This window comes from Arachis ipaensis, chromosome B5 (genome assembly GCF_059453495.1).
Source record: "Arachis ipaensis isolate K30076 ecotype BB chromosome B5, ASM5945349v1, whole genome shotgun sequence".
NCBI classification, from domain to species: domain Eukaryota; kingdom Viridiplantae; phylum Streptophyta; class Magnoliopsida; order Fabales; family Fabaceae; genus Arachis; species Arachis ipaensis.
The window spans coordinates 33,692,016-33,836,194 of NC_142440.1; the positions used below are offsets into that span (position 1 = coordinate 33,692,016).

The 144,179-nt window shown below is 36.2% G+C and overlaps 8 protein-coding genes, 1 non-coding gene and 3 pseudogenes across 12 annotated transcripts; 9 read left to right on the forward strand and 3 right to left on the reverse strand.

The window, feature by feature from the left end:
- The first annotated feature begins 11,517 nt into the window (after positions 1-11,517).
- LOC107640432 (uncharacterized) lies at positions 11,518-12,694 on the forward strand. The gene is made up of 2 exons (XM_088486953.1): positions 11,518-11,794; positions 11,892-12,694. Exons 1-2 carry the CDS (start codon positions 11,518-11,520, stop codon positions 12,692-12,694), a joined length of 1,080 nt encoding a protein of 359 aa, XP_088343079.1.
- Positions 12,695-24,200: 11,506 nt separating this feature from the next.
- On the forward strand, positions 24,201-25,331 carry LOC107640431 (uncharacterized). The gene has a single exon (XM_016343953.1). The coding sequence runs from the start codon at positions 24,201-24,203 to the stop codon at positions 25,329-25,331; it is 1,131 nt and encodes a 376-aa protein (XP_016199439.1).
- Positions 25,332-34,216: 8,885 nt separating this feature from the next.
- LOC148563799 (uncharacterized) lies at positions 34,217-41,274 on the forward strand. Its single transcript, XM_088486954.1, has 11 exons — positions 34,217-34,289; positions 34,383-34,433; positions 35,807-35,992; positions 36,075-36,228; positions 36,325-36,638; positions 36,731-36,849; positions 37,358-37,520; positions 37,647-37,793; positions 38,002-38,330; positions 40,484-40,669; positions 41,038-41,274. Exons 1-11 carry the CDS (start codon positions 34,217-34,219, stop codon positions 41,272-41,274), a joined length of 1,959 nt encoding a protein of 652 aa, XP_088343080.1.
- A 4,829-nt stretch (positions 41,275-46,103) lies between these two features.
- On the forward strand, positions 46,104-51,332 carry LOC107643425 (eukaryotic translation initiation factor 2 subunit gamma). The gene is made up of 9 exons (XM_016347069.3): positions 46,104-46,407; positions 47,693-47,862; positions 48,016-48,077; positions 48,566-48,678; positions 48,764-48,866; positions 49,070-49,297; positions 49,396-49,614; positions 50,125-50,385; positions 50,719-51,332. The coding sequence occupies exons 2-9, from the start codon at positions 47,757-47,759 to the stop codon at positions 51,028-51,030; spliced, it is 1,404 nt and encodes a 467-aa protein (XP_016202555.1). The 5' UTR covers positions 46,104-46,407; positions 47,693-47,756; the 3' UTR covers positions 51,031-51,332.
- A 1,088-nt stretch (positions 51,333-52,420) lies between these two features.
- LOC107640430 (uncharacterized) lies at positions 52,421-63,364 on the reverse strand (annotated as a pseudogene).
- An 8,012-nt stretch (positions 63,365-71,376) lies between these two features.
- On the forward strand, positions 71,377-71,772 carry LOC148563800 (secreted RxLR effector protein 161 pseudogene; annotated as a pseudogene).
- A 5,554-nt stretch (positions 71,773-77,326) lies between these two features.
- On the forward strand, positions 77,327-78,428 carry LOC107640429 (uncharacterized). The gene is made up of 2 exons (XM_016343952.1): positions 77,327-77,463; positions 78,128-78,428. The coding sequence occupies exons 1-2, from the start codon at positions 77,327-77,329 to the stop codon at positions 78,426-78,428; spliced, it is 438 nt and encodes a 145-aa protein (XP_016199438.1).
- A 4,506-nt stretch (positions 78,429-82,934) lies between these two features.
- On the reverse strand, positions 82,935-86,326 carry LOC107643424 (small multi-drug export protein). Of its 4 annotated transcripts, XM_088488250.1 has the most exons (4): positions 85,484-86,326; positions 84,116-84,510; positions 83,900-83,993; positions 82,935-83,271 (listed from the first exon to the last, which is right to left on the reverse strand). In XM_088488250.1, the coding sequence occupies exons 1-4, from the start codon at positions 86,053-86,055 to the stop codon at positions 83,268-83,270; spliced, it is 1,065 nt and encodes a 354-aa protein (XP_088344376.1). In that variant the 5' UTR covers positions 86,056-86,326; the 3' UTR covers positions 82,935-83,267. The 4 variants fall into 4 exon arrangements, with proteins under 4 accessions (XP_088344376.1, XP_088344378.1, XP_088344377.1 ...); XM_088488252.1 differs by lacking the exon at positions 83,900-83,993 and having other exon boundaries at positions 84,222-84,510; XM_088488251.1 differs by lacking the exon at positions 83,900-83,993.
- Positions 86,327-86,464: 138 nt separating this feature from the next.
- TRNAG-GCC (transfer RNA glycine (anticodon GCC)) lies at positions 86,465-86,535 on the forward strand. The gene has a single exon. It is a non-coding gene; the product is annotated as a tRNA-Gly (tRNA).
- A 764-nt stretch (positions 86,536-87,299) lies between these two features.
- Positions 87,300-95,945, reverse strand: LOC107643423 (uncharacterized). Its single transcript, XM_016347067.3, has 5 exons — positions 95,343-95,945; positions 94,879-95,061; positions 89,302-89,970; positions 88,139-88,427; positions 87,300-87,766 (listed from the first exon to the last, which is right to left on the reverse strand). The coding sequence occupies exons 1-5, from the start codon at positions 95,775-95,777 to the stop codon at positions 87,732-87,734; spliced, it is 1,611 nt and encodes a 536-aa protein (XP_016202553.1). The 5' UTR covers positions 95,778-95,945; the 3' UTR covers positions 87,300-87,731.
- Positions 95,946-101,915: 5,970 nt separating this feature from the next.
- On the forward strand, positions 101,916-103,534 carry LOC107640427 (uncharacterized). The gene is made up of 3 exons (XM_016343948.1): positions 101,916-102,135; positions 102,720-102,822; positions 102,961-103,534. Exons 1-3 carry the CDS (start codon positions 101,916-101,918, stop codon positions 103,532-103,534), a joined length of 897 nt encoding a protein of 298 aa, XP_016199434.1.
- Positions 103,535-112,693: 9,159 nt separating this feature from the next.
- LOC148563801 (uncharacterized) lies at positions 112,694-113,475 on the forward strand (annotated as a pseudogene).
- Positions 113,476-144,179: the final 30,704 nt, after the last annotated feature.

A 144,179-nucleotide genomic window follows, 5' to 3' on the forward strand; every position in this document is an offset into this window, starting at 1 on the left:
GCCTTTCCAGGATGGTAATTTAACTCAAAGTCATAGTCCTTCAACAATTCCATCCACCTCCTTTGTCTCATATTAAGCTCTTTCTGATCAAAGAGGTATTTCAAGCTCTTGTGATCGGAGAAGACTTGGAACTTAACCCCATAGAGATAATGTCTCCACACCTTCAAGTCAAACACAACTGCAACGAGTTCCAAATCGTGCGTAGGGTAACTAACTTCGTGAGGTCTCAACTGCCGCGAGGCATATGTCACCACATTATGATGCTGCATCAGCACGCATCCTAGACCCTTTAGTGAGGCATCACAGTACACCTCAAAAGGCTCGTTCGGCTCAGGTAACACTAACACAGGTGCAGTGGTCAACTTTTTCTTCAATGCCTGAAAGCTCTCCTCGCACTCAGGAGTCTAAACAAATGGAGTGTCTTTGCGAGTTAACTTTGTCAACGGCAAAGCTAATTGCGAAAAGCCTTTGATGAACCTTCGGTAATAGCCAGCTAAGCCCAGAAAACTCCTTATCTCAGTTACTGTGGTTGGTTGCTTCCAATCCATCACAGCCTCCACCTTAGTTGGATCTACGGCTATTCCCTTCTTACTCACCACGTGACTCAAAAAATTTACCTCACTCTTCCAAAACTCACACTTAGACAGTTTCGCATAGAGTTTCTTCTCCTTTAAAATCTGCAACACGGTCCGCAAGTGTTCCGCATGCTCTTCTTCAGTCTTGGAGTAAATTAGTATATCGTCAATGAAAACAACAACGAATTTATCCAGAAACGGACGGAATACTCTATTCATGTAATCCATAAACACTGCAGGAGCGTTCGTCAACCCAAAAGACATCACAGTGTACTCGTAATGACCATAACGAGTCCTAAAAGCGGTCTTAGGGATATCCTTACCCCTCACCCTTATCTGGTGATAACCGGATCGCAAATCGATCTTAGAGAAAACCCCAGCTCCTTGTAATTGATCCATGAGATCATCAATCCTCGGCAATGGGTACTTATTCTTTATGGTGACCTTGTTCAGCTGCCTGTAATCCATACAGAGTCGCATACTTCCATCTTTCTTCTTTACCAGTAACACTGGAGCACCCCACGGGGAAACACTTGGTCGGATAAAGTTCTTACCCAAAAATTCCTCTAACTGAGACTTTAGCTCGGCCATCTCTAACGGTGACATTCTATAAGGAGCACTTGAGATTGGTCCCGCCCCAGGCACTAACTCAATGGCAAACTCGACCTCTCGGTTAGGTGGAAATTCCTCAATATCATCGGGAAACACTTCCGGAAACTCACACACTACCGGAATCTGATCCAACCTTTGATCATCACCCGAAACACCAGCGGTTAACAACAGGATACCCTGACATTCGATTCCAGAACAGTTCACCATCATCGAATTCAAGTAATAATTATTTACCACGACCGGCCCTTCTGTATCTTCCGGCATAAAGTACATCGACATTGTAGAACAATCAAGCAGTACATGGTTCTCAGATAACCAGTCCAATCCCAAGATAAGATCAAGACCGATCATCGGTAAGCAGATTAAATTATGGACAAAATCACACTGCTTGAACCTAACGAAACTTTTGGGCATCCTAGCCTAGTTATCATGGCTTCATGGGTAGCATTATACACTTTTAAGTCATAACCTAAGGTTACGATCTTCAATCCTAACTCATGGACTTTCTCAAATGCAATAAATGAATGTGATGCTCCCGAATCAAATAAAGCATTTAAAGTTTGACCAGCCATTTCACAGTTACCTCAAATGAGTGTCTCGGATCCCTCTGCACCCACAGCTGAGGTGGTGAACACCCGACCAGTCTGTTGTGCTTTCCCAGCACCTTGCTTCTGCTTCTCCGGACAACTTGTGGCTTTATGCCCCGCCTTTCCACAATTGTAGCACAAACCCCATCCGGCCTTGCATGGTACACCCGGATGGTAACTTCCACACCTAGTACAAGATTGATCATTTTGAGGCTGCTTCCCAAACCTTTTCCCTTGGGAGTAGTTGTTGTTGGGCCTCCTAAAAGAACCTCCCCTCTTAAAAGACGGACCTCTAGGTGCAAAGCTCTTCCCTCGGTTCTGTGGAAATGATCCTTTGTGACTTCCTTTCTCAGCGGCTGCCCTCTTCACACACTCTTCAGCAACCCTACACTTGTTCACCAACTCGGAGAAAGTTCTAATCTCCATTGGCCCCACCGAACCGAAAATATCGCTCCGGAGTCCTCCTTCGTACTTAACACACTTCCATTCCTCATATTCCACCGGAGTCCCTTGACACATACGAGAGAATCTGAACAGCTCCTCAAACTTGTCAGTATACTCAGATACGGACATAGCACCCTGCTTCAGCTGCAACAATTCAAGCTCCTTGGCCGTCCTAGCAGAAGTTGGAAAGTACTTCTTATAGAACTCTTCTTGAAAGACATTCCAGGTGATATAATCATCACCCTGCTGCAGGAGGCGTCGGATACCCTGCCACCAATGCGATGCTTCACCAGTGAGCAAATAGGTAGCAAACTCCACACGCTGCCCTTCAGGTACCACCTGCGCTTACAGTGCTCGTTCCATAGCCTGAAACCACGTATCGGCTTCAGTCGGGCTAGTAGTTCCCTTGAACTTCGGTGGATTAACCTTCAAAAAGTTCGCCAGTATCATCGGACCTTGAACTCCACCTCCGTCATTACCATGGTTGTTCATCTGTTGGCCAAGAGCCTCAGCAGTGGCTTGCATAGCAGCAGCCATGTTCTCCAACGCAGTCATAAAGTTTACCGGATCATTAGGGTTAGTCTCCGGCGCACGAGCATTAGTACGACCTCTCCCACGGCCTCTACCGCGTCCACGAGGCGCCATCTGGTTCCTATACACACCAAACAATCGATATTAAGTTGATCAGTCTCAATATCGGAAGTTTAGTGCTTCAAAGTCCCAAATGCATGCTCATGAACGTTTATGCCAATTATATCAAGCAGATATACTAATAGCACATAACACACATACAGAGAATGCACAGAAGCATAGTCAGTCCATTCCTCAGGCTCTACCGGAACGAACTGCTCTGATACCATAATGTAACACCCTACCATACAGAGTCTTATGCTTAAGTTATAATTCAGAGATGGCAAGGTATTACGACCTCTAAAACAAAAATTTAGTACGTATAGTAGTATGAATAATTGATTATAACTAGGAGCCTTTGTAGAAAAAGGGGTAAACAAAAATTGTAACTCGAACGCGCAACACTCCGATCGATAACGTAACGAGCAAAGGATAAGCTAACGCAAGATCATATATATATATATATAAAGAGTGTCAAAAACGGGAATATCAAGACTCAAAATCTGGCTGCGAAGATAACCGGTCCGAGCATAGTAATATATACATATGATAAAATAAGGAAAACCCCAAGGAAAACCCAAAGCGACACAAATACAGAAACCTATTCTCCAAAACCTCCTATAAGAGGAGTCATCACAGTTTGTATTATTTAATGGAGATAAAAATATCTAAACAAGATATATAACCCAAAACAGAGTCCCGAGAACAAAGGATCTTCGCTAAATCCAGAAGTCTCCAACATGCCTCAACGAGAAGCCTCGCGTCCTGCATCTGAAAACCACAAAATCCGCATGGGTGAGAACCAGAGGTCCCCAGTACGGTAACAGCTTCCACATATATAATACATAATAATAGAGGAAAGCCGAAGGCAATCCTGGAACATCCTCCAGATAATATTAAAGCTTATAAACAAGCTAAACCGTAAGTGGCAACTGACTAAAGATTCTTCAGTCTAACTAATACTTCCCTTTCCAATTCCTTCAGACCTCCCAACCACCAGCAGGAGTATAATATAGCAAACACAGTTATATCAGACAAGAAATTTACAAATAGGAACAAATAGGGAATTTAGACAATTAGCAAGTAATATGCAGTCAAATAGGCAATCTCAAACAATTCATGTAGTATGCTCATGATGCATGCCTGTCCCTAGTGGCTGATGATATCATCTGTCGGTTATAGAGCCAACCCGACAAGTCCTGGTAGCTAACCATTGGACTGTCCCTCTGTCGTGCATCCCCAACTCGAGTTATACTCATCATAAACTTGATCATAATCATGATCCATATCCATCACCCTCACTGGTGAATATTTATCCATCACCATCACTGGTGAATATTTACGGGGGCAAGCTCATCCGAGCCTTTCACAGTGCCCGGCCACACTTACGACATTGGGTTAACAGAGCTTCGAGTCTCAACCTGGAGCACATGGTGGCTAGCCATTACTACTACCCAGGGAAACTCTCATCTCCAATGGTGGAAGTGCAAACATTCACAATTCAATCAACAGCATATATGCATTTATACTTGGCCATAAACATGGCTCCGCCGTAACACGGCAATAAGATAGCCATCCGGCTCACGGTTAAATCCATAACCAGCCAATTCATTAACATTTACGGCCCTTCGGCCCATGGCATAACAAGCACTTCCACCGCCATCCTCCGCATCTCACATAATCATCTATGATCCTCAATGATCATTCATTTTTCCCCTTGCTTCACTCGCAAGTTACCATATTCACTAGCCCTTTTTCTCATGCTAGGCATATCATAATGATTTAAGACATAAGTGGTGAGATCGGAGGCTTAGACGTATGAAATTTGGCTTTTAAAACTCAAAAATCAACTTTGGGATGAAAACAGGGCCACGCGTACGCGCACTCCACGCGCACGCGTGGATGGCCTTATAACTCATCAACGCGCAAGCGTCATACGCGCAAGCGTCATACGCGCGAACGCGTGGGTTGAAAACTAGCCAAACGACGCGCAAGCGTCAGCCACGCGTACGCATGGGTGCTCTTGCGTTCCAGGCACAAAACTGGCACAACTCAGGCACAACTCTCGGGAAAATGGCTGGGCATTTGGTGCAGTGCATCGACGCGCCCGCGCACACCACGCGTACGCGTGGATGGCGTTTTCTCGAAGAACAGCGCGTACGCGCCAAGTGCGCCTACGCGCGGAGGGTCATTCTGCTAAAAATTTTCTAAGTTAAAAAGCTGCAGAATTTACAGATTCAACCCCCAATCTTCCGACGGACATAACTTCCTCATTTTAAATCGTTTTTCACCCGTTCCTCGAACGGCATGGACATCCCGAATCCAATTTCATTTCTAAATAGATTTGGCACAAATCAAAGATCCGTAGTCCAAGTTATGTCCCATCAAAGTATGCCCAAAAACTATGTTTTCATACAAAACCACAAAGTGCCATTTTCAAAACAAGCCACTTTCAACTCTTTTCAAAATCAATCAAAACATGCCAATTTCAACCCTTCTCTTAGAAATCATTCAAAATGTACCAAAATCAACAACAAGCCATCCTCAACTCACACATTGACCCTTTACCCAAAATTCCCAAAATCACCATCTAACCATTTTAACACTTCTTAATCAAATGGCTAAAGGACAAACACAATATCATGTCATACATCCTTCCTCATCCCAATTTCCAATAATACCATTTCCAATCAACCATCATTATACATGATCAACATCATACTCACCATCAACATGGTACCACCCATCAATTCAACCTCAATCATCCATCAAGCATATATCACAACATGCATTTTCTCATATATCACACAAGCAAGGCATCAATATTCATAATCACATATATGATCACATCATATATCTCAATCATTCAACAACATCATCAATTCAATGCCTATCTTAGGGCCTCTAGCCTAAGTATTTCCTACCACATTACATATTAGATACGGGAAACCGAAACCATACCTTAGCCGATTTCCCACGCTCAACCGGAGCACTTCCAAACCACTTGTCCACAAGCTCTCAAGATATCAACACCTCCAAGAACAGATTTTATCACACAAAACCCTTTTCCAAGCTTTCAAAAATCACCAATCAAGCTCCAATATTCACATATACACAACCTAAGCCACAATCATCATATCCATACACAACATCTCAATACCCAAACATCATAGAACAATAAATTACACTAGGATTGAGAATCTTACCACACCCAAGGTCCAAGGATTCAAGATTAACCTTCTCCTTCAAGAGAGTTGGGTCCTATAACATCAAAGAACCCAAAATCTCAACATTTTTGTTCATGAAACTCGAAATCAAGGGCTGGAATTTCGAACAGTAAAACGTGGCTTACCTCAAGATTGATTGTATGGGTTTTGTAGAGCTCTCCACGGAGAACGCGTGGCCGCAAACGGAGCGGCAATCAGAGCTCTAGATCAAAAGTTATGGTGGTTTGAAGATCAAGTGAGAGATAGAACTTGAGAGAGTGTTCTTCCCCTCCCTTACTCCATTTCAGCGTGAATATGAGTGTTGTGAGGAGAGAGAGTGCTGAAAACTAGGGTTTTGGTTTAGTTTAGTTGGGCCAAGGGCCCACTTTGGGTCCGGTTGGCCCAGTTTGGCCCGTTCGGTCCAATCTTGGTCCGAATTCTATAAAATTGGTACCAAAATTCTCGTCTCAATCTCCTCTATCACATTTAGCCATAAAAATAACATTTTTGACTTTCTAGAATAAATTCTCATTTATGGGTTAATTAGCCGTTAATTAACCGGGTCTTACAAGCAGAGCTAGAATAGAGGGTTTGGTCTCAGAACCATGGCAAAGAAGGAAGCCATGGAGACGCCGACGACCACGGACAACGGCGGTGGAACCATTGAAGAAGCTAGGATTTTGGTTTTAGGTTTTTGTCTTTTTGAACTTTGAAGAAGGAGGGTTCTTTGCTGAGTGAGAGTGACAAACGCATGAAAGAGGAAAGGTTGGGGAAAGGGGGCGTTGTTTTTTTTTTTAAATATGCAAAACGACGTCGTTTAGAAAGAACCGATTGGTTTTTGGTCTGGTTCTCGGCCGGTTCAACAATTTTTGGAGGGTTTTCAAATTAGCAGTTTTACTCATAGGACCGGACCATTTTTATTGCCAGTTTTTGGTTTGACTGGTCAACTGGCTGGTTTAGTCTGATTTTCAGAACCATGCAAAAAATCAGCTACCCTACCCTCCATCCAAGTTTTTTCTAAATTACAATTCTGCTCAATCAATCCATCAGCTACAGACTATTAAACCTCTACCCACATCACTTCAGGTAGCAATTCCTTTGATAGGAACACAAATTAATATGTCAATTGATCACCGTTGCATTCCTCAAGAGATCCCTTAATATCCCATTGCAACTTTGCCTAAAGTCCTTTCTTCTAATCGAAGTTGTGATGTTGCAACTATTTATAAACAGAATGATTCAAGTGTCGTTTCCTATAATGGTGTGGCTAATAATCATTTATCAGTTATAACTCACGATCATTTTGCTACTACTTCAGAAATTAATAACCCAGGTTTGATGCCCTTATCTACTATTACTAACCATCCAATAATTGGCAGTTTTCTTCCACCTTATTCCATTATGCCAGATTACCATAACCATGGCGTTAGAAATTTTAAAGATGGATTCTGATCTGCATCTACATCATTCTGCCACAAACTTGATACTTTTCAACCATCTAAGACTAAATTTCTAACTCACCCAAATCTCTTCACTTTCAATACAAATGTATTTACTTGCATGAAAATCTTAACGTTTAAAATAATTGATAGTAGTGCTTTGGTGAGTTTTTTAAATTTTAGTTTTTTATGTTATATACATTTTTTTATTAATTAATGTATTAAACTTTACATTATTTCTTATATTATTTTTGTCCAAAATATTTAATTATGCAAATTATTCCTTTGAGATTTTCACAAAATGCATTTCCAAGCATGAACAACACTATAAATATTGTTTTAGAGGATAGTTGCTCTTATCCAATGGGATTATGATGGAACGAAGACAAGAAAAAATAGTTGTTCTTGACTAGGGGTTGAAAGAATCTTGTAATGAGCAAAAGTTTTAGAGATGGCACTTTATTGAGTTCTCTCTATCTCCTAATGATGAGTCCACCTTGCATGTGAAAATCATGAAGTTGTAGAACATAGTTTTATCTTATGTTAAAATATTTGTCTTATGTAGTTTTACCGTCCTTATGTTAATAATGCCATTTATAATTATATAATATCTTTTCATGCTTATATTTAACCTATGTTTCAACATTTGTGATGTAATGCAGTTTAATTTCCACCAAATGTATTCGACTTCTAAGTGAAATGTTATTTATGTTACTTTGCATATTTTTATTGTAAAACTTACATCAAGCAATTTTGATATGGATTTATGTATCATTTAAAATTTTTTATTAATTTTTCCTTTTAAACAACGAAACAATTATCTTATAAATCCTACCGAAATCTACCATACTATTATAATAAAGTCAACGTATTAGTTATTTTTTATTAGTTATAATTATATATAAGTTACTAATTAAATAAAAAAATTAACTTTGCATTCAAATTGACTCTAAATTTTTTTTACCAATAAAACCACTTTAGCAATCTTTTTTATTTGAGTATTTTTTAATATCCATTGCGTTTATCTCATTTCTTTTCAATTCATTAGAGTACCTCTAAGTACTTTTTATATCACTTATGGAAATAACCATGGGAGATCAACGAATTTAACAATCTATCCAACAAAAAATAGTTTCAGGTATCTATTACTATCGATTTCTATTTCTTTAATTTTTCAATAATAGAACAGTCATAAAGTTAAAATATTTATGTCTTATTTATAGTTTATAGAATTTTTTATCTGTCTAATTTCGGATGGAAAAACATTGTCATGGAATTAAAAATTATTTAGTTTATATGTATAATTTTTTATTGATCTTTTATTTATGAACAGAGTTAAAGAATTAAAAATGTGTCTAGCTATCTAACTTCATATAGTGTTAACAATATTAAAATAATTATTAACAATATGTTTTCTATATGCAAGAAACAATATTATTTATTATTAAAATATTATTTTTATTCTTTTTATGTATATACCATCATTATAAAAATTGTTGTCTTTTTATCTTATTCATCGTGCATTCAAATAAGCCAATTGGTCAATTTTTTGCTGTTTTCTAACTTGCTACTGTGCTTATGATAATTTGTGGTATCATCATATCTCATCATTTCAATAGTTCACATATGTATACTCAATAACCCCACCACCAATTAATTGAGACTGAGTATCAGCGTAAACTTCCAAAAGTATTCTTCCATATACGCTAGCACTTTATCTTTCCAATGTCTCCATACTATTTTTACTTTGATTTATGTGAACCTGTTATATTACAGGCAATAATTAACTCTATTCAATAGTTAGTCTACATAATATTTCAATTTTTTTAAGTCAATTTGTTGTTTGGTCTTTTGGAATTACTGTTTCATTCATTTTTCATACTACATAAACTATAATCCAACTATAAATAAGCATATCAGTCCTCTTCATTAAATAATTGTATTCACTTATTCACTTATCAAACACTCGGTTATTTTATTCTAATCCAGTATCTTCTTTCACTCTCTAATGTAATTTATTTAATTGCATGAAGTTGGTTGTTCCATTATTTATTACACAGCAGTTTTAACTGCAATAGTAAATGTGATACTTCTGGAACTACATTTACTCCATCCAATTCTCATAGTCCATTTATTTACTACTTTATACCGTGGTATCTACTAAACTTGCACTGATAAAGATGAACAGAGTCGGTTCTTCCTACTCACCGTTAATCTATTTGAGATATGTGTTTGCTATTTGCTTCTATATACGTGTCAAAAATTCTATCATTAAACTATGCATGCAATGTATTCACTATATTTACTAAGTTCTTTAATCCTAACTTTGTTTTATTTTTATTCTCTATTGTATAGGATCAACATTATATACCAAGTTTATTTTATAGGCAATACCAGCATAGATTAAAAGATTCTATGCGGATTGTAGACGTTAATCGCAACCTGGTTCATTTGCGCATTAGAAAGGGATATTTGACAGCACACATCATGGATGATTTTCAAAATTTGGTTTATCTATATTGCCTTTTTTGTGGTGGTTGCATTAAGTTGAGATATCTATACAGTGATATCTTCTTCTATGTTATTAGAGTCAATGACAACATGTTCACCAAAGCAATATTGTACACTTATGTGAGAGATTTATTAGTTGATTCCTTCTTGATCAAGGGAAAGCATTTCATTGGAGATGATTCATTCTTCTCTAAAGTTGAGAAATTTCATTGGTTAACCTACAAAATTCCAAATGTAAGAAGAGATCAATGAATATTCTTATTGAAGACAACATGAGTAACAGGCAAAAAAATAAATCATACATTCATAACAAAAAGTCCATCACTTTGCCAACCAATTCAACAAAGACACATGCCACTGTAAGTATTACCAAAACATGTAGTCCTTTATCTTATCACAGTGTTATAGATCTCAATCTTTACCTAACCAAAGGATCTCATTTTGTTGAGTCCTAATGTTGACAACTCAAAAGTTGATAATCCTTCTGATTCAAAAAAGAATAAGCCATTCACATATTCATTCATCTCTAATAAATTTCATGACTCTTTCAATGTTTCTCGAAATGAAGCTTATGTTCCCTTTTCAAACAATTCATTTCTGAAAATTTTTTCTCTTCATGAAAAACCAAAAGAATTTTTTTTCAATGAACGAGAATATGAAACAAAACAACATTACTAATTCCCATTTTTTGAATAATGGTGAACAATCAAGAAATTATTGTCTCCCTATTAAGTTTCATGATTTTTTAAATGTTTCTACAAATGAAGAATTTGTCCACTTGCCTAATCATCCATTTAGTTCTGTTGGGTTCAATGCTCCATCATTCATCGAGTTCTTACCACGTAAATGTACTATGTAGACTTATACATACTCCTACATACAGGCACAGACCCAAGCATCATGATGGGGGGGCGCTTGCCCCCACTCTGATTTGATAATTTTAAACAAAAATTTATATATATAATATGCCCCCATTTTAAATTCTAAATGACCCCACTACAAATAAACTAAGCCCAATTATTAAAAGCCTCAAACCCATTTTATCTTTCTATTATTTTGACTATTAGTTAACCTAATTAAATTTAGTCTTCTTCTATTTTCAAATCCCATCCGTCACCCATTTATTCTCTTAAACCATTTTCTTAGTTTCATATTTTCAATCTTCTTTTTCTATTCATTATCTAGTGGTCATTTTCGCTTTATTAAAAGGTAAATTTTAAATTCTCTATTTTGTTTTATATAGCTCTCTATGACTCTATGTATCTTTCAATTTCATTGTTTCTCTTTTTGATATTTTCAATTGTAAATTTTAATTCAAATAATTATAATTTAGGTATTAAACTATTTTTTATTCTCTTCATGAATTTATATATTTTATTTTATTCTCAATTTAGTGATTTTTATTATTTATCTTTCGTTCTATTCTATATTATATGTAATTATATATAAATTTTTAAAGTGAATTGATCAATTTACTAATTTAGAATATATTTTTTTATTTTTAGAAATAGTCATGGAAAAATATTTCAAAAGAAAACAAACACTAAAATCTGAAGTCACTCCATTAATCTCTTCTAATAAAAAGAAGTTCTTAGAATTCAATGTGGAAAGTCTGGTAGCTGATCCTGGACAAGGACCCAAAATTTCAAATTATGATCCAAATGAGAGGGATGAAGTTAGACGAGCTTATTTGCAAAAAGGTCCTTGTCAACCAAGAGAACATGATTTTCCACAAACATATTTTGGAACTTCTATTCGTAGATTTAATGCTGATTGGTTTGATGAATTTGGTAATTGATTGGAATATAGTATTTCAAAAGATGCTGTCTTTTGTCTCTGTTGCTATCTTATGAAACCTGATGGTGCAAGTGGTGATGCTTTTGTAAGAGGGATTTTCAAATTGGAAAAAGAAGGAGCGATTACAAACACATGTTGGAAATCATGATAGTGCTCATAATCAAGCTCGAAGAAAATGCAAAGCACTCATGAAGCAAAAGCAACATATTGAAGTTGTTTTTCAAAAGCATTCAGACCAAGCTAAAAAAGATTACCGAACTCACTTAACAGCAACAATTGAGTGCATTAGGTTCTTATTGCGACAAGGATTGGCTTTTCGTGGTGATGATGAATTGCACAATTCAAACAATCAAGGTAATTTTTTGGAGCTTCTTGACTTTCTTGCTCAACATAATACAGAGATTGATCGTGTTTTCAAAAATACTCGTGGAAACCTTAAACTAGTAGCACCTAAAATTCAAAAAGATATTGTTAGAGCTGCTGCAAGTGAAACTACTAAAGTTATTATTGATGATCTTGGAGATGATTTATTTGCTGTTTTAGTTGATGAAGCTCGAGACATTTCTGTTAAAGAGAAAATGGCTGTTTGTTTGCAGTATGTGAATAAAGAAGGGATTGTAATGGAGCAATTTCTTGGCCTTGTCCATGTTTCTAGCACAAATGCGTTGTCGTTAAAAGTAGCTTTGGAATCTTTATTAGCAAAGCATAGTTTAAGCTTAGCAAGAATACGTGGACAAGGTTATGATGGAGCTAGTAATATGCAGGGAGAATTTAATGGCTTAAAAAGTTTGATCTTGAAAGAAAATGCTTGTGCTTTTTATGTTCATTGTTTTGCTCACCAACTTCAATTAGCACTTGTGGTTGCTGCAAAGAAACAGGTTGAAATTGTGTAATACCCAGTCTAACCGAAATTTAGTAAATAATAAGTTAAATAGGAGCGAATATGTTTGGAATATTTGGCAATTGGAATTTGATAATTTAAATACGATATTTGGATTCAGTGAATTTTTTCGAGTCGGAAAATATAGTTTTCTGCGTAAAAGTGCGCAGTGGAATTTTGACCGGCAATACCGGCTGAGATCTGTCTGGTACTACAACTGAGGAAATTGATTATGGGTAAATAAGATTAAGAAATGAGGAATTATAATTAGGAAAGATAGAAATATTTAAAGTGCGATTTAGAGCGCTAATCTTAAAGGTTTTGGCCCAAAATTGGGCCAATGGGCAAAAATAAGTGAACCGGGCCTAAGTGGGCCCAAGACCCAACATATATAAACATTAGTTGTGAGCATTTCAGCTCATTTTACCCTAAAAAGAAGGGTTGGGGCGCTGATTTGAGAAGAGAGAAGAGAAGAGAGAAAACCTAACTCTCTTTGATCTTCAAACCACCATAACTTGAGCTACGGAGCTCCGATTGACGAGCCGTTTGTGGCCACGCGTTGCTCTTCTCATCCTCTACAATTATATCTAAGTTTGGTGGTGAGTATTTCATTCATCTCTGCCCAGTTTTCGAAATTCCCCACTGTTACACGTTTTTGGGTAGTTAGTGTTGAAATCTTGTGATTTTGGGTGTTTAGGGATACTCCAACATGGATTCTAAGTGGGTTCTATCCCTACTTCATATGGGCTGAGGTAAGAAGTGCTCAAACCCTTGTGATTTGTCATTTTTATGAGCCCTAGGTTGATGTATGTATGTGACATTGGTTATGTTAGTGTATTTGGTGATGTTGGTGCACAATTGGGAGATTGGTATTGCTTGAGGAGCTTTGGTAAGGCTTGGAGCTAAGGTTGGTGAAGAATTCCAAAGAAGAGGCTCAATTGGTTTGGCTACAAGAGGTACGGTTTAAGTTTCATTTAAGTACCGTGTGTTGTGATGAGAATTCCTAGGCTAGATGCCCCTAGGATTAAGTTTGGATTGTGTAAATGGTTGGTGCTAATATGCATAGTTGATATGTAATGTGAATTAATGATTGGGTTGAGAATTGTGTGACCTTGTATGCTTGGTGTATTGAGAATTTGATGTACTGGGTAATGAGTATTGATTTGTGGTTTATGCATTTAAATTGTGAAAATTGGGCCGGAGGCCGTGAATTTTGGGCCAGAGGCCGGAAAGAGGTAAGAAAGGTAAGTCGATGTGTGCATTGTATGATGGCACAAGTGATTGGATGAATTTCAGATAATGAATATATGAATGATTAGGTTGGTTATTGAAGAATAAGGTTTGAGAAGTTGAAGTGTGGAATTTGGTAATTTTGGGTGAAATTATGTAGATGAGGTATGTTTGGTTCGGTTGAGATATATTATGTGATCATATATGTGATTATGATTATTGATGCCTTAATGGTATGATGATGCATTAGAGATATGTATGTTGTGATATATGCTTGGGGAATGATTAAGGTTGATTTGTGGGTGAAATCACGTGATAGTGAGTATGATATTGATTACGTATAATGATGGTTGATTGGAAATGGTATTATTGGAAATTGGGATGAGGAAGGATGTATGACATGATATTGTGTTTGTCCTTTAGCCATTTGATTGAGAAGTGTTAAAATGGTTAGATGTGGTTTTGGGAATTTTTGGTAAAGTGTCAATGTGTGAGTTGAGGATGGCTTGATGTGGATTTTGGTACATTTTGATTGATTTCAAAAAGGGTTGAAATTGGCATGTTTTGGTTGATTTTGAAAAGAGTTGAAAATGGCTTGTTTTGAAAATGGCACCTAGTGGTTTTGTATGAAAATATGGTTTTTGGGCATACTTTGACGGGACATAACTTGGACTACGGATCTCTGTTTTGTGCCAAATCTGTTTAGAAATGAAATTGGATCTGAGATGTCCATGCCGTTTGAAGAACGGGTGAAAAATGATTTAAAATGAGAAAGTTATGTCCGTCGGAAGATTGGGGGTTGAATCTGTAAATTCTGCAGCTTTTAACTTAGAAAATTTTTAGCAGAATGACCCTCCACGCGTAGGCGCACTTGGCGCGTACGCGTCGTTCTTCAAGAAGGCACTATCCACGCGTGCGCGTGGTGTGTGCGGGCGCGTTGATGCGCTGCACCAAATGCCCAGCTATTTTCCCGAGAGTTATGCCAGAGTTGTGCCAGTTTTGTGCCTGGGGCGCAAGAGCACCCACGCGTACGCGTGGCTGACGCTTGCGCGTCGTTTGGCTATTTTTCAACCCGCGCGTCCGCGCGTATGACGCTTGCACGTCGATGAGTTTTGTGGCCATCCACGCGTGCGCGTGGAGTGCGCGTACGCGTGGCCCTGTTTTCATGCCAAAGTTGATTTTTGAGTTTTAAAAGCCAAATCTCATACTTCTAAGCCTCCGATCTCACCTCTTATGTATTAAATCATTCTGATATGCCTAGCAATGAGCTAGGGGATGTGGTAACTTGCGAGTGAAGCAAGGGGAAAAGTTATGATCAATGATGATCAAAGATGATTATATGAGATATGGAGGATGACGGTGGAAGTACCGTGTATGCCATGAGCCGGAGGGCTATATTTATTGATAAATGGCCCGTTCTTGATTGGACCATGAGCCGGATGGCTGAGTTATTGCCGGGTTACGGCAAAGCCATTATTGTTTATGGCTGAGTATAAATGCATATATGATTAATGAAGGAATATGTTAAATGGATAATAATGAAAAAAATATTGAAATGTGATGTGCGACCCCGGGTAGTAGGCAGTGGCGTTGTCCACTTGCTCCGGGTATGAGACGAAAAAGGAGGATTATGATAAACGAGTTTAATCGTGGGGTTTTGAATAAATGTGTATTTGTGATACCTGGGTAGTAGCAAGGGTCGTGGTTCATCCCGCTTGCTCCGGGTCATTGTCTGAGGATTGATAATAATGAAGGGTGATTATGAATAAATGTTTATTTGTGATACTTGGGTAGTAGCAAGGGTTGTGGTTCGTCCCACTTGCTCCAAGTTAATGTTTGAGATTTGATAACAATGAATGTTGATAATATGAATTGAGATTGAATGAATATATGTTTGAGATGCCTGGGCAGTAGCAAGGGTTGTGGTTCGTCCCACTTGCTCCGGGCCAATGCTTGAGATACCTGGGTAGTAGCAAGGGTTGTGGTTCGTCCCACTTGCTCCAGGTCAGAGATTGCGACGCCTGGGTAGTAGCGGCAGTAGTGGTGAATCCACTCGCTCCAGGTTGAGCTTTTAGACACCCGCCTGGGTAGTAGCCGCAGTAGTGATTATTTCACTAGCTCTGGGTTGAGCGGGCAGTAGCAAGGGGGTTGTAGCTCAAACCTACTTGCTCCGCAAGGGGTGTTTCTGTCCAATGGTTAGCTACCAGGACATGTCGGGTTGGCTATATAACCGACAGATGATATCATCAGCCATAGGGTAGACATTCATCATTTGCATATGTTTGAATTGTTTGGGTTTGCCATTTGTCTTGGATTTCTACATCATATATGCCATGTTACCTGACTATATGCTACTTGTTCTACTTGTATCATATTTGTGTATTACTTGCCTGTATTGCTTGTGTTTGTACAACTGAGAGGCCCCTCATGCTGGTGTCGGTGGGTGTGAGGGCTGTTCTTGATGGGATGAATTGATGATGCGATTGCATGATGATGTATTGATATAGAACTGCTGAGGCAGAACAACTGGTGATGGTTTTGCTTATGATTCTGAGTCTGATTCGTGGAAGAGTCAGCGAGTTGGGAAACATGTGAAACATGAATTAAATTTAGCACTCCCTTATGACAGTTGCCTATTCATGGATTAGTGAGAACCTAGGATGAATAATTGGTGAAGAAGTTTAGGATGCTTAGTGAGTTTTTGTTGCAGTACATTGAATTTATTTGGCACTTTTACCGTACTGGGAACCCATGGGCCCGGGGTTCTCATTCCGTATATATCTCTTATTTTTCAGATACAGGTCCAGGTGCTCAGAAGTGAGTTGTGGGTCGTTTGAGAGACGGAGAAGATCTTTATTTCTTCTACTTTGTGTTTTGATTAGAATCTCTCCACCTTTGTTTTGGAAAGTTTATATTATGTATTGAACTCTTTGAATTTGCCTATAGAGGCTCTCATGTTTCCTTCGGGAGAGATTAGGATATACTGTTGTCAACTAATTTCATAATGTACTCTAGCCGACCTAAACTTCGCGGGTCGCGACTAGTAGCTACTTACTTATGTTATATATATCTATCTGTTATCTATCTCTTAATCTCCTCTACGCCTTGTCCGTATATTGTTTTCGGCTTCACGGTTTATCTTTTGTTGTCGAAACGTGAGAGATACGTCTTCGCGATTTTATTTCTACTCTTTTCAGGCTTCTCGATTAATACTCCTTTTGAAATTACCTATATTTATTTATTAAAAATCCACCTGAGAGTCGTACCACCGTAATATCATTGACTTATGACTCGAGCATAAGGATTTGAATATTAGGGTGTTACATTATGGTATCAGAGCAGTTCGTCCTCGTGAGCCTGAGGGATGGAACTGCTTATGCTTCAATGCATACTCTGAGTCTGTGCCTGTGCTAGTTAGGATATCTAATCGATACGTCTAGCATGAAATCCATGAGTGTACCTTTGGTACTTTGAAGCACTATACTTCCGATATTGAGACTGATCAACTTGATATCGATTGTTTGGTGTGTATAGAAACCAGATGGCACCTCGTAGACCCGGTCGGGAACGTGAAAGAGATCGTACTAATACGCAGGAACCGGAAATCAACCCGAATAACCCGGTAAACCTTATGGCGGCGTTGGAGAATATGGCTGCTGCTATGCAGGCCACTACGGAGGCTCTTGGGCAACAGATGAACAATAATGGCAATGGCGGAAGGGAAGCTCAGGGCCCGATGACACTGGCAACCTTCTTAAAGGTTAATCCACCTAAGTTCAAGGGAACCACCAATCCGAATGAAGCTGATACTTGGTTTCAGGCCATGGAGCGAGCACTGCAAGCGCAGTTGGTGCCTGAAGAGCAGCATGTTGAATTCGCTACCTATCTACTCACGGGGGAAGCATCGCATTGGTGGCAAGGGGCTCGACGTCTCCTGCAACAGGGGAATGATCATATCACTTGGGATGCCTTCCAGGTGGAATTCTATAAGAAGTACTTTCCGAATTCCGCCAGGACAGCCAAGGAATTGGAGTTACTGCAGCTAAAGCAAGGTGCTATGTCCATATCTGAGTATACAGAAAAATTTGAGGAGCTATTCAGGTTTTCTCGCATGGGTCAAGGAGCTCCGGGAGACTTCGAGGAATGGAAATGCATTAAGTATGAAGGAGGGCTCCGGAGCGACATCTTAAGTTCAGTGGGACCAATAGAGATCCGAACTTTTTCAGAGTTAGTGAATAAGAGCAGAATTGCTGAAGAGTGTGTGAAGAGGAGGGTTGCAGAGAAGGGAAGTCATAGAGAGCACAACCAAGGATTCGCACCAAGGGGTCGAGAGTTTAAGGAGAGAGGATACGTACAACACTTTCCCCAAGGACAGAATAACTTTGCGACGAGTAAGGAGTCCCAAAGGAATGGTAAGGGAAAACGGACAGCGGCTGCTTCTGATGTTTCAAGCTGTCAGAGATGTGGAAGTCATCACCCAAATAGGCCGTGCCGATTGGGGTTAGGTGTATGTTACAAGTGCGGGTTACCAGGACATGTATCAAGAAATTGCCAACAAGGAGAGAGTCAGGATGCGGGCCGATTGCGACAGTAAGATTGAGGTAATTGCCTTAATACAAATGGATAAATGCCTGTGATGTAAATGACTTTCTGTTGAGAATGATGTGTTGTGTTTGTTATGTAGTTGGTTGATTTCTGGATTTTTGGTGAAATGGATTGAACTCGTGACTTTTAGTTCATTTGATTTAAATAGATAAGGGATGGTCCTAAATGATGGATTTGGAAACGTTAATTCGAATTGTCGGTTAAGTTAAGTGGTGGTTTAGTACTTGAGGAAATAAGTGATGGAACTAATACTTGACGAGAAATCAAGGTGGCATAGCGGAAGCTTGCTAAAGTGTTAGCATAGTATGGTAATAATAAGGAAAAGTAGAGCATGATTGGAAATGCTTTATGCTTTGAGTACTTAAAAGTTTAGTGAGCTTATGCAGATAATGATTCTAGGTAATTGGAATTAATTGCGGCTGTGAGCCTTGATGGTTCTGAAACGGATGAGGAAATTATCATTGATGCATAATTAGATTTAGATGATGAGAGAGTGCGAGTTGTCGTGTTTGAGAGATGAGTACCATGATGTTTGGTCATAGTGACCTTGGAATTAGATTGAGATTTATAATGATTGGTTTTGAAAGACGAATGTGAAAGCCACTAAATTGAAATACAGATGCAGTACTAAGATTGGTTTGAGGGAGCCCGTGACGGGTGGTAAACTCCAATTTTTGGGGAGGTACTGTTGAAAATTTTTCTCCAAAAAATTTGAAAGAGTGCTGGTTATGGTTTTGAGGATAATTTTTTTATATGAGTAACTTTAAGGAAAGAGATGTGTCTCGAATGCTTTTATAGATTATTAAAGGAAGGCGGATTCTCATGATTTTTGTTAAATTGTTATTTCAAACTCATTTGCTTTCTAGAAATGAAAGGGGTTTTTGATTGATGAGTCAGAGACTTTATAACAGCAAGTCATGTAGAAATTCGAAGGTTTGAGAATAAGAAAGTAAGTTTGGAGGTTATGCTTGGAGTTGAGCTGTGATTAGTGGTAATTGGCTTGGCAGAGGGAGAGGATAGTGATGGATGGAATTTTCGAGGGCGAAAATTTCTGTTAGGGGGGTAGAATGTAATACCCAGTCTAACCGAAATTTAGTAAATAATAAGTTAAATAGGAGCGAATATGGTTGGAATATTTGGCAATTGGAATTTGATAATTTAAATACGATATATGGATTTAGTGAATTTTTCCGAGTCGGAAAATATAGTTTTCTGCGTAAAAGTGCACAGTGGAATTTTGACCGGCAGTACCGGCTGAGATCTGTCTGGTACTACAACTGAGGAAATTGATTATGGGTAAATAAGATTAAGAAATGAGGAATTATAATTAGGAAAGGTAGAAATATTTAAAGTGCGATTTAGAGCGCTAATCTTAAAGGTTTTGGCCCAAAATTGGGCCAATGGGCAAAAATAAGTGAACCGGACCTAAGTGGGCCCAAGACCCAACATATATAAACATTAGTTGTGAGCATTTCAGCTCATTTTACCCTAAAAAGAAGGGTTGGGGCGCTGATTTGAGAAGAGAGAAGAGAAGAGAGAAAACCTAACTCTCTTTGATCTTCAAACCACCATAACTTGAGCTACGGAGCTCCGATTGACGAGCCGTTTGCGGCCACGCGTTGCTCTTCTCATCCTCTACAATTCTATCTAAGTTTGGTGGTGAGTATTTCATTCATCTCTGCCCAGTTTTCGAAATTCCCCACTGTTACACGTTTTTGGGTAGTTAGTGTTGAAATCTTGTGATTTTGGGTGTTTAGGGATACTCCAACATGGATTCTAAGTGGGTTCTATCCCTACTTCATATGGGCTGAGGTAAGAAGTGCTCAAACCCTTGTGATTTGTCATTTTTATGAGCCCTAGGTTGATGTATGTATGTGACATTGGTTATGTTAGTGTATTTGGTGATGTTGGTGCACAATTGGGAGATTGGTATTGCTTGAGGAGCTTTGGTAAGGCTTGGAGCTAAGGTTGGTGAAGAATTCCAAAGAAGAGGCTCAATTGGTTTGGCTACAAGAGGTACGGTTTAAGTTTCATTTAAGTACCGTGTGTTGTGATGAGAATTCCTAGGCTAGATGCCCCTAGGATTAAGTTTGGATTGTGTAAATGGTTGGTGCTAATATGCATAGTTGATATGTAATGTGAATTAATGATTGGGTTGAGAATTGTGTGACCTTGTATGCTTGGTGTATTGAGAATTTGATGTACTGGGTAATGAGTATTGATTTGTGGTTTATGCATTTAAATTGTGAAAATTGGGCCGGAGGCCGTGAATTTTGGGCCGGAGGCCGGAAAGAGGTAAGAAAGGTAAGTCGATGTGTGCATTGTATGATGGCACAAGTGATTGGATGAATTTCAGATAATGAATATATGAATGATTAGGTTGGTTATTGAAGAATAAGGTTTGAGAAGTTGAAGTGTGGAATTTGGTAATTTTGGGTGAAATTATATAGACGAGGTATGTTTGGTTCGGTTGAGATATATTATGTGATCATATATGTGATTATGATTATTGATGCCTTAATGGTATGATGATGCATTAGAGATATGTATGTTGTGATATATGCTTGGGGAATGATTAAGGTTGATTTGTGGGTGAAATCACGTGATAGTGAGTATGATATTGATTACGTATAATGATGGTTGATTGGAAATGGTATTATTGGAAATTGGGATGAGGAAGGATGTATGACATGATATTGTGTTTGTCCTTTAGCCATTTGATTGAGAAGTGTTAAAATGGTTAGATATGGTTTTGGGAATTTTTGGTAAAGTGTCAATGTGTGAGTTGAGGATGGCTTGATGTGGATTTTGGTACATTTTGATTGATTTCAAAAAGGGTTGAAATTGGCATGTTTTGGTTGATTTTGAAAAGAGTTGAAAATGGCTTGTTTTGAAAATGGCACCTAGTGGTTTTGTATGAAAATATGGTTTTTGGGCATACTTTGACGGGACATAACTTGGACTACGGATCTCTGTTTTGTGCCAAATCTGTTTAGAAATGAAATTGGATCTGAGATGTCCATCCCATTTGAAGAACGGGTGAAAAATGATTTAAAATGAGAAAGTTATGTCCGTCGGAAGATTGGGGGTTGAATCTGTAAATTCTGCAGCTTTTAACTTAGAAAATTTTTAGCAGAATGACCCTCCACGCGTAGGCGCACTTGGCGCGTACGCATCGTTCTTCAAGAAGGCACTATCCATGCGTGCGCGTGGTGTGCGCGGGCGCGTTGATGCGCTGCACCAAATGCCCAGCTATTTTCCCGAGAGTTATGCCAGAGTTGTGCCAGTTTTGTGCCTGGGGCGCAAGAGCACCCACGCGTACGCGTGGCTGACGCTTGCGCGTCGTTTGGCTATTTTTCAACCCGCGCGTCCGCGCGTATGATGCTTGCACGTCGATGAGTTTTGTGGCCATCCACGCGTGCGCGTGGAGTGCACGTACGCGTGGCCCTGTTTTCATGCCAAAGTTGATTTTTGAGTTTTAAAAGCCAAATCTCATACTTCTAAGCCTCCGATCTCACCTCTTATGTATTAAATCATTCTGATATGCCTAGCAAGAGCTAGGGGATGTGGTAACTTGCGAGTGAAGCAAGGGGAAAAGTTATGATCAATGATGATCAAAGATGATTATATGAGATATGGAGGATGACGGTGGAAGTACCGTGTATGCCATGAGCCGGAGGGCTATATTTATTGATAAATGGCCCGTTCTTGATTGGACCATGAGCCGGATGGCTGAGTTATTGCCGGGTTACAGCAAAGCCATTATTGTTTATGGCTGAGTATAAATGCATATATGATTAATGAATGAATATGTTAAATGGATAATAATGAAAAAAATATTGAAATGTGATGTGCGACCCCAGGTAGTAGGCAGTGGCGTTGTCCACTTGCTCCGGGTATGAGACGGAAAAGGAGGATTATGATAAACGAGTTTAATCGTGGGGTTTTGAATAAATGTGTATTTGTGATACCTGGGTAGTAGCAAGGGTCGTGGTTCGTCCCGCTTGCTCCGGGTCATTGTCTGAGGATTGATAATAATGAAGGGTGATTATGAATAAATATTTATTTGTGATACTTGGGTAGTAGCAAGGGTTGTGGTTTGTCCCACTTGCTCCAAGTTAATGTTTGAGATTTGATAACAATGAATGTTGATAATATGAATTGAGATTGAATGAATATATGTTTGAGATGCCTGGGCAGTAGCAAGGGTTGTGGTTCGTCCCACTTGCTCCGGGCCAATGCTTGAGATACCTGGGTAGTAGCAAGGGTTGTGGTTCGTCCCACTTGCTCCAGGTCAGATATTGCGACGCCTGGGTAGTAGCGGCAGTAGTGGTGAATCCACTCGCTCCAGGTTGAGCTTTTAGACACCCGCCTGGGTAGTAGCCGCAGTAGTGATTATTTCACTGACTCTGGGTTGAGCGGGCAGTAGCAAGGGGGTTGTAGCTCAAACCTACTTGCTCCGCAAGGGGTGTTTCTGTCCAATGGTTAGCTACCAGGACATGTCGGGTTGGCTATATAACCGACAGATGATATCATCAGCCATAGGGCAGACATTCATCATTTGCATATGTTTGAATTGTTTGGGTTTGCCATTTGTCTTGGATTTCTACATCATATATGCCATGTTACCTGACTATATGCTACTTGTTCTACTTGTATCATGTTTGTGTATTACTTGCCTGTATTGCTTGTGTTTGTACAACTGAGAGGCCCCTCATGCTGGTGTCGGTGGGTGTGAGGGCTGTTCTTGATGGGATGAATTGATGATGCGATTGCATGATGATGTATTGATATAGAACTGTTGAGGCAGAACAACTGGTGATGGTTTTGCTTATGATTCTGAGTCTAATTCGTGGAAGAGTCAGCGAGTTGGGAAACATGTGAAACATGAATTGAATTTAGCACTCCCTTATGACAGTTGCCTATTCATGGATTAGTGAGAACCTAGGATGAATAATTGGTGACGAAGTTTAGGATGCTTAGTGAGTTTTTGTTGCAGTACATTAAATTTATTTGGCACTTTTACCGTACTGGGAACCCATGGGCCCGGGGTTCTCATTCCGTATATATCTCTTGTTTTTCAGATACAGGTCCAGGTGCTCAGAAGTGAGTTGTGGGTCGTTTGAGAGACGGCGAAGATCTTTATTTCCTCTACTTTGTGTTTTGATTAGAATCTCTCCACCTTTGTTTTGGAAAGTTTATATTATGTATTGAACTCTTTGAATTTGCCTATAGAGGCTCTCATGTTTCCTTCGGGAGAGATTATGATATACTGTTGTCAACTAATTTCATAATGTACTCTAGCCGACCTAAACTTCGCGGGTCGCGACTAGTAGCTACTTACTTATGTTATATATATCTATCTGTTATCTATCTCTTAATCTCCTCTACGCCTTGTCCGTATATTATTTTCGGCTTCACGGTTTATCTTTTGTTGTCGAAACGTGAGAGATACGTCTTCGCGATTTTATTTCTACTCTTTTCAGGCTTCTCGATTAATACTCCTTTCGAAATTACCTATATTTATTTATTAAAAATCCACCTGAGAGTCGTACCACCGTAATATCATTGACTTATGACTCGAGCATAAGGATTTGAATATTAGGGTGTTACAAATTGTACTACTTTTTAATTTGCTTGCTAGTTTGTGCAATATTGTTGGAGCTTCTTGTAAACGTAAAGACATGCTTCGTGAAAGTCAAATGCAAAAGACAATTGTTGCATTACAAAACGGAGATGTTTCTAGTGGGCGTGGCTTAAATCAAGAAACAACATTGAAAAGGGCAGGTGATACTCGATGGGGCTCACATTATGGTACAATACTTAGCTTGATTTCTATTTTTTCTTCCATGGTAGAAGTTCTTGAAGTGATTGAGGAAGATGGAAATAATCCTGAACAAAGAGCTGAAGCATGTCAATTATTGAATCATACTCAATCTTTTGAATTTGTATTCAATTTACATTTGATGAAAAGTATATTAGGAGTTACTAATGAGTTGTCTCAAACTCTACAAAGAAGTGATCAAGACATTATAAATGCTATGACATTGGTTAAAGTGTCCAAGCAACGATTGCAAAGTATAAGAGATGATAGTTGGTCCTATTTGCTCAATGAAGTTTCACTATTTTGTGATAGTCACAATATTCTTGTTCCAAATATGAATGACATATTTGTAACACAAGGAAGAGCAAGGCGCAAAATCCAAAAGGTCTCAAACTTGCATCATTTTCAAGTTGAATTATTTTATCAAGTGGTTGATAGACAACTTCAAGAGCTCAACAATCGTTTTACAGAGGTAAATACCGAGCTACTTCTTTATATAGCTTGTTTGAATCCAAGTGACTCGTTTTTTGCATTTGATAAGGAGAAGTTGCTTCGTTTAGCTGAATTTTATCCACATGAATTCTCTTCTACTCAACTTTTGGCACTTGATAGTCAACTTGAGAACTTTATATTGGATATGTGTCTTGATGATCAATTCTCAAATATAAATAGAATCAGTGGACTATCTCAAAAGTTAGTTGAGACAAAAAAGCATGTTGTTTATCCATTGGTGTTTCTTCTATTGAAATTAGCTTTGATTCTACCTGTGGCAATGGCATCAGTTGAGAGAACATTTTCTGCTATGAATATCATAAAGAGTCGACTTCGTAATCGAATGGGAGATGAGTGGTTGAATGATTGTTTGGTTACATATATAGAAAGAGAGACATTCAATCAAGTTGATAATGAAACAATTATTCAACATTTTCAAAATATGAAAACAAGAAGAGAAGTACCTTCAAGATTTGAAGCGAAGAAAGTTAGCGGCTAATGTAATTTTTTATTTTTTTATTTGAATAATTAATGTGCATTTTTATATTTTTAAATTTAAATTAATATATCTTTTGATAGTAATGTGTATTATTTTTGCCCCCCAACATAAATTTTCTGGGTCCGTCACTGCCTACATATGCTTTGTAACCAACCATGAGATTGAATACGGCTCACTGGTAATTACAATTAAATTTTTTCCTACAATTTTTGTTGCTTATTATTAATATTTATGTTGTTCTAATTTATTTTGTTATTTCTATAATTTATTATTTACATTAGTATAATTTATTTAATATTTCTCATTGTCAATTTCTTCACGAATTTTTTCATCCTGATTTTGTACTCCATGCATTCCCCTCAAGATATGATTACGTTCATGTGGTTCAAGAAGGGGGTTTTTCATACCACATGGGACTGCGATGGACTCTTTCGAATGGTTTCTATAAGGCAATTAATAACAAGGGTTGGAGAGCTTTTGCAAATTGCAACCTTCTTCGTCATGGAAGCATATTAAGATTCAAAGTGTCCTCTTTAGATGAGACTATTATGTTTGCTGAGGTCTTAAAAATTTGAATTATGTGGCTTAGTATAAGATGCAATTTCTTTAGTAGCAACTATGTTCATATTAAATCAGTTTTTTATTAAGTCACTTATTGAACCATGCCATGAAAGTTTCCTCATATTCTACACTAAAGGAATTTTCTGTTACTATTTGAAACAAATGGTTCATCAAGTTACTTGCCTATGTTATATTTTCAGTTTACTTATGTTTTATCTTATTTATTCATCAAGGAATGTACTTAGTTCTTATCAATCAATCAATTCTTATTTTTTCATCATTATTTTTCTCTAAATTTCTATATATTTATAACAAATCAACGTTAATCTAGGCACAAATGTATTAATTTTGCATATATAAATGTATGTCTTGTATTTGCGTTAGTTCCATTTCTTATATTTTTAATTAGTATGATTTCAATATATTAACCAGATTTTAAAAAAGAATTTAAAAACAAATTCTAATATTATATTACGCAACATTTGCTTCTACCATTTAAAAATATTACTATTCATCAATTGCAATACGTACAAAAACTTCAACGTGTAACAAGTCATTTGTAATTAGTTTTTGTTCACTAATTCAATTATCTAATACATAATTTCTAATGAGTAAATAACGACCAATAGAATTGATATAGATCTGTAACTACTTTAGTAAATTTATAGCAATTTCCTTCTGCTCCTTTACAATAATGAACAGTATAATACTATAACATATTATGCAGTGTTAATTGTTTCTGAAATTTTTCACAATACACAGATGCATGAAGCTGTGATTAAAAAACATGCCTGCATAATTATTATAATAGTATTCATTTCATGCATTTGTCATCAAGTATTTTCGTAGATAGGAATGAATTTGGTGTAGTTCTTTCAATTGTGCATTTTAATTCATTTGTTATGTTTTTTCTCTACATTTCCATGGTTACACTTTACATAACTATAAACCATTTTTTCTCGACTTCATATGCAGAGAGAAGCATTAATAATCATTATATTTTGAATTCAGTTGTATATAAAATAAGATGTATATAGAATAAGTATTGTAACTCGTGAAAGGAAAGATAGACTTATACAATTTTTTTCTATTTTTCATTGTTCACTTGTTATCTCAAAACTTTCATTTTTTAACCTTTTTATGAAGTTCACCTTGCAATGAAATTCATGGACTATAAGATTAGCTCCAAGTTAGCAAGAATAAGGAGAAGGCTAATCATGAAGCAAAATAATAGATGTAGGACTCAACCAAGCATGGATGCTGGCCCACTAACTAATTAGTTTAACATTTACATAATCTTTTAATTTTAGTTATTTTAAATGTTGTATTTGTTAACTAATTTTTCGATTATGTGTTAACTAAATTTTTTATTTTGTGTTTAAAATACTTAAAACTAGCCACCACCCTGGACCCATTGCTCCCTATTATGAGACCAGCAACATCTTTAGGTCATCTGCCATCTAACTCACTCCTAATAGATGCGATAGATCATCCATTTATTAGATAAATTTTTCTCTTAATCAAGCATTTGAAGATCATGGTGGACAAAGAAAATCAACACGCACCACCTACAACAGCTTACATGCTAATAGTGGTTTACGTAGGCCACTTGCAAGTATTTCAAATGGTACGTATTTTTTATATTTTTAATTCCATTAAGCAGAGGTGTTCGGTTTACAGTTTGGTTCAAACTTTTTTGAAAAAAAAATTCATCCAAAACAATTAAATCTAAAATGTTCAGTTTGGTTTGTTTCGATCTTTTTATGAGGCCAAACATATCAAACTGAGCCAATGAGAATTGGATTGGTTTGGTTCAATTTTACACTAACTAAGAAAAAATAACATGTCTTAAACTCTTGGTTTTGTCTATTTCATCAAGAACATGTCCTAAGCTACATATATCAAAAGACAAAGTGCTAATACATAAATTAACATGAATAACAAGTTCAACTTCATAAACTCATAAAAAGTCACAGCATAATCATCAACAAAAAATTTCAGACGAAATTCAACAAAGTAATAAAATGAAAAACAACTACAAGTCTTTAGTTTCACCAATGTTCTCATTTTTGTCACTTATACTATGATTAATCTGCAAAAATATCACAGCAAGATAACATTAGCAATTAACACCATAGCAATGAATCAAAACCAAAAATAGAACTGCAATAAATCACTCAATCAATAACATATTATAAGTAAAAAATAACAGCAATTATCAGAACATTAGTGGGGATAAAATAACTAAAATCAAGCACAAAAAAATATAACAACAAATTAAAATCAATAACAATTAACAAATTAAAAAAAACAGTAGCGGCAGCCAATAGTGAAGAATCACTACAAGAAAAAAGATTTTTAGCAACAAAATTTTAGCAGCACTGGTATTATTACCGTAAATTCTCTTCTCAAAACCTTTTTTAGTGGCAATTATATATTTACCATTAATATTATAGATTATAATGGCTATTTCAGTTATTTCCACTAAAAAAAGCTAAAATTAAAAAAAAAACTGTAAAACGCAAAATCATCACTATCCGTGTCTCGCCACTCTTCCTCACACAAACAACTCTCTCAGTTCCTTACTCTTTGAGAAGTGATAACCACACACCAATCTTCTTCTTCTCGATCTCGCTCTTGCTTTCACATCTCTATCATTTCATGTTCTTCATCACTCAAATCTCTTCCCAGTTTTCATCTCAATCTTAATCGCCCTCTGAATCCTCTTCTCGGACAAACTTGTGTTGATTTCGATTGAAATCTCAATCGTGCTCTAGAAATCAAGTTCCTTAATTCTCTTTCAATTCTAATTCTTGTACTCCCAATTTGTGTTCTATTGCATCCTTTTCCTATATCTCTTATCAATTTTTAGTTTTATCTGAGTTAACTTTTCTCCGGCATTGGATTCTTCTATTCTTAGTTTTGATCCCTATCACATGCACTTATTACAGGTTGAACTTGTCATTCAGTGATTTAGACTCAAAATTTTGAAGGTTTTATTCGCTCAATGATTCAGCAATGCATTATCGATTTTAGATTATGGTAATTTGATTTATTTTTTTTAGCATTATCATTTTTTCCTTCGATTTTCTAAACTTATTTGGCTTTATCATTTTTTGCTCAGATTATGCTGTTAATTAGTTAATACATTCTTTTGATGTGTTAAGGATTTAGGGATTATACATTCTAATGTATTTCGTTGTTCATAGATGGATATGGCTTCGATACTTGGGGATGCAATCGACTACTTGAGGGAGTTACTGCAGTGGATTAATAATCTTCACGAGTCAACTCCACCTGGCTCTTCGCTGCAATCTTCCACCACCAGCCTTCAACCATTGACACCCATGCCGCAAACGCTTATGTGCCGGGTGAAGGAGGAATTGTATTCTGGTGTCTTGCCAAGTGTAACACCCTAATTAGCCTAAGCTTTACCTCGCTCTAAAGCAAAGGTTAACCAGAGATTACGACAATTCTAAGCTTATACATACATATATATATATATATATATATATATATATATATATATATATATATATATATATATAGTATAATCTAGAAGCCCGATGAAAGATATAGCTCAAAAACATGATTTCAGAAGCATAAAACGTACTAACAAAGCTACTAGATTACGGCACAAGAAACATGTATAAAGTATCATAAGATAATAGTATAATATCATAACAATCTAGACTCGGCTCGCGGAGTTTAAGCTGGCTAGCCATATACATACCATACAAGAAACCAGACAGTAAAAACAGCTTATACAAGTTTTGTTCTCTCAATACATGCCTCTAGGCTAAAACAAAATACAAAGTGAGAGATGTATAAACAAAGTAACTCAAAAAGACTCCAAAAGAATCCAAGATCCTCCGCTTCTGTCACCATCCATGCAACTCACCGAGGTGGGTTGCGACCTGCATCTGAAAAATACAACAGAAATATGGTATGAGAACCGGAGGTTCTCAGTATGGTAACAGTGCCCAATGATGTAGGATATAAGACCTCGGGACACCAAAGGCAATCATAGACTTCATATCCATCACAAGATTCAATCTTAAGGCATGCTAAAATAGATAAGCATAATTATATAAACCTTAACATAAATAAACCAGGTGATCTATCTTAGGGGATTTCTATTCTAACCAAACACCGCTGTCCCATAGCCTTCACCAACCTATCCTCCATGCGATCCCATCGCCGCCGCCTTCCGAACCTCCTCAATTCCAGTAGAAAGCACAGATAATATATAATGCAAGTAAAACACAAGTAGAAGCACATAAAGCAAATAATTCAAATAGCAAATAGGCATGTTATACAAATAGGCAAGCCATTACAAGTAGTCAAAGCATACAAATAGATAGAAAATGCATATGATGAATGCCTGTCCTATTGGCTGTGATATAACATTGTCGATTCAACTGCCAACCCGACACATCTCCATGGAGATGTCGCCCTTCGGAATCATCAATGGGAACCCCCGAGATATAGTGCTCGGATCACTGTCCAGGTATTTGCGCCTGCACGCTCTATTGATCTAAAGGGATGCGAGCGGGATACTCTTGCCTCAGACCTCACATCTCAATGTAAGCGGGATTAAACCACCATCCTTACGCCGCCACCGCTACCTCGACAGGCGGGATCCAACCGCCATCCCTGTCGGGCGCATAGTGTCTCATAATTCTCAGTATAAAAATGATACATCAGTGATTTCAAAAAACATTTATAGCATAACATGGATCCATCATCTCATTCAGAGTCCTTGACTCATTTCAACCACTGTCCATTCACATTTCAAACCCGAACTCAACAGTTCATCAGTTCTCATCTCATATATCAACCATTCTTCACATATCGTCAAACACATCCTCAGTACACCCAAAACCTAGGCCTCCCGTTTCTAATTTTTCACAATACTCATCAACTAAGCCCTTATGTTATTCCCATATTCTCGTACCCAAAATTAAGCCTAAAAGTCTTAAAATGGTGTTATAGAATCTTACAATCTTGTTGGGAAGGTGAAATAGTTGAAAATAAAGTTTAATTTGAGAAACAGGACGTGTGCGTCTGCACAGGGGTGTGCGTGCGCACGCCCAGGAAGATTTTTAAAAGTGCACGTACGCATAGAGGTGTGCGTACGCACAGGTACCAAAATTCATAAGGTCTGTTCGCTCGCACAACCTGTGCTAGCACCTTCAACAGACTGGCCTTCCCAACGTGTGCGTGCGCACAGGTCTGTGCGTACGCACAGGTTGTAATTTCTCCTTGTTGTGTGCGCGCATAAGCTGTGCTAGCGTTACAAGCAGACTGCCTGCCTCTGCGTGTGCGTGCACACAGGTTAAAATTTTCGCAGAGGTGTGCGTGCGCACATACCAGAAATCACAAAATTCTGCAACTTTGCAGAATTTCAGATTTTAACACCTAACTTTGATTGATCATAACTTCCTCTACAAAAACCCAAATTTTACAAACTTTATATCGATTTGAAGGGTTTTCGATAAGATTTAATTTCATACCAAATTCAAAAAATTTTGAAAACTGAGGCAAAAGTTATGATCAGACAAAGTTCACCAAAATCCTACGTTTACCAAATTTTACAAATTCCACAATTTCTTGTAAAACACAACCAAAACCACACCAACCCATTCCAAGTCCATTTTTCATCAACATAATCCCTTTGTGTCATATTATACCAAACTTACCACATTTTCCTTCACATTTCATCATCCTCAACCTCAACATCAAAATATCACATCAAAATCAATCCTCATTCACGTTTTTCCAACTACACTACCATTTCATCAATCTCAACATTACATATATCATCACCATTCACTTTTCAATTCACACAATCAATCATCATCATCATATCATCATCAGTCATCATAATTACTTCTCAACTTTATCAACTCATCATAAATTATCATACATCATCATTCAACACATCAACAATCATTTTAATTCAACCCTATCCTATGGGTCACTAGCCTAAGTGTCCATGAATATTATATACTACATAGAGGAAACCAAAACCATACCTTGGCCGATTTTCAATATGCCTTTAACTCAAAATTGAGCACAATTTGAGCTTTCCACCACAATCCAAGCCACCAAAAATCACCACAAGCTCCAACAAATTTCCAATAATCACAACTTCAAGCTATAACACACATAATTCACAATAATTCAACCTGGGCTCATCAAACTTGAAATTTCACAAGGGTTTAAGACTTCTTACCTTTTCCAATAGATTTGGTAGCCAAAATCCAAGGCTAAGCAAGGATTAGAGTAAACCTAAACGTCCAAAATCACAAAAACTCACTTAATCAAAAGCCCTAAAAACCTGAAATTTTGAAGAGAAGAACTGAGAGAATTTCGAGCTTTCCTTACCAGTTTCTTATATGGGTCTTGTAGAGCTCTTCACAAGGAACGCGTAGCCGCAAACGGTGCGACGATCGAAGCTTTGTAGCTCAAGATATGAGCTTGGGAAGAAGATGATGAATAGTGCTCAAGGGTTCTCTTCTTCCCCTTCTCTTTCAGCTGGGTGTGTATGTGTTTGTGCTGATTGGTTCATTAAATGAACCTTATATATGTTGGGCTTGGGTCCAACTTGAGCCCAGTCCAACCCGTTAGCGTTTTTAGCCCGTTTGGCCCAACTTTGGGCCAAACCTTTAAAATTAATGCCCGGTTTTCTATTTCTAATATTTTTCTAAGGTTTTTGACGGTTTTCACTTTTTCTCGTGCAGCACCGGCCAGACTTGAACCGGTTCAACCGATTCGACTGTCGGTTCGCAGTTTTTCGCGATTTTTCACAGAAAATACATTTTCTGACTCAGAAAGACCTACTGAGTCTAAAAATCATATTTAAATCCTCAAATTCTCACTCTAACTTTTCAGAACCTAATTTGGGCAATATTAATTACTTAATTAACCAGTTGATTAGTTGCGGTTCTTACACCAATCCCCAAAAACCAACCAGCAAAGGTAAATCTTTTATCACCTCGTTGCAAGATACTATATGAATTGTAATATAAAATTGTTCTAATGTGTGATACATATGAATCGTAATATAAAATTTTGCATGCCTAGCTATAAAATGTGTTTCTAAATGTTATGATGTATTTCCTAAAAGTGTTGGTGTACTATCTATGAATGCATCATTTAAAGAGTTAGTGAAATTTGTGATGATGCATGAATTAAATCGTTATCACTTTCTAAACTACATGCGGGAGTACTAGTTGGAATATGAGAATTGTAATTAGGTGAAAATGATTGTGTATGGACAATGGCTTGATCAAAGAGCCTGAAATTATTCGAACTAATAGCATGATCATTTTGGATAGTAACATAAATGCACTATTGTAAGTTAGATTGAGCAGGCTTTAATGTTACCTCCATTGAGATTGAATTATGTTTGTATTGAACAGCAAGACTTCGATCTAGTAATAGTGAAAATAACCCTCAAAGATATTCAGATGTCATAGAAGAATCTTCACTCATATTAGAAGCTATGGAGCTTTCTGGCCCAAGGTGACAACAAATCAGCTTGGCTTTTAGGGGTTTTTTTTCTATCACTGATTCGGTTCTGTTTGGTTAGATTTTTCTCTACCACCAAACCAAACCGGAAAGAAGTGCAAAAAGACATTTTTTGGGTTCTTTAGTTGCCAGTTTTGTTCGATTTTCACTTTTATTGGTTTGTTTGACCGATTTTTTTAATTGAATCAGTTAGTTTCAACAAAATCATTCTAAAAGTTTAGTTACCAATATTATCTTGAGTTCTACCCATAAACAATAAACTACAATTTTTATATTTTAATTTTGTTAGTACTTAGTAAATTACTCTGCAAAATTTTTAATCCAGTCCACAATAACTATTCCTGGCAAAGAGAATTCAATTTCTTTAATGAAAAGCATTGGACACCAGCCTTCTACAAGTGCTTACATAAACAATTTATCTCCACATATGACGAGTATTTCCAGAGTGAATACACCTCATGGGTAATTTTTTTTCTAAATATACCTTTATCGTATGATGTTATTATAAATTTAAAATATATCATATTTATTTGTTTATATAAAATTTGGTTATTTTTTTCTATAGTCCAAATTATGTTTAACAGGGAATGACCTTTAGTATAAATTTCTCTTGGTTGAATAGTACACAATTGAAGTATAAAATAGATGTTCGTAATACAAATGACAAAAATGGGCAACTTACCACTTCAACATCATGAAGGTTTTATTTTTAATTTGTTAGTAATTTTCAATTCCTTCTTTTCATAATCAATACAAATATTATTGCCATCATTTATAAATTGGTTTCAATGGTAGACCCATTTGATGACATTGTTATAGAGGCCGATATCATTGATCATGATGATTCATATAATTGTGAAGGTACTTATACTTAATTTTTAACAATATTAATAGTTTTGTACAAAAAATCTAACGTCAGTGATTTCCTATAATTAAACTAATAAATATTTATAGATAATGACGTTGGAGATTCTTCTGCATGTGTTATTCCATCATATGAAGAAGGTAAAATATATATTTTTTAAATTTGGTGTTTTATTCCAATTTCATCAATATTTGTTCACTATTATACAAAATATAAATTTGTACACCTTTAGATATGTGGGATGCTGGTGATCCTGTTCATTAATGCATTTATCGTAAAGCAACAATGTGGAATGCTGAAGACTTTCCAAAAATAAGAAAAATAAAATTGCAAAGTTCGGTTTATGTTGCATGGATGGAAAGGTTGAGCTTCCATTTCTTAAAGAAGTTCCTATTATTCTTCAAGACCTGCACTGTATAAATAATGAGAAAGGAAAATACTTTCGGAAACACATACGTAAGTTTAATTCTATGTTTGGTTTCACATCTATGGCTGAAAAAATAAATCGTACTTTGAACAATGGATTAGCTCCACCCACATTTTCAATCAGTGGACAAAATTATCATTCAATTGGTAGTTTACATCCAATGGAAAATTATAGGCCCAAATTTGCACAACTTTATATTTATGATACGGAGAATGAAATTGAAAATCACGTATCTGATGTAAGGTACACAGTTCAATCAAGTTACTAATTTTTTTCCATGAATTAATACTTAAGTTGCAATACATCAAGTTTTAATTATTTTTTTTATTTTAAAATTTATATTAGTAACGTTGATTCCTCAAACACTATTGAAAGTGAGATTGTGTACCATCTCAAGGAAATGTTAGACAATCATAATCATCTTGAAAAAAATTTTTGTTCTGCTAGAGATAGATTCAATACCAAGAATCATGCAAATATTAGGATGAAGCTTATTCATAACCAGGTTAAGGATGGAAGAGTATACAACTTACCAATAGCTTCCAAGGTTGTTATTCTAATTGTTGGAACATTGATGATTCAATTCTAGAAAGAGATATAATATTGAATCAACTTCCAAGAAATTGCAAAGGATTGATGTTCTTCACCTGTTGTACTTGCCACTTCAATATGTATTAATTTTTCTGTACGGAGAAGATGGTTTTAGACCAGACATTGAAACTTTAGCAGGATACGGGTGTAGTTCTACAAAGAAGAGAAAGAATATAAGCATGAGAGAGTTCTTCTCATATCGAATTTAAATGAGATTCGAAGATTCTCTAATTTTGTTTTATTCTCCAAGATTATTTCAACAATTCTTGGTGGATGCTTACACAATGATAGAGTCTGAACGTCTCAGCTTCATAAGGAATAACCAACCTAAATTGAGGGTTGACAAGTATAGTGCACTATATGAGTCATTGGTTTGAGGTGAAGTAAACGTTGTCGCTACCCGTCAACGTATAATACTTCCAAGCAATTTCACTGGTGGACCAAGATACATGTTTAACAATTGTAAAGATGCTTTTGCAATTTGCAAATATGCAGGATATCCCAGTTATTTTATCACAATAACATGCAATCCTGAATGGGATAAGATTAAACGTCTACTAAAAGACACAGGTCTTAAAGTGGAAGATCGTCCTGACATTGTCTCTAGAATTTTTCACATAAAGTTAAATGAGCTTATTATGAACTTTAAGCAAGGGAAATTCTTTGGCAAGATATCTGCTTGTAAGTAATACAAATTTTGTTGTTTACTTAACTTTCATGTAATATTGTTAACATGTGTTATTTATGACAAATGTGTGCACAGTAGAATTCCAAAAACGTAAACTACTACATGCTCATATTCTGTTGTTCATGGATCCAAATTATACACCTAAATCACCAGATCAAATTGACAAGTTGATTTCTGCTGAGATACTAGATAAGCTACGGAGGCCTAAACTATACGTAGCAGTAGAGAAGTTCATAGTGCATGGACCATGTGGTCGTCATAACAAAAAAAGTCCTTGCATGATCAACGGTCATTGATCTAAGTTCTATTCGAAGCCATTTCGAAGGAGGACTATCATTGATGAGGCTGGATTTCCGAAATATATAAGGATTGATAACGATCGCTCAATTTCTAAGAAGAATGTTGTACTTGACAATTCTTACATTGTACCATACAACCCGTCGCTGCTGTTAAAATATGGATGCCATATTAATGTGGAGCATACATGTCAGACTTCTGCAATAAAATATCCTTTCAAATACGTTCACAAGGGTAATGACAGAGTTACATCTGCTTTTTATCAATCAACAAGTGACGGTGATTGTCAACAGGTTGTTGATGAAATACGTAATTATTATGACTATAGATACATAGCAGCATGTGAGGCTACTTAGAGGGTATTTGGGCATAACATACAACAAAAAGAACCTTCATTTATTAGATTACATTCCATTTACCTAATGAATATCCAGTGGTCTTTAAGGATCATGAAAACATCATTGATGTTATAGAAAGGGTAGAAGGCAAGCTCATGAAGTTGTTAGCATGGATGCTGGCTAATCAATTGTTTCCTTTTGGTCCGATCTCTTGCGTATAGCCAATTTCCTAATAGATTTGTATGGAAGGATGACATATCCATGTGGATGCTAAGGCAGCAAGATTTTTCAATTGGTCGATTGACGCATGTGCCCCGTGGTAACGGAGAAGATCATTACTTGAGACTTTTGCTAAACATACAAAAAGGTTGCATGAGTTTCATCGATCTTCGAGCTGTCGATGGTGTTGTTCATTCCACCTTCAAGGAAGTGTGTTATGCGTTAGGGCTGTTGTAAGATGATAAAAAAATTATTGATGCTATGATAGAAGCAAGCACATGGGCTTCTGCGAGTTACATTAGAGATATTTTTGTTGTTTTGTTATTATCAAACAACATCTCCAGTCCTATAAATGTGTGGCGAAAATGTCATCAAATACTTTCTGAAAACATCATATATTCAGAAAGGAAAGTTCTACACTGTGAAGGTAATATTTTTAAACTTTCTTTTTTCTCATATACATATTTAAGTTTACAATGATAATTTTAGTTATTTCCAATGCAGAGTTACAACTATCTGATGAGCAAGTTACAACTATCTGATGAGCAAATTCTGAATCTAACTCTTTACAAGATTGAAGAAAAATTACAAGCTAATGGTAGATTGCTTAAGGAGTATGATCAAATGCATCTCCCATCCTTGGATGCAATATATGGAATAGAAGATCGTCTCATAAAGGACGAGATGAACTTTGATTTATCTAACCCGAGATATGAGTTGTCAAGAAATTTACTCAACATGAATTTAGATCAGCGAAAAGCATTTGATACTGTTATTTAGGCCGTTAATGAAGATGTTGGAGGTTTCTTCTTTGTATGTGGATATGGTGGTACTGGAAAGACATACCTTTACAAGACATTTTCAGCTGCTATATGTAGTAAATGTGAAATTGTACTAAATGTGGCATCCAGTGGGATTGCATCCTTATTACTCTCCAATGGTCATACAGCTCATTCAAGATTTAAGATACCTCGATCTAAATGAGGATTTTATATGTTATATCAAGCAAAACACTTCTCTAGCCAAGCTCGTATGTAAAGCAAAGCTTATTATATGGGATGAGACACTAATGTTGAATATGCTATATTATGAAGCTTTGGACAAATGTTTGTGAGATATTCTAAGGTATGAGAAATGTTATAATCCAGATTTACCTTTTGGTGGAAAGGTTGTTTTGCTAGGAGGTGACTTTAGGAAGATTCTTTCAGTAATACCAATGGGATCACGACAGGATATTGTGCTCTCTTCCATAAACTCATCATATCTTTGGGAATTCTGCAAAATTTTGAAGCTAACAATCAACATGCGCCTTACGGTTGGAGCAAACCAATCGCAACTAGGGCAAATTTCTGAATTCACAACGTGGTTACTAAGTATTGGTGATGATTTGGTAGGTAATTCAACTGATGGAGAAAGCGAAGTAACCATTCCCGATGACATCCTTATTCAGGATACTAAAGAAGCTTTCGATCAGTTGGTTTGTTTTGTGTATCCAAATTTGTTGTTAAATTTAAATAATACATCATACTTTAGAGATAAAACAATACTTGCCCCTAGACTTGAGATTGTTAATGATGTTAACAAGCACACCATGAAATATTTAATGGGCAAGGAGAAGACCCATCTTAGCTCTGATTCATTGTATGTAGAAGAAGGAAACATATAATTTGAGTTAGATACAATCACACTGGATGTTCTGAATGATATCAAGGTTAGTAAAAATTTTACCAATCAAGGTTGGCGTCTAGCAACACTCCTTAACGACCCGATAGTATGAAGTAATATATTTTTACTAAGAACCTGAGAAGAATAAAGTATAATTCCTTCCATCTTTCCAGCTTTTTGTTAACCCTTAGAGTATGGTTTAATTGTCAAACTCTAACTTGTCACCATTATTATAATGAACTGTGAATGACTTAAGAAACTCATTTCTTCATTCATTCAATCCCCTCAGCCAAGGTTTTATTCATCTCAGTCATTATAATCATAGAGCTCAAGCTCTTTACCGAGAGTTGACGGATTCCTTATTGACTAACCATTAGGAATTCTCAAAGTGAGTAAGTTTAATGGTCATATCTCTATATGCACCATCTATATATATAATTTAATAAATGAGATCTATTAATCTTCATCCAATGAAGACCATTATATATATATATATATATATATATATATATATATATATATATTGATCTTTTTGGATTATTAATGTTAAGGGTGTGCATGGCCCGGCTCGGCCCGAATACCCAGCCCGGTCCCGAACACTTTAGGGGCTAATTTGGTGTGATTTCACTGGGTATAGGGGGTAACGATCTCGGAAATAGACCCGGTCATTATTTCGGATCGGTTCCGGGCAATGGCTCGGGTCACCCGAACTCGACCTAGTGGCCCGATCATCATACACAATTAATATTTTGTGTTATTGATAATGGATGATGGCTATTCTTATGTGAAATTTAAGTATTGTAAACCTTAATATTTTGTGTTAGGGTAAAGTATACTTTTTGTCCTTGAAGTTTGACAAAAGTTTCAAAAATACTCCTAAGTTTTATTTTGTTTCAATTTTGTCCCAAAAGTTTTCTATTTGCATCAAGTATACCCTCGACAGCTAAATTTTCAAAAAATTTAAGACCAATCTAACAATAATACATGAAAATTATGCTTGATTTGCTTGTGTTGAAAGTTGTTCTTATGAAATTGTTGTTGAATTGGTCTTAAATTTTTTGAAAAATTAGCTATCAAGGGTATATTTGATGCAAATCAAAAATTTTTGGGACAAAATTGAAACAAAATAAAACTTAGGGGTGTTTTTGAAACTTTTGTCAAACTTTAGGGACAAAAAATATACTTTACCCTTTTGTGTTATTAGTTATTATAAGACTATAAGTTAATGTTTTATGTTTAAAATGCATAAGATTTTAGACTGATACATAATATTGTGTTATTTTGTATTGATTTAAATATTTGGTGTTATTAGACAATATTAGTATTGATTATGGTTATGCTTTAATTTCAGAGAAGAGTTGCTTCTTGTTATATTTTTCTAAGTGAATTTTACCATGTCAAATAATGATTGGAGTCTTGGAAATTTGGATATTTTTACATGCTAACTTATAAGAAGATATCAAGGTAATGTAATGTTAACGGCCCGGTTTTTACCCGGTTTTTACCCGGTATAATCGTGGCCCGAAAGTGTATAGGTTTCATCGGGTCTAGGGCCGGGTTCGGGTCTAATAAATAGGTCCGATATATATTTCGGGTTGGGTCTGAGTCACATCAAACCCGGTTTCACCCGGCCCATGCACACCCCTAATTAATGTCCTTTTTTAATAATCTTATGACCAAGAACAATTTAGATTAAATTATAAAAAATTCATCTCTCAATATTATGATCACTATCTCAATGATAAATCTCTAAATTTAATCAAGGATTTTATTATATTAACATTTTAATATAATAACAATAAGAAATTATTTGACACATGATTGATTGGATTGTGATCATACTATTTATTTCCAACAGGTTCTAATACCACGCATGAACATGATACCCAAAACCAAACTATTCCATTTAGGTTTCAGAGGAGACAATTTCCATTAATTGTCTCATTTTGTATGATTATTAACAAGTCTCAAGGTCAAACTTTGACAACTGTTGGTTTATATTTGCCTAAGCCTATTTTGACACACGATCAACTTTATGTTGCTCTTTTAAGAGTAACATCAAAATCTGAGTTACGAGTATTAACTGAGAATAATTCTACCAGATTAAAAGATACAACCATCAACGTGGTTTATAGAGAAGTTTTCCAAAATGTCTGTTGATTATGTATGATTTTAAATTGGGTTAAGTACTTTTTTCGTCCCTAAGGTTTGAGGCCAAAATCAAAATCGTCCCGGACCTTTTTTATTATTAAAATCATCCTCAATGTTACAAAATGTTATCAAATCATCCTTTTCTACTTTAATTTTTTACCAAATTACCATTAATAATTAATATAAATAATAAAAATAATATTAAAAAATAAAAAACAAAACCCTTCCCCCCCTACCTGCACCCCACTACCGTATCTCTTCCCTTTCTTCTCTCTCCATCCCCTTCCTCATACCCCCGGCACCCCGCCCCCCGTATCTCTTCCCTTTCTTCCCATTCTGAGTCGTTAACCGAAACGCTCTTCCTGAAGGACATCCAGCCTTCCCTTCCAAAGGTATATTCCTACGGCGAGTTCTCTCTCTACCAGGCAGTTGATGCCTTCGACAACGATGGTTGGTGGTCTAGCGAGATCACCGGCAGGCTTGGGCCTCACTATTACTATGTTTATTTCTGTACAACCAACGAAGAGATCACTTATCCTTCTAATAAGATCAGGGTTCATCATGAGTGGGTTAACAGTGATTGGATTCTCTCCCAAAGAGAGTAACCACAGCCACAGCCACTGCAGAAACAGCAACAACAGCTAGGTCAACAATTCAATTGACTGCGTTGATCCACCGGTTAAGAATTCTTGGTAAATCAGATCTACTGAAGAAAAAATACTGAAAGAAAAGGAAAGGAAAGGAAGTAGAATTTATATACGTATCGTTAGTATTTGTTAATTTTTTAGGGTGTTCTTTGAAAGATTTTCGTTTATAGGTGAAAGACTGAACTGTTTCTTCGATTTGAAATCATGGACGGATAAGTGTTTTTTTTTTTAGTTTTACGTGAAAAAAAAAAGGGGATTGAATTTCTAGGGTTTGGAATTTCGTTGAAGAGGCCTCATGTTCTCTTCATGAGTCGAATTTGGTTCACTTTTGTTAATTGGGATCAATGTCTAGTGTTATATCTGGAGTGGGGTGGGGGGGACATATGAGGAAGGAGATGGGAAGAGAAGAAAGGGAAGAGATACGGGAGTGGGGGTGCAGGGGGAAGGGTTTTGTTTTTATTTTTTAATTTTTAATATTATTTTTATTATTTATATTAATTATTAAGGATATTTAGTAAAAAAAATAAAATTAAAGTAGGAAATGACGATTTTATAACGTTTTGTAACGTTGAGGATGCTTTTAATAAAAAAAAAAGGTCGATGACGATTTTAATTTTGATCTCGGACCTTAGAGATGAAAAAAGTACTTAACCCTTTTAAATTCTATTTAACATGTATTTTTTAAACATTTATGTTCTACAAAAATTGTTAATTTTTGTATGAATTGCTTTATGTAAAAATATGAAGTTTTTTCTTCTGAATTGTTGTACTAAAAAAGTCATATATATACCCTTTCATTGTTATAAAATATTAAAGTGATATAAATATTTCTGATTAACGATCCAATTTATTATAAAATACTCATACATATGTTATTAACATAAAAACACTTTCATAATGAATGGTATTCATTAAATTTACTATACACGTGTATTGCACGAGGCAATTTACTAGTATGTTAGTAAAATACACAAGTGTATCATTTTGGTACTTTTTTATTTTTGATATTAGGTGAGTAATGGTGTATAACCTTGTTATGGTGATGCAGGGTACTTGACGGGAGTGTGACGGCCAGGATTAACAAATCGGACGGACCGATTTAAGGAACAGTAATCAGACGGTCCGATTACTGGCTGGGTAGGTACACAAATCGGACCGTCCGATTTGTGCCCCTGCCACGTGTCGCGCATGCAGTTGGACCAGTCCCAAGTATACACTCCCAAGTCACGAATCTCCCTTCATTCACTTTCACTTTCCCTTTCACTTTTGTTCAATTCTCCTCTCCAATAAACCCCGCCACGGCGCCACCAGCTTCATTCATTTTTCATTGATGAAGCTTTGAGTTAAAAAAAATTGGACCACACAAAAAATATGCCTAGAAGAAGAAGAATAAAAGATGTCAATCGTCCGAAACTCCACATTGCTAATTATCTTGATCATCCTAATTATGTAAGTTTTTATTTCAAAAAATTTTATTTTAGTTAAAATAATAATTATAATGTTAGAGATTAATAATAGTTTATTATAGTGATAATGTTAGAAATTAGTGGAATAATAATTTTTAAATATTTGAGTTTAATTAAAATAATTTTAGAGATTATTAATAATAAATTATGATGGTAAGATCTAGGGTATTAATATTGTTCAGAAAAAAGAATTATGTTACATTATAATAATAAATTAATTATTGTTATTAATAGAATAATTGCAATAATAATATTCTTAATAATAATAATAATAATACGGTTATTAAAAAGTTGGATATATGATAAATAGAATAACTAATATTAAATGTTATTAATGAATTTATTGTAATAATAATTATTACTGCTAGTAGTGTAATAGTTTAATTATCATTAGAATATAGTAGTACTAATATTGTTCTGTTCTGTACGTGTGAAATTAAATAAGTTAATTAGTTTTAATTGTTAATTATAAATAATTTTTTTGTAGTAATAATATATTAGTCGTTCGTAAATAAATATTATGAATTAAAAATTATTGAATTAATTATTTATGTTATAAGTTTAATATAAATATTTAATAAAGGGTTAATGATTGATTTATTATTGTATGTTTGTTGTTAAAATAGAATAAAATAGAGTAGTTAGTTATTTGAGTATTAGTAGATAATATAATAGTTATTTGTATAAAGTATTGTTATTATTATTATTTTTATTGATTCTGGATATGTGTTACTGGTTATTTGATAATGAAAATTTGATTCTTTTAAATTTAATTTGTTAATTAATTAATATTATGGTTTGTGTTTATGGTTCTAGAATGTTGCAATGTGACCACTACATGCCGCCGGATCGGTATAATCCAATAGTGGAGGGGTATTTACGGGACACCGGCTTTTATCATGTTTCACAGATTGGAGTTGTCCAATGTCAGTCGGCATTGGTTAATGCTCTAATCGAGAGATGGCGCCCCGAGACTCACACATTCTATTTTTCGGTTGGTGAGTGTGCCGTGATAATGGAGGATGTGACGTTAATTCTTGGTCTTTCGACGAATGGTTTGCCAGTTACGGGACCGACACTGAGTAGTTATGAGGCGTTAGAGGCTGAATGCTTAGATCAGTTTGGTGTTGCACCTAGGAAGGCAGACTGTAGGGGAAGTTTCATCAAGTTGACGTGGTTTCGAGCATTGAAAGATCGATTAGTGTTGGTTGATGATATTCAGATTCAGAGGTACGTGAAGTGCCACATAATGTTATTGTTTGAGACCGTTATGTTTGGAGATAAGTCTGGAGCAGGGGTGCACTGGAAGTTTCTACCGTTACTCCGTAACTTTACCGGGATCATACAGTTCAGTTGGGGATCGGCATGCCTGTCACACCTGTACAGAGCGTTGTGTAGGGCAACTCGTGTCGACTGTAAGGAGATTGATGGTCCACTGACACTCTTGCTTGCCTGGGCTTGGATCCATCTACCATTCATTGCGCCGATTCCTAGCAATCCTCGAATCTTTCCGATTGCAAATAGGTAAAATTAATTACTAAACGCTTTGAAATAGTGTATCTTAAATTGTATTGATAAATGTAAATTAACGAATTGTCTGATGTCAGGTGGCATAACTGGGAGCGTGAGAATCGTCCTTACAGATTTCATACCCTTGATCACTTTAGGAGAGATCTGGATGTTCTGCAAGAAGGACAGGTTTGTTGTAATAAATAAGTAGTTGTTTTCGTTTAGCCGTATTATTATTCATTGTGTAATCCTCGGTTACTTGCATAATGTGTGCAGTTTGTTTGGGAGCCTTATGCAATTGGTCGGACCGATTCAGACGTGATTCCTCCTGACATCCGTCAGCATTCGGCTATTTGGAGTGCCACAGTTCCGCTTATATCTTTTGAATGTATTGAGTGGCATGCATCTGATAGACTGAGGAGGCAATTTGGCTTGACTCAGGGCGTTCCTCATCAAGAGCGTGACCTAGGTGAAACAAATCTTAATTTAAATTGATGGCGCACCTGCATTTACATATTGAGGAAACTCCGGTGCATGCATGGCCTCCAAATCCAATGACCGCATGAAACTCGGCTCCACAAACGGCTGCTGGTTTGCTAGTGCATTTGCCACATCCGCCACATCTGCCACCATAGCCTCATCAGCTTGATCTTCGTCTACACCCGGATCAATAACCTCGTAGTTACTTTCGAACTCTTCTTCACTATCACTGTTGTAATCTTCCAATTCAATATCTCGGTCCGCTGCAGATTGCTCGAACTCGATATACAGTTCGATGAATGATATTCGCGACCAACTTTCAAGATACACTGAGAACATTTCTTGCATGCTCGCTTCATCGGTCACGTATTTCGTTTGAAATTGCACGAACCCACCAAAGACAAATATAGGATATCTGTACAGAATACACGACACTCTCCTAGATATTTGAGAATCCATCTTCTCACAAATGACACATTTTAGTCCTTCAAATGACAGTGTGAATGGAATAATAATATCCAACGGATTTTCACACACAAATTTTACTCCTTCCGATGTTTGTAATAAAATTTGGCCATGATAATACACTTTTAATCTACTCCTTCCGATGTTTGTAATAAAATTTGGCCATGATAATACACTTTTAATCTTACTCTATCATCCATGATAATAGAGAAGAATAGATCTACAAAGAAGAAGAAGAAGAGATTTGCAGAGAAGAGGTTTAGAGACTTGTAGCACCAGAGAAGAAGAAAATGAAATGCGCTGGTCAGCTTGGATATATATATATATATATCACACTCAAATCGGACCATCCGACCGCTTGTATGGCCATTCGAATTTTTTTTAACTAAAAAATCGGACAATCCGATTACTAAACAGCTCGCCCAAAAAAATTTGAAATCCATAAATCACTGGGTCCGATTTGGGTGCTCTGTGAATCTTTTTGAATGCAGCCCTCAAATCGGTTGGTCCGATTTGGTTGGGCCAAAATAAAAAATACCTCCCCATGCTACAAATCGCATGGTCCGACTTCTTTGCACGCAACATCACCATCCACAAATTGAACAGTTCGATTTGTGTCCCTCACACCTGCAACAAATCGAACTGTTCGATTTCCTGCCATCATCTAACCGCCATCACCCCGTGTTAAGCATTTATAAGCTCCATAAACGGACGTTACACCAAACCTTCCATCATATGCCAAAAAAAATTAGCCTCATTTTGGTGCATAACACCAATCGTCTTCTAATAGTAAAATAAGTTAGTCGAAGGAGACATTTTTAATTTTAAAAGGAAAGATTTTAATTTTAATAATATTAAAAGAATATCATATGAATAGATAATGGATTTTTAAATGGGTATCGTGTATTCGTATTTTAGAAAAAAAAAAAAAAAAATCATTTCCCAGTTTTCATCCCCCCTAGGGTTAGTTAATTCTCGTAAGTTGTAACCTTCTACCAAAGCCATAAGCCGCACATTCCTCGCTGCACTCGTTAGTCCTTACCCCTGCGTCAATCTTCACTCCTCACTCACTACCGACTCCGCCGCATACTTCGTTGTCGGGCAGCTGTTATCCGTCGTATTCACCGGCGGAGCAACCACTGAATCCATCCTCCGCTTTAGCTCCTTCCAGGTATTATATATATAATATATTTCACTCACTCTCTCTCTCTCTCTCTCTCTCTCTCTCTCTCTCTCTGTTGAGGGGTATCGGTGTGCCACCATCACTTTGCTTTTGGTTATGTAATTCGGTGTTTGAGTTATTGGTTTAGTGGGAGTGTTTGATTTGATTACTTTTGAACTTGCGGCTTTTTGGAGCAGCTGCAATAAGCCTTGATCGTTCGGGATTTAGATGTATGGATTGTTAAGGATCTTGAAGAGCTTAATTTGTTCTTTGGACAATTTACTTATGATTTCTTCTTTTCCCATGTATATAGTTTTTTTGGAGAGGATCATGACACATTCGAATCTTCTTGTAATAGTTAGCAATTGCCATTTCTTTCTTATTTTATTTTATTTTATACTATTTTAATCCTCTCTTCTTCTTTTTTCTTTTTCTTTTTTTTTTAAACTCCGCTTAGAGTGGTGTTATCGTGCTGAAGAGATAAGTAAGAAAATGTTGCTACTTAATTGGTACCCAAAAGTTATCAATAAGGAACTAGATAAGGGATAGTGCTCGTTAATATGTGTTGTTTCTTGTAAGAATAGGATCAATGTTTGGATATTGTAAAGGGTTTTACCAGTTGCTAAGTAATTTGGCCAAAGGATTCTTACCTAACATTTTAATGTATTATACTATTATATCTTTCTTCTATTATGTGTGCATTGGTAGCACTTTTTAAAGCCACACCTCATGCTTGGCAGTTCGCATGATGGTTTCTCCAAAATATAAAATCAATTATTGGCTTTTAATTTTTCTTCCCCCCCAAACAATTGTGCTGAGTTTTGGAATTGTTGTTGGAAACTTAATTATGATTGGAGATAGTACATTGATAATCCTTGAGTTTGAAAAGATTTTATTAGCAGCTTTTGTGGATATCTGGTAGTCGATTCAACATCACCACCACTCTCAATTTAAACCTTTCTGCTATCAATGTCCCCATTGATTAATTAGTTGTAGAGTTATCCAAGTACCTAGCCATTTGTGCAAACTTTTAAATTTTGTTGGTTTATGAGTAATTGTGTATATTTACAGAGTTCCAATTTCTGAAAGGTTTATGTACAGCTTACAACAAGTTATTTTTGGAAATTGTAGGGTTTTTTTTTTTTTTTTTTTCCATTTTCAGAGAAATAATGAATCTGCATTTAGCATTAATTGATGGGCTCCATAGATGATTTGTGTGTCATACTCATATATGGTATTAAACAGAAAATTGTGTATATTCTAAGGCAGATTTCTTGTTCTGTGATGCATGCAGATATTTCAGCATCAAATATTGTCAAGTTCTTCACTTAACTGAAGTTTCCATCGAAAAAGCCAAGATGTCGAGGAAGGGTTTGATGGAACAGGACCTGAGTAAGTTGGACGTGACAAAATTGCATCCACTTTCTCCGGAAGTCATATCTCGGCAGGCTACAATTAATATTGGTAACAGTTTTTCTCAAATCTTTGGTTCCAGTAATGTGAAATCCACTACAGTCTACAGCCATATTTGAATTTAGAATACTTTATCATTGAATAAAAAATTATGTGCTTCTTTCATATTGATGCTGTTAATGCTGATGGATTGTCTGCTGACAGGCACCATAGGGCATGTGGCACATGGCAAATCAACTGTTGTGAAAGCAATATCAGGTGTTCAGGTATTCCTTGGCTTTTAATATTTCTCTCTTGATTTTTCTTTTTTTTGTTGGGGTGGGGGGCATCTGTAAAGAAGGTAACTCATTGTCATAATCTCATGATTTGTAAGGATTTTTGCTTAGAACAGATGTTTTGCACGATTTACATCGGCATTTATTTATATGCTTGTGAAATATGTTTGTATGGAACTATGAAGTCGGCTTCCCCTAACCCATAATCATTGGATTTTCATTTGTCATATATGATAAATTATCCAGTTATATTTACTCACTTGAGCCAAGTTTTCTGGATGCCCTTCTGAACAGCTTTCATTTCTTAGAGCGATTTAGTAACTGGTTTGACGACTTATATTTCATTTAAATTAAATACCTTTTTTAATCTTTTTTTTTTGGTTACATTTTCAGTTTTAGTTTGTCAATGGTTTTATAGGCTTCCCTTGAGCCTTGGATATTTGAAGTGTTAACTGCTGTGGTTTCCTATGAATGTCTAGACCGTGCGTTTTAAAAATGAGTTGGAGAGAAACATCACAATCAAGCTTGGCTATGCAAATGCAAAGATATATAAGTGTGAAGATGATAGGTGTCCAAGGCCTATGTGCTACAAGTAGGTAGTTATTTTGCAGTTGTTCTTATATTATCATTTATCAAGGTCTTTTGGGACTAGTGGCATGATCTGTTTTCTTTTAAAGGGCTTATGGAAGTGGAAAGGAAGATAGTCCAATGTGTGATGTGCCAGGGTTTGAAAACTCCAAGATGAAGTTGCTGAGACATGTTTCTTTTGTGGATTGCCCAGTAAAGTTCTAAACTTTAATTTGCTATTCAGTGCTGTTTCTGCAATAATTTTGTTATTTTTTTTGCCCCTTCCTAATATTACGACACGGTCTGGAATTTCAATATTCATATTGGTTGGGGTATCTTTTTTCAAGGCACGTTGTATTGCCAGCTAATGGTCAATCATCATGATGAGTTCAATATTACTTCTCCAATTTCTGTAGGGACATGATATTCTTATGGCCACAATGCTTAATGGAGCTGCAATCATGGATGGAGCTTTACTACTCATAGCTGCTAATGAGAGTTGCCCGCAACCACAAACCTCTGAACATTTAGCTGCTGTGGAAATTATGCGTCTACAGCACATAATAATTCTTCAGAACAAGGTTGATCTGATTCAAGAGAATGTGGCAATGAATCAGCATGATACAATTAAAAAGTTCATTGAAGTAAGTTTTCTATGAAAAGGTTTATGCTATACAAGTTATTCTCTCTTCAATAACTAATGTACTCCCCTGTCTTTTGGTGGTTTACTGGCTTGATATAGGGAACTGTAGCTGATAGTGCACCAGTGGTACCTATTTCAGCACAACTGAAGTATAATATTGATGTTGTGTGTGAGTATATTGTGAAAAAGATCCCAATCCCAGAAAGGAATTTTACTTCTCCACCCAATATGATTGTTATTCGGTCATTTGACGTTAATAAACCTGGGTTCGAGGTTGACGAAATAAAAGGAGGTGTAGCTGGTGGAAGTATCCTGAGGGTAAGTCTTGGTAAATATTCCAATACTGTACATGAATGCTGCCTATACCATATGAATCACGACACGAGACATGACATGACACGAGACACGCGGTGTCTTTTTAGATAAATTGTAGTAATATCTTGATATTTATTGATATCAAAGTACAAACTAATTGTTAAAAAATGTTTTTAATGTTTTTTTCTAAATTATATAAAGCATTAAAGTTAACTTTTTTAATAAACAATAATCTATACTATTTCTAAATGCATTTCAAGAATATAGGTCAAGAATAAAGTTGGACATGCCAACATATATGATGATATTTGGGTGTCCATGCGTGTCCGGCAAAGCATTTTTTGTTTTTTATTAAGACAGTTGGACATGAAAGACACGGGTCAAACAAATCTTGGATTAGTGTTGTGTTTGAAATATGTTGACACGTGGACACGGAAGCTAAATTGTCCATGCTTCATAGCATACCATACCATGACAATCTTGCTGAACATGTCTGAAAATTTATTCCTGCAGGGCGTTTTGAGGGTCAACCAATTCATTGAAGTTCGACCTGGGATAGTTGTGAAAGATGAGAGTGGAAATATCAGATGCACACCCATATACTCTAGAATAGTTTCATTATTTGCCGAGCAAAATGAGCTTCAATTTGCTGTGCCAGGAGGTTTAATTGGTGTTGGAACAACAATGGATCCCACTTTGACCCGTGCTGACAGGTTGGTCGGGCAAGTTCTAGGAGAGGTTGGATCACTGCCGGAGGTCTTTGTTGAACTTGAGGTAGGTGACTGTATCTACTAACTATTTTTCAGTTTATGCATGCACTCCATGAAATTTAGGTTGTCGAATCAGCTTGCTAAGCTCTGCAATTCAATGGAGTTGTCTAGCTTATCTTTGTATTTTCTCTTTCCTCTTGCTTTGCATTAGTTGTTGTCAAGATGTGAACTGCTCTAAAGTCTAAACATTTAAAACTAACTCGATTTTATGTATTTCTACTTGCATTAAAGGTTGATGTCATGACTCTTGAAGGATCACAATCAGTCAATCAGTTCTCTAGCTGTGCCAGAAAGTACTTGTTTATGATGGAATTCCTTTTGCTTTATGGTTTTGCAGGTAAATTTCTTCTTGCTTCGACGGCTTCTTGGTGTTCGAACCAAGGGCTCAGAGAGACAGGGAAAGGTATCTAAGCTGGCTAAAGCAGAGATGCTAATGTTGAACATAGGATCAATGTCGACGGGTGCGAGAGTTGTTGCCGTGAAGAATGATCTGGCGAAGTTGCAACTTACCTCCCCTGTGTGCACTAACAAGGGTGAGAAGATCGCACTTAGCCGACGTGTTGAGAAGCATTGGCGTCTAATCGGGTGGGGTCAAATCCAAGCGGGAATCACTCTTGACGTCCCTGCCGCCCCAACTGAGTTGAAGTGAGACATGTGTACAAGAGACAGGTTACTAGACACACCTTGTTATAAAAACTTGAGAGGAATTTAGATATGTGCGAAGGAATACACTTGTTAGGAACCATTTTTTTTGGAGGTGGAAAAGAATTGGATTGTCAATTTTTGTTTCTTTCTGCATTTTTTTTGTTCTCTCTTGTCTTGTACCTATTATTGAAGTTGTATCTCATTTTCTGGTTGAGTCTAAGACTATTGGATAATGGACGGAGAAACATGAAATAGTTCCATGATTAATTATTTATATTAATTAGAATGATTTGATCATTTTTAATATATGATACACTTAGGATCAGACGTTGGTGGTTGGCTTGAAAACTAATAATGATGTACCTCGAGCACTTTATTTTCTAAACGATAGCTATCTTCTTATCTAGGAGACGATTCTTTTTGGACATGCAATGATAGAATAACTAAGGCAGTCAACTCTCTTTCGAGTTTTGATAAGAGTATGAATTTAAGACGTTTAGTTTAGCGTGCATGAATTGCTATTGAACTTGAAAAAGTGGAAGATAAAAGTTCTATATAGATAGGTGTTTATAGGATGTGTAATTATTTATATGATACAAATTTTAATTATCCTTTGAAAAGTAAAACACATTTCATCAAAAAGCTAAAATCAGATCTGAGGTAGCTAATAGCACACGCATGTAAGAAATTATATTATATTATGTCTTAGGTGTATCTTATTTTATTGGTTTAATAAATATTTAATTAAATAATAAAATAAAAAAAATTGTATGGTTATTTAAAAATTTAACTAACTTGATGGAAGTTAATTTTTATGAAAAGAAAACTAGAATTCAATCTTCTTTTTCTATCAATGAAATATTTTTTCTTTACTTACTACCAATAACTTAATTGAAAAAAAATTAAAAAAGCAAAGAAATAAATAAAGTAAATCTTCCTAATACTATTATCATCGTAAGATCAAAGTTAACAATTTTTCTCATTTTTATTTGTGATAATCATAAGTTTTAAGATTTTTTATTATATGAATAATTATTTTATGATGTACACTAAAAATTATATATTGAATTTATATGGGGTATTAGAGCTTTTAGGCTATGAAATTTGTGATTGTTCATCCAAATAAAATTTTTATTGCAAAGTTAATGTTGCATGAAATCTGTAGTTATAGAAACTTGTAACTATATTTTCAGTTTACATGTTTCCGTGCATAATTGTTTATTGCAAGATATTTATATGATTATAATGGATTACAATATTTGCACATTGAAAGAGATTAATCTCTTTACCTATTTTATTAGAATAATCTGTTTATATGCACCATATAAAAGAGTATAATTAGGCTATAATTAGGAAACCTAATCAGGTTATAAATCAGGAAATTAAATATACACTTAACAAAGATGATATACAAAATCTGTCAGAATATATTTATCATATATTCTAACACACCCCACAATCGAAATAGGAGGCCGCTGAATGTTGAGACTGTCCTGAAAATCTTCAAATAACACCAACGGAAGACCCTTGGTGAATATATCTGCAATCTGATAGCGCGAGGGGACATGTAACACACGAACCTGGCCACGAGCCACCTTTTCCCGTACAAAATGTATATCCATCTCAATATGCTTAGTGCTTTGATGCTGAACAGGACTACCAGCAAGATATATGGCACTAACATTGTCGCAATACACCAGTGTAGCCTTCTGAATAGGACAATGAAGTCCCAACAGCAAGTTTCGCAACTAACATGACTCATAAACCACATTGGCAACCCCTCGGTATTCGGCCTCTGCACTAGAACGGGATAAAGTAGCTTGACGTTTAGCGGACCACGATATCAAGTTATCACCCAAAAAGACACAATAACCCGATGTTGAACGCCGTGTATCGGGACACCCACCCCAATCAGCATCGGTATATGAAATAAGAGTGGATGTGGAAGATGGATAAAGATGAAGACCAAAGTCCAGAGTACCCTGAATGTAGCGCAAAATGCGCTTAAGAGCGTGCATGTGTTCCTCCCGTGGGTCATGCACGAATAAGCATATTTGTTGCACTGCATAAGTAATATCGGGCCTTGTGAATGTAAGGTACTGAAGTGCCCCTGCAAGACTCCTATAAAGAGATGGATCCTCAAAAGGTTCGCTTGTAGTAGCATCGAGCTTCGGTTTTGTATCAACCGGAGTAGGAGATGGCTTACATGATGACATGTCGGCTCGATCAATTATTTCAGCAGCATATTTCTTGAGATAAAAATAAACCACTTGTATGATGAGTGACTGCAATGCCCAGGAAATAGCTCAACTTGCCCAAGTCTTTCATAGCAAATTCCGATCTAAGAAGAGATATGATAAATTGACGGAGCTTATCCGAGGGAGCAGTCAAAATAATATCATCGACATACAATAAAAGATAAGCCAGAGAAGTACTGCGGTGATAAATGAACAAAGAATGATCTGAAGTACTGTGAGAAAACCCAAGAGTATGGATATAGTCAGCAAATCTCTTGTACCAAGCTCTCGGAGCCTGTTTCAGCCCATAAAGAGATTTCTTCAGTAAACACACATGATCAGGTTTATCAGAATCCCGGTACCCAAAGGTTGATACATGTAAACAGTCTCCTTGAGTTCGCCATGTAAGAAAGCATTTTTGACACCAAGTTGATGAATTGGCCAAGTCTTAGAAAGAGCCAAACTGAGAACCGTGCGAATAGTCGCTGGTTTGACTATCGAACTAAACGTCTCACCACAATCCACACCCACCTGTTGAGTTTTACCGTCACCTACAAGACGAGCTTTATGCCTCTCAAAAGAACCATCAGATTTTTCTTTATGAGCAAAAATCCACATAGACCAAATGGCATTAACATTCGGAGGACGGAGCACTAACTCCCACATCTTATTCTCAATAAGAGCATTATATTCATCATCCACAGCCAATTTCCAATTCGAATAACGAAGAGCAGACACAGGGTTACGGGGTAAAGGGGATTTAGACACTGATGCAAGAAGGTTGAAAGACTTCTTTGGCTTAGAAATCCCATGTTGACTCCTAGTAATAGGTCCTGTGGGTAGACTAGATTGAGAAATTGGAGTTAGGCGAGGAAGAGAGATAGGTGGGAGAGTAGAAGTTGGGCTCGGTAAGATGGGCTCAGGAGAGGTAGAAAGGGGTGCGACCGGGGAGTTTGTTGGAGTAGTGAGATGATGGACCACGTAGGAAGATGGCCCATCGTCCAAAAATCGATAAGTATGATTTTGAGGAGTATGTACCTTTGCAAAGGGAAATTGCATCTCATCAAATAAGACGTGATGGCTAATGATGATTTTTTTAGATGACAAATCAAGGCATTTATACCCACGATGATGTGAAGGATACCCCAATGATGACAAGTCATCTTAGCCTAGTTTCACTAGTCTTTTTCTTTTGTTTTCACTTGAATTGTGCACTTTCTTGAGCTACAAGTAAGCTAATTTGGGTAGATTTTCATGCTTCCTTTGATTGAATCAACCATGTATGAATTCATGCTATTTCATGAGGTTTTATGCTATAATTGTCACATATTATGATAAAATGAATATCTCATGATTTTAAGCATAGCTTTGATGTGTTTGGTTGATTAATGATAGGTGAAGAAAGCTTGGAGAAAGGTTGAAGCAAGAAGGAATGGCTAGGAGTAAAGAGAGGACAATGGAATAAGTGAAAATGAACCAGGAAGCAAAAAGCTGGACTAAAAGTTAGCCTCAAACTTTTACTCAAACTTTTACTCAAACTTTTGCAAAACTTCAACCCGGTTCAATTGGTTCACTTTGGTTCCTCTCCAAACTCCAAGAGCAATCAACCAAGGCCTCTCTCAACCCAATTCCACCAAGAGCAAAGGCCCAACTCAAGGCTTGAAGATCATTTGAAGAAAGTGTATAAATAGGATAGAATTCAAGTTTTTCGGGGAGCTTTCCTTTTGAGTTTTCATAATAGTTTTCGGAGAGTTTTGGATATTGAGTGATCTTTAATTTCTTAGTTTCGGGGAAGGAGAATTCCACTCTCTTCCTCTTAGTTTTATTGCTTTCAATTTCAATTGCAATTGTCTTGGATCTTGGGTTGGAGAATTGAAGGAATTTTGTTTCAATCTCATCCGAAGATCTCTCTGTTTCTTCTACTGCTTATTGAATTTAATTTCTGTTAATTGTTCTTCATCTACTTTCTTTGCAATTTACAATTCCTTTGCAATTGTTCTTGTTGGATCTAGGAAGGCATTGAGATCTAGACTTGGTTATCTAGTCTCTTGGGTCCTGAGATCCGGATTCCCCATTTCCCATTCCCTGTTTACTGTTTTCATGCTTATTTACAATTCTGTTTTTAGATCCGGTTCAATCCAAGTGTTCTTTTACTTCTCTGTTGGTTGCAATTTACTTTCCTTCGTTTAATTTATGCAAATCCAACTCCCAATTCCCTTTACAATTCAAGCTATTTACATTTCTTGCACTTTAAGATTCTGCAATTTACATTTCTTGCGTTCTAAGTTTCTGCCATTTAATTTCTTGTTCTTTAAGATTCAGCATTTAAATTCCTGTTCTCTTTAATTTCATGTCAATTACCCATTCCCTTTACTTTCCATGCAATTTAAATTCTGCAAATCACAAATCTCTCAACCAAATCTTGATTCGCTTGACTAAATCAACCACTAAACTAAAATTGCTCAATCCTTCAATCCTTGTGGGATCGACCTCACTCCCGTGAGTTATTATTACTTGATGCAACCCGGTGCACTTGCCGGTTAGATTTGGGTGTTTTGGAGAAATTCGTTTTTCCGCGAAAAGATCCCATCAAGTTTTTGGCGCCGTTGCCGGGGATTGATTAGATTGACAATGATTAAGTGAGGTGGTAGTTTAGATCAAGCACTTTTTCTTTTCTGTTTCTCTAATTTTTGACTGACACACGAACTGTTTGAATTTTTGCCTGAGCTAATTGAAACCTCACTTTAGCAATAGAGTGAAAGTCTCTTGGTTTAACTTGCTGAGTATGATTCTCATAGCTTGATAAATCAACGAGAAAAGTGATTCTCGATCATTAATCTCTCAAGTTTACCAACTGTTTGACACATTGCGTTAACTAACCCTTTAATCATTTCCTGGCATAAATGTACTCCATCTTCATTTGAATTGTTTGTGATTGTGCAGGTCATGGAGGAAAGGAATCCTACAGCAAGAGGAGAAAAACTGAGGCATTATGATTTCCAGCCTCCATAATCAAAGAGCAAGATGTCAAGCTAGTGACAATAAAAGAGCGCTTGTTGGGAGGCAACCCAACCTGAGGTAGTTCTCTTTTCATATCTATTTCAATAAAAAGGTTAATTAGTTTTATCTATATTGCAAGAAGCTAAGTTTGGTGTTGCACACCAAAACAATCTAAGGGAGAATGAAGGATTCTAAGTTTGGTGTTCCACCAAAATCCCATCATAAAACACATTCTCACTTTCTGCATAATGCTGGCTTCAAGCATGTTGGATGAACTAGTTAACTATTCTGCTGTTTCCTAGTTTTCAGTTTTATTGCTTTTGAAAAAAGAAAAAGAAAAAAGAGTTTCACACATGGTTAATCTGATGCATGAGAACCATTGGCAAGGTACTAAGTTTGGTGTTCCCACACCAAAGTAAGTACAAAGGCCCACAAATAAATCATGTATGCTAACCATTTCTCAAGTGCTTGGGGAACAAGCAACTTTCAATATCATTGCAGAGCATCATACAAGCTTTTGGAAGGATTAAGCATCATCAACCAAAGAAATGAAAGAGGAATGTGTGGATCAGTGATGATGATGATGCGGAGTAAAGCAAGCGAACTCCAAAAGGTTGTATTGTTAAGTGATTATCTTACATCAAACACTGCTATGATTGAGAGTGGTTTAAGTTTCCCTGATTATCTGTCTGCATAGCATAATTTTTCTGTAATTCAATAAGCAAGATGCTTGATCATTCACAACTTTTTTCTTCAAAACTTGTTTGCACTCAATGTTCAAAAATGCATCACATGAAAGTTCTTTGAAAAGAAGGATTGAGGAATTAAACAATTTTGAGGCAAGCAAAAGATTAGGAGAAGTGGTGGTTCTAGTTGTATGATTATGTATTGAGGTTGCATGCTTGTGAAAACTTGCATGGGAGCTCATAGGCAGGACATGAAGTTCAAAGAAGTATTGTGGAGATTCTCAAAAATCTATTGATCCAAGAAGCAACAAACAAAACAAAAGAAAATAAAGAAAATACAAAAGCAAAAAGAACATGGCCCAAGGCTCTGAGCATCAATTACTAGGCAGAAAAAGAAAGAAGAAACAAAACTCAAAAGAGTTGTTAGCCTAGTAAATGCTTGTGGTTGAGCTGTGTCAAGGAATGAGGCTTGAGCAAGTAAATCCTTAGGGGTGCTTTAACACCTAATACCTTAAAACCAACTGGTTTAGGAGTATTGATTGAAAGCTTATCTAAAGAGCCGCTTTGAGACATGACACTTAGAGTCAAGGCCAAAGCAAAGAAACTATAAGCTGCTTCAAGGTGACTACATATAAAGAGATCTCCATGATACCATTTGGATGAAAATCCTAAGACCTAAGACTCCCAATATGTGAAGACTAGTGAGCACTGAAGCCCTTGCATGAGCATATGATTTAGAGTTCACCCCACTAACACTTGATCACTTCACTCACAGGACCTTACAATTTATTCTTCAATCCGTCTTTAGTGAAAGAACCTATGAGCATAATTCATTTCTTGCTTGGGGACAAGCAAGCTTTAAGTTTGGTGTTGTGATGACAAGTCATCTTAGCCTAGTTTCACTAGTCTTTTTCTTTTGTTTTCACTTGAATTGTGCACTTTCTTGAGCTACAAGTAAGCTAATTTGGGTAGATTTTCATGCTTCCTTTGATTGAATCAACCATGTATGAATTCATGCTATTTCATGAGGTTTTATGCTATAATTGTCACATATTATGATAAAATGAATATCTCATGATTTTAAGCATAGCTTTGATGTGTTTGGTTGATTAATGATAGGTGAAGAAAGCTTGGAGAAAGGTTGAAGCAAGAAGGAATGGCTAGGAGTAAAGAGAGGACAATGGAATAAGTGAAAATGAACCAGGAAGCAAAAAGCTGGACCAAAAGTTAGCCTCAAACTTTTGCACAAACTTTTGGGTGAAAAGTTAGCCCCAACGTTAGCCCCTAACTTTTGGGCTAACGTTGGCACATGAAAGTTACTCCCTGGGCACCAAAAGTTTGCGCCAACGTTAGCCCCTAACTTTGTGGCTAACGTTGGCATGAGAAAAACACCCCCTGGCCACCAAAAGTTTGCGCCAACGTTAGCCTCTAACTTTTGGGCTAACGTTGGCACATGAACAATACAAAGGGGGAGCAAAAGTTTGCGCCAACGTTTGCCTCTAACTTTTGGGCTAACGTTGGCGCCATAAGTACACATAAGGAGGCCAACGTTGGAGCAAAAGTTAGACCCCTAACTTTTGCCCCAACGTGGATAGCAGCAAAGCATGGAGGCTGATAGTAAAAGTTAGAGTAAAAGTTAGCCTCAAACTTTTACTCAAACTTTTACTCAAACTTTTGCAAAACTTCAACCCGGTTCAATTGGTTCACTTTGGTTCCTCTCCAAACTCCAAGAGCAATCAACCAAGGCCTCTCTCAACCTAATTCCACCAAGAGCAAAGGCCCAACTCAAGGCTTGAAGATCATTTGAAGAAAGTGTATAAATAGGATAGAATTCAAGTTTTTTGGGGAGCTTTCCTTTTGAGTTTTCATAATAGTTTTCGGAGAGCTTTGGATATTGAGTGATCTTTAATTTCTTAGTTTCGGGGAAGGAGAATTCCACTCTCTTCCTCTTAGTTTTATTGCTTTCAATTTCAATTGCAATTGTCTTGGATCTTGGGTTGGAGAATTGAAGGAATTCTGTTTCAATCTCATCCGAAGATCTCTCTGTTTCTTCTACTGCTTATTGAATTTAATTTCTGTTAATTGTTCTTCATCTACTTTCTTTGCAATTTACAATTCCTTTGCAATTGTTCTTGTTGGATCTAGGAAGGCATTGAGATCTAGACTTGGTTATCTAGTCTCTTGGGTCCTGAGATCTGGATTCCCCATTTCCCATTCCCTGTTTACTGTTTTCATGCTTATTTACAATTCTGTTTTTAGATCCGGTTCAATCCAAGTGTTCTTTTACTTCTCTGTTGGTTGCAATTTACTTTCCTTCGTTTAATTTCTGCAAATCCAACTCCCAATTCCCTTTACAATTCAAGCTATTTACATTTCTTGCACTTTAAGATTCTGCAATTTACATTTCTTGCGTTCTAAGTTTCTGCCATTTAATTTCTTGTTCTTTAAGATTCAGCATTTAAATTCCTGTTCTCTTTAATTTCATGTCAATTACCCATTCCCTTTACTTTCCATGCAATTTAAATTCTGCAAATCACAAATCTCTCAACCAAATCTTGATTCGCTTGACTAAATCAACCACTAAACTAAAATTGCTCAATCCTTCAATCCCTGTGGGATCGACCTCACTCCCGTGAGTTATTATTACTTGATGCGACCCGGTGCACTTGCCGGTTAGATTTGGGTGTTTTGGAGAAATTCGTTTTTCCGCGAAAAGATCCCATCACCCAAAAAAATACAAGGAGTTGACCGGGGTTGAAGTTTATTTATGGTTGTAGAGGGAATAAGAGGATAACATAAACACCCAAACACCCGAAGATGGGAATAAGACGGATCCTTTTGATAAAGAATGCGAAGAGGAGATTGACAGTATAATAGTTTTTGAGAAAGAATATTGAGAAGATAAGTTGTCATTTGCAAAGCATGATGCCAAAAGGAAGGAGGAAGGGAAGCATGGGCCAATAAGGTTCGAACAATATTGTTAATTGTACGAATTTGTCTTTCGGCTTTTCCATTTTGAGGGGTTGTGTGAGGACATGAAAGACAAAACAAAATCCCAGTTGCTTTACAAAAGTCCTAAAAGGGTCCATTATCAAATTCTGTGCCATTATCACATTGTATATTTGGTGCACGAATTCTCACACTTCGTACAACTGAACCAGCAAGTACACTGGGTCGTCCAAGTAATACCTGAGTGAGTCAGAGTCGATCCCACGAGGATTGTGATTTGAAGCAAGCTATGGTTATCTTGTAGATCTTAGTCAGGCAGATAGAAGAGTTGTTTGTTTGTTGAATTCACGTAAAAGGAAAAAAAAATGGAATTACTATGTTTGATTATAACCAGGGATAAGAAGATGGTTAAGGCTTGGAGATGCTTTGTTCTTCTGGATTAATTCTGGTCTTACTATCTTCTTCAACTGTGAATGATTTCTTCTATGGCAGGCTGTATGTGATTAATGTCTTTTTTAAGAGATCGCTAATACTCCTCCATATCCGAATCCCAAGGTTAGTGCGGACCCAGTCTGATTGAAGGTGAAGCTCCTGCAGTTCATTCTCTTTTGTGATCCTACTCAAAACGCCACAGACAAGGTCGAATCTTTCGGATCAGAGGGTGCTGCGCCTTTGGTTCTAGCCTCTACCACAAAGACTCTAATCTCCCTATACTTCAGCTGAACTGGTGTCTCGAGAAGTCCCTAACGAAGTCGCGGATTAGCCGTCTAAGAGATGTATAATCAAGCTGGCAGTTCATCATTGTCTGATGAAAGACTCACTCTGAACCCAAGTAGAATGAGATAACTTTGTGCCGGTTCAACGCATTCATATTGATGAAGAACGAAGATACATCTTAGAATAGAGAATCAAACACGAATCGAAATAGAACAATAGTACTTTATTAATCCATAAAACTCAGCAGAGCTCCTCCCCTCAACCTAGGAGGTTTAGAAACTCATACTGATAGAAAAATACAACGATAAACGTGTAAAGTATCAAAAATTTCTAAACAAGGGTGATCCTTGTTCTATATATACTAATCTACTGACTAGGGTTTAAGGGTAAAACAATCTTTTAGTGCTAAAATCTACTTCCGGGGCCCACTTGGTGAGTGTTTGGGCTAAGCTTGATAGAGACCCATGTGCTAGGAGGCCTCTAGGGCATTGAATGCTGGGTAGGGGGTCCTTCTTGGGTGTTGGAACTCTGGCTACTCCCTTATGGGCGTTGGACGCTAGAACATGGTAGGAGGCTAGAGTTGAACGCCAGTTTTGGTCCTTCAATTCTGAAGCAAAGTATGTACTATCATATATTTCTAGAAAGCTCTGGATGTTAGCTTTCTATAGCCATTGAGAACGCTCCATTTGGACTTATGTAGCTCCAGAAAAGCTCTTTCAAGTTCAAGGAGGTCAGATCCACACAACATCTGCAGCACTTTCTCTGTCTCTGAATCATACTTTTGCTCCAGCTCCTCAATTTCAGCCAAAAAATACCTGAAATTGCATAAAAACACACAAACTCAAAGTAGAATCCAAAAATATAAATTTTGCACTAAAAGCTATGAAAACTTAATAAAACTTAAACAAAACATACTAAAAACTATATGAAAATGATGCCAAAAAGCGTATAAAACATCCGCTCATCAATATTCTTTATGTCCCGCTCAAATTGGGTTCGAATAAAGGTTTTGAAATTCAAGAATGTGGAAAAAGTTTGTGATTTTTCCGATAAAGGAAATGTCCACAAAAATTTTGAATAATCATCCACAAACAGGACATAATATCTATGACCCAATGAACTCAAAATAGCTGACGTCCAAAGGTCACTATTTATAATATCAAATGGCATAATAGTGCTAGAATTTGAAGCATAAAATGGCAACTTAATATGTTTTCCAAGAGGACAAGAATGACAAATATGACTGTCTTTAATTGGATGACATTCAATAAATTTATTCTTCCTAAGAGAGTTCAAAACAGATGCTCCCGGGTGACCCAAACGGTCATGCCAAAGAGATGGTGCTAAAGCAGCAAAAGTAGATTGAGAAGGGATTAGATTTGTGATGGGATAAAGCTCACCCTGACTTTCACACTGCATTACTGGCCTCCCCGTCTGAAGATCCTTCACAAAAAACCCAAAGGGATCAAATTCAACAGAGACAGAGTTGTCATTTGTAAATTTTTTTACGGACACCAAATTTTTAACAAGGTGAGGGGAATGAAGGACATTATATAATTGTAAAGGAGGACACGGGGAAGACAATTTAGTGTGACCGTAGCCATGAATTGGAATTGATTGACCATTACCAACAATGATACCATGTTTATTGCTCAGATTAAAATAAGACGTGAGGTTACCTTGTGCGGATATCATGGGAGAAGTAGCATCGGTGTCCATGTACCAATTTGCATTTGAAGGAGTGATACCAAGAGTATACATTGCGACTTTAATGTCTGTTGGTGTTGGATCTGCCATGTAGGCCTGTTGGGGTTTGGTCCCAAGTATACCATGGTGTGGTTGATGCTGCTGTCCATGAGTGGGCTTGGTCCATACATTAGAAGGATATGGACAAGGAGGTATAGGCCAAGGAGCCCAAGGTGCCATCCAGGGCCATGGCTGCCCGCCATACCATGGAGTATTGGTTGGAGGTTGCTGACCTGTTGGCTGCTGCCCAATACCACGGTTGTTGTCGCTACCAATCGGACCACCTCCGGCGTTACCCCCTCCGCCGATACCCCCCCATACCGCCTCCACGATCACCGTTGTTGCTGCGATTTTTTCGTCCATTATAACTGCGGTTTTGGTTCCTCTTCCTACCAGTATTATTGCGGTTGGAAGATGCATGATCAGAAATATCATGAGGCCTTTTGGAATAATGGGCAACCATGGCTGATGAGGAGCTATGTGCCGCCTTCTTAGCAAGGCCGACCTCTTCAAGAGTGAGCATTGAATGGGCTTGATAGAACTGGAGTAAAGGATCACTTTGGCGAATAAGAGTGGCTACACCTTTGTAGGGCTCGGTGAGGCCAGAGACCAGTGAAGAACAAGTCTATTGTTGTCGACGGGAGAGCCAACATTCTTGAGTTGGTTCGACAGAGATTTGAGATGTTAACAATAAGTAGAGACATTTGAAAAATCTGCCATGTCTACATGAGTAAAGTCATACTCAAAGGGTGACGGCACGAGAGTGTTTGTTATCCTAGAATATGTCACGCAGTCTATTCCAAGCCTCCATCGCCGTGGTGTCGGGTTCAAGAATTGTATGTAAAAGATCATGAGATATAGTGGCGTAAATCCACTGTAGTACCATAACGTCAAGAGTTGACCAAAGTTCTTTCTCCTCCTTTGTTGTAGGCAGCTTTTCCTTGCCCTGCTTTGGAGGAATAATATGATCAATTACTCTATGGGATCGTGCGTGAATCTTAAAGAGTTATGTCCATGTGGAATATTGTACGTTCTCTATCTCAAGAGTGATAGGAACATGGTTCTTGATGTTGGATACAACAAGAGCAAGATGAAAAGAAGATTTTGAATCAGACATGGTGATGGAGAAATGAGGAAGAAGAAGCAAAGCTGTGCTGCGGAAGACAAAGAAAGGTAAGGATCTTTCCCTAGAGCTTTTGATACCATGAAAGAGATTAATCCCTTGCCTATTTCATTAGAATAATCTGTTTATATACACCATATAGAAGAGTATAATAGGGAACCTAATCAGGCTATAAATAAGGAAATTAAATATACACTTAACAAAGATGATATACAAAATCTGTCAGAATATATTTATCATATATTCTAAAACACATATATATGATGAATTTTATATGAATTAAATGGTCAAGGCATGGCATATTAGTTGATGAATGTTATTATGCTTGCATATCCTGTTTGCATACATAACCGGCCATTATGAAGCGTAGATTTTGATTTCTTTATTAATTATATATTTAGTAAATGAACGTATATTCAGTATGATTTTTGTTTTTTTATTTTCCTAACAATAAAAGAAAGTTTTTTACTGAAATTTTGAGATTTATTAATCACTAAAGTGATTAAATCTAAAAGTTTTAGCTAATTTCATATTTATGATTTTATGTCAATTATATATAAAATAGATGTTAAATAATAATTATTTATATGTTCATTGAAGTTCATTGTTACGAGACATTTAAAGATCATCCAAAGATTGATTAGTTGATCTTATAATTAATGAACATGATTCTAAGCATATATGTGTACTAGTACTAGTATTTAAATATCGAAAGATATTAAATATTTTTAGTTGGTGTATGTATCTTTGCTAAACAAAGTTACGTTTATTAGCATCAGTGTTATTATATATTGATATATCACCTAAAGAAGAATATTAATATACTTTGAATGTTTCTATGAATGCTCTTTGAATCTGATTAATGTGTTATCTTATGACTCAGTGTTAATATTAAGTATGTATTAATTGCAGCAATAATTCTTCCTATCACATTGCATTTGCATGCTACATCTGTTCCAATGTTCAATGGGCTGAATTTTTCTGATTGGTCTTAACAAGTCCAATTTCACCTTGGTGTATTCGATCTTTTTTTGGCACTTCAAGTTCAGAAACTTACTGCTATAACTGTTCTTAGTACCAACGAAGAAAAAGTTCATTATAAAGCTTGAAAAAAATTAAACAAGATTAGTCTTGTCTTCATGCAGATGAACATAGCAAATAGTATCAAGTCAGCTCTTCCCAAGACTGATAATGCTAAAGAATTTATGAAGCTTGTGGAAGAGCACTCCCAAATTACTGATAAGTCTCTGGTTGGGACATTAATGAGTACTTTGACCACTATGAAATTTGATTGTTCTCATATTATGCATGAGCATGTCATTGAAATGACAAATATTGAAGCAAGACTTAAGTCCTTGGGAATGGAGGTGGATGAAAATTTTCTTGTGCAATTCATTTTGAACTTATTACCGTCTGAGTATTGTCCTTTCCAAATGAACTATAATACCATGAAGGATAAATGGAATGTGCATGAGTTGCATAAATGTTATTTCAAGAGGAAACCAGACGTAAGAATTAAGGAAATCATTCCATCTATTACCTGAACCATTAAGGAGTTGGGAAAAAAGTTGAAATGAAGCATGGAAAGGGAAAGGGAAAAGGAACATTAAAGACTACTTATTCCTCTTCCAAAATCTAGAAGATAGTCAAGTGTCATTTCTGCAAGAAACTTAAATACTTCTAAAATAATTGTCCAAAGAGGAAGGTTTGGTTTGAAAAGAAAGATAACAAGTTTAATTGTGCTTCTGTATGTATTGAATCAAACTTAATTGAAGTTCCTCCTAATACATGGTGGATTGACTATGGAGGTACAACTCATGTTTCTAAATCGAACAAGGATTCTTTACAACCCGAACCATAAGGCCAAATGAAAAGTTTGTCTACATGGAAAATAAATATAAAGCTCCAGTAGAAGCTGTTAGGACTTATCGTTTGATTCTTGACACCGGACATCATTTATATTTGCTAGATACTTTTTATGTACTAAGCATTTCTGATGTTGCTAGATACTCTTTTAATTTCGATAATAGTTGTTTTAGTTTGTTTAAACACAGCTATATAATTGGATCTGACATACTTTCAAATGATTTGTATAAATTTAATCTTGATGATTTATATGTTGAATCACTTATGATTTTGCATCATAAAGTTGGCACTAAACATGGTTTAGTGAATGAACGTTCTGCTTACTTGTGGCATAAACATTTAAGTCATATTTTTAAAGAAAGAATGGACAGGTTGACAAAGAATGACATCCTTCCAAATTTGAATTTCATTGATCTTAATATATGTGTGGATTGCATTAAAGGAAAGCAAACAAAACATACAAAGAAATGAGCCACAAAAAATATCCAACTTTTTGAAAGTATACGCATTAATATATGTGGACCTTTTGATATAAACTCTTTCAATAAAGAAAAATATTTTATCACCTTTATTGGAAAATGTGATATATATGCTCAATACACAATATCAAGTACACCTCAACAAAATAGTGTATCAGAAAGGCAAAACCGTACTGTGATAGAAATGATTAGGACAACAATAACTACAAGACATATGGTAAATTGCGACAGTTAATTTTGGTAATAGAGGCGGTTTTAAATCGCTGCAAAATCGGATACTAGCGGTTATAGCAAGCGACGTGGTTTGTGGCACGGAGATTAGATTTTGCGGCGGTTTTTAGCAACCACTGGAATAACCACCGTTAATAAGATAATTGATTTTGCGGCGGTTGCAAAACCGCTGATATTTTCTTTTCTAACTTATAAAAAATTGCGACGGTTTTCGATGAATATCCAAGCAATACAAATATATCAGATTTTTAGTTGGGATATATGGAACCTATTTACAATTACAAGCATAATATGAGTCAACATAGAAAATAATAATAAATAAAAAGAAATACAATGATCATAAAATAACTTACAAGATATAATGATACTTTAGCCACTTTATCTGATCTTGTCATCTTAGTGATGAAGTTGTGTGAATTGCTAAGTTCAGAGGATATTGGAATTGAATTTTGATGGTGCATACATTTTCATAAATCATAATCCTTTATAATCTCTTCAACCTAACACCAAATTTTTAAAAGGGTAAAAGACAAATTCACTTGCAATATATACTGCGTATAAAAATTAATCAAGTCCTGATGCACCAAAAACATCGGACATCTAATCATCTAACCAAGATTGTATAATTTTTGGAATTCACCTTGGCTTGGGTTTTATAGTAGAAAGAAACATTAGAATTTGGTTATGTTTGAAATTGCCACTAAAGGCATAATTCATCATGGGGAGACTATGGTTTTTGCAAGCATTTGCCAATGTTAGCACACCAACAACATAAACACTAATAGACTCTATTTTGTTAGCTTCAAACCACTTCAAATTAAATGCACTAGTGAATAACCTTGTACACACAACAATACAAACAATCACATTTTTGGATTAAAGATCAAAGTCTACGTTAGAAATGAAGTTCTTCATATTCAAGTTTGCTTCAAATAGCATTGCTTTCACAAAATCATAAAAAAAGAAAAAGTATTCTAAAAAAGAGACAACTTAAAAAGAATACTTAAGCATGATAAGAAAAGTGGGATGCTTACACCAGCAACTTCTACAACTTCTTTATAGGACCAAATCTCCACCGCACCGGCAAAAATTCTCCCATGACTACTACTACACTTATACTTATGATCCTTTCAAATGCAACAAAAGTCACTTGTTGACAAATTCATAAAAGTAAGCTAATTCTAAAATCTAAAAAAGTAGAACCACCATGTTTGAGGAGTCATTATCATCATCCTCACTCGTATTTTTGTCCTCCCTCACAAATTAATAATTCTTAAATAAACATCAATGATTGCATTTAATGAGAAGAAAAATAAATAAGTATTTCATCAAACACCTGGAGTGCTTGAGAAATTGAAATAATTCAATTAAGAGAAACTACAACTCATTGAATGTTCTTACAGCAAATAGCAAAGCATTCCGAATATGAGAATAAAAAATAAATAAATGAATAAAAAGGGAAGAAGAAAGAGAACCAGAAAAAGAAAATGAGTGGAAAGGAGAAGAGATTGCGAAAATTGATAGAATGTTGACGGAGAGAGAAACGACATCGTTGGCAGAGGAGATGTGTTGACGGAAGACACCCTTTCTCTCTTGATCTTAGAAGCTTAGGTCGCGCCCAGAACGATCAAAGGGTAGTGTGTGGGTGGAGGATTGAATGGAGATTCGTTTGCGGGATTCGCAGGTAGAGGTGGACTGAACTGGTAGTAAGAAAGGGTGGTGCACGAAATTGTGATCTCCAGGCTCGAACAAATCCTGGTAATGGCTCCAGAGCTTGGTGCTCTGATCTTAATTCATAATTGTCACAACTTCGATACAACTAACCAGCAAGTGCACTGGGTCGTCCAAGTAATACCTTACGTGAGTAAGGGTCGAATCCCACGGAGATTGTTGGTATGAAGCAAGCTATGGTCACCTTGTAAATCTCAGTCAGGCGGATATAAAATAATCATGGAGTTTTCGAATAATAAATAATAGAATAGGGATAGAGATACTTATGTAATTCATTGGTGAGAATTTCAGATAAGCGAATGGAGATGCTTTTCGTTCCTCTGAACCTCTGCTTTCCTGCTATCTTCATCCAGTCAGTCTTACTCCTTTCCATGGCTGGCTTTATGTGATACATCACCACTGTCAATGGCTACTTTCGGTCATCTCTCGGGAAAATGATCCAATGCCCTGTCACGGCACGGCTAATCGTCTGGAGGCATCACCCTTGTCAATGGCTTCATCTTATCCTCTCAGTGAATAATATGCTCACGCACCCTGTCACGGCACGGCTATTCATCTGTCGGTTCTCGATCATGCTGGAATAGGATTTACTATCCTTTTGCGTCTGTCACTAACGCCCTGCAATCGCGAGTTAGGAGCTCGTCACAGTCATCCAATCATTGAATCCTACTCGGAATACCACAGACAAGGTTTAGACTTTCCGGATTCTCTTGAATGCCGCCATCATTCTAGCTTACGCCACAAAGATTCTGGTTAGGAGATCTAAGAGATACTCATTCTAGCTTAATTCATGTAGAACAGAAGTGTTTGTCAGGCACGCGTTCATAAGGGAGAAGGATGATGAGCGTCACACATAATCATCACCTTCATCACGTTCTTGGGTGCGAATGGATATCTTAGAAGCGAAATAAGAAGAATTGAATAGAAAACAGTAGTACTTTGCATTAATCTTTGAGGAACAGCAGAGCTCCACACCTTAATCTATGGAGTGTAGAAACTCTACCGTTAAAAATACATAAGTGAAAGGTCCAGGCATGGCCGAGATGGCCAGCCCCCTAAACGAGATCAATAGTCTCCTAAGATGAACAATGGAATAAAACTGAGACCAAAGATCTTAAAAAGACTAGTAAAGGGTCCTATTTATAATAAACTAGCTACTAGGGTTTACATGAGTAAGTAATTGATGCATAAATCCACTTCCGGGGCCCACTTGGTGTGTGTTTGGGCTGAGCCTGAGTGTTGCACGTGCAGAGGCCATTTGTGGAGTTGAACGCCAGTTTCTGTGCCAGTTTGGGCGTTCAACTCTGGTTTCGGATCCTTTTCTGGCGCTGGACGCCAGATTTGGGCAGAAGGCTGGCGTTGAACGCCAGTTTACGTCGTCAATTCTTGGCCAAAGTATGGACTATTATATATTGCTGGAAAGCCCTGGATGTCTACTTTCTAACGCAATTGGAAGCGCGCCATTTCGAGTTCTGTAGCTCCAGAAAATTTACTTTGAGTGCAGGGAGGTCAGAATCCAACAGCATCAGCAGTCCTTTTTCAACCTCTGAATCTGATTTCTGCTCAAGTCCCTCAATTTCAGCCAGAAAATACCTGAAATCACAGAAAAACACACAAACTCATAGTAAAGTCCAGAAATGTGAATTTAACATAAAAACTAATGAAAACATCCCTAAAAGTAACTAGATCCTACTAAAAACATACTAAAAACAATGTCAAAAAGCGTATAAATTATCCGCTCATCAAAGGGATATACATACGTGGCGAAGCAAGGAGATGGAACATTGGCAAAACTTGATATGATGAGAAAGGTGCAATTTTATACGCAAGGCAAAGGCAGAGAATCCTTGTAGGTTATCCATGTTTCAATCAAGGAGGGAGAGAATGGTTGGGGTTAACTTGCCGTGTCAATTTATCAGATTTTGTTGCGCACTTAAAAATATCAGGCTGAATCGCCCCAATTCTTCTATTTCACAGTGATTTGGTGAACCGCCACCAAATTATTGCCGCAATCCTCCGTGTGTGGTGTAGTGAATGAGTAATACATCTTTTCCTATAACATTGTAGATGTATGCTTTAAAAGCTGCTATGTATTTATTGAATAGGGTTCCTAGTAAGGCAGTTCCTAAAGCTCCTTGGGTTATGGACCAGAAAGAAACCTAGTTTAAGAAATCTACATGTTTGGGAATGTCAAGCAGAAATAAGAGTTTATAATCCACAAGAAAAGAAATTGGATACAAGAACATTCAGTGGGTATTTCATTGGTTATCCAAAAAAATCAAAATGGTATATATTGTATTGTCCTACTCATAGTATAAGAATAGTTGAAACTAAGAATGCACGATTCATTGAGAATAGTGAGATTAGTGGGAGTACAACTTCACAAAATGTAGAGATTAAGGAAGTAAGAATACAAGTTCCTTCAACTTGCATTTATACTTCTAGAGTTATTATTCCATATGTTATTGAGCCCAATAACAATCAACAGGAACAACACATTATTGATCCTGTTGTTTTTGGGCTAAATAACAATAAAGAGAAATAAGAACTTATTAATCTCATGGTTAATGAGGAGTCGATAATAGAACAACCACAAGAAATGGCATTAAGAAGGTCTCAAAGAGAAAGAAGATCTGTTATTTCTGATGATTATGTGGTGTATTTACAAGAGTCAGAAAATGGCTTGAGTGTTGCTAATGATTCAGTTTCTTTCTCACAAGCCATTAATGGTGATAATGTTGATAAATGGTTAGACGCCATGAAAGATAAGCTTAAATCAATGGAACAAAATAAAGTATGGGACCTTGTGAAATTACCTAAAGGATTCAAGAGAGTTGGGTGTAAATAGGTCTTTAAGACTAAGTGTGACTCTCATGGCAACCTTAAATGCTACAAGGCTCGTCTTCTTGGCAGAGATTTTACTCAAAATGATGGCATTGATTACAAAGAGACTTTTTCACTAGTTTTTAAAAAAGACTCTTTAAGAATTGTCTTGCCTTTAGTGGCTCATTATAATTTAGAGTTATACTAAATGAATGTAAAACCCATCTTTCTTGATGGGGATTTAGAGGAAGATATTTACATGGATCAACCAACGGGATTTTTGGTTAAAGGAAAAGAACACATGGTGTGTAAACTTAAGAAATCACCATATGAACTTAAATAAGCATCTCGCCAATAGTTTATCAAATTTAATAATACTATTTTGTCCCTTTGATTTAAAAAAAATACCGTTGATCTGTGTATATACTTGAAGGTTAGTGAGAGTAATTCATTGTTTTAGTTCTATATATTGATGATATTTTGCTTGCATCTAATGATCTTGGTCTATTAAGCAAGACTAAGAAATATCTCTCTCTAATAGCTTTGAAATGAAAGATATGGGTGAGGCAAGTTATGTGATTGGAATAGAAATATTTTGAGATAAATCACAAGGACTATAAGGATTATCTCAGAAATCATATATTAATAAAGGATTAGAGAGATTTAGAATGGCACAACGCTCGACATCACTCGTTCCAACTCAAAACGGGGGACAAGCTTAGTCTCATGCAACGTCCAAATAATGATTTGGAATGAAAATAGATGGAAGGAACTCCATATGCATCTGTTGTTGAGAGTATGATGTATGCTCAGACTTGCACAAGGCCAGACATTAGTTTTGCAGCTGGTATGCTTGGTAGATACCAAAGTAACTCAGGATTGGATCATTGGAAAGCTGTAAAAAAAGTTTTAAGGTATTTGCAAGGGACAGAAGAACACATACTTACTTATAGGAGATCTGATAACTTTGAAGTGATTGGATATTCAGATTTAAATTTTGTCGATTGCATAGATACAAGAAAATCTACGGTTGGTTTTTTGTATCTATTAGCTAGAGGAGCAATATCATGGAAGAGTGAGAATCGGTCAGTAATTGCTACTTCTACAATAGAAGCTGAATTTATGGCATGTTTTGAGGCCATGGTTCAAGCTAAGTAGTTGTGGAACTTCTTTCCAGTGCTTGGAATTATTGACAGTATTGCTTGGCCATTAAAAATTTATTGTGAAAACTCTGAGCAGTCTTCTTTTCTAAAAACGACAAGTATTCCAAAGGTGCGTGCTAAGCATATGGAATTAAACATTTATGAATCATGTTGAAAGGATTATTATTATTATTATTATTGAGTGATACTACGTGTACAAGTCTTTTTGTAACCAAGTCCAACTTTGTTGGTGCAAAGCCTAGTGGAAAAAAAAGCGTACATACGTTACTACTTCTTTTTCGCACTTTTTGCAGCACACAAATTTTTGTTGGAGAGCACAAAAATTTATTGATATAGCACACAAATTTTCGAAGCATAACACACAAAATTTTGCACATAACACACATTTATCAATATAGCATACAAATTTTTACGCATAGCACACATATTTTTGCATATAGTACACATATCTTTGCACATAACACAAATTTTTGCTGTGGATGTATTCTGTTAGTTGGGTGAGTCAATGTTCTGGATATGTAGTCCTCTAAAAATTTCTATGTTGCACATAAAAAATTTCATGCTATGCTACAAGATTTTTGTCTTCATGTGCCGTGCGTATTTCATTAGTTAAGTGTTAATGTTCAGAAAGCTTTTGTGTTGTATAATAAAATTTGTGTGTTGTGCACCAAAATTTATGTGTTGTGCATCAAAATTTTTGTACTCTAATTTTCTGAACATTTATAAGAGAAGAAGAAAATGAAGACGATGAGGACGATGATAATGATAATAAAAGAGGATGAGGAAAAAAAAAAGAGAAAAAATTAAACAACAACAACAACAACATCAAGAAGAAGAAGAAGAAGAGTGGTAGTGACAACGATGTGAAGAAGGAAGAAGGAACGTAAGAAGAAGAAGAAGCAGTGATGATCATTAAAGGAGAGAGAAGTGGCGCGCGAATAGGTTTTTATTTTTAAACAACTTGGTTAAACTTGGTTACTCAAAAGACTTGGTTTTTATTTTTGTTATGAGTTTATAGGATCAATGTATATTTAATAAAGTTTGTGTTGTATGAATATTGACATTTTGAGCTCAAATGAATTAATGTTTCTGTATTACCTGATTTTTCAATTTGTTGTATACATAATAGAATTAGAATAATTAGGTATTGTCTTACAATGAAGACATTATTGTTGGACTAATTATGTTATATACTTTCTGATTATGACTCATGTTAAAAATGTGGCTAACTTTGTAGTACATAGAAGGGACTATGTCAATTACATAACGTACAACCGCTATGACTCTTGTTAGTTCTATTTTTATCATGATAAATTAAACTATGTATGTAATTGCTTAGAAAGGTGTATTATGATAAATGTATTTCTTAAACCATTAATTGAAATAACGACACATGAGTCAAGTGATGTAAGAACCAGAAAATTTTAGCCGTTTAATTAGAATAAAATGATAATTTAATTGTGTGGAATAGGTTGAAAATTCTAAAAATATTAATTTGAAAATTTGATGGTGAGAATTGGAATCAGCAGATTTTTTCGAGTGAAAAAATATAATTTTCCGCGAAAAAATACGTAAAAATGCGTACCAGTAATTTAGCCGGTAATACTGGCTTAAGTTTGTCTGGTACTACTATGAGAAAATAAAAACTGCAGAAATGTTTAGGAAAGTATCTAGAATTGAAAACTGGTCACTTAGTCTAAACTTTTTAACCCGAAGTTAGGCAAACGAACCAAAAACGCAAACCGGTTGGATCAGACCTAAGTTGGGCCTAAAATCAACATATATATAAGCTTAATTGGAGGTATTCAGCCTCATTTTTCACTATTGGGGAAGGGATACACGCTCAAGTGAAGAGAGGGAAGAAGAAACCCCTTGTTCTATTATTCACTTCAACACTAAATCGATCATAACTTGCGTTCCCGAGCTCCAATTGGTGTGCCGTTTGCGACCACGCGAAACTCTCGACAAGCTCTTCGATTTCATTTGAACAAAGTGATAATTTCTTGCCTAGTTCTCTCTCCCATATAATTTTGCATTTTTGGCTATGGTGATTGAGTAGATTTTGTGATTTTGGTTATTTGGGTGATAATTTTGCATTGGATAATTGTTGGGTTTTGTCTCAATCCACAGTGGATAAGGTAAGAAAACTCTATACCCTTGTGATTTGTCATATATGTGAACCTTAGTGTTAATTTTTGGTAATATGTTAGAAACTAGTTTGAATTCTTGTTGATTGGAGTTGATTTGGTGAATTGGAGTATTTGGATTAAGCTTGGTGGTTGAGTTTTGGTGTTTCAAGCTTGGGAGAAATCGACCAAGGTAAGATTTCGGTTACCGCTAGATAATATATAATGTTGTGTAAAACTTAGGCTAGTGGCCTTTAAGATAGGATGAATTGCATGAATTGGTTTGTTTGAATGAGTTGATATATTCAGGTGCTGGAATGATGAACATGTGCATAAATGAGTATGTGATATTGCGTAGAAAATAAATTTTGTTGATTTAGTTATGGTTTGGTTAGTTTTTGGATTGAGAATTTTAGAAAATTTAAGGTTTTAAGTCTTTGGTAAAACTAAATTTTTAACCAACTTTGATGCACTGTAACTTGGCCCTCGGACCCCTAAATCTTGTGAAACTTGTTTTGAATAAAAAATTGGGTCCACGTAGTTTATGAAGTTTGAAGAACAGAAAAAAATGATGTTTAACGAAAAAGTTATGCGCGTTTGAAGTTTAGGTTTAAAAATAGAATTTCACAGAAGTTGCTGAAAAACCAGAAATTCTGGTATGTGTGCCCACACACATTATTGTGCAAACGCACAGACTAGAACGTGTCTGGAGACTCGTGCGTACGCACGAGGGGTACACGCACGCACACCCTAGAAAGTTTACAAGTTGTGCATATGCACACTATGAAGCGTATGCACACACTGGGAAAGTCGTCCGGTGCGTGCGTAGCATAGTATGATTCGTACGCACGATGTCCTGTTTTTGCACTAAAATCCTGTTTTTAACTGTTTGGCATTCCCAGCAAGCTTGTAAACCTTTGCAACCCCAGTTTAAGGTTCCCTAGCTAGTGTTTAGGCTTTGGGACAATAGAGAGAGTATTGGGTGAATTAAAAAGGTTATTTTCGGTCTGAATCTAGAGACGGTGACTTAGGTTTGGGAAGTTTTGTGGATGGATTAACTAGAGCGGATTGGCAGAGTGTTATATTGATGGTAATTGAGAAATAGATATGAATGATGAACTATGAAAGATTGAGATTGGTGAATATGATAAAGATAAACAGTGATCACTGAGATTTGAGCAACACATTATTGATATACTATGATTGGTAAGTCGCTATGCGCCTAGCAAGGATGGAGGTTGGATCCCGCTTGTCGAGGTTGCGGCGCCGACATAGGGGCTGTGGCAGTCTCCCACCTATGTTGAGATGTGAGAACTGAGATAGTCTCCCGCTCACATAACCTTTCCTGCCATAAGAGTGAACTCAGGCACTATAACCCGACAGAGTGAGCGGGGCACTATATCCTAGGGTTGAAAGTGAGCCGGGCACTATATCCCAAGGAGCGCACAAAGTGATCTGGGTACTATATCCGAGGGGTGCACAAAGTGAGCCGGGCACTATATCCCAGGGGCATGGCAGAAAGGCGACATCCAAAAGGATATGTCAAGTTGGCAGTTGAACTGACAAGTGATATCACAGCCAATAGGATAGACATCATGATATACATTCTCTATGTGTTTGCTTGCTTTGATTAATTGCATTATGCCTAAATGATTAACATGCCTAATTGCTAAATGAATTACTTGTTGTATATGAATCCTTCTTGTGTTTTACTTGTCTGCATTACTTGTATTTTGCTGGGGTTAAGGAGGTTCGATAGGCGGTGGCAATGGGATCGCGTGGAGTGTAGGTTGGTGAAGGTTGTGGAACAACGTGGTGTTTATTAGTTAGAAAATCCTTAAGTTTGGATAACCCTTTTGGCTTTAAAGTATACTTATCAGTTTTGAACCTTTATGCTCATGAGAAGTACTAGGATTGCCTTTGGCTTTCCAAAACCTTGTATCTTAAATCTACTGGGTACTGCTACCATATTGAGAACCCCCGATTCTCATACCATATTGCGAACGTGGTGACAGAGTGAGCGGAGGATGGTACAGCTTTTGTTTTGATTTACTTTTGTAGTCTCTCACTTTTGTATGTTTTGTTGCCTTAGAAGCTTGTATTTCAGAACCTTTAAGAGATAGGACATGGCTGTTTTTAAATTAAAACTCCAATGTATATTTTCTTTAACTAGCCGACCTAAACTCTGCAGGCCGTGACTATTTATCTTTTGGTTATTGTGTGTGTGTGTGTGTGTGTGTGTGTGTATAACTTGCTTATTGTTTATTTATTAGCTTGTATCTTGGAGCTTTGCACGGTGTTATGTATTTTGTTTACATCTCATGCTTTTCGGGCTTTTGGTTACCATGTGACTGCTTCACGCTTTTATCCGTCTTTGATCTTATATTCCTTTTATCGGGGTTTTAGTTATAATATTACCTTGCATATATACATTCATATATGTATAGTTTGAGATTTAGAACTGTCGTGAAATTTTGTCGTCATTTACTTTACGGCTAGAGGTATGACTTAGGGTGACAGGGTGTTACATTTAGTGGTATCAGAGCTGTTCGTTCTTGTGAGCCTGAGTGATGGACTGATTGTGCTTCATTTCATACTCTGGGTTGTTTTAATTTCGTGCTATTTAGGATATCTGCTTGATATACATAGCATGCTTGTTTTGTGAGTTCCTTTTTGGGATAATTGAAGCACTAAGCTTGAGGTATTGAGACTGATCACGTTGATATCGATTATTTGGTGTAGATAGGACCCTAAATGGTGACTCGTGGATGAGGTCGATCACGTGCTCAAAGAGAGAGTGAGGATAATCCACCAGCTAATAACCATGCCGAGTTTATGGCGGTGATGACCAATTTGGCTAACACTATGCAAGCGAGTGCTGCTACGATGACTCAGGCTATGGAGAGGATAGGACAACCAGCTAGAAATGGAAATGAAAGTGGAGAAGGGGTTGGGAACAACTTAGGTGGTATCCCGATGACACTAGCTGCTTTCTTGAAAGTTAAGCCTTTGACTTTCAACGGAACAACAAATCCCACTGAAGCAGACAACTGGTTCCAAGCTATGGAACATTCATTGCAAGCTCAGCATGTTCCGGATACCCAATTCGTGGAGTTTGCGGCATATCAGTTATTGGGTGATGCTTACTAGTGGCAAGAAGAGTGCCAATTACTACAACTACAGAATGTGGACATTCTGTGGGAGTTAGTTCAGGCTGCCTTCTACAAGAAGTATTTTCCAGAGTCGATGAGGGAGGTAAGGGAGTTGGAGCTCATGCAGTTGAAGTAGGGGTTCATGACCATAGCTAAGTACACTAGCAAGTTCGAGGAGTTTTGTAGGTTCTCTAGGATTTGTCAGGATGCTCCTGAGTCCTACGAAGGTTGAAAATGTATCAAGTATCAGGGAGGCCTAAGGGAGAACATCATGAGTGCTGTGGCTCCATTGGAGATTAGGCAATTTTCGGAATTGGTGAACAAGACGAGAGTTGTAGAGGAATGTGCCAAGAAGACAGCTTTAGCGAGAGATACTCGTGGTGGTACCAATAACAGAGGTCGTGGGAGGTATCTTCCACCAAGAGGCCAGAACTTCAAGAAGGGTGGACGTGCCCCTTTAGCGTCCTCATAGTCAAGGAAACTTCAAAAATGCTACCTATGACAAATTTCACTAGGCGAGAGGAAGAGGTTTATGTTTTAATTGCGGACTACCTGGACACATTGCTAAGGAATGCACTCGTGAGAGGAATCAAAATGCGGGTTGGAATCAGCAACAAGGCCGTGTATTTGGTGTATTTGGTGTGAATGCTAATGATGCGACTAGGTCGGATCTTTTGACGAGAGGTCAGTGTAAAATTGGTGAGAAGACATTAATTACATTGTATGACTCGGGCGCTTTACATTCATTTATTGCGTTTGATAAAGCTGTTAAACTGGGATTCAAAATTTCAGACTTAAACTTTAATGTGCATGTGCATACCCCACTTTAAACAATTATAACTAGGTTAGATTATAGACAAATACCTTTCCAAATAGAGGATAGACCCTTCGTTCATGACTTAATCTGTTTGTCTTTTGTTTGGTTGGAGATGATTTTGTGATTTGATTGGTTATCAAAGAACCGAGTGTTGTTAGATTGCTTCAAGCGATCAATTCGATTTATGTTGGAAGGAGAAGAATGAGCAATTGTAGCTGAGGGTTACTACTTGAACTCTGTAGTGGTGAATTGTAGTGGGGAAAAATGTCAAGGTTATATACTTTTAGCTACGAATGCGTCGGGTGATGAGCAAAAGTTAGACCGAATTCCTGTAGTTAATGAGTTTTCTAAAGTATTTCCTGAAGATATTCTTGAATTCCCACCTCAAAGAGAGATTGAATTTATGATAGAATTGATGTCGGGAGCAGGTCCAGTCTCGATTGCACCGTACAGGATGGCTTCGATAGAGCTGGCTAAACTAAAAACTCAGTTGGAAGAACTTCTGAATAAGAGGTTCATTCGACCGAGTGTGTCTCCGTGGGGAGCGCTAGTTTGATTGGTGAAAAAGAAAGATGGAGGAATGCGACTTTGTGTGGACTATCGACAGTTGAACAAGGTGACGGTGAAGAACAAGTACCCATTGCCGAGGATCAATGACTTAATGGATCAGTTGCAAGGAGCTGGAGTGTTCTCGAAGGTCAATTTGAGGTTAGGTTTTCACCAAATAAAGGTGAAAGAGGAGGATATTCTGAAGATTGCTTTCAGAACACATTATGGTCACTATGAATATGCAGTGATGTCCTTTGGGTTGAGAATGCACCCTCTGTGTTCATGGATTATATGAACAGAGTATTTCATCCCTTTTTGGATGAGTTTGTGGTGGTGTTCATAGATGACATCTTGATTTATTCAAAAACAATAAAAGAGTATGAGGAGCATCTGAGGATAGTGTTGCAAATCCTAAAGGAGAGGAAACTTTATGCGAAGTTATCAAAGTGTGCATTTTGGAAGGAGGAGATAAAGTTCTTAGGATATGTTGTGGGTAAAGGAGGAATGACAGTAGATCCTTAGAAGGTTGAGGCGGTGATGGAGAAGGGAAGACTGACGTCAACAACAGAGATTAGCAGCTTCTTGGGATTAGCTGGATACTATCGAAAGTTTATTCAGGAAGTTTAGCAAATCGTGTTGCCGATGACGAAGCTAACTCGGAAAGATGCACCGTTTGTTTGGACGTCAGAGTGCGAGGAAAGTTTCCAAATTTTGAAGGAGAAATTGACTTCAGCGCCAGTTTTAATCTTACCAGAACCACATGAACTATTTGAAGTTTATTGCGATACCTCGTTGAAAGGTTTGGGTTGTGTGTTAATGCAATACAAAAATATGGTAGCTCAAGCTTCACGTCAGCTAAGACCACATGAGGTGAATTATCCAACTCATGACTTGGAATTGGCAGTGGTTGTGTTTACGTTGAAGATTTGGAGGCACTATTTGTATGGAGTGAAGTTCAGAGTCTTTTCTGACTACAAGAGTCTCAGGTATATCTTTGATCAGGAAGAGCTCAATATGCACCAAAGGATGATGAAGTTACTGAAAGATTACGACTTTGAACTGAGTTATCACCTCGAGAAGACTAATGTTGTAGCAGATGCCTTGAGCAAGAAGTTGTTGACGGTTGCTTGGATGAGAATTAAAGAGGAAGAGTTGGTAAATAAGTTTGCAGAACTTAAATTAAGTATTGGAGAAGTAGATGAGAAGACTTGTTTGAATCAATTGCATATCTCACTTTTTGTATATTTTGTTGTCTTAGAGGCTTGTATTTCAGAACCTTTGAGAGATAGGACGTGGCTGTTTTTAAATTAAAACTCTAATGTATCTTTTGTTTAACTAGTCGGCCTAAAATCTGCGAGCTGTGACTAGTTTTCTTTGGGTTATTATATATATATATATATATATATATATATATATATATAACTTGTTTATTGTTTATCTATTACCTTGTATCTTGGAGCTTTACAAGGTGTGATGTATTTTGTTTACATCTCGTGCTTTTTGGGCTTTTAGTTACTGTGTGACCGTTTCGCACTTTTATTCATCTTTGATCTTATATTTCTTTCATCGAGCTTTTATATATATATAACTTTCTTATTGTTTATCTATTACCTTATATCTTGGAGCTTTGCAAGGTGTTATATATTTTGTTTATATCTCGTGCTTTTCGGATATTTGGTTACCGTGTGACCGCTTCACACTTTTATCCATCTTTGATCTTATATATATATATATATATATAGTTTGAGCTTTAGAATTGTCGTGATGCTTTGTCATCATTTGCTTTACGGCTAAAGGTAAGACTTAGAGTGATAGGGTGTTACAAGTAAGAGAATATAAGAAATTATATTATATTATATCTCATGTGTGTGATGTGTTTTATTTTATTGGTTTAATAAATATTTAATTAAATAATAAAATAAAAGGAAGTTGTATGATTACTTAAAAATGTAACCAACTTGATGAAAGTTGATTTTTGTAAAAAAAAAAATTTAGAATCAGTCCTTTACTCACCATCAATAACTTAATTACTTAATTGAAGAAAGAATTAAAAAGGCAAAAGAATAGATAAAGTAAATTCTTCCTAATACCATTATCATGGTGAATCAAGGTTAGTAATTCTTCTCATTTCTATTTGTGATAATCATGAATTTCAAGATCTTTTGTTATATGAATGATAATTTTAGGGCAATCTACCTAATTAAATAAATTGAGTGAATCTTTTACCTATATACACAAAACAGAAACTTGTTACGCGCATGTGCATTTTTATGTTTATGTAAATCGTGGGAGCCAACCACGGTTTCAATTTAATACATAAACCGTGGCTACTAGGCACGGTTTACTTGTGAATGGAATTCATCATAATATTTTTATGTTTATGTAAACCATGGGAGCCAACCACGGTTTCAATTTAATACATAAACCGTGGCTACTAGGCACGGTTTACTAAGGGAGGCAAATGCACATAAAACGTTGTAAGCAGCAACGGTTTATGAAGGAGTTTGAGTAGGCATAAACCTTTGTTAGCTGCAACGGTTTATGAAGAGAGAAATTCTATATATATATATGTGAGTGAGATTCAAGCTGGTGAAGAGATTATTGTCACAATGGCAAGTGAGGAAGAGAGTTTTCTTGTCTTAGTGCATTGCTCTAGAAAAATCCAAAAAAGCAAAAAATATGGTGTGAAGTTCACTGACAGAGAACCACTGAGTATTTTCATCAGTTCATCAAGCACTTTGTCAAATTTGAAGAACAGCATCTTGCAGAAGCTTGAGGTATTTGGTAGCAAGTGGGTGAAGAAGCTATTCTACAAGATTTTCATCGCAGTTGTCTCGACCGGTGTTAAGTATGATACCTTTGTGCTAGCGGCTGATGAAGGTGGACCCAGTTTGCGTTCTTGTCCGCAAACAGCTGAGATGACAACAGCATCAGAATATAGGCACGCGCGTATATACGCACGGTCTCCTCACTAGCATCTGTTGGGAGAACCCGGAACCTCTCATGGAACCATGTGTAGCACACTGTCATCTGCTTGACTTTACTCTGCGGAGGTAACTCCCCAAACAACTCGCGAAACCACACCCATGCTGGTCTTCCGTGTTCCATCAAATTCTCAAACTCAGTCAGGCACCCACTGACGGGCTCCCCATCGATCGGCAAACCCAGCTGATATGCCACATCTTGCAAAGTGATAGTGCACTCTCCAAATGGCATATGAAAGGTGTGGGTCTCAGGACGTTACCGCTCAATAAATGCGCTAACTAGAGGCTCATCAACCCAGAACCAGTGACTGTTCAGCCTAGCCAAGTGATGCAAGCCGGCGGTCTCCAAATACGGTATAATCCGGTCGTGTAAAGGCATATTCTGCTGTCTCCTAACGCCGCTAATAACTAGGCTGCAAAATGTGGGTAACAAAATCCCTCAACATACGACCCATACTAATAACATCAAACATAGTGTAGAATAACTTATTAGATACCGACTTTGGTTTTCTATTTCCTCTAATAAATAGTAATAACAACAACGAAACAATAGGAATAACAACAATACTAACAGAAATAATTCTACTAACAATAACAATAATTATAATGCTAACACCTCCCAATTCTAGTATAAAATAAAAGTAATAATAATAACTACCATTATCATAATAGTAACAAATATAATAATAGCAATAATGATACCACTACTACTGCTACTATGAAGTCATAATAACAAATTAAAAATAAAAGTACTAAAATGATATTACTAATAATAATAATAATAATAATAATAATAATAATAATAATAATAATAACAACTAACCTCTTCGTCAATGTATCCAGCCACGTGAGCAACGCTATTTAATCAATACAAGCGAGCTTCGTCTTTCATGGCTCCACCACCCAAATCTCACCAAAACCTTCCAAACCTCTCCCTGAAACTCTCTCAGCACCCCTTGCTCTTTCAATTTTTGTTTCAGCACAAATGATCCGGCATGACCATCAACGGATTATGTATTTATACTACTTAGCATGTAAACCGTGGGAACCAATGGAGGTTTTCGTTCAACGCCTCCTCTTCATAAACCGTAGGAAGCAACCACGGTTTATGCCTAAGCTTCTTCCTTCATAATCCGTGGTAGGTAGCCACGGATTATGCCCAACATTTTCCAACCATAAAACCTTGTAGCCTCCAACGGTTTACGTAGAAACCAGAAACCGTGGTTAGCTCCCACAGTTTACATAAAATTGAAATTGTACATGCACGTAAGAAGTTTCTGTTTTGTGTATTCAGGTAAACGATTCACAGAATTTATTTAATTAGGTAGATTGCCCATAATTTTATGACGTACACTAGAAATTTTATATTGAGTTTACAACACAATCATGTCGCATAAATCAAATATACTTTACACTTGCAGGAACATAAACAACTTCCAAAATTGGCAATGGTGATGGAGATTCTAAGCAAAAATGAAAGAATTTGGCACACTACTTTCTTGAGATATATATGTGCGTGTGCGTGGTGATTTTATGAGAGAACAGATACTTGAATGCCGAAAATAACAGAAGTATTGTTCCACTAGGCATGGCTACTACTTACTACATAAGATCAAGTGAAGTCAAAATAACCTATTATAGATTACATCCGAGTTTGGGACCATGTATATATATAAATCTCTTAGGTAGCATTTGTTGAGGTATTGAGACAGAGATTGAGTATCATGTTTATTGGTTTAGAGACTGATACTAAAATTTCTGTCTCTATCCTCAAAATTTCAGTATTTCAGTACCTCCAAAATTTCAATCTGTCTCTTAGTCTCTGTCTCTCAGTCTTTCCGTCTCTGTCTCTCCACCAAACGCTACCTTAATAATATATTAAACATATAAAGAAAGTGAAAATCTGCACCTTAAAAACTAGCTACTAAGAGAGAAAGAAACACTCTCCTTAAATACAACATCAAGTATTCCATACTACGTGATGTGAGACTTTGGACACAACACAATACCTAAGTCACTAACATAATATTTTCTACGGTTTTCTTAGTAATCCTCTTCTTTTATCCAGATTCGGAACGGGTAAGTAAAACTGTGCAATGAAGTTTAACATGGTCAGAGTCAGCGATTCAATTACTTGAGATTTTGAAATACTGGAATCAAAAAAGCGAAAATAAAGTGGAGGTTCTTGTTCATTAACACCACATATCATATAGGATAAATAGATAGAGAATTGGTATTCAGAAATTTGAGTTCATGGGACAACCATTGACACATGAAAATTAGATCAAAGGATATTTATCAAAGGCAAAATAGACTTAGATAGCATAAACCAATCAGGGAATTCTGACTACCACAACAACCACCCAAGAGGTCAAAACTCTTTTGTGTTAGCATATCATTGATTATAACAAAGAAAATTTAAAAATTTATGAAGTCAATTTTAAACTCAATCAATTTTCCCTCCACAAATAAAGGATACATCCGGTAATCTTACCTAAAAACCAATACTTTAAAGACATCAGGAGAAAGGTTGGTTGCAGATAGCATACCGGCCATTTTGATTTTGCAAATTATTGAACTAGTAGACTCTGTTATGCAAATATACATTCATAAAAATACTCGAGGAAAAGAGTGTATAACAAAACCTCAATAATTCTGTGTGTTGACAGAGGAAGATAAAATATTTCATTTCAATTTGAAGGGCTCAAACCTTTTCTGAGATTTCTGAGGACACTCCACATGAATGTGGAAACAAGGAAAAGGATGATACCAGTAATGATCGCATACTTTAGACCAAGGTTCATTAGCAAATTTACCAGAAGCCCTGCAAAGACAACGCCAAAGAAATTCGCAGATACACCAGACCAAAATGGCATATCAAGGATGGATGCTATAATGGCTCCGGACCATGCTCCTGTTCCAGGAAAAGGAACTGCTACAAACAGCATTAGACCAAGCCACTTAAACTCCTGGACTGGACCGGCTTTCTCTTTGGCATTCTCAAACAGCATGTCAAGGAATTGTGAAGCGGTAGAGCTCCTCGCAGCGAGGAATGATGCAAACTTTTTAAGGTAGAGTATGATGAATGGCACAGGGACCATGTTCCTACATCAATGGCATAAAGCTTGTTCAGTAAACAATGTAGGTACTCCCAGCATTACCAAAAGTCATTTTTTTTCCTTTGACAGAAGAAAAACATTTCATTCATAGAAATAGCCAAACAACACTTACAGAGCAGAGATAACTTAGATCTAAATCTAAAGAACAAGATGAGATATGTTCTATGTTGAACTATAAACTGATAGTGAGTCAAAGTAAGTTACGGCAACAGGTATTGACTATTGCGGCAGCATATCCTAAACTCCGAAACCCATATTTTGACTATTAAAATCTTCTCTAGAAGAATAAAATAAATTACCAGAGACAATATACACTCAAATATAACTGTTCAACATGAGGGTGCAAACACCTCTGGTATCAGAATCAATATCACACTAAAGCGAACAATACACATTCATTCAAGAAATAACAGTGACAAATTCCAGAATGGCGAGTTAAATGTAACAATGGCCACAGGTTGAAGAAGACTGAGAAAAAAGGAAAAAAAAACAAAAAAAAGGAGTGATGTAAATGTGATTGTGTATTCTGATTCTCAGTCAATGAGTGTAATTATAGAGATATCACATTGAGCTAAGAATAGCTTAACTCAACGAATGACTCAAACTAACTACCAATGACTGTCATAACAAAACTCTAACAATTCCTAACTAACACTCCTAGTTATCCTTTTAACAAGTAATAGCAAATAAGTTGCATAAGTGGAGGAAAATTCATGAATATCTCGAATCACAATTCATCCAAACAACCATGACAAATTTTAGAAAGCTTCTTAACAGCAACAAGGGTTACATAATAGGAGTGAATCTCAAGAATATCTAATAGTACAGTCACTATGGCGCCGCAATGCAGAAATTACAGGGAAAATTTGTGGTTGCAGACGGTAATTAAAAAGCATAGTCATATCAGACTAACCAACAAAGAGAGTACTTTATATAATCTCATGAAAAAAAAGACTAACCCAAGAATGGACAAAAGCGTTAAAGTGAAAGGGCTGAGGTTCATCCAGTAACCAACAGGAATAGCCCCACGAAGCTCAAGAACAGGAAGAGTGGCAAGTGTGAACACAACAACCCCATCAGGCAAACCCAATTTCCTCAACCAATTTGCAACCTTTAACCCAAAGCCAGAAGCTTTAATGGAGTCAGAAGCAGCAGCAACAGCAGCATTAGCATCTTTTGAAAAAGAAAACCAAGCCAGTGAGGCAGAAGCCCAAAACAGAACCAGCAAAGCGAATTTCATTGGCTTATCCTCAAAATGCAGAAACTTTTCAATTTTATCATTGGTATCATCCCCATCATCATCTTCCTCCGAAGAAAAAGCACAACCACCCCTTTGGAACAAGGAAGAAGGAACAACCGCAAGAGGGGTTCTAACATGAAAAGAAGGTTCAAGGTTAGTACGAGTGTGAGGAAGGAATTGTTTTCCATGTAAAATGAAGGAACGGGCATTGTAAAGTGAAATCCTTTGATAGGGCTTTCTTAAACATAATGGGGACGTAGATGATGCTAGTGCCAAAGCTGAGGCAGCCATTGAAGACCGATACAAAGATGATGAAGGGTTTTATTGTTTATATGAGATAGGAGTAAGAACAACACTAGAACTAGAGCAGAAACTTGATCATCACATTCTGTGAGTTTTCTCTTTTCTGGGTTAATGCTTAATAGTAACTAACACTCAATATTTACTACCAGTGTGCAAGTGAAATTGCAAAAGTTTTAAGCTTTGAGGGGAACGAAATGATGATAAGATTAAAGCAAGGGACTAATCTTGGTTCGCTCTTCTCAAATTGTCATTAGTAGAAAAAGGTTTGGAGGAAGGATAAGGAGAAGAAGGAGTTAACGAGGTTACAAGGGGACAGTGACACAAAAACGGAGCACTTCACGAGGTTTTACGCTTTTATAATATATATTTATCTTTTGTCATTTGCAAATATCAAAAAGCACCAGTGGTCTAGTGGTAGAATAGTACCCTGCCACGGTACAGACCCGGGTTCGATTCCCGGCTGGTGCAAACTGACTTTCTTTTTAGCCTTTACACTGCGGCTAATAATTCAAAGTCGGTTAAATCTTGTAACTTATATCAACAAAACTCTCTTGTTGCATATATAATTGGAATCATTTCAACACAATATGGGTGTGTATTCTAAATTCGATCTTGGTCTACCGATATTAGCTAATAAAGTTTAGTCTTCATTGCATAAAACTAGTTTCTAGAATACATAAAAAGAGAAATTGAAATTTGCGAACCTCTTCAAGGGAGGATTGTCTCTGCGCAAACACAATTTCATTTCTTGTAATCCAAATCCGGCACAAAAGGAAAACATTAAAATTCAATCTCTTTTCCATATCAACTTCTCCTGGAAAGCTTTCATCAAACTCAACCCACCATTGACAAACTCTTAGTGTGTTTGCGGTCGAATCCATTCGACCCAAGCCAACATTATTCATGTGATCTCTTTTAGATTGTATCAACTCAACCTCCAGCCAACTGGATTCGGTGCAATCCCATATATGATTGATATAATTAGTGATTTCCTGGTAGTGAATTCAAATTGCATTGAGCTCCGTGTAATTTAATCATGCTGTTATGATAATATGGAGAAACCATTACATACTCTTAAAAGACACAAATTTATTATTTGTATTCACTTGGTGTTGGATCATTTTATTTAATTTTAATTCTTGTAGAGTCTACAAATCATAATCAAATATTTATGATATAAAAAGAAGAGCATCCGCAATTCCGCAGGATATAACAAACTTACTTAATTCTCCTTTTTCACCAAAGTCTGCCTCTAATTTCTGACAAAACTTATATTTACATGCCTTATGAGTTATGACCACTGCCTAGAGAAAAATCACGAATCACCAAAAAATAATTAAAAAATACAAGGCCTTCAAGCAATACAAAATCCTGAATCCAAATGAAGATCATGCTTATACTTAAATCTAAACCTAATGAAATAGAGAAGTTTCAAACAAAATCCACCATCAGAATCCCCGATGACCCGTTGGATGCCATTGATGAATTGATATTGCAGTAATGATGATCTGTTTCATTGCCTACAATAATTTCAATCCTCAGCTTCCAAAGGGCCTTGATGAATTTTGCTTCATAAATGCAAATGATCAGTATATACATACGGATAATATAGGCCTTGATGTGCTGCAATAATAATAATAATAATAAGGAAAATCATAGCCTTCTCAAATTAAACCTTGTGCCTCAAAGTCTCTTGCCACTGAAAAAACAAACACAAAAGAAAGCAAATGTTAAGCTAAGGTAAACAAAATATATGGAACAAAAGGTATTCATTCTAATGTGCAATGCAACAAGCATGAAGCATCCAAGCTAGTATAAGCTTGACATGCAAATTCAGTTAATTATATGTTTGGGAAAGCTAGGGATGCAAAAAATAAGAAAATAATTCATTCATAGTTGCCAATCATTCCTGATACGCATGATAGGTTGGAAAACAGAACAGAACAACAAATGAGTTGGAAAGCATGTTGATGAAAATGGTCAAATGGATCAATTAGGCATGCAGAATTCAAGATTAAACATGAAGAAAGAAAAGAGATATTCAAAGAAGAAATTGAAGATACATATATACCTTGTGAATAAGGAAGAACAAGGACAACTTGCATGGTGACATTGTTTGGAGGAAGCTGCAAGCGAAGAGGATATAGTTTTCCATTCAATGGACTCCTATTACACACAATGATACCCTCTAGACCTGTCTCTTCCTCAAACTTACGAGTTAGTTCTTCAACTCCATTACCCTTGAAATTCAAGGAATACCCTGCACCTTCATCAGTTACTTCTCCATTGTCTTCAGCAACATGGTAGTATATGGTTCTACCTTCCACCTTGGGTGACGACCCGCCACTCATATTACTCCACTGATCAAAAACCAAACATGAATGTTAGCAAAAACCGGAAGCAATAAAATCAAACAAATTCTTATAACTAGCTAGCTAGGTACCATTTACATCAAAATGCATAATTTTCGTGAATGTTCTTCATCTTGATGTAATAATAATTTATGCGTGGAGACATCTATATATAATTTAGAATATAGTGTTTCGATCCCACTAGAAACTAACTAGGAATGAGCTAATTTGGAGCCAATTAGTTGAAAAATAAATTTATTATAAAAAAAACCCTCCATTACTTTAATTTTTTTAATTTCAAAATTAAAAATAAAAGAGAATTGATTGATTTAGTTATATCCCTATTTGATTTCCTAAATTTTTTCATAATTTTATTATCTAATCAGAAATAATCATGCTAAGTATATATTAAAAATAAGTTATTTTTATAGAATACACATTAAAAAATAAATTGAATAAAATATATTTATAATAAATATACAATAACTAATTTGTCGAATTTTAATACATAAATAGTATTTTTAATAAGAAATAATACTTCAAAATGCGTGTTTCCAAAGTATAATTCATAACTTTAAGTACTTGACGCATCAATTATTACATAAAAAATAATAACAAACAAGAAATAATGTAATTTTTTAATATAAATATATATAAAAAGTAAAAAAAAAATTCATATATACGGTATTACAGAATAAAAAATGACTAACCATTAGACACAAAATTAAGCTTACAAATAACATTTTCCTTATAAAAATCTTATATAACTCATACACAAAGCAAAGACTTCTCTCATGATTTAATAACTTTTCACAAAAATGAAATAAAATTTAACCAATTCCAACAAAAAAAGATTTTGCAAGTTGAAACTTAAAACTCATACCTGCCTCAAGAAGCTTCCAGACTTGGCGTGCTTACGAGATGACGGGGCGTTGCTCATTCCAAGCCTCTCATCAAGATTCTCCTCCTCCTCCTCCGCTCTCGGCAACGGCGGAGCAGAAGGCTGCTTGAGATTCTCCACCACCGCCGCCATCTCTTCATTCTTATGAGTGGTCGGAGACTGACGAACATGAATCTCCACCACATCAACATCCCAAAGCACCCAATCCTGCGTGGCCGTCCTATGCGGAATATCATGAGTCACGGAGTTCCTCCACGGAGGAACACCACCATTTGCCCTCAAAAAGTTCCCATAGCGCGTCTTCAGCTTCACGCGCCCACCGTCCTTAACCGGTTCCCATTCAACTGAAGAGTCCAATCTGGAAGGTAGCGTCTGGAGAACCTTCCTCCCCGTCATGCCAAGGAGGAACGGGTTTGTTGAGGCGGTTAGGTACTTTCCGTAACAGCTTTTGAGGCGGATTATGTTGTCGTAACTGTCCACGTACTCTACGTGCCACCTGGCACTCTTGGAGGCACCGTTGCGGTCCTGCGTAACGGTTTCCTCGTCGTCCTCCGCTATGAGGTACTTGTCATGGTGGCTGCGGAGGCGCACCGCCTTTGCGTGCCGGAAGAAATCCATGCCGTTTCGGAATTTGTTGTTTGAGGTCGTTTTCTGCATGTTTGTGTTGCCGCACTTAATACTTAATATATATTGTTGTTGAAATTAAAGGAAAATAAGTAAGTAGTAGTGAGTTTGTTCTTGTTTTCTTTTGCTGTGAATGAAGTGAAAGGTCTTTTTTGTGGTTTTGGAGGTGAGGAAAGAATGATGAGTTGCTTTAAAATGGCAACTGGTGTGAGTATTTATGGGTTGCAAAACACGATGATGTGGCACTAATAATAAGAGGATGAATTTATTGATTTTGACTATTTAGTTATTTTTATTTAAAAATTTCTAATAATAATGAAATATTTGTTATTGTAGATTTAACATACATTAATTAATCTGTCAAAGATTCATTAAAATAATTTTTAGTGTAAATATAATTTTAAAATAGTAATGAATATTTTTTTATAATTTTTATTTTAACAAAATTATTTTATTTTATGCTTAATTTATTTCAACAAAATAAAATATAATAAAATACCGATTAAAACTGTAATTCAATGAAGATGTGAACCATTTTATTAATTTTTTATTTTAACAAAAGTGACTAGTTCATGGCTCATGCTTTGTGAAATTATTAATTTTTTAAATAATGTTAAAGTGAATATTTAAGCTATTTATTTGTGTTTAATAATTCTTACTAGGCAGTCAAACTATTCAAACAATGAAATATTTATTAAACAACAAAAAATATTTATTTATTGGATTTAATTGCTAAAATTATAAAATATAATTAAATATTACGTTGAGATTAAAAATATGGATATAAATTTTATGAATAACTTTGGTATAAATGTTCTTTAACATGTGTTATCAGTTATCACATAAAAATTAACTACCAACTAATTTAAAAATCTAAGACAACATTTTAATTGAATAACTTAAGTAATCAAGATATAACATTTAAACTCTTACATTACTATCTATTTTAGTAGCACTGCTTTTTTTTTTTTTTTTAAATTCCAGTAGTGGTGTGTGCACCGTAAATTTTTATTCATGGTAAAAGTATATGTGCTAGTTGAATGACAAGGTTTGAGGATGTTTATGGGTGCACATGTGGTAAAATAAGAAGCAGTCATAGGTGGCAACTGAAAGACACGGTTGGGTCATTAGTCATTACACGTGCAAATCGGGTATTTCCATCTTCCTTCACTCATTCAATTCAAGTTCCGTGTGGTGCGACGCAATATTATCATCACAATGCTTGGTACAGTATACCGTTTCATTCTTATTCCGAATTCTAGAGAGAAAGGTGTGCTACTTTTTCTTTTCCCTTAAATGTTGGTTTAATTCATATTAAATAAAATAATATAAAGATAAGTATAATGGAAATAAAGCTAGGACTTAGGACAAGGTGGTTCATTCATTTGTGGCGGTAGGCATTGGAGACACTCTTGATCAGGAGAGTTAGGAAAAATGACTTTCTCAGCCTAAACATTTATAATTTTATATGGAGTTGCTTTGGATCTAGTTAAAAACTTCTTTCAGGATTTAAATATGATTATGAAAGGATAGCTACGGTGATTATATAAATATTGTTAAAATTATAATTATATTTTTATATATTTTTTGATAATATTTTTTTAAAAAATACTTTTAATAATAAAAAATATTATTTTAGTTTTAATAATAATTTTTAATTAAAATACTATAGTAACTATAGTTACTGAAACATATATGACACTAATAATTACTTCTATAAATCAAGTTAATGCGAAATTTCTAATACAGTAAAATTAATTTTATTTTATTTTGGAATAAGATTGAGTTCAATTGAGTTTTTATTGGGTGAAACTAAATTTAAAAAAGAGTAAAGTATCGTTTTTGTCCCAACGTTTAGGGTAAGTTTTAAAGTTGTCTCTAACGTTTCAATTGTCCTATTTAAGTCCCTAATGTTCAATGTTATCCTGTTATTAGGGATCCGTTAACAGAATTGATGGCGGGACAAAATTGAAACGATTTTAAAATATTAGGACTTAAATAAGACGATTAAAATGTTAGAGACAACTTTAAAACTTACACCAAACTGTTAAAGACAAAAACGATACTTTACTCTTTCAAAAACTTTATCTAATTCCAACATAACCCATACTGCCAATCTGCCATATAGACGATAGGTTACATATTTTAACAGAAACCAATTCAGTGGAGCCCAAACCAACTCATATTTATTTATTATTATTTAATTAGGCCCCATGACCCCCAAAAAAGTGTAAGATAGGATTGGTGAGTCAGCCCAATTCAATAAACAGTCAATATTGGATATCCTATACTATGTCTATGATGGTATCTAGTATCCAATGAACCAAAACAAATTAAAGTGCTGTTTTTGTCGCTGTCTGGCTTATTTGATAATCCCAAAGAAAGAAACTTAGAAGGAGGGAGAATCAAAATGGCATGCCAGTGGCAACTTATGGTATGGCTTATGGTTGCTTCTAGGGTCTAGCCGCAACTAAAAAATTAAGGAAAAGGGATAAAGAAAGAGACTTATGACTAATGAAAGACCAACACAAGAACGGATCGGAAGGAAGACAAAGAAACAACAATAATACTTGAGGCAGAAGCTATGGACATTTTTCTCATTAATTAATGCATTGGAAACCATATGAGACTAACATTTGCATGACATGTCCTCTGATTAACACAAATGGACAATCTTGCACCAAATTTTTCTTTCTAGATAGAACATATAATTTCTGATATTTTGTTTATCCATTTCACATTTTATTTTATTTTAATATAAATTTTACTAGGTAGATAATGACGTTTGTAAATAATATGAACAATAGACTCTAAAATTGACTCAATAAAGTAAAAAGACACTTCACCTTCATATTACCTCATAAACCTTAACATTAGGATAATCATTTGCATACTTAGTAAATTAAATATTTAACCATTATTAACTGTACATAAGTAATTCAAATAAAAAAACATAACCATCTAATTAAAAATAATAAATATAATCATCTGCATACTTATTAAATTAAACATCCAATATATTTATTGTCCACATTATTTAATATTCTCATTCTCTACCTATACTTTTCCTTCTAATACATATGGGATAGATAGTACTGATCAACACTTTGTACACTCAGAAAGCCAACCCTTATCCCATCTCTGTTCTTTCTCATTGATTCCATTTCTTGGCATGTATTCCCAATGTTATGCATAAATTATAAAAACATTTAATTTAAATACACATCTTATCCTTTCTAGTTGGTCCAAAAATAATATTTACGATCAAATTTTATAAATAATATGATTAAATTAGATTTATATTTATAATTAAAATATAAATAAAAATTACAAAAATATAATAATTGCTCATTTTTTGGTTTTTAGTAAAAATTTAATTATGTTGTTGTGAAAATTTTAATTATTTTCTTATAAAAAGTTTCATTATTTTAATGGTTAAATATTTTATTGAAAAATGTGTAGAAAACAACACAAAAATATTTTATAATAGAAACACAAAAAATAAAATCAGAAACCATAGCAAACAAGTCGTAATCATAAGTCAAAACCCGTTTTGACGCGTGAATACGCTCTAAATCCTTATATGAATTCACAAGAAAACGCCTCTTTAAAAGTTTCGGCTATAGCTGTATACAGAAATCAGAATTGGTCAAGGTCCTAGCGTCCTCACTTATAATATTTTCCATCTAACAAAATTGACATGTTGACGTAGACCTATAATAACTTAACAAGTGTATATACGCGTAGTACATAGTATTTATACTCTCCTAAGTATTCCATACTAATCAAACTGTTCTTTCCTTTAATTTAATCCGTTTTATAAGAAATTCAAATGCCTTAGCTTATAGAAAAGATCGAAGAAATGGGCTGCAATACCATAAGCGTGTTTAATTTTTTGCGTTTGCTACTTCAAAATCATAATCTAGTTTCCCAAACAAAAGTATACTTCCTTTTAATCCTTCTTATTAAGATCAAATATCAAATTAAAGTTGGTGCTGCCGAAAATAAAAGCGTAATAATATATAATTATATAGTATGTAGAATTAACAATAAGCTTAAAGGAAAATATTATTATTAGAGATAAAATTAAACGACCCCCTACTTTCGTGTTGCCATCTTAATGGTAGTGCGTCTGTTAGTTTATTAAAGAGTGTGAAAACATTTCGCGTGTGTATGTGTGAATTGTCTTGTGAGGTGACACATTTTTCATAGTGGAGTAAGGTTGGTGAAGACATGAAGCAACATATATAATAACTGTTTCATAATAATCCAACCATATCGCAATCAATTAAAATGAAAGATGTGGTTCTTCGGGAGAAAAAAAAGAACCGGTATCTAAGCAGTGTTAGTTTACACAGTTGTATTGTTAGAGAATGTTTAGAGGCGATCTTACCTAATAGTAAAAAGAGAAAGTTAACTTATGGTAGATGGATTATACTGTTTCTTACAAGTTGGGCCAAATTTTAAAGAAAAGCATTATCTATGATCATCATTCACGGATGTGAAACATTCACATTTTTAGATGGAAGAGTTATTCCTATGCTGACATAACATCTACAAGGATTTTCACATATGAATTTATCCGTAAACCTTGTTACTCTGAAATATATTTAGAAAATTTTATAGTTAATTTTCTTTTTTTTTTTTATCTGTTAAAAATGTTGGTCTATAGAGTTGTCCTTGTCAAAAATCATCAATAATTAATACGTGCCGTAAGAAAATAATGCATGTACCCAATGAAATCATCCTTTTAGAATTTTCAAATCATTTAAGGACTTCAAAAGCCCATAATTTCCAAACAATCTCACAAATTATAAAAAACTTCCATGAAAGGAAAACCAAATAAAGGGGAAATAAAATCAAAATTCAATCAATGAAGAATGGAAAAATCAAACAGCAATTAAATCAACACGTAAAAAAGGTACACGTACGCACCTGACCCAACTTGGAGGCCTGCCTCACTGGCGGAGACTTGAGGGAGAAAACGGACATCGGCGATGACGGGTCTGAAGGGGCGGAAAACTCATCGGAGAAAGCCAAAGAAGCATACTCATCCACCTCATCATCTTCCTCTTCTTCCGGCAATTCCACGGCCTCAACATCCCATAGGACCCAACCCTGTGTACGTAACAGATAAATTATTAAGGGAAGATCAAAATTGATAAGAACTACTCGAATTGAACTACAAGTGCCGAAACAGATCCAATTAGGCACCATAATTATAATAATATATGTAAATTAAAAATATTATTTATACACTAAAATTACCTATCAAAAGCAATTTTTATTTATTTTAATGTACATCTAATATGGTTCTATATATAAATACATCGTACTGATTTGAGTTTTGAGTGCAAATGTCGTGAAGTAATAAGATAACAGATTCTGTTTCAACTTACACTTGAAATTCCTGCAACAGGGTCGTCGTGAGTGACGGTGTTCCTCCACGGAAGAGTCGCACCGTTCCCTCTGAGAAACTTCCCGCACCAGCTCCGGAGCCTGACCTGGAAACCGTCTCGAACCGGTTCCCACTCGAACTTCCAACTGAGGCTGTTGTCAAACTCTGCCTGGACCACCCTGTTTCCGGTCATCCCAAGGAGGAAAGGGGTTTCCGTAGCGGCAAGATACCTCCCGTGGCAGCTCCTCAGCCGGACGCGGTGGCTGCCTCCGCCGCCGTTGATGTCGTCATCATTCACGACTTCAACGATCCATTTGGCCCTTCTTGTGTCGCCTTTTCGGCTCTGGTGGACCTTCTCGAGGTCCCGGTCCGCCACGAGGTACTTGTCGAGGTGGCTGCGGAGCTTAACGGCTTTTGCCTTGGTGAAAAACTCCATTAACGGAAAAACAGTTAGGTGAAGCTGGAAACTGAGCTATATGGCTATGCGGGAAGTGCGTGACTTTCAATTTTTTCTGTGCCTGTATAACTCCATATATATTATACTCTCCGTGCCATTATTGTTTGATGATGATGTGCTTATTTTAAGCTGACTAACGTCAATACTAATTAAGAGATATTAAATAAGAGAAATCCTAAAAGATTATCGAAAATTTATTATTTTTGGTTATTATATTTAATTATTTATTAATTTAAGTTTTTTTAGTATAATAATTTAATATATTTTAGTCTGTATTTTTAAATATTAAAAATTAATTAATAATCAAAAATAATAAATTATATAATTATTTAATATTTTTTATTAAATAATTTGAGATAAAGTATTGTTGTAATATCTAACCTTTTAATTAAGTTTTAATTTTTTTTTAATATTTGAAATGTTTTATTTCGTTTTATTTTAATTTTTTAGCTATAATTAAAATTTTTTTGTCTAAAAAACTTATTTTTATTGTTATTTTTTTATTATTCAGTCATTTTTGCTCTAAAATTACTGCAACTATCCTTCTATAATTACTACAATTATAATTTTTGTCGTTATCTAAAAATAATATAATGAAAAAATATTTTTAAAAAAATTTAATTATGACAATATGACTAAAATAAAATATTTAAAATAAAAATAAAATATATCAAATATTAAAAAAATTATAACTTAATCTACAAGTTACGAATTAAAATACTATTTTATTTAATATAATACATATTTATATTTTGTTAGCTATTTTATTTTAGTTTATTTATTTATCAATCTATCACTATAACTGTCATTCTAATTTTACTATTAATAAAATCAATTAAGTAATTTCGTTGTTTAATTTTATATATGTTCTTCCTAGTCACCAAAAAAAATATATGTTCTTCCTAATGTACCCTTGACATAATGACATTGTCAAGTTTTTATTTTTATTCGTTTTTCACAAACTATACTTTTGAGTTACTAATACAATAACAAAATTAAAATCTTGTTTCACTAAGTGAAGTTAACTATATGGATCAAACGATAGCTCTATTGATAAATTTTATTATGTATCTGTTGATCGAAAAATATTTTCAATGAAAGTAAGTTGATTCAAAATAAGTCAAAAACAATTTCTCGAAAAGATGTACGCATAAGCGTGGGGATGAAAGTAGTTAGCGCAGATTGGATTTCGAGCGACTTATTAATTGAATAGGCTTAATCGAGTAAGTTATTCGATATGAATAATCGAGTAAGGCATTCGAAATGCAGGTCGAATGGTTATGGTAGTGGAACAATTAAAGGTTTCTATCACATAAAAAAATTATGGGAAACGTCTACAATCAAGCGACGGGAATAGTTATAAAGGAAAAAAGTATTTGAAAATTCAAATTTGTAATTAATTGTAATTGATTATAATTAATTGTCAGTTACTAAAAGTAGATTATAAATATTAGGAAGTCTTAGGAGATTAGGGTTGGAATTTTACTTCAAAAAACACTCAAGCACACTCACATCCCAGCGAATTTCTGAATCTGCATTCGAGTTCAATTTCTGTAGGATTCCTTCTATATTTTTAACTTTCAATTTACATTTCTGTAAAACTTTATTTTTTCAAGCAATTTCAACTTTCAAGTATTCCTTTAATCTTCTTTGTTCAATTTACTTTCTAGTACTTTTAGTTCTCCGTCCAAGCCCCTTTTGACCCAGGTATTTTATTGTTTTCTTTTATTTTTAACACAAATTTTTAAATTTCAGTCAATTTACTTTTCGAGGTCGTTTATTTTAAACTTTTCTATCTTTTTATAAATCTTTATTTATTTGTCATCTCGATATACATCTAATCGAAAGACACTTTGACGCACTTTTAGAAAACTGGTACCTGCACAAAGGAGTAGATTTCGCTCCCAGACCACTAGATATCGAACCACCATCGATTTGCTAAAAATCGACAAAACAAATTGGCACGCCCAGTGGGACGATTTTAAATCGAAGTGTGTCAAATAAATTTTCCAGTATTACTTAGTGTATGCGATTACGGAGTGGAAAAATCATTCACATGGCTGATGAGATATCAATTGTGAATGGTGGTTCATCCACTAACGATAACATACCAATATCCGTGCAACAGGCCGACGTGTCTTCACGTTCGGAGGCTGCAATTGGAACTGAAAGTTTAGCAGTTACGACTGTTCAAACTACTGGAAATGGTGGGCATAATATTCATCCATGTGGCCCTGCACCACCATATCAACCTCCATTAACCGTTGGATGGCCTCGATATGGTCTTCCTCCTGGTTATACCCCACCAGTGAGTGGTTTTGTTCCACCTATCCATTTTGGGAATGCAAATGGAGTGAATAATACTCAAAACCCACAACAGTACTCTGAGTACTCTCGTGATTATAATGTGGGTTCCACTTCGAATGCTGCTAACTCAATGGCAGTATATCGACAACAAGTGGAAGAGAATCACCATGACTTAGTCAATTTATTGACCCAACAAATGACTACAATTCTAAATCCCATGATGACTGATCATGAATCAAAATTCGAGCGTCTTGCTAGACAAGTCGAAAGGATTGTTCGAATTGTTGATTATGATGGAGGTGAAAGGCATAACGCCAGGGGAAATAATGGAGTAGAAAATGTTTTTCAAAATGAAGGTAATGTTTTGAATCAAGAAAACCCTTATGTAGTTTCCCGAGGCCAAAATGATGATGACGTTTTAGCCAGATTACATGTTAATCATGGTGGTGAACGTTATCAAGTCACTAGAATTGTAGAAGAAGTATTAAATCAAGTTGGGCTGAATGTTAGTTTTATGAACCAACCACATTTTATGTCCGCTTTCCCCTAGGTTGTTCAGATGGCTGAAGTGTCGAGAGGGGTGAAGAATCCAAAGATAGTCACAAAATTTACTGGCGAAGTTGGAGAATCAACTACTGAACATGTTGCTCGTTATTTGGTCGAGATTGGAAATTTAGCTAATGATGAAAATTTGAAAATGAAATTTTTTCCTTCTTCATTGACGAAGAATGCATTTACTTGGTTTTCAAATCTTAGACCAAATTCAATCACGACATGGAATCAGTTAGAAACTGCTTTTCACGCTCAGTTTTATCGAGGGGAGATGAATGTAGCAGTTACTGATCTGGTGGCTTTGAAACGTGAGGATGGTGAAACCATCGATGATTATTTAATATGTTTCAAAAACGCTATGAGTAGATGTTATGTGTCATTACCTGAAAGTGAGATAGTGAAAATAGCAACCATGGGATTAGGATTTTATACGCGTAGAAAATTACTTAATGTGCATATCCCTGATCTGGCACATTTGGCAGAAAAGGTTCGTCAAACCGAGCTTATGAAAAAAGAAAAAGAGAAATATAGGAGTGAGCAACGATCGAAGAGTAAATCCTTTACTCGAAAAGAAAAAGTTGCTTATGTGACTATGGAGTCCTCTGAAGAGGAACTTGATTTTGAAACTGAAGTCGATTTGGCTGAACTTAAGAAAGGTCCTCCTTATGTTTGTTCTCTTCTTAAGAAGCTTCCTAGTACTGAGAAATCGAATGATTCAAAACTGAAAAGTGGAAAAAAATATAGTTTTGATATTTCAAAATCTGATCAGATTTTTTATGTGTTGCTTAAAGATAAACAATTAATTCTGCCTGAAGGCAAAACTTTACATTTGGTGAAAAATCTGAAAGGAAAGCCTTATTGTAAATTTCACCAAGAAACAAGTCATTTGACTAACAGTTGTGTCTGTTTCAGGGACTTAATTCAAGAAGCAATAATGGAGGGACGATTGAAATTCGACGATGGCAAAAAAGAGATGAAGGTCGATACCGATCCTTTCAAAGCAGATGCTAGTTTTGTGGAACCATGTTTCGGAGTTAACATGGTTGGCATGTCCTATGATTTTGATGTGAATCTTGATGATTTCGAGTCACAGGTTCGGACAGTGTATCCCCGGCGGGCGATAGTTTGCTGGATTTTTTGGTCTAGCAGAAAATCAAAGATCAAGACGTATCTCTGTGTCCACGGTGCAATGCTGTTTTTGATGCTGAAGCAGCGGTAATCTTTGAAAAAGTAAGAATGAAGAAGGAATTGGCTCACAGAGAAGAGCAAGCACGTCAGAGGCAGCCTATTCAGCATTTTGAGGGTCAAAGTTCTGCAACCCCTCAACAAGGCCCTGTCGTGCCTTTAAGCCGATCTCAGGCTATATGTGTTCAGTAGATTCAAAACTGTCATGAGTTTCAGAAAAGAAATCATTTGTATCGACGTAATCCACAATGGGGGCATCAAGCACCTTCTCGAAATCAGCATGCCTATTTTCGAGGTCGTGCCAGGGGTTATCCGAGAGGAAGAGGTGGAAGAAGAAGTTTCATTCAAAATAAGAAACCTCAGGTAGAAACAGGCAAAGAGATAAGCAAGGGGGCAACGCCTTCTGTTCATTCTCGAATTGTTTTTCCTTCTGATGGAGAGACTTATCCGAAAGAAATTCCATCGCCTGCAAAGATGGGAAAAGGTAAGGCAGTAGCCCAGTCTTCAGGAGTTGACAAGAGTAAGGATGTCGATGTTGATGAAGAATATTTTGATGAAGGAGATGACGATATGATAGGGACGATTTTGATCATTCCAACTGAATATTTTGGGGAGTATGAAGGTGACCCTAATGAAGATTATGATTCGGAGGATGAAGAAGCTTTTTCCTTTATCCGAATCGAGGATGAGCTGGGTTATTTCTTACGGCCTACTGAGAAACAAATGTCTCATATCTGCCCACTTCATATAACAACTACTTTGAGTGGGATAAAAGTGAATAAAATCTTGATTGATGGTGGTGATGCGATCAGTCTGGGGCCTGAGAGGATGTTAATCAAAGTGGGTAAGCATCCTGAAGATCTAGTCCCTATAAATATTGCTGTAACAGACTTTAGTGGGACTTCAACTCCAGCCAGAGGGTTGGTTACTCTGACTGTGAAAGTTGGCTCGTCTGAGCATAATACTGTCTTTGTGGTGGTTCCATCGAGAGAAAGTTATAATGCTTTCCTGGGACGAGATTGGATCCATGGTATAGGTGCATTTCCTTCCACGGTGCATCAGAGTGTTCTTCTATGGACAAAAGATGGTAAACTTGAAGTCATTAAGGCAGATTTGAATCTTTATGTCGAAAAACTGTACGTTGATTTCAGGATATATAATTCTAAATTGAAGCCTCTGAATGTTGATCGGGCACTAAACTCTTATAATTGTGAAGGTTGCTATCTATCCTCTGACGGCCTTTCGATGAAGTTACGCTATTCTGAGTTGGGTTTTGAGCCGACTGGTTGGGATTGTCTTTCTTAAAGGTTTTTGAAGAAACTGCTGGATGGACCAGGTTGAGGAGTCTCTGACTACCTGGTAACATTACATAATTATTTAAATAATTTTCAGTTACTAGAAAATAAATTTGATTCTTCTGATGAAGTTGAATCACATAGGGTTAGTAATCTTATTAGTTATAATGTGTTCGATTCGACGTCTTCAGTCGAATTTAGTTATGATTTCTCCATTTCTTGTAATAAAAGTAATGATGCAAGCCGAACTGCCGATTTAATAGCAGAGGCTCATTGCGTAGAAAATAGAAGTAATGATATTTTTATCAATGATCAAGTCTCTTCTGTTGCTGATAATTCCATTGATTTCACTTTTGATTGCATTTATGATCTAGAACCATTGGGTTTTGAAAAATACTCAGTAAATGATGATGATTATTATAAAGGGTTTGAATCTCAAAATCCCTTAGAGATAATTAATCTAGGAACTTCTGATGATGTTCAAATTACATATATTTGTAAAGATCTTGTTGATCCTTTTCGAACTGAACTCTTTAATCTTTTACATGAGTTTAAAGATTGTTTTGCTTGGGATTATCATGAGATGCCTGGTCTTGATCGTTCACTGGTAGAACATCGATTAGCATTGAAAGCTAATGCTCGACCTGTGAAATAGACTCCAAGACGTTTTGCTCCTGAAATTAATATAAAAATTAAAGAAAAGATAGAACGCTTGATTAAAGTGAAATTTATTCGAACGACACGCTATGTTAAGTGGGTGTCGAATATTGTTCCTGTTATGAAGAAGAATGAGAAGTTGAGAGTGTGCATCGATTTTCGAGATTTGAATAATGCTACTCCAAAAGATGAATATTTTATGCCCATCGCAGATATGTTAATCGATTTTGCAGTAGGAAATGAAATACTTAGTTTCATGGATGGTTATTATAGATATAACCAAATTTTCATTGCAGAAAATGATGTGGCTAAAACTGTCTTTCGTTGTCCTGGGGCATTAGGTACATATGAATGGGTTGTTATGTCTTTCGTTGTTCTAGGGCATTAAGTTTGAAAAATGCTGGAGCAACATATCAGCGAGCAATGAATTCTATTTTCCATGAGTTTATAGGAAAATTTATGGAAGTATATGTCGATGACATTATGGTTAAATCAATTTCGATAAGCTAGCACATTGATCATTTAAGAAGGACATTCCTTACTATGAGGAAGAAAGGGTTAAAGATGAATCCTTTGAAATGTGCTTTTGGTGTATCGGCTGGAAATTTTTTGGATTTTGTTATTCATAAAAAAGGGATTGCTATCGATAAAAATAAAGCAGATGCGATATTGGCGTTGTCTACACCCAAATCGAAGAAAGAAGTGCAATCATTTTTGGGTAAGGTAAATTATCTTCGAAGATTCATCTCGAATCTTTTAGATTGAACTAGAGTGTTTGCACCTTTAGTGAAATTAAAAAATGATTTACAATTCGAATGGACATCGGAGCATCAGTTAGCGTTCGATTCGATTAAGACTTATTTGTCTAAAGCCCCAATTATGGCGAATGTTCGACCATTTGAACCCTTAAAATTATATATTGCAGCATCTGAAAATACTATAGGATGTATGTTAGCCCAGGATGATAAAAATGGGCATGAGCGGGCAGTTTATTACCTTAGTCGAGTTTTAACTAATATTGAAACAAGGTATTCTCCAATCGAAAAATTGTGTTTGTCTCTATATCATGCTTGTATGAAATTAAAGTGTTATATGGTGGGTAAATTGGTGAAAGTTATAGCACAAACTGATTTAATTAAGTATATGTTGAGTTTTCCTATGTTAAGGGGATGTTTAGGAAAATGGATGCTGGCATTGACGAAATTTGATTTACAGTATGTCCCAGCCAAGGCTGTGAAAGGACAGGTCATTGTAGATTTTCTTGTGGATAATTCGAAAGATCTGAATGACCAGGGGGCAAATATAATCGAAGTAAAAATTGATTATTGGAAGTTGTATTTTGATGGGTCAAAACATAAAGATGGCGCAGGAGTTGGGATTTTAATTGTTTCACCAGAAGGAATTCTGTCAAAATTTCTATTTGAAATAAAATATCCTTGTTCGAATAATGAGGCAGAGTATGAAGCATTGATTTTGGGCCTCGAAATCTTAATTAATAAAGGAGTTTTGGAAGTTCAGATATTAGGGAATTCCCAGTTGGTTTTGAAGCAGTTGTCCAAAGAATTTAAATGTAATAATGAGAGGTTACAGAAGTATTTGACAACTGCTTGGGAGTTGTTAACTTCTTTTCAAAGAGTTTCTCTAGTTCATATTCCAAGGATTCAGAATGAAATGGCTAATGAATTAGCCCAAATTGCTTCGAAGTATAAAATTGGCCAGGAACCCTTGAGTCTTTGGTAGGTATTCATCCGATTTTAGTACCTGCAAGTGAAAGGAAAGTTTTGTGTGTTGATGAATGGGAGGACATTGATTGGAGGAAGCCTATTGCTCAGTACTTGAAAGATTCCAATATTCCAGTTGATAGAAAAATGAAATTACGAGCAATAAATTTTGTTTTAATGGCTGACGAATTGTATAAGAATGGTATCGATGGGAGTCTATCGAGATGTTTAGGTCAAAATGACCAAAATATTGCTTTGGGTGAAGTTCACAATGGGATATGCGGTACTCATCAAGCTGGAAAGAAAATGAGATAGGTGTTATATCGCAATCATGTATATTGGCCATCTATGATTAAAGATTGCAGTGATTATGCAAAAGCATGTCTAGAATGCCAGAAACATGGCTCGATTTAACAAATCCCAGCATCCGAATTACATTTGATAATAAAGCCATGGCCATTTAGAGGTTGGATTTTGGATTTAATTAGGTTAATTCATCCTCCTTCATCAAAACAACACAAGTTTATCCTAGTAGCAATTGATTATTTTACCAAATGGGTTGAAACGATTCCCTTGATAGAAGTAAGTCAAGGTGAGATAATAGATTTTATTGAGGAACATATTATCCATCGATTTGGGATCTCTCAAACACTAAGTACTGATCAAGGAACAATGTTTACTGGTCAGCGGATTAAAAATTTTGCAGCTTCGAGAAGTATTTATATGGTTACTTCGACTCCTTATTATGCACAGGCTAATGGGCAGGTGGAAGCAGCAAATAAGATTTTGATAAGTTTGATAAAAAAACACATTGAAAATAAGCCTCGAACATGGCATAAAACTTTAAGCCAAGTGTTTTGGGTTTATCGAAATTCACCAAGGGATTCGACAGGTACTTCGCCATATAAGTTGGTGTATGGTCATGATGCAGTGTTACCATTAGAAATTAATTTGAATACTTTAAGAGTACTAAGACAGAATGAATTGACAGTTGATGACTATTGGAATGCAATGTTTGATGAGTTAGATGAATTAGACTCAGAACAAATTTTGGCACTCGATGATATGATTCGACAAAAAGAAAGTATTGCTCGAAGTTATAATCGTCGAATTAAGGGAAAGTCTTTTAATGTAGGTGAATTGGTTTTGAAAGTTATCTTGCTAATGGAAAAGAAATCGAAATTTCTTGGTAAATGGTCCTATACCTGGGAAGGTCCGTTCCAAGTGATGGGAACATATTCTAGAAATGCTTACCAGATTAAAGATATTGAATCAGAAAGAGTAATTAATTCGGTTAATAGAAAATACTTGAAGCAATACTATTGTTGGCAAAAGTAGAAGTTCAACATGCATATATCTAGAAAAGATGGAAACTATTACAAAAAAAAAAAAAAATAAAACTTGAGATGAAAAGAAATTCAAGGTGCCACTAGTTTTGCTAAATCAGAGCGTAGCTTTGCCCTTTTGTTGTCCCGAATTGAAAGTACTTCAATTTGTTTGAACTTGTCAGCTTGGATTTTCTCAAGTTGTTTTTCATATTCTCCCCGTTTGGTATCAATTGAAACAAGTTCTTGAATGAGGTGGTGTTGTTCTTGTTGGGCTGCTGCTAGAGGTTTGGCTATAGTAGCTCGATTTTGGCGTATTGTGGTAAGCTTTTCCTTAATCTGAGCTAATTCTACTTCAAGTTTTGCTTCTTCTTGGTCATGAAAAGCTTGAACAGAAATAGCATGGGAGATTCTCAGATCAAATTCCTCACGAGAAGTTTGGATTGGTTGAGCGGCTGCAAAATAATTTTCTATATTAGTTTTGATATTGGTTTCTTCAGTCTCAGTTTCTTGGAGTTGAAATTGAGATGCAACGCTCTCATTAAGAAGTTGTTTGAATTCTTGAATTGAGGCAGAATTTAGTGTGTTAGTTGGGAGTTCAAAAGAAGAATTCAAAAGATTAGCCAGGAGTTGGTTAAGAATTGGATCATTAACCCATGTGGTAGGTGGATGATCCAAGAGCTTAATGAGTGATCGAAGCTGTTCTCGAGTGCCAGGATCTAATTCGAATGGAGGCCTTGATGTAGCAGGTCTTGAGATTGCTGGCACAGGCACTGGTACTTTATTTTTTTGGATAACTTGGTTTAAAACAGAAATCAAGTCGGCCAAGGTAGTACTTGTAGGGGTGGTAGAAGCATTCGATGTTTCGGGTCTTGGTCCAGGAGGAGTCTGAAGATCAACTCGGAGTGAAGGACTAGGCAGTTTGGGAGGAGTTTCTAAGACCCTGGATCGAGAAGAATCTGAATTGGTGGTATCAGCAATTCTGGAAGTAGAATCAGAGTCTGGGGCCACCTGGTTTTTTGCAGAAAATGCAGTTTGATTGTTTGGTGAAATTGACTCAAGTATGTGGGTGTCTTCTGGAGAATGCTGTAAGGGATTTATTGTCAGATCAACCACCTGTGTTGTATGAAGAGAAGGTGGAAAAACAGCTGGAATCGGCTGAATGGGCCCTGTGAATTGAATTGAATCATGTGATGTGGAGTGCTCTGGGTCATTTTGTTGTTGCAGAATTGGTTGATCAAGAGCTCCAGTAGATGAAATTGAATGGGCAACATTGGTAGGCTGGTATAAAAGGTACACAGTTATAAATTCAAAATTTATTTTAAACAAAGTGAAATGTGTGTAAAGATGATTGTGTTACCGGAAGAGTTCTGGATTTCCGAACCAGCTGGTGACCAAGATCCGAATCGGCTGTATCTTCTGAATGGGAGGAGGCAGCAAGAGTATCTTTATTGGTTGGTTCACTCTCATCAGTGCTTTCGCTTGATGATGGCAGCAATAACTGGCAAGAAGTTGAGAATTGAGTATGGTTAGGAAAATATAATTTGAAGAGTATTTCAAGTTAAAAGGAAAAGTTATGAATAAAAATAGTTACCTTTCGAGAGGTTCTGGTAGAAGTCCTTCTGCTTTTGTGTGGTGGTGGTCGAGTAGTGTCAGCTTTCCTTTTGTGAGTTCTTTTTGGAGAACTCTCAGCGACAGGGACTATTCGAATAGCAATTTATTGAATGTCTTCTAAAGTAAGGGTATACCTTGAATAATAAGCAGCCCACCATTCGAAACAAGATTTGGTGATGTATGGGCTGCGTTCATAAATCTGAAAGTTGAAGCGGTCCCTGCGTTGTTGATTTTTTGAGAGACAGGTGTTAAAATCTTCCTGAGATGTTAGAGCAATGTGGTAGAATGGATCACCATGCCGAGGTTGTGGCGTTGGGATAGCTTGAGAAAACCCTAGTTGTCTGGTTGTTAAATGAGGAGCATATAGGGTTATCTTAACCCTTTCCTTTTTGTGCAAAGGCAGCCCTACCGGAATTACTTGAACATCCAGCAGGTTTGCCCAACTTCGATTTGCAAGTTCACTCTCCTTATTAGTGTTAGGAAAGAGTAAACGATTGACGAACGGATTTTCTGCTAGTAAAGAATTTTCATAAATAAATTCCCGTTATAAGTATAGTTTCAAAACCAATAGAGAATCCTTTCGTACAAAAGTTTTAGTTGTCACTTAAGCAAACCCAATAAAATTTATAACTAAAGTATTTAAACCTCGGGTCGTCTCTCAAGGAATTGCAGGGAAGAATGATTTATTATTGGTTATGGAAAAAGTATCTTTTTGGGTTTTTTAAGATAAGAAGCAACAATAGTAAATGGCAATGTAAACAAACTAACTAGAAAAACTCTTGGTAAGGTATGAGAACTAAAAATCCCATCCTAGTTATCCTTATCAGGTATGATGAGAATTGTTATTGCTCCCACTTAGTTAACCCTTACTAAATAAAGGAAAGTCAAGTGGACTAATCAATTTAATTCCTCAAGTCCTAGTCAACTCCTTTGGAAAGACTAACTTTAGAGGGATCCAAATCAATCAGCAATTCCCAATTTTCAATCAACAGCTGAGTTTGACAACTCAAGTGTCATCAATTACTCAACCAAAGCCAAAAGGGGAAAAATCTAAATTATTTATATCATAAATAGAAGAAAGCAATCATAAATCTGAATTACCTCAAATTGCATTTAAACATAAATTCAAATCTAACATGAAGAGTTCATAAGCCAATTTGGCAACATAAGTAATTAACAAGTAAAAGCATTAGAATAAATAAAAGTAGAAGAAGAACTAAATTAAAGGAACATTGAACCTGGAATTTAAGAAGTAAACGTAAAACTAAGAAAAATCCTAAATCCTAAAACCTAAAATTATGAATTATGAATGTTGTATGATTGAATGAATGGATTCTCCCACTTTATAGCCTCTAATCTGTGTTTTCTGGGCCGAGAAATGGGCCAAAAACAGTCCAGAAATCACTGGGGCGACTTCTGTAATTTTCTGCACGTGGCGTTCGTCACGCGTGCGCGTCATTTGGAGATTTTTCTTGTCACGTGTACGCGTCAGTCACGCGTACACGTCGCTTGTGTTTTGCGCTAGGCACGCGTCCGCGTCGTCCATGCGTGCGCGTCGCTACCATTTTCTTCAAAACTCTATTTTGTGCGTTCCTTCCATTTTTGTGTGTTTCCTTTCTATCCTCTAAGCCATTCCTACCCTATGAAACCTAAAAATACTTAACACACAGATCACGACATCAAATGGTGATAAAGGATAATTAAAATTAATATTTTTAAGGCATAGGAAACATGTTTTCACATATATCATAGGATAAGGAAGGAATTGTAAAACCATGCAATTCTTATGAATAAGTGAGTAAATAATTGATAAAGACTACTCAACTGAGCACAAGATAAACCATAAAATAGTGGTTTATCAAATCTTCCCACACTTAAATATTAGCATGTCCTCATGCTAAGCTCAAGAAAAGCTATAAGAGGGAAGAAGAATAGTAGAATGTATGAAATGCAACCTATCTGTATGAATGCAACTACATGCAAAATGTTTCTACATACTTGGTTAAACATAAACAAATCTTTTAAGAACAAATATGAACTGGATTTCACTAATTCAAATCATAAAAATGAAGTACAAATAGACTTGCAGAAGAAAATAGCTCATGAAAGCCGGGAACAAGGAATCGAGCATCGAACCCTCACCGGAAGTGTATGCACTCTAATCGCTCAGGTGTTTAAGGTTCGATCTCTCAATTCTCAACTAATCTTGTTTTCTAAGGCTTGCTCTTCTTCTACCAATCAACACAAATTTGATGCACAAATACACATATCAAGAGGTCTTTTAAGGGTTGTAATGGGGTTAGGGTCAAGGTAGGCTTGTATTTGGTCAAGTGGACTAAAATCTGAATCCTTAATTAACTTAAACTTACCACCTAATTTTAGACAATCCATGTAATCATAATACTACATCTAACTATCCATTAACCATGTTTTCCATATATTCATGCATCCTGATTCGAGTACAGTACATATGCATTGCTATCACCATTTACTTTGGGGCATTTTGTCCCCTTTTACTTATTTGCTCTTTTTCTTTTCTTTTTCTCTTTTTCTTCTCTTTTTATTTTTATTTTTATTTTTATTTTTATATATATTTTTTTCTTTTATTTTTCTCAATGCATATGATTAAATTATTGAATGGATGAACATGTCCTAAACATTTCTTTCACATTTTCATAAAGAAGTTTAACATACTTAATTTCCAAAACCAAACGTTTCCAAACCCACTTTCCCCACACTTAATTCATGAGTACTCTCACTAGTCTAAGCTAACCAAGGATTCAAATTAAGGACATTATTGTTTTCCGCTTAGAGTTAGTGTTGAGCTAAAGTAAAGAACAAAGGGGTAAAATAGGCTCAAAATTGGTTTGCAAGGGATAATGAAAGGTAAGGCCATATGGGTATGTAAGCTCAGTAAAACAAAGGCCTCAATCATATAAGTGTATGCATACATCAAACAATAGAAATATAGAATTAAGCAAGACAAAGATCACAATTTTAGAGAGAACAACACAAAAAAAAAAATATTGGTTGATAAGATGCAACCAATCAAGTAGGCTCAAAATCTCACTGGTTTTGTGTGTTCGAGCTCTAAAACCATGTTCCAAATTAAAATTTCTTCAAACAAGTTTATCAAAAATTTTAAATCAAATTAGTGAAATGTTATAAAAAGTTTCTTGAAAAAGAAAATATTACTTTAACCAAGCAGTGATAAAATATGCACAAAATCAAGAAAATATGCAATCAAACATGTAAATGAACTAATAAAGAAAATAAGACATTGGTGTTGGGAAGAAAATAACTAACCCGTGGAGATCGGTATCGACCTCTCCACACTTAAAGATTGCACCGTTCTCGGTGCATGCTAAGATATGCAAGTGGACGGGTGGCTACAACTGATACTTTTCTCCAAGGATTGTGCAGATGGACTTGTTTGTCTCCTCATGTAAAAGTTTTTTTGTTTTCCTTCCTCGGTGGCCATCCTGAAAGAAGAGGAAAAAGAAGAAAAGTAACCCAAAAATAAAGATAGGAAACAATTTAAAATATGGTTGGGTTAATGCCAAATGATGAGAGTTTCAATTACATGGTAGCTACAACATGCAAGTGAGAAAATAGTAGAAGCACATGGCATACCAGTGGTGCAAAATTTGCAACAAAGGGGAGGAGTGTGGGTAATGCAAGATAGTATATGTGCATATCAATGCAAATGGAATGCAAGTATCATAAAAGAATAGCATTGACTTATGAATAATAATACCCAACCAGAATAAAACAAGTCATGAAGCACCAGGATAGTTCAAGAGAAGATGCAACAGTTAAATAAGAAAATTTAACACCAACGAAAAAATAATAAATTTAGAAAAAAATAAAAATATGCACAAAATTAAAATGCAGTGAATGAAAGTATACAAATGCAATAGGAAAAATAGAATGAAAGAGAATAATGATGAGAAGGTACATAAACGAAGAAAAAGAAAGTAAGAAAGGAGGAAGAAAGAAAGAGAAAAGAGAGAGAAAAGGAGAAGAATGGAATTGCGAAGCGACGCATAAGCGTCGTCCACGCGTACGCGTAGGTGTGCAAAAGAAGAGTCGACGCGTAAGCGTCGCCCACGCTTACGCGTGGGTGAGAAAGAATCCTGGTGACGCGTAAGCGTCGGTCACGCGTACGCGTGACCACTGGTTGTGCTAAACGCACAATACCAGCACCAAGGCAGCACGACTTTCGGCCAAATCACCCATTGACGCCGATCTGGCAATCCACGCGTACACGTCGCTGACGCTTTCACGTGGGGTGACTAAAATACAGGTGACGCGCATGCGTCACCCACGCGTACGCGTGGGTTGGCTCGTGCGCAAGGCACCCTTCCTGCACAGCTCCCGCGTGACTTTCTGTAAGGTTTAGTGTCGCATGTGATGCGTGCGCGTGGTTCACGCTCACGCGTGGGACGCGTTTTTTTTTTATGTAGTATGCAGAATGTAGATGCTGATGCAGGCACTATGAATGAACACTAAGAAAAATAAAATAAAATAAAACAAAATAAAACAAAATAAAATAAAACTAAGACTGAAAAAGAACGATCATACCATGGTGGGTTGTCTCCCACCTAGCACTTTTAGTTAAAGTCCTTAAGTTGGACATTTGATGAGCTCCCTGTTATGGTGGCTTGTGCTTGAACTCATCCTGGAATCTCCACCAATGTTTGCAATTCCAATAGCCTCCGAGATCCCATACTAGTTGCATAAAGCCTTCAAGTAAGTTAAAGCAAGTGACAAGGCCCCAAGAGTGTTGATTGCTAGAATGAATTCTGGGGTCCCAAACCTTGCTTTTGTACCCGTCTTCTTGTTGACCATCTTCGTTCCAACCGGATGGTAAGCAATCCGAATTCTCACTGAGGCATCCAAACAACTTCCTAGACCCATACAATTTAGTATTCTTCCAACCCTTGTACTTCAATTTGGAGCATGGAACCATATTGAACCTTGCAGGGCAACTCCTACCACTAACCATTTCCCTCTTACTCTTAAAGCTACAAAGAGCTCTAAGTTGCCCATCCATCTCAAGCAAAGGATATTCAAGTGGGCTAATTAAGCTTAAAGATGAGAGATTTACCCACTTGAATGAAGGGATGGATGGTGATGGCTTTGGGGGAGAGGTCTCCAACAACCTTGGCAAGGTGATCTCCAGCTCCATTCCCTTGGGCTCTTTTTTGACAACTTCCACCTCTTTGCAAGCTTCTTCAATATCAACCTCTTCCTCTTGGTAGCTTTCTTCCAATTCGATCTCTTCTTCATTGTTCACCAAGGGCATGGGAGGATGTGCTTCTTCTTCTTTAATCTCCATGTCAAGTCCAATGGGAGAGAATTCAAATGTAGATAAGAATTCATCAATGATTGAATCCATCTCTTGATCATCCCCTTCAAAGTCTTTAACCATGATATGCCTTGGAGGTTGTACACCCTCCTCAACAACAAATTCAAACTCCTTAGAAGGGGGCTTTCTGACTGGGCTTTCCCATGGACGTTCCGCATCTCCTAAGTCTTCGAACACTTCTTCCTCTTCAATAATTCCGGCTTCCTCCACTTGTTCCAATACAAAGTCATGCTTCTTATTGTCCACCGGAGTTTCTAATATCTCCTTCATACTACGTTCTTCATTAGATTCTCCACATGAAGCCATGGGAGTTCCTTGAGTGTCCGAACGTCGGGAAGCTAATTGATTTATCGCTTGTTCCAGTTGATGAAGGGTTGCATGAAATTGATCTACTATTTTTGTAAGACCCAGAACTTTTGAAAAGTCTTATTATGATCAAGTCTCAAATCATATAGTTATTTATAGCCTTAATTTTAGAGATTATTTTATTAAAGATAATTAAGGAAAGTTTTGATTTATTGAACTTGAGATAAGTTATGATTATTATCCAATTTTATAATTATTGGATTATTTTCTATATTTAAGGTATAAGGCTGGTAGTTATGAAATAATAAGGATTTTATATAATTTGGACTAGATAAGTAATATTTTAAATATTAATATTGCTATTTTGGAAAATATTAATATTGCTATTTTGGAAAAATGAAGAAATTAAGTATATTATTTCTAATTATTTGATTTGGGCATTTTATTGAAAGTAATTTGTAAAAATTGATGAGCAAATAGTATTTTCTATATACATCTAGTGTTGGATTTAATTTGGGTTTCAATTACCATATTATCCCCAATTTTAAGTGAAATTACTAAAATGCCCATAACCCTAATTTTTGAAAATGAAATCCTAACCCTGAAAACCCTAACCCGTTACCGTTTCCCATCAGAAGCTGCAGCAGCAGCCGCAAGCCCCTTTCTCCCCCCCAAAAATGAAAAGCACACACACAAAACAGGGGAGGAGAACTTTTGAGAGAGCTGAGGGAAAGAGAAGGGGCTTCTCCCACGCCGCCATCGTCCTCACTGCAACTCACCACGAACCGCCGATCGCGCTCCAGTTTAGCCTGCCACCGCCGCACCATCGGCGCCGTCGCCAGGGAGAGCGGAACCGAGGAGAGGGTTGGTCCACGAGTGATGACTGTCGCGGGCTTGGGGGCCGCCGCGCCTTCGTCGCCACCGCGCCCACGCCGCATCGCTGTCGTCTCCCTCCCTACATCGCCGCCGTCGAGCTTGCGAGCGTGGAGGAGGCACAGCGCCGCTGGTTTCGTCGGGTTTCTGCCGTCAAACCCGTCCCTACCACCGCTGCTGACCACACGCACAGAGAGAGAGGGTGCGCGAAAAAGGAGCCGCTGCGGGGTTGCCGTCGCCGCTGCGAGGCTGGGCTCGCCGCTGTGGAGGGTCACCGCCCTTCCTCCACCATCACCGGAGCTGCTGGGCTCGCCGTATGCTACTGTTGTGTCGCCGGAACTGTCTTGGGATTTTGTCACTCATTCAGATTCTGTTCTGTTTTGGGTTAGTGCTGTTGCTATTGTTTTGGCCACTGGAAAACCTCGATGCCGCCACCTCTGCTGCCGGAAACAGTCGCTAAGTCTTCTATGATGGTAAGCTCTAACCCTGCTTCAGCTTCTTTACCTGTTAATTTCTCCATGGGCCATGAGAGTTGTTGCTAAGGCTGGTTGTGTCAGGAGTTTACCGCGAGTTGCCATCGTTCTGGTCACCGGCTGTGAAGTTGGTGTTGCCGGAATCCACCACTGGTGCAGCCGCTACTTGATTCCCTCGAGTTCGGTAAGCGTTTTGTTTGGAAGAGTCCTTTAATCGCTGTTTTATTATCATACACTGACGTTTTACGACGTTAATTGGTATAAGATTGAGCTTCGGTTGTTATATGTTGCGATTAGTGTTGCTACGGTTATTGCAAAAGTGGCTGGGAGCTGAGGTTTTGGTTGCCGTCAGTTCGGGTTGAGGCGGAAAGGACTTGATGAGGCGTTTGGGTTATGGAATTGCGTTTCGAGGTAGGGGCGCTTTCTGAAAACTATATTTTGTATATTGAAATTATTACATATGGGTACTGATGTGAGGATGTGTATTTGGTGATTGTATCAGTCCTATGTATTGTTTGGTTGTTTTGTATGATTATGGGTGTTTGTTTGACTCGACTGTTGTGTGGATTTGTGAAACAAAATGCTTTTGAAATTGATTCTCCTAAAGCTTTGAGATCGAGTTGAATCCGTTGGAAATTGATTTGAATTGAATGGATTTTTCTTGAGAATGTGTAAAATAGAATACACTCTTGATTTCAGCTTGGCTGGCTTTAAATGATCTGGTTTTTGATAAATGACTGTTGCTGAACCTTTTCTTTAAAGCTTTAGAAATGAGTTTATTCGGCTGATAATGATTTGATGTTGAAACGGTTCTCTTGAAATATGGAATTGAGATGACTGTTGGATTTTGGCTTGCCTTGGGCTGATTTTGAAATTTGGGCCGTTGAAAAGGATTGTGAAACGGTTTAGTTGGGACCCGAACCGGGTGGCAAAGTCCAAGTTTTAGGGGAGGTGCTGCCGAAATTTCTATAAAATCCGAGTCTTTATTGAAATGTTGTCGGGCAAATAATGAGTTAAAGACTTCTACTATTTTATTTGAATTATCAAGAAAAGGATGATTCATGCTTTCGAAATGAGTTAGTAAAGAGGAAATTGTGATTTAGTCTTGCTTCTTAAGAAAGGCATTGTATCTCTTTCAGGAGAAAGTTATTTAGATGAAACTTGTGTTTTAAAGCTGTTTGAATGTGAAAAGGGTTTATGCCTTTGAATTTGACTTGGGGGTTTCAATTAAAGAGTTTTAATGATTTTGAAAGGACCTGAATGTCTATTGACAAGTTTCATTTTGAAATGTTTTGAGAAAGGTTTTAAGTACTCTTTGAATTCTGAATCCTTGCAAGACTAAAACAATTTTGAACAGTTGAAACGTCCTAGAATTTATCATGGGGTTGAAGTTGGTTTTGCCTAAGTAAAGGAAACGGCTTTGAAATAAGTAAATGATTACGTGACTCGGTTTGGCTTAGATCCTATTTTATTACTCAAATCGGAAAGCCAAGGTTTTAATGATTTTAAATGAATTTGGCAAAATGAGTTATGCTATTCTCCCCTAAAGACTTGGGACTCTGCCGAGAAACTTTTGTTATAAAATCCCATTGTTGTATGGGTGATTTTGAATACTTTGAAATAAATCCTTAACTTGCCATGGTTTTGGAAGTTTTGGAAAGAGAATGCTGAGTGTAACACCCTAACTACCAAAGCTCACACTTCCGGCTGCGCGACTCTGATAGTTCGGACATTACGACGACTTTTATATTATTTAATACTAAAATATGAGCCTGTTTGAAACTTTTAACCGCAAAACCGCTCCCAAAATAATATCGTCCGATAACGTACATCCATAAATACCATATAACTTACAAAAACTCATAAAGAGTACATCCATATATATACATAAATATATATAAATAATATTACAACCATAATCCAATACAATTCCTATCCCTCTTACAGATTATATCAAGATAAAGGCGAAGGTACAATAAACCATAGCTAAAACAATACAGAGCATCACAACAACAATTAAATAAGCTCTTCGTAACTTCTGCGCCCATATCCTGAAAGGGGAAAAATGTAGGGGGGAGAGAACATCATCCTCGAAAGGGTTCTCAGTAGAGGGTTTTTGGGAATTACTGTAATAGGATACGTGAAGATAACCGCACCAGTGATTCATAACTGTCTTATGCCTCTTTTCAAAAACAACGGTTTACAATAAAAGTAAAGTCGGGAATCTTTTCGGAAAGAAGAACCGTTCAATTCTCAAAAACTCAAAAGCCTTTCAAAACGGTTTATCTAAGCGAAACCAAAATAGCCTTTCATATTTTATTCCAAACCAGAAACACAAAACCGAAATCAACCATCAGTTCATCTCATTCCAACCACGGCCCTAGGCCCAAACAATCCAACCCACAACCAATCACCACAATCCAACAGAGTCCCAGATGCAAACACAGATAGGAAGTTCAAGCACAAACAAACAGTTATTACAAGTAGAACAGTTAGCAATTAATCACATAGGCAAACCAAGTATAATATGCACACCCAACCAATGTCACACAAATACATATGATGCATGCCTGTCCCTAGTGGCTGATGATATCATCTGTCGGTTATAGAGCCAACCCGATAAGTCCTGGTAGCTAACCATTGGACTGTCCATCTGTCGTGCATCCCCAACTCGAGTTATACTCATCATAAACTTGATCATAATCATGATCCATATCCATCACCCTCACTGGTGAATATTTATCCATCACCATCACTGGTGAATATTTATGGGGGCGAGCTTATCCGGGCCTTTCACAGTGCCCGGCCACACTTACGGCATTGGGTTAATAGAGCTTTGAGTCTCAACCTGGAGCACATGGTGGCTAGCCATTGCTACTACCCAGGGAAACCCTCATCTCCAATAGTGGAAATGCAAAAATCACAATTATCAATAATTCAGCATATACATGCATTCATTCTCATCCATGGATCAATATCCATCTCAGCCATCCGGCTTACGGTTCAGTCCAGAACCAGCCAATATTGATAATCACACACAGCCATTCCGGCTCACGGTTCAATCCAGAACCAGTCAATATTCATAATCATACATAGCCATTCCGGCTCATAATAAAACAGCACTTCCACCATTCAAAATCATCAGATTTATGAAATCGGCATTTAAGCCATAAATCATTTTCTCAATTCATTTCACTTTGAAATCAAGTTTCAACTTTTTTCAGCCTTGGCTTTAAAGATCTCATTTCTCAAATCATCTCAGGCTCATAAGTCACTTTTACTCAAGGTGAATTCCCTTTTTAAAACAATGCCACTCTCGGCATCCTCTTTCCAAAACTTCCATAATCATGGCAAGTTAAAAGCCTCTTTGAGATATTCAAAATCACCCATCCAACAATGGGATTTTATAACAAAAGTTTCTCGGCAGAGTCCCAAGTCTTTAGGGGAGAATAACATAACTCATTTCGCCAAATTCATTTAAAATCATTAAAACATTGGCTTTCCGATTTGAGTAATAAAATAGGATCTAAGCCAAACCGAGTCACGTAATCATTTACTTCTTTCAAAGCCGTTTCCTTTACCTAGGTAAAACCAGCTTCAACCCCATGATAAATTCTAAAGCATTTCGACTGTTCAAAATTGTTTTAGTCTTGCAAAAGTTCAGAATTCAAGGAGCACTTAAAACCTTTCTCAAACATTTCAAAATGAAACTTGTCAATAGACATTCAGGTTCTTTCAAAGCCATTGAAACTTCTTTAATTGAAACCCCCAAGTCAAATTCAAAGGCATAAACCCTTTTCACGTTCAAACAGCTTTAAAATACAAGTTTCACCTAAATAACTTTCTCTTGAAAGAGATACAATGCCTTTCTTAAGAAGCAAGACTAAATTACAATTTTCCCTTTTACTAACTCATTTCAAAAGCATGAATCATCCTTTTCTTGATAATTCAAATAAAATAGTAGAAGTCTTTAACTCATCATTCTCCAAACAACATTTCAATAAAGACTCGGATTTTATAGAAATTTCGGCAGCACCTCCCCTAAAACTTGGACTTTGCCACCCGGTTTGGGTCCCAACTAAACCTTTCCACAACCCTTTTCAACAGCCCAAAATCCAAAATCAGTTCAAGGCAAGCCAAATCCAACAACCATCTCAATTTCATATTCCAAGAAAGCCGTTTCAAAAATCAAATCATTATCAGCCGAATAAACTCATTTCTAAAGTTTCAAAGAATCGGTTCAGCAATAAATCATTTATCAAAACCAAATCAATTAAAGCAACCCAGGCTGAATTTCAAGAGTATTCTATCTTTCACATCATCAAAATAATTGACTCAATTCAAACCAATCCTCAATGGATTAAACTCATTTCAAATCTTTAAAGAATCAACTTCAAACATTACATTTCACAAGCCACACAACAAATTCAGCCAAACCAACATCCATAGCCATTCGAGTCAATCAAATAATACATAAGGCAGATGCAATCTCCAAATACACTATATCTCACATCAATACCCATATGTAATAATTCCAATAATAAACTATAGTTTTTGGAAAGCGCCCCTACCTCAAAACGCAAACCATAACCCAAACGTCTCACAGAGTCCTTTCCACCTCAGCCCGAACTGACGGCAACCAAAACCTCAGTTCCAAGCCACTTTCGCAACAGTCTTAACAACTCTATTCGCAACATACAACAACCGAAACTCAATCGTATAGCAATTAATGCCACAAACCTCAGCGTATGCTAACAGAACAGTAACTAAGGGGCTTTCAAATCGAAAATGCTTACCGAACGAAGAAGGAGCAGCTGCCGAAACAGCGGCGATCTCTGAACCGGTTCGGCAGCAGCCCGGCAGCCACCTCAAGTAGCAGCGGCGACCGGACTCCGGCAATGGTGCCTGGAACCCACATACAGAGATGTTAAAGCTTTCAGAATCTTAAACGAATGAAGACCGAATTCAAAAACCCTTACCGACAGAGTTTTCCGGCGACGGCAGCAGGGTTTTCCGGCGGCCAGGCACGGTGGCGCGACTCAACACAAAACCAGGCAGAGCGGCGGCAGCCTTCAGCAACTCCGGTGAGCTTCCTCAACAACGGTGATGGCCGGAGCTTCGACGGTGCTAACCGAGGCTTGCCGGTGGCAGGAACGGCGACGATAGCTCTTTCTCGGCGAACCGAAACAGCAAGCATGGAGGGGTTTCATCTCGCCTTCTTTGCTGCTGGCAAGGACAATTACCCAGCTCTGGCGACGGCGAGCTTGCGGTAGCAGCGGCGGTATCCAGGTGCGACGGCGGCGCGCAAGACAGCGCCCCTCTCTCTTCACCACGAGCTCCCTCCCTTTCTCCTGTGATGGTGGTCCTCCGGTGCGACACCAATCATAACAGGGACGACGGCGGCGAGACCCCAACAGCAACGAGTTTCCCAGTGACAGAGGACACCGGCTGGAGGTCACGACAACGCGAGAGGTTTCCGACGCGGTGGTTAGACCTCAGCTCGCCCTCAGATCTTGCTCTCCCTCCTCCGCGCGTCTGACTCCTTCCCTCTCTTCCATTGTTGACGATGGCAACAACAACCGGCAATGGACTGGACGCGACTGGGCGGCGACGTCATGAGCTCGATGGCGAGGGCACGGTGGTGCGGCGGCGGGCGTGGTGGCTACGGCCTCCCTCCCTCCGGATCTCCTTCTTTTCTTTCACAGGGGACCGTGTGTGTTTATGAAAAAGGGGGGTGGCTGCTGCTGCTACTATCATCAATAATGTGCAGCTAGGGTTGGCTTTTGGAAGGGAAAATGTGGACTCCATTAGGGTTAGGGGCATTTTTGTAATTTCACTCAAAAATAAGGATAATATAGTAATTGAAACCCAAATTAAATCCAACACTAATTGTATGTAGAAAATACTATTTGCTCCTTATTTTTACAAATTATTTTCAATAAAATGTTCCAACCAAATAATTAGGAATAATATAATTAAATCCTTTATTTCCTCAAAACAGTAGTATTAATATTTAAAATATTACTTATCTAATCCAAATCATGTAAAACCCCTCTTATTTCATAACTGCCAAATTTATAATCTGAATATAGAAAATAGCCCAATAATTATAAAATTGGATAAAAATCATAACTCGTCTCAAATCCAATAAATCAAGAATTGCCTTAATTATCTTTAATAAAATAATTTTTGAAATTAAGGCTATAAATAGCTATATGATTTGAAACTTGATCATAATAAGACTTTTCAAAAGTTTTGGGTCTTACACCGAGAGTGGCTTTGTTTTAAAAAGGGAACTCACTTTGAGTAAATTTGGCTTATGAGCCTGAGATGATTTGAGAAACGAGATTTCTAAAGCCAAGGCTGAAAAGAGTTGAAACTTGATTTCAAAGTGAAATAAATTGAGAAAAGTGATTTATGGCTTAAATGCCGATCTTATGAATTTGATGATGTTGAAAGGTGGAAGTGCTGTTTTGTTATGGGCCGGAATGGATGTGTATGATTATGAATATTGGCTGGTTCTGGATTGAACCGTGAGCCAGAATGGCTGTGTATGATATTGATTTATGGCTGATTGCCGAATGAGTTATGGGCCGTATGGCTGACGATGAATTATGAATTTAAGCCGGATGGCTGAGATGGATGTTGATCCATGGCTGGGACTGAATGAATATATGCTTGAGATACTTGGGTAGTAGCAAGGGTTGTGGTTCGTCCCACTTGCTCCAGGTTAGAGACTGTGACGCCTGGGTAGTAGCGGTAGTAGTGGTGACTCCACTCGCTCCAGGTTGAGTTTTTAAACACCCGCCTGGGTAGTAGCCGCAGTAGTGGTTATTCCACTGGCTTTGGGTCGAGCGGGTAGTAGCAATGGGGTTGTAGCTCAAACCTACTTGCTCCGCGATGGGTGTTTCTGTCCATGGTTAGCTACCAGGACGTGTCGGGTTGGCTATATAACCGACAGATGATATCATCAGCCACTAGGGACAGGCATGCATCATATGCATCTATGTGACATTGTTTGGGTGTGCATATTGTACTTGGTTTGCCTATGTGATTAACTGCTAATTGTTCTACTTGCTGTAACTGTTTGTTTGTGCTTGAACTTCCTATCTGTGTTTGCAACTGAGACTGTTGGATTGTGGTGATTGGTTGATGGTTGGATTGTTTGGGCCTAGGGCCGTGGTTGAAATGAGATAAACCGATGGTTGGTTTTGGTTTTGTGTTTCTGGTTCAGAAAAGTGTGAAAGGCTATTTGGTTCAGCATGGTTAAACCTTTTTGAAAGGCTTTTGAGTTTTTGAGAATTGAACGGTTCCTCTTTTAGAAAAGATTTCTGACTTTACTTTTATTGTAAACCGTTGTTTTTGAAAAGAGGCATAAGACGGTTATTAATTACTGGTGCGATTATCTTCACGTATCCTATTACGGTAATTCCCAAAAACCCTCTACTGAGGACCCTTTCGAGGATGATGTTCTCACCCCCCTACATTTTTTCCCTTTCAGGATATGGGCGCAGAAGTTACAAAGAGTTTAATTAGTTGTTGTTGAGATCCTTCGTATTGTTTTACTTATTATTTATTGTACCCTCAGCTTTATCTTGAGATGTTTTGTAAGAGGGATAGGGATTGTATTGGATACTGCTTGTAATATTGTATATATATATATATATATATATATATATATATATATATATATATATATATATATATATATATGGACGTGCTCTTTATGAGTTTTTGTAAGTTGTATGGTATGTATGGATGTACGTTGCATAGTAAAATTATTTTTGGGAGCAGTTTTGCGGTTTAAAGTTTTAAACAGACTCATATTTTAGTACTAAATAGTATAAGTGTCGTCGTAATGTCCGAGCTATCAGAGTCGCGTAGCCGGAAGCGTGAGCTTTGGTAGTTAGGGTGTTACAATTTTCTTGAGGCAAGCCTGTGATTTTTGGGTCGATGGATATGGACATGGTGCATATGGAAGTGGTGGTTCTTGGGGGTAATTGGATTAGAATTGGGGTGGATAAGGGTTAGGGTCATATGGAGGTGAACGTTTGTAGGTGGCTTGTGAGTATGGTGTTTCAAAACTATGTTGAGGAGGTGGTTCATTGGCATATGATGGGGCTTGTTGGTGAATACAAGGTGGTCCACCATATATATCATCTTGGTATGCACCTCGGAATGGCTCTTGACCATAGTAATTTGGTGGAGGTTGGTTGTCACGAAAAGGTCCACCATAACTATTGTCTTGGCATGCATTGTAAGATGGTCGTTGTCCATGGTACCTTGGAAGGTTTTATTGCCGAAAAGGTTGATCAGATTCTCGTGGCTCCTTCCATCTTTGATTGTTTTGACCTTGATGCATGTTTCTATTATAGCTTCCATTCCTTACAACAACATTGGAACCAAACTTAAAGCCAGAGGGATGAGAACTCATAGTAGCTAATAAAAATTAAAAACAAAAACAAAAATAAATAAACAAGCAAAAGAAAATATTTACAATAACCAATAATAAGGCACACAAATGCAATTCCCCGACAATGGCGCCATTTTGACGAACGAATTTTCTGCTAGTAAAGAATTTTCACAAATAAATTCCCGTTGTAAGTATAGTTTCTAAACCAACAGAGAATCCTTTCGTACAAAAGTTTTGGTTGTCACTTAAGCAAACCCAATAAAATTTATAACCGAAGTATTTAAACCTCTGGGTCGTCTCTCAAGGAATTGCAGGGAAGTATAATTTATTATTGGTTATGAAAAAAGTATCTTTTTGGGTTTTTTAAGATAAGAAGCAACAATAGTAAATGGCAATGTAAACAAACTAACTAGAAAAACTCTTGGTAAGGTATGAGAATTGGAAATCCTATCCTAGTTATCCTTATCAGGTGTGATGAGAATTGTTATTGCTCCCACTTAGTTAACCCTTACTAAATAAAGGAAAGTCAAGTGGACTAATCAATTTGATTCCTCAAGTCCTAGTCAACTCCTTTGGAAAGACTAGCTTTAGAGGGATCCAAATCAATCAGCAATTCCCAATTTTCAATCAACAGCTGAGTTTGACAACTCAACTGTCACCAATTACTCAACCAAAGCCAAAAGGGGAAAAATCTAAATTATTTATATCATAAATAGAAGAAAGCAATCATAAATCTGAATTACTTCAAATTGCATTTAAACATAAATTCAAATCTAACATGAAGAGTTCATAAGCCAATTTGGCAACATAAGTAATTAACAAGTAAAAGCATTAGAATAAATAAAAGTAGAAGAAGAACTAAACTAAAGGAACGTTGAACCTGGAATTTAAGAAATAAACCTAAAACTAAGAGAAATCCTAAATCTTATAACCTAAGAGAGAGGAGAGAGCCTCTCTCTCTCTCTCTCTCTAAAACTACATCTAAAACCTAAAATTATGAATTATGAATGTTGTATGATTGAATGAATGGATTCTCCCACTTTATAGCCTCTAATCTGTGTTTTCTGGGCCGAGAACTGGGCCAAAAACAGCCCAGAAATTGTTGGGGGCGACTTCTGCAATTTTCCGCACGTGGCGTTCGTCACGCGTGCGCGTGGGTCACGCGTGCGCGTCCTTTGGAGATTTTCCTTGTCACGCGTACGCGTCAGTCACGCATACGCGTCGCTTGTGTTTTGCGCTAGGCATGCGTCCACGTCGTCCATGCGTGCGCGTCGCTGCCATTTTCTTCAAAACTCCATTTTGTGCGTTCCTTCCATTTTTGCGTGTTTCCTTTCTGTCCTCTAAGCCATTCCTGCCCTATGAAGCCTGAAAATACTTAACACACAGATCACGGCATCGAATGGTGATAAAGGATAATTAAAATTAATATTTTTTTGGCATAGGAAATATGTTTTCACATATATCATAGGATAAGGAAGGAATTGTAAAACCATGCAATTCTTATGAATAAGTGAGTAAAGAATTGATAAAGACCACTCAATTGAGCACAAGATAAACCATAAAATAGTGGTTTATCAATGATCCAGCCACGCAGGGCCACAATTTTGACGCATAAAAGGAGAGAAATTGAGTTGGTCATTGTCAAAATTTTTGCAAGAATGAAAAAGAGAGAAAACAACCCAAAATCTATCTTCGTCTGATTGGTTGTTCAAAAAATTGGGTTTGTAATTAGACAATTAAAAACCCTCAATGTGTTACTTGTCAGTGCTACCACCTTCAGGTTTTGTAATAAAATTCTCAAAAATGGCATTGAGCCATAACTGAAGAAGCCATAGAGGACCTCCTGCACTAATTATTTTATTGTCTCGGAGGTCACAAACAAATTGACCAAGCTCTTCAAAAATGAGCCCTAGGAGAAGCTTGGCCAAGTTGAGAACTTTCCCTTCATGGAGAAGAACAGCTAAGGGAAGGAATAGCTTCGACATTTGTACGCTTCGAGAGCAGAATAGGATTGCATTTAACCATAAAATAAGAAGGCTACATGTTTTTCATCTGTGACTTTTGTACCATCTTCACCCATGTTATGGACAATGAAGTCACTGTAGGAGTTGGTTAAGACGACATCATACTGGTGCTTGGATTGCATGTCAGGGTACAATCTGAAAAATTTATTAGGAGTCCTGTAATAGCAGCTACATCAAGGAGGGACATTCCGATCATTCCGCAAGGAAGGTGAAAGTTGTTAGTTGTCCTGTTTCAGAAGCAAGTCACAGCCCCAATCATCCAAGGGTATGTAGTGAGTGAGAAATGAGAAAGTCTTAGTAGTTCCTGTATTCCTAAGGCTCCCCAACTAGCACTTTTTGTGGGTTCAAGGCGTTGGTACCAAGATGTGAAGTCGAACCCTCGAGGGTTGATTTTTGGGTTATTTCTGAAAGATTTTTTATTGAAGAAATGAGAGATGTTAAAAGCTTGGTTTATCAGTAAATCTTCCCCTTCGGCGCTTGGAAAAAAAAGAAAGTTTTTTGTTTGCTCTTTTAAGAGATTCAATTGGTCTGAGGAAATAGTGCGTTTCTGCACCGATTGTGAAGGGGATTAAGATTCTAGTGTCATTGATTTGGAGATAAGGGTCGTCAATGACTTCATCATTGACTTGATTAAGAATGCGAAGGGCCGGTGGAGATGGCGATGTCATTGCAGAACCTTTACCCTTGTCTTGGGTGGTAGCGTGAGAGGAGGAACCAGCCATTGTTAGACAAAAGAAAGGAAGCTAAAATTTAAGAATGTTGTGAGGAAGTTCTTGGTGTAAGGAGAATTCAAAGGGTAATAAGTTTCGAAATATTTGAACAAAGGTGGGAATGATGAATTTAAAAGTATTACTATAAGCAGTTACTGTGAAAGGGATACGAACAGAGGTAACTTAGTGAAGAAGACAAAGTGGTAGAGAGAGAAAGTGCAAGTTTCGGGAGACATGTCGAGTGGGTCAGTATTAATGGGAAGTTTAAATGACAATTATTACTGATTTGAGAACTGACGTTTTTAATTTTGGATTAAGTGTTTTATCTTTCAATAATGTTTTTGAAGGCAAACACATTAATCCAAGGGGGTAATTTGTTGATCGAAAAATATTTTCGATGAAAGTAAGTTGATTCGAAATAAGTCAAAGACAATTTCTCGAGAAGATGTATGTGTAAGCGTGGGGATGAAAGTAGTTGGCGCAAATTGGATCTCGAGCGACTTATTAATTGAATAGGCTTAATCGAGTAAGTTATTCGATATGAATAATCGAGTAAGGCATTCGAAAGGCAGGTCGACTGGTTATGGTAGTGGAACAGTTAAAGGTTTCTATCACATGAGGAAATCATGGGAAACGTTTACAATCAAGCAGCGGAAACAGTTACCAAGGAAAAAAGCATTTGAAAGTTCAAATTTTTAATTAGTTGTAATTGATTATAATTAATTGTTAGTTACTAAAAGTAGATTATAAATACTAGGAAGCCTTAGGAGATTAGGGTTGGAATTTTACTTCAGAAAACACTCAAGCACACTCACATCCCCAGCGAATTTCTGAGTCTGTATTCGAGTTCAATTTCTGTAGGATTCCTTCCATATTTTTAACTTTCAATTTACATTTCTGTAAAACTTTATTTTTTCAAGCAATTTCATCTTTCAAGTATTCCTTTAATCTTCCTTGTTTAATTTACTTTCCAGCACTTTTAGTTCTTCGTCCAAGCCCCTTTTAACCCAGTCGAAGGCATTTTATTGTTTTATTTTATGTTTAGCACAAATCTTTAAATTTCAGTCAATTTACTTTTTGAACTCGTTTATTTTAAACTTCTCTATCTTTTTATAAATCTTTATTTATTTGTCATCTCGATGTACATCTAATCGAAAGACACTTTGATGCGCTTTTAGAAAATTGGTACCTGCACAGAGGAGTAGGTTTCGCTCCCAGACCACTAGATATCGATCCACCATCGATTTGCTAAAAATCGATAAAACAGTATCATATTTATAGAGAAATTGTTATATATAGACTTTATTTGACTACTTTATAAATGGTCTTCCTAAAACTTTCTTTACTTTTCATCTGTTGTCTATCTTTCATCTTATTCATCTTCTGACTAAAAAAAAAAAAAAAAAAAGGCAAATCCATACTAGATAGTACTAATAAAGAGGGTTTAAGAGTTAAGTAAATATACTACTAGAAAAAACACTAGATAGTACTAATAAAGAGGGTTTAAGAATTAAGTAAATATATTACTAGGTCTTTTTCCGTTTCTACAAAATATTATGCTGTCTTTAATAAAAAATTAAAAATAATAAAATAATTTTTAACCATTAACTTTTTAAGTCATATTGAATTTTTTAAGTCCAAAATGATATTAATTTTTTTTGTAAAAATCAGAGGCTATATTCAATCCCTTAAATGACATCGTTTTGAGTGAAAAATTAAATGTCTTAAAAATATTAATTATTAAAAATTACTGTATTATTTTTATTTTTATTAAGGACCATGCAGTAGTTCTATCATAAAAATTGATAAAAGCCAAATTATATATTTACTTTTACGGATTTGGTGTAAAAAGTATTTCTCCTTTTTACATATCCTTGAAATAACTTCTAGTAAATATATGCAAAGTAATTACCTGTTGTGTATATATACAATAATTTTATACGAAGGTATTATTGTATACATAAGCAATATAATTTTCTCTTTTAACAAAAATGTATTATGTTACATTCAATTTCAATCACTGTTATCATCAGCTATATATCCTATATATGTAGAGTATTTGTATTTCTTATGCCGTAGAATTTTGCTATTAAACTGTATTTCAATAATAGATGACTCATGATTGTTGTTGTTTTAGTGTATGTATAGAATTATTTATTTATTATTCTAACTCTTCATTGCTTTCAAGCTACCAAAGAATAAAAAACGGAGACTCAATGGTAGGTTGGTAACTTGGTATTGTTACATGCCAATAAGGTCGCTAGTATAAATTTGTGTTATGAACACGAGTGTGAAAGTATGCGGAAGTTGTTGGGTAGTTTCTTCTGGATTTTTCAATTATGACAAGGGATCGAGAATTATATATAAAAAGGTGGACTATTGTTATGAGTTGATAAGAAAGATAAGGACATATGCTATGGGGAGGAAGTGGATATATAGTCTATAATTTGAGTATATCTCAAGAAAAAGCAAAAGTAGATATATTCCGAGTATTTAAATGGTACATATTAACTAATATGTAGTATTTATTAATATAAAAATTTACGTAGAATTATCTTCATTTAAAATTAATAATTAAATAATAATTTAATTAAATCTATTAAATTATCTCATAATTTTAATTGTTAATAATATCACATAAATTATAAATATAATTACATAAAAAATTTCGACATAGATAAAATCAACAATAAAGTGATGAGAATTTAAAGGTGAGTTCATGATCATCACATTTAATTTTTATTCGATCCTTTTTCAGTTACTTACTATGAATCTTGTCAATTTATTAATTTCTGTTTTATTTGTTAACTTAAACATTAGTTTAACATTTTCGATGCTGCTTTAAATATTAACTATTTTACTTGTTTGATTTTTTATTGTAATTTTAGAATATGTATTAAATTACTCTTTTATCGCAGTTTATGACGATAACAAAAAAAATCTCACACTAATTTATAAATTCAACCTAACAAAATATATAAATTCAATTATAATTTCGATCTATATATTTTTAGTTTTATCTTTATAATTTTTCAATAAAAAAATACATAATACAATTCTTTATTTTTGCATATTCTTTGTGTATTTTTCATATATTCTTTCAATTTTATTATGATATCAGAATTCAATTTTAAACTCTACTGACATGTATAAACCAACAAATTTAGATCATAAATTTCCTTCAATTTCCTTCTCAGAATGAATGATCATTCTTCCATTAACACCGTCGTTGTTCCCTTACCTCTCTGTTCTATCCTAAATCAAGGAAAAAAAGACACATCAACAATTTTATCAGGAGCCTCTTTTAGATATCTCATTAACCCAACACTCTTCTCCCATGACATTTATAAAAAAGGTTGAAGCTCATCCTCTAGATTGCAAAACTAAAAACAACCATTCTTCTAATAAAAAAAATTCATCTTTCAAATCAACTTGGACTTTTGCCAAATCCAACTACTTATTATTTTTGTTATTTCAGTACTTGGATCATTGATTTTGGTGTCGCAGATCACATTGCATCAAATTTGTCTTGGTTTATTTCTTACACAATTTTTTTTATTATTGTTCATTTAACAAATGGCTCTCAAATTACTGTTTTTTATAAAGACATTGTTCAATTTCACCATCTTTAATTCTTCATAATGTTCTTTATTTACCTCATTTTAATTTTAATATTATCTCTATATCAAAAATTACTTTCGCACTCAAATGTGTACTCACTTTTTTTTATCTTCTTTTTACACTCTACATGCCAACAATTTAGCTACGATTGATTTGGATAGAATGAGAAAGGGATTATATATTATTGAACCCAATTTCAGTAAAAATTCATTCACTGCACATTCCGTAAATTTCATCCAATCCCACCTATTACACCTTCAAATATATGGCATTTTCGTTTAAGACATTTTTCTGGACAAAGACTCAATCATTTACATAAACATTTTTTTTATTTCTATGCATCATGATGAGACTTGTGACATTTGTCATTTTTCTAAGTAAAAGAAACTTTTATTTTCTCAAAGTTTTAACAAAGCTAATTCAAATTTTGATTTATTACATTTTGATATTTAGAATCCGTTTCGACAAAATTCTATTCATAATCATAAATATTTTTTTACTATTGTTGATGATTTTAGTCGCTTTACATGATTATTTTATTAAAATCAAAAGGAGAAGTACAAAATCATGTAAAAAATTTTATTACTTTAGTTGAAACACAATTCAACTCTCAAGTCAAAGCTGTCCATTCTGATAATTGACTAAAATTCATTTTACATTATTTTTATACTTCAAAGGGCATTATTTATCAACGTAATTGTATTGAAACTTCCCAACAAAATAAAAGAGTAGAACGCAAGCATCAACATATTTTAAATATAAATTGTGCTCTTATATTTTAATCTAATTTACCATCATCTTTTTGGTCTTATGATGTTAAACATGCTATTTATTTACTTAATAGAGTTTCATTATCTGTAATTAATTTTAAAATACTATTTGAGGTTTTATTTAATCATACACCAAATTATCATGATCTTAAAGTTTTTGGATGCTTATGTTTTATTTCTACACTAATGGCAAATAAATCAAAATTTGATCCAAGAGTAAAAAAAGCTGTGTTTATTGGTTTTCAATATGGTTTTAAAGGATTTATTGTTTATGTTTTAGAAAGTAAAAAGATTGAGATTTCTAGAAATGTGATTTTTTATGAGATAATCTTGCCTTTAGTCACCAAAAATATCAAATTCTATATATCCAACCCAACATTACCAAAACGCCTTCTCAAAAATAAGATTCCTCTTTCGGTTAGACCCTCACTCATACCTATTAACCCATTTCCATCTAATTCTTTCTTTTCTCCAACAACTTCTCCTTCTTCTTCACCGTCGTATCCTAACCAACTTGAACACATGACCACCGAAACTATTTCAAGTTATACACCTTCTCCTGCTTTCATAGTAGACACTAATTCCTCATCACCTCTTCATCTCATGTCACCTTTCTCATCACCTAAACAATCATGTCCTCGTCATTTCGACCGACCTCACTGACCTCTAGTATATCTTTCTGGTTATTTGTGCAATTTCTCTCTCAACTCCAAAAATCTCTCTCCCTCAAAGTGTCGGTATCTTCTATCTTCAGATATATCTTTTTCTTCTCTTTCATCATCACATCATAAGTTTTTTTATCGCTACATTATGATATTGAGTCAAAGTCTTTTAAGGATGCCAATTAACACTCTAATTGATGTAGTGCTACGAAAGATGAGTTGGATGCTCTTGAGTTGAACAAAATTTGGCGTCTTGTTGATTGCCCTGCAGGTGTTAATCCGATTAGCTGTAAATTGGTCTATTGCATCAAATGCAAGTTTGATGGTTGATGAGGCACAAAAGTTGGTGAATTAAAAATTATTAAAATAGTTACGTTGCAAGTATAGTTCTTAACTCACCGAAAATCTGCCTATCAATTTAGAAATATGTCACAGAGAGTTTAAATTAAAAATTACTGGGAATTTAAGTCCCAGGTCGTCTCCCAACGAGTTGTAGAAAAGTGTGCTATTTTATTAATCAGATGTTCCAAAAAGTTGAGTTAAGTAGGTGGAAAATTAAATTGAGAAAATTCAAATAATATGAATAAAAGCCTTGACTGGGAGTTGATTAGTTGGAATCTCTATTATTGATGGGATGATTTCAAGATTAATTTATAATTAATGGTTGTTCTATTTAGTTATCCTTTACTAGGTAAAGGAAAGTCAAACAAGTTGGAATGCTAGATCTATTCACGAGTTACAAACCACTTAGTTCAAAGGGATTGGTGTTAGTGATTAGATAACAATCCAACAGTTAATCCAATTATAAATTTTCTTTCAATCCTTCCAACTCAAGAGTTCCTTTCAATCAACTCCCCATCAAGTGAGGGATCTACTCACTCATTGTAAATAATAAATCCATAACACATGAAAGGGAATTAAAAGAAGACATGATTATTGGAATGGAAAATAAATTAAAATGGAAGAAATAATCCTTGTGTTAAATAATCATGAAAGTATTCAAATGACAAAATTGAACAAAGCAAAGAACATGGAAGAATAAAACCAAGTTAAGAGAACGAACTAGAATGACGAAGTCTTGATGAGGAAATAACTCTTCTCAATGTTCCAATGCTAAGACCAATTCAAAATTAAAATTCTAAAACCTAGAGAGAAAAACCCAAAGGAGTCAAACTAGATCTAAAACTCCAAACTGTGTAGAATGAATGTTGTCTTTTGTTTCTGCATATTCTCTGGCTCTAGTCTGCTGTTCCGGACCGAAAACTGGGTCGAAATAAGGTCCAAAATCGCCCCCAGCGAATTCTGCAGATTATGCAGATCGCACATGTCACGCGATCGCGTCATCCATGCGGACGCGTCATTCGCACTTTTCCTTGCCACGCGTTCGCGTCGTCCACGCTACCGCATCGCTTGAGCTTTTCCAATCCGCGCGGCCGCGTAAGCCATGCGGCCGCGTCACTGCGATTTGCTCTCCTTCGCGCGGTCGCGTGAGCCATGCGACCGCGTCACTTCTCGCTGGTTACCTCCTCAAATTCTTGTGTTCCTTCCATTTTTGCTAGCTTCCTTTCCAATCTCCAACTCATTCATGCCTTATAAAGTCTGAAACATTCAACACATAGATCACGGCATCGAATGGAATAAAGGAGAATTAAAAATACATAATTAAAGTCTCTAGGAAGCAGTTTTCAAACATGTTATAAATTCAGGAAGGAATTATAATTTCATACTAATTTAATGAATAAGTGGGTAAGGATCATGATAAAACCACACAATTAAACACAATATAAACCATAAAATAGTGGTTTATCAATGGTTCAGTTGATCGATATAAGACAGGCCACTATTGTTTCTTCTTGGGCAGCTCTTTAATCTCTTAGAAGACCAAAAAATAAATCACCGTTATCCGCTCTCCACTAAAGCAGAATATCATGCACTTGTCAACACAACTTGTGAATTTCAATGGATATTAAATATGTTACAATTTTTACGCATCTCTCCTATCCACACACCAATTTTATATTGTGATAATTAGAGTGTCCTTCATATTGGTGCTAATTCAATTTTTCATGAACGGACCAAACATTTAGATGTTAATTGTCACTTGGTTCGACAAAAAATTTAAGTTGGAATGATAAAACTTCTTCCCATTCCCTCTTCTAGGTAGCTAGCTGACATCTTCACTAAGCCTTTGTCTCCTCAACCCTTCCATCTTAATCTCAATAAGTTTGGTGTTCTTAACATCTTTCATCCTCTCGCTTGCGGCAGCATATTAAACTACTCTTCCATCTTAGTCTATGACAACAACAAAGAAGTCTTACACCGGCCTATAAATTCAGTCCAACAAAATACATAAATTCGATTGCAATTTCAGCCTATATAATTTTAGCTTTACCTTTATAATTTTCAATAAAAAAATAAATAACAATTCTTTATCTTTGTCTACTCTTTGTATACTTTTCATGTATTCTTTCGATTTTATCAGTATGATTAACTAATAAGTGAAATGGAGTTGAAATTAATAGTTATTTCTATAAAAATATTACAGAATTATTTTATTTTATTCTTTATTTATTTAATTATTTTACTTATTTTTATTGGGTTTTTGTTGAATATTTACTTAATGTTTATCTGAAATAAAAAACTCCTTGGATTACATTTTATATATTATGACATGTTGAACTTCATAATTCAATAAAAATTTTGAATAATTCATTAAATAAGAAAAACTATGTATAGAAGAAAATAAGAATTTTGATGTAAGATATTTCAGACTTTTTAAATGGCAAAAACGAAAATGATAACTTTCTTTTCTTTTAAATCAATTTAAAGATATACTATATTTTTAAAATTGAGTCAATTTTTATAAATATTTAAGTTAAAAACCTTCAAAATATCTATGTTGTATCAATGATATTATATGAATCTTAGAATTTTAATTAATCATAAATCACACTATACCAAAAAAAAAGAAATAAATGTTAGTATGGTATTTCCTCAAATGAAAATGTTATGCACCTCTAGTCATAAGTTTTTAACTAATCAATTCATAATTTTTTAGTCATAATTTTTTTTATAAGAATATCTTATTTGTTATCAAGTAAAAGAATTTACTTTTCTTAATAATTAATTTTAACAATTTATTATATAAAAAATAAAACAATCTAAATTGTATAATTTTATATTTATTTAATTATTAAGTTCTGATCTTGCTTGTGAAATAGATCGGCTTCAACTACCCAATATCCACCGAGCTATGTACTCGGAGGCCGAACGTCCAACTCTTGAATCCGAGTTTTTCCTCGTGTTGTGCGAAAATATGAGCAATGAGAAGGGGGAGGAGTGTACCTGCAAAGGCACTCCAAAGCTTAAGTCAATATGATGTTTTGTTTGAACTTAATCCAAAAGAAATGCTTTACCTCCCTTTATATGATGAATTCTTCGTCCGTTGCATTCTCGATAATAAATCATCGGTTTCTGAAATGATTGGCATTGTAACTGACCTTATTATGCCGTTTGGGATGTCGGTTATGATAGAAGCATTGATGTCACCGAGCTATGGCTCATAAAACCCGAGCAGTAACGGATAATAATGAGTTATAGCACATGCCAATAACGGTTATGAGGTCGAGTTATAACTCGTATTAATGACGATCATATCACAGCCCCCAAGTTTAGCCTGAGGAGAGTTTTTTAATGAAGTAGGTTGAGCTTTGTGATGAGTTGTAACTCGGTTAAGTGGGTTACTGAGTGAGCCCCCAATTCAACGTACTTCATTAAAAGAGCTTTATTTTGAGTTACGTGGGGAGTCATGCCCGTTTTTTATTGAGGAGAGAGAATGAGTGTTGGCTGCATTAAAGTGTTGTTGGTTTCCAATGTGGCTTTCGTCGTTTGATGTGACTGAGGCAGTGGTGTTATCATTTGGAATGTTTTTTGTTTTTGATTTATTACTTCTGCTGCTTGGAGTTTTGGCATTTAGTTTTCTGCTTCTTTGTGAAGAATGAGCAAAAGAGGTATGGTTTTGTCTCTCTGCTTCTGATTTCTTCCTTCATTCTTCTCTTGTTTTTTCTGGTTGCATGTTGGTTTTAGTTGTTTTGATGGGGTTTGAAAAGGAGAAAAAGGATAAGATAGATTAGTCCTATGACTGGGTTGGGGAGGATGTGAGGTCTCGGGTTTTGTTGTTCTGTGATGAAGCTGCTGTGAAAGAGGTGGATGTAACTAAGGTAGTAAGGGTGAATTCTGGAGTTCAAATTGAGTTGTTGCCATGTAGTGTTGATGATAGGGTTTACCACCGGGGTAGGGGGTTTGAGTTTTTCTACATGCACAGCTGTGTTCTTGAAGAGCCGAGAGTGAGGTTACCATTTACGGAGTTCAAATGTCAGGTTTTGAAGCAATTAAACTATGCTCCATCATAGCTTTATCCAAATGGATGGGCGTTCCTTCGTTCTTTTGAAATTCTGATGGAATTTCTGGAAGAGGTGCCGTCTGTTGACCTATTCTTTTCTTTATTTCAAGCCAAGGGGGTGTGGAAAGGTGGTTGGATAAACTTCAATAGCACCCCAGGTTTTGGCATTTTCAGGCTGTATAAATCTTCTTTTTAAAGATTTTAAAGAGATGTATTTCAAAGTTAGGGGCTTGGAAAAAGATTTTCCTTTTTTCATAGATGGAAATCTGGCTGAGAAGTTTCCGTTATTTTGGTGCTCGGAACCTCAAAATATACTCGGACCGGAGGTTATTACTCCGAGGAATGTTTGTTTGATTGAGTTCCTGGTGGAAAATATTGATCGGAGAGATCTAATTTCGATGTACGAGCTGCTGAAGTGGGAAGAGGATAAAGATGCTATTTTAGAATATTTGGGTGAGTTTTAGGGTTACTTCTGATGTGTGTATTTCTCTTCCCTGGATATCTAACATGCTCTGTGTTTTGCAGGTGGTAAATATCCCGGTGTTTCAACTGCGTCTCTGAGGTCGCGTTGTAAGAATAAAAATTTGGAGAAGGAAGTGTCATCCTCTAATGCTGAAAAAGTGGCTGCGACTGGAGAAGTTACCCAACCTCGTCAAGGTCGGACGAAAGTGATTGTGAAGAAGAGGAAATCGGATTTTGTTGAACCATCCGAGGATTCTGGTGAAAAGGAACAAGGGGTCCCTCTTGAGGAAATACAAGCCTTTATGGGTAATCATAAAAAACTTCATGAAATTTCTAAACAAAGTGAGGGCTTTTTTGTGTGGGGAAAGGAGTATCCTTATATGGCTGTGGTGGACGAGTACTGCCAATCATCGGCTGATGTTTCTCTTGCAAAGGAGGTTGGTGACATGGCGATCAGACAGTACGTGTAGGTAGTAGCCGACCTTGTTTATTTTATTTGTTGTTTTGGAAAACGTACAAACTTCTCGTATTGTTTTGTCTAGGTTGTTGGTTTGTGTCTTGCCAGTCTTGGGCGTAGCCAAGAGTTGAAGTATAAGAAAGTTTCTATAGAAAAAGGAGAGGTCTCTTTGTTGAAGGAAGAGTTGAGTAAGAGCAAAAATGCTGCTGCCGAGCTTCAGTCTCGGTTAACTGATACTGAGAAGTTGTTGAAGGAGACAAAAGACAGTTATGCTAGAGATGTGGAGGACTTGAAGAAAAAGGAAAGTGATTTGGCGAGCATGCAATCTCGCCTAATTGAGGTTACTGCTCAATTTAAAGATATGGAGAAGAAAAAAGTTGATGAAATTCTGGACTCTTTCGTCGAGGGGGTTTGAAAGAGCTTGCTTACAGGCGAAGTTTTTGGCACCAGAAGCTGATCTGTCCGGGATGGACCCTGGAAAAATCGTCTGTGATGGCCAAATGATTGAAGATGATGGTGATGCAGAAGATGAGGTTGATAATGTGTAATTTGTTATTTTCTATGTATGTTGCATATTTTGCTGTTTACTTTGTAATGGATAGTTATTTGTGTTGCTGTTGAACTTTGATTTTGTAGATTGCGGTACTGGTTTGATTGTGTTTAATGGTAGTGATTTTTACTTAAGAAAAAGCTTGTGCTTGATTGATAGGAAATGATTCTTAGAATATTTCCTTTTTGTTTGATATGACTACCGAGTATTGGCAGGTTGTTAATTAGACGAGTATTTTCATCGTCCGAGCTATATGGATAGTAGATAGTAATGAAAAATATAAATCGCATAGTTGAATAGAGCGAGATAATTTTTATTTAGTATATATGGTGAATTGGTGTTCCTTTGAATACAAAGGTGCAGGTAGGCTAGCTTCGTTAAAACCTCTCCAAGCAAAACCCTTTGGGATAAGAACTTGGTAGTAGGAAAAAGAGTACAAGCCTGTCCCTGACTTTTAACTGTAGAACTTCTTTAGGGAAGAAACATTCCAGGTATTGGGTAGGACTTTACCATCTATTGATTCGATTTTGTACGCTCCATTGCCGAGTACTTCTAATATTCGGTATGGGCCGTCCCAGTTTGCTGCGAGCTTTCCATGTGATGGTGGTTTTTGAGCAGTTTCCGTTCTACGAAGTACTAAGTCGCCTTTCACAAATGATCTTCTTTTTATAGATTTGTTGTATTGGCGAGCTAGTGCGTGCTGTGCCGCACGTTGCCGTAATGTGGCGATGTCTCTTATTTCTTCGATGATATCGAGTTCGGATCTCCGAACTTCCTCCTGATTGTCGAGCTGTGTTCTGATGGAGCTTTGGGAGATCTCCAATGGTATCATAGCTTCAGAGCCGTATACTAGCCTGAATGGTGTTTCTTTTGTTAATGACTATGGGGTTGTGTTGTACCCCAAAGGACTTCAGGTATTAGCTCGGCTCAGAGGCCTTTGGCGTCATCTAGCTTTTTCTTCAGTGCATGTAAGATGACCTTATTTGCAGCCTCAGCTAGTCCATTTGTTTGAGGGTGTTCTACCGAGGCGAAATGTTGTATGACTTTAAGATTCTGCAAAAAAGATTGAAATTTCTGATCTGCGAATTGGCGGCCATTGTCAGTTATAATATGGTGAGGTATTCCAAAATGGCAAATAATATTTTTCCAAACGAAAGAAATCATTTGTTGGGATGTTATTCTCGCCAAAGGTTGGGCTTCCACCCATTTTGAGAAATAATCGATACCTACTACGAGAAATTTTACCTGACCTGGTGCCGTGGGGAACGGACCGAGTATATCTAAACCCCATTGGTTGAAGGGCCAGCTGATATCATAGTGATGTAGTTGCTCGGCCGGAATGTGTATTAGTGGTGCATGTTTCTGGCAATTGTTACATGTTCGGATCTTGTGTTGGCTATCGTGGTTTAAAGTCGGCCAGAAGAAGCCAGCGCAGAGGACTTTTGATGCTAAACTCCAAGCACCTGTGTGTGTTCTGCAGATTCCCTCATGTGCCTCGGCTAATGCTATGTCGGCTTCTGGCTTGTTAAGACATTTTAGCAATGGGAGAGTGTATCGTCGTCTGTACAATGTTCCGTTGAGTATTGTGAAGGAAGATGCTTGTCTTCGGAACTTTTTGATATTTTTGACCTTTTCTGGTATATTACCTGTTTGCAAATATTGTATGAAGTCGTTCCTCCAATCCTTTTCCTGTGTAATACTTAACACATTTGTTAGAGTAACACTTGGAGATGTTAGGGTAAATTGATGTAATGTAGATAACTCGGATTGTGTACTGCCAAGCTTAGATAAAATGTCAGCCTTTTGATTTTGTTCGCGTGGTATGTGTTGTATTTCAAATTTGGAGAATTTTGAAGTTAATTTTTTAACTAATAGTAGATATTTAGATAGAAGAGGATCCTTGACCTGAAATAGGTCGTTTACCTGTTGTACTATCAGTAGAGAGTCATAGTATACCGTTATCGCCGATATTTGGAGATCCAGACAAAGTCGGAGTCCAGCGAGTAGTGCTTCATATTCGGATTGATTGTTGCTGGCTTTGAAAGCTAAGTGTAAGGAATGTTCCAGTATGAAGCCATCTTCGGCCTCCAGGCGGATTCCTACTCCATAGCCCCCATTATTGGAGGAGCCATCCACATACAAAGTCCATTGCTTTGTATGGTCCTCTTCTGATGGTATTGTAAGTTCGGCAATGAAATCAGCCAGGAACTGGGACTTAATTGGTCCTCTGGATTGATACCTGATGTCGAACTCAGATAACTCGACTGCCCATTTTATAAGTCTTCCTACAATTTCTGGTTTGTGTAATACCTGCCTTAATGGATGATCTGTTCTGACGTAGATAACATGGCTCTGGAAATAAGGTCAGAGTCTTTGTGCCGAGAATATCAGAGCTAACGCGAGCTTCTCTATCATGGGTTAGTTGAGCTCAGCATGCTGGAGTGTTTTACTCACAAAATATATCGGATGTTGAACTTTGTTTCTTTCTGTAATAAGAACCGAGCTTATCGCCCAATCAGTAACTGATAAGTATAAAAACAAATCCTCCCCTTGGAGGGGTTTTTGCAGAATCGGCGGTTGTGAGAAAGTTTTTTTTAGTTTAGCAAAAGCTCTCTCACAGTCGTCGTTCCATTGAAATTTTGTTTTCTTTTTTATTGTTTGAAAAAAGGGAATAGATATTGAAGCTAGGCATGGAACGAATCTTGAGAGGGCAGCAAGCCTTCCTGTAAGGCGCTGAACTTCTTTTACTGTCTTTGGGCTTGCCATATCCAGAACTGCTCGGCATTTGTCTGGATTTGCCTCAATTCCCCTGCGTGTTAGTAGAAATCCTAAAAACTTACCCCCTTGAACGGCAAATGCACATTTCTCGGGATTGAGGCGCATGTTGTAGTGGCGAATTTGGCCGAATATTTCAGCTAAGTCGTCAATATGGTTTTTCCCGATCTGTGTCTTGGTGACCATATCATCGACATAGACTTCGATATTTCTTCCAATCTGTTTGGCGAACACCTTGTCCATAAGGCGTTGGTAAGTTGCACCTGCATTCTTTAACCCGAATGGCATAACTTTATAACAATAGTTACCGAAATCAGTAATAAATGCCGTTTTACTTTGGTCGGAGGGGTGCATGAGGATTTGGTTATACCCCAAGTACGCATCCATAAAACTTAATGTAGCATAACCTGAGGCGTTATCTACTAAGGAGTCTATGGATGGTAAAGGATAAGAATCCTTAGGGCATGCTTTGTTTAAGTCAGTGAAGTCGACGCACATGCGCCACTTACCATTTTGTTTTCTTACCATTACCATATTGGCTAGCCAGGTAATAAATCTGATTTCTTTGATAAAATCTCCGTTGATGAGCTTTTGTGTTTCTTCTAGCGATGCTCTTTTCTTTTCTTCACCGAGTTTTCTTTTTTTCTGCTGTACTAGTCTGGCTGAAGAGTTTATTGCTAGTTTGTGGCTGATGATTTCTGGGTCAATGCCGAGCATGTCTGAAGGTGTCCATGCAAAAAGGTCAGCTTGAAATTGTAGGAAGATAGTGATGGCCTTTAATTCTGATGTGTTGATTGACTTACCTACATAAGTAAATTTGTTAGGATCATTGTTAAAATATACTTTCTGCAAGTCGTCGGATGGTTTGGGGAGTTCAAGAAAGTTAGCTCTTGGATCAAGGTCGGGGAGTGCGTGGTTGTTGTTCGGAAGGTTGACATTGTTGACCTGTTGCCTGGGACGATTTTGGATTTTCATGCTGATGTTGTAACACTGGCGTGCTTCTTTATGGTCACCGTGGACTGTTACAACTTGATTGTCCTGCAGAGAAAACTTAACATACAGATGAACTGTAGAAACAATTACGCCGAACTTGTTTAAAAAAAGTTGGCCAAGTATAATATTATATGGACTAAAGCAATCGACTACTAAATATTGAATATCATAGGTTTTTGAAAGAGGATGCTCACCCAGTGTGGTTTGTAACCATACTGAACCCAGTATTGGAACTCGCTCTCCTGAGAATCCAACCAAGTCGCCTCCTGTTGACTGCAGCATGTTGTCGCTGAGATTCATTTTTTGGAATGTGGAATAGAACAAAACGTCGGCGCTGCTCCCGGGATCTAAAAGTACTTTCCTTACCAACAAATCCCCCAGCTGAATAGTGACTACCACAGGATCGTCCAAATTTTGTATGCTGGAATTGAAGTCGGCATGTGTAAAAGTTACTTGCGGTTGTTGATTTGTCGTTTCTGCCTCTTGTTGTGGCCCATTGACCGAGCATATTGCTCGGAATGATCTCTTTCTTGCCGAATTTGAGGATCTTCCACCTGCGTAACCTCCTGAAATGCAATTAATTATACCTCTTGGTTTTTCGCATTGGCGTGAAGGCGCCTTCTCTTTTCCTCGGTTTGGGTGGTCGGAGGAATCGCTGGGTGTGGAAGGTGTGATGTGCTTTTGAATGTGACCCCCAATGTACTTGTTTAGGTGTCCCTGCCTTGCTAGGCGTTCCAGAAGGTCTTTGACCACCACACAGTCGTCAGTGTTGTGGCCGTGTTTCTGGTGGAAAGCACAATATTTAGACTTGTCCACATTCTTTGTATCTTGATAAGTGGCGGCCTTTCTTGGTGGCTTGATCAGCTTTGAATTCAAGATCTCTTTAATTATATCCTCGCGCTTAGTATTGAACTGCGTATAAGAATCAAAACGAGGGGTTAATTTGAAATTTTTCTTGGTGCTCAAGGCCTTATCGTCATCTCGGTAGTTTGGCTTCTCGGACTTCCGAGCTTGTCTGAGCTCTTCAATATCAATTTGGCCTTTTGCTTTCTCGCGAAACTCTGCAAGGGTCCTCGGCTTGGCGACTGCGATGGTCTCCTGGAATTTTCCAGGTCGAAGTCCGCTTTTGATTGCGTGTAGGTGGACTTCGGGGTAGAGGTCAGGTATACTTATCGCGACCTTGGTGAAGTGGGTCATGTAGTCCTTCAAGCTTTCGTTCGGTCCCTGTTTGATCGTATTCAAATAATCGGAATCGTGCAAGTAAATCGCGGATCCGGCAAAGTGTTCTTCAAATAGCTTCGCCAGCTGCTGAAATCGTGAGATGGAACCTGCAGGCAAAGCACACAACCAATCAAGTGCAGGACGGTCTAAATAATTTGGAAAACAACGGCATAAAACAGTATCTGATGCACCATTGACGATCATTATTGATCGGAACTTTTTGAAAAACTTCTTCGGGTCTCCGAGCCCATCATAAGGTGTGAGGGTTAGTGGCAGGGTGAATCTCTTTGGCAATTCGAAGTTCATCACTTCTTCTGTGAAGGGCCCTACAAGTTTGTCGGACTCATCCTTTTCATCTTCAGGTTGGGCTTCGTCGGCTCGGACGGTCTCCGAGACATGAGAGGGCTGGGAATGATGCTCATTATTTTCTGGTTGTTGGCGATGAGTATCGTTATGTTCTATCCGAGTATGGTTAAGTTCAGCGATTTGAGCAGCCATTATTTGATTTTCGTCGGCCATTCGTTGATTTGCTTGCTGTAGCTCAGCTACCATCCGCATAAGTTCGGACAGCGAAGGGGGTGGTACGTCAGCCATGGGTGTAAACGAAAGTAACGGGACCAAAAGAAAAAATCGATTTCCTCGGCCCCACGGTGGGCGCCAATTGATCTTGCCTGTGAAATAGATCGGCTTCAACTACCCAATATCCACCGAGCTATGTATTCAGAGGCCAAACGTCCAACTCTTGAATACGAGCTTTTCCTCGTGTTGTGCGAAAATACGAGCAATGAGAAGGGGGAGGAGTGTACCTGCAAAGGCACTCCAAAACTTAAGTCAGTATGATGTTTTGTTCGAACTTAATCCAAAAGAAATGCTTTACCTCCCTTTATATGATGAATTCTTCGTCCGTTGCATTCTTGGTAATAAATCGTCGGTTTCTGAAATGATTGGCATTGTAACCGACTTTATTATGCCGTTTGAGATGTCGGTTATGATAGAAGCATTGATGTCACCGAGCTATGGCTCATAAAACCCGAGCAGTAACGGATAATAATGAGTTATAGTGCATGCCAACAACGGTTATGAGGCCGAATTATAACTCGTATTAATGACGACCATATCAAGTTCTATTACAAAAAATTAAAATAATTAATTTTCATGCTGAATATTATCTAAAAATTTTTTTTTCTCTATATGTAAATATACAGTTAGGTATTAGTATAAAAAGTTTTATGTTTATAGTTTATAAAATTAAATTAAAAATAAATTATTTTTTATACAATTGAATCTTTATTTTAATTTTAATATTAGTATATTTTCTCCAACTTATATGTTATAAGTTTTTAAAGAAGAAAAAAAAAAGGAAGATTAGGAAGGTGAGTAGTAAAAAACTAGAATGTTATTTAAAGTAAAAAATGGAAAAAGCCGAAGAAAGAGGGTGAATTCCAAAGGGAAGATTTACGGACACAAAAAAAAATAAAAATAAGTTATATTAAAAGAATATTATATTGAGTTAGTTCGAGTTTAGAAAAGAATAAGAATCGAACTAATGAATTTTTTATTTTTATTAGTTTGTGTTTATTGTTCAAATTTGAGAATTTTTTTTAGTGGATGCGAACTAATTAAACTTAGGTTCATTAGATCGATTCGAGACAATTAGATACCTAATTAAAAATAAAACTTTAAAAAATAAAAATATAGAAAAAATAGAAAAAAAAATTATGTAAATAATATATATTATTAGTAAGAAAAAAGAAAGAACAATACATCATATACTTAAATAAATATTATAATTTAAATTAGAAGAGAATAAAATTGTATATATATTATTATATTTTATTTTTTAAAATTAATATAAACCTAATCAGATAATCGGATTAGTTTTGCAACCCTAGAATCAATATGCAAATCAATTAAGAATGGATTTAATCGGATGCGACCCAACTATGTCCAATTACCCAAAGAATCAGAATAAAACCAATATAATTGGATCGATTGATTTTGATTAGGTGACCATATGTCGTACATTTTAGTTGTTCAATTAAAATTTGTGTTATATAAATTATATATATAATTCATTTTTAATTTTTTTTTATCTCAATCAGACATACTTATAAAATAGTTATGATTCATATTAACAAGTGTTCTTAAAAAATAAAGTTATTTAAGATAGAATATTTTAAAACTTTTAAGATAATAAGGATATTCAACAAAATTTTTCATGTTAGTAATCTTAACAAATTTTCTACATACACTTGTTAACTAAATCCATCAATTATTTAAAAGTAAAATGAAAACTATATTCAAGCAATTAATTAAGTACAACTGACATATATTATTACTTGAAAATAATTTGTAATTTAAGGATCGAATTGCTGGATGTACATGATTTGAACAGTAGTCATATAACCAAATTATTTATAACAAAATAACTTCATACGTCATTTTAATAGAATAATAACAAAACTGTTTTAGAAAAGTTAAGTAATGAACAATGATGGGAGACATGCTTTTTTATCTTTTTTCTTCGGAATGAAAAGGCTGATGAAAAGGTTAATCATGTTCGGTCTTAACTTGTTTGTAACTGGTAATTATATAGTATATATGAATCTCTTAGGTAGTGGGCCAGATTATGTGATTAAGACCGCATAGAGATAAAGATGGGCACAAAACCTTTCATGATTAATTTATAAAAGTAACTAGAAACGAGTACTATTAATTATGGTTGACTCAGAACTTTCCAGGTACTAACACAATTGTTTAAAACGAAACAAAAACTATAGAGACTAGGCGTAAATTTATTGTTGCGTGTTGAAAATTGAAAGAGGAAGTTTGAAAAGAAAAAACTTGGAAGTAATAAAGGTTGTGGAGGATTTTGGCATTTGTAATGCTTCCAAGCATTTGCCATCCGATCTTCGCCACAAAGAAGGGAGCAGCAGCTTTTATTTTAGGGCTGTGCTATTTGCATCAGTTCTACATAACATATACGGTCTATCATATGGTTGGTTGAATTCTACAAGAAAATGAGATATTAACTTTTAGTCAAAACTACCAACTATATTTAAGTTTATCAATCTTTGTTGCACTTAAAAATAATTGTTTTAAGGAAAACAACAAACAAACATACCTACATACAATTAGCTAACAATATCTCGCTAATACAAAATACATATTTTAGGCTATTTTTTTTTTATATTAAACTGCAATTAGTGTGATGCACGATTATGATATACCTGTGTGTTTTATTAATATATTAGAAAAATGTAAAAATTGCTGCCCACAATTTGTAAGTATTAAAAAGAAGACAAAAAAGGGAAAAATGGAAGGGATGATTATTGCGTTGACGTAAAAAAAAATTTCAAAAACAAAAAAATTGAGGAGGGGGAAGAATGGTGGGAGCACTTGATGTATAATGAGGCAATTTTAAAAAAAAAAAAAAAATTTGAATGTCAGCAACTATAAATAAGAACTTGTTTTATGGTATTTTTGTTGTTCTTGTATTTTATTTTAAAAAAAAATTCATGGAAAAAAATGAGTGATAGAATTAGTTTGAGAATATATTATAATGGTTAAATTTTATTTCATACATTTGAAAATGTAAGATTTATGTGTGAGAATCCATGTGATATTATTACTCTCTTCATA

Coding starts and splice junctions, on each gene's coding strand:
- LOC107640432 (XM_088486953.1), top strand. CDS start 11,518: ATGGAAAAATATTTCAAAAGAAAACAAACACTAAAATCTGAAGTCACT. Junction 11,795..11,891: donor TGATTGGTTTGATGAATTTG/GTAATTGATTGG, acceptor TGCTTTTGTAAG/AGGGATTTTCAAATTGGAAA.
- LOC107640431 (XM_016343953.1), top strand. CDS start 24,201: ATGCTTCGTGAAAGTCAAATGCAAAAGACAATTGTTGCATTACAAAAC.
- LOC148563799 (XM_088486954.1), top strand. CDS start 34,217: ATGGTAGACCCATTTGATGACATTGTTATAGAGGCCGATATCATTGAT. Junction 37,521..37,646: donor AATATATGGAATAGAAGATC/GTCTCATAAAGG, acceptor CCGTTAATGAAG/ATGTTGGAGGTTTCTTCTTT. Junction 40,670..41,037: donor ATAGAGAAGTTTTCCAAAAT/GTCTGTTGATTA, acceptor CTCTTCCTGAAG/GACATCCAGCCTTCCCTTCC.
- LOC107643425 (XM_016347069.3), top strand. CDS start 47,757: ATGTCGAGGAAGGGTTTGATGGAACAGGACCTGAGTAAGTTGGACGTG. Junction 48,679..48,763: donor CCAAGGCCTATGTGCTACAA/GTAGGTAGTTAT, acceptor TTTCTTTTAAAG/GGCTTATGGAAGTGGAAAGG. Junction 49,615..50,124: donor CTGGTGGAAGTATCCTGAGG/GTAAGTCTTGGT, acceptor TTATTCCTGCAG/GGCGTTTTGAGGGTCAACCA.
- LOC107640429 (XM_016343952.1), top strand. CDS start 77,327: ATGAGTGCTGTGGCTCCATTGGAGATTAGGCAATTTTCGGAATTGGTG. Junction 77,464..78,127: donor AATAACAGAGGTCGTGGGAG/GTATCTTCCACC, acceptor GGTGAATTGTAG/TGGGGAAAAATGTCAAGGTT.
- LOC107643424 (XM_088488250.1), bottom strand. CDS start 86,055: ATGGCTGCCTCAGCTTTGGCACTAGCATCATCTACGTCCCCATTATGT. Junction 84,511..85,483: donor ACGCTTTTGTCCATTCTTGG/GTTAGTCTTTTT, acceptor CCATTGATGTAG/GAACATGGTCCCTGTGCCAT. Junction 83,994..84,115: donor CCTCAGAAATCTCAGAAAAG/GTTTGAGCCCTT, acceptor TTTGCATAACAG/AGTCTACTAGTTCAATAATT.
- LOC107643423 (XM_016347067.3), bottom strand. CDS start 95,777: ATGGAGTTTTTCACCAAGGCAAAAGCCGTTAAGCTCCGCAGCCACCTC. Junction 89,971..94,878: donor AGGCCTCCAAGTTGGGTCAG/GTGCGTACGTGT, acceptor ACAAACATGCAG/AAAACGACCTCAAACAACAA. Junction 88,428..89,301: donor CTGGAAGCTTCTTGAGGCAG/GTATGAGTTTTA, acceptor GTTTTTGATCAG/TGGAGTAATATGAGTGGCGG.
- LOC107640427 (XM_016343948.1), top strand. CDS start 101,916: ATGAAGAAGAATGAGAAGTTGAGAGTGTGCATCGATTTTCGAGATTTG. Junction 102,136..102,719: donor TCGTTGTCCTGGGGCATTAG/GTACATATGAAT, acceptor TATATATTGCAG/CATCTGAAAATACTATAGGA. Junction 102,823..102,960: donor TTAACTAATATTGAAACAAG/GTATTCTCCAAT, acceptor TCCTATGTTAAG/GGGATGTTTAGGAAAATGGA.